General features: G+C 34.5%; 16 protein-coding genes, 3 long non-coding RNA genes, 1 other non-coding gene and 2 pseudogenes across 28 annotated transcripts; 13 read left to right on the top strand and 9 right to left on the bottom strand.

Moving 5' to 3' along the window:
- The first annotated feature begins 1,752 nt into the window (after positions 1-1,752).
- On the top strand, positions 1,753-5,965 carry LOC133705506 (adenosine kinase 2-like). Its single transcript, XM_062130758.1, has 12 exons — positions 1,753-1,948; positions 2,563-2,616; positions 2,733-2,779; positions 2,898-2,929; positions 3,029-3,130; positions 3,255-3,322; positions 4,273-4,349; positions 4,465-4,562; positions 4,644-4,714; positions 4,788-4,854; positions 4,946-5,129; positions 5,570-5,965. The coding sequence occupies exons 1-12, from the start codon at positions 1,866-1,868 to the stop codon at positions 5,710-5,712; spliced, it is 1,026 nt and encodes a 341-aa protein (XP_061986742.1). The 5' UTR covers positions 1,753-1,865; the 3' UTR covers positions 5,713-5,965.
- A 1,104-nt stretch (positions 5,966-7,069) lies between these two features.
- On the top strand, positions 7,070-12,988 carry LOC133705761 (transketolase, chloroplastic-like; annotated as a pseudogene).
- Positions 12,989-16,418: 3,430 nt separating this feature from the next.
- On the top strand, positions 16,419-24,942 carry LOC133704868 (lysine-specific demethylase ELF6-like). The gene is made up of 7 exons (XM_062129902.1): positions 16,419-18,070; positions 18,906-18,984; positions 19,175-19,242; positions 19,492-19,642; positions 20,252-20,817; positions 21,765-21,944; positions 22,095-24,942. The coding sequence occupies exons 1-7, from the start codon at positions 16,903-16,905 to the stop codon at positions 24,746-24,748; spliced, it is 4,866 nt and encodes a 1,621-aa protein (XP_061985886.1). The 5' UTR covers positions 16,419-16,902; the 3' UTR covers positions 24,749-24,942.
- Positions 24,943-25,903: 961 nt separating this feature from the next.
- Positions 25,904-27,688, top strand: LOC133704697 (GCN5-related N-acetyltransferase 8-like). Its single transcript, XM_062129617.1, has 2 exons — positions 25,904-26,697; positions 27,224-27,688. The coding sequence occupies exon 1, from the start codon at positions 25,986-25,988 to the stop codon at positions 26,694-26,696; it is 711 nt and encodes a 236-aa protein (XP_061985601.1). The 5' UTR covers positions 25,904-25,985; the 3' UTR covers position 26,697; positions 27,224-27,688.
- Positions 27,689-29,321: 1,633 nt separating this feature from the next.
- LOC133704347 (GCN5-related N-acetyltransferase 8-like) lies at positions 29,322-30,392 on the bottom strand. The gene has a single exon (XM_062129154.1). The coding sequence runs from the start codon at positions 30,147-30,149 to the stop codon at positions 29,439-29,441; it is 711 nt and encodes a 236-aa protein (XP_061985138.1). The 5' UTR covers positions 30,150-30,392; the 3' UTR covers positions 29,322-29,438.
- Positions 30,393-33,246: 2,854 nt separating this feature from the next.
- Positions 33,247-34,930, top strand: LOC133704877 (lysM domain receptor-like kinase 3). Its single transcript, XM_062129917.1, has one exon. It carries the CDS (start codon positions 33,454-33,456, stop codon positions 34,741-34,743), a length of 1,290 nt encoding a protein of 429 aa, XP_061985901.1. The 5' UTR covers positions 33,247-33,453; the 3' UTR covers positions 34,744-34,930.
- Positions 34,931-37,431: 2,501 nt separating this feature from the next.
- LOC133705031 (lysM domain receptor-like kinase 3) lies at positions 37,432-39,020 on the top strand. The gene has a single exon (XM_062130127.1). It carries the CDS (start codon positions 37,618-37,620, stop codon positions 38,863-38,865), a length of 1,248 nt encoding a protein of 415 aa, XP_061986111.1. The 5' UTR covers positions 37,432-37,617; the 3' UTR covers positions 38,866-39,020.
- Positions 39,021-40,068: 1,048 nt separating this feature from the next.
- Positions 40,069-42,492, top strand: LOC133704843 (uncharacterized). The gene is made up of 2 exons (XM_062129861.1): positions 40,069-40,277; positions 41,860-42,492. Exons 1-2 carry the CDS (start codon positions 40,187-40,189, stop codon positions 42,366-42,368), a joined length of 600 nt encoding a protein of 199 aa, XP_061985845.1. The 5' UTR covers positions 40,069-40,186; the 3' UTR covers positions 42,369-42,492.
- Positions 42,493-43,388: 896 nt separating this feature from the next.
- LOC133704295 (probable serine/threonine-protein kinase WNK10) lies at positions 43,389-45,371 on the top strand (annotated as a pseudogene).
- Positions 45,372-45,995: 624 nt separating this feature from the next.
- LOC133704708 (ATPase GET3B-like) lies at positions 45,996-49,919 on the top strand. The gene is made up of 11 exons (XM_062129631.1): positions 45,996-46,251; positions 46,758-46,969; positions 47,062-47,124; positions 47,299-47,409; positions 47,685-47,759; positions 47,858-47,926; positions 47,999-48,064; positions 48,407-48,484; positions 48,574-48,672; positions 49,030-49,164; positions 49,340-49,919. The coding sequence occupies exons 1-11, from the start codon at positions 46,074-46,076 to the stop codon at positions 49,475-49,477; spliced, it is 1,224 nt and encodes a 407-aa protein (XP_061985615.1). The 5' UTR covers positions 45,996-46,073; the 3' UTR covers positions 49,478-49,919.
- A 979-nt stretch (positions 49,920-50,898) lies between these two features.
- LOC133704608 (OVARIAN TUMOR DOMAIN-containing deubiquitinating enzyme 9-like) lies at positions 50,899-53,903 on the top strand. 2 transcript variants are annotated; one of them, XM_062129486.1, is made up of 8 exons: positions 50,899-51,292; positions 51,424-51,497; positions 51,959-52,013; positions 52,131-52,205; positions 52,324-52,397; positions 52,524-52,572; positions 53,190-53,277; positions 53,620-53,903. In XM_062129486.1, exons 1-8 carry the CDS (start codon positions 51,134-51,136, stop codon positions 53,676-53,678), a joined length of 633 nt encoding a protein of 210 aa, XP_061985470.1. In that variant the 5' UTR covers positions 50,899-51,133; the 3' UTR covers positions 53,679-53,903. The 2 variants fall into 2 exon arrangements, with proteins under 2 accessions (XP_061985470.1, XP_061985471.1); XM_062129487.1 differs by having other exon boundaries at positions 50,899-51,214.
- A 2,992-nt stretch (positions 53,904-56,895) lies between these two features.
- On the top strand, positions 56,896-59,937 carry LOC133704613 (serine/threonine-protein kinase PCRK1-like). The gene is made up of 5 exons (XM_062129491.1): positions 56,896-57,267; positions 57,683-58,099; positions 58,372-58,632; positions 58,877-58,999; positions 59,301-59,937. The coding sequence occupies exons 1-5, from the start codon at positions 57,259-57,261 to the stop codon at positions 59,811-59,813; spliced, it is 1,323 nt and encodes a 440-aa protein (XP_061985475.1). The 5' UTR covers positions 56,896-57,258; the 3' UTR covers positions 59,814-59,937.
- A 451-nt stretch (positions 59,938-60,388) lies between these two features.
- Positions 60,389-61,721, bottom strand: LOC133704614 (uncharacterized). 2 transcript variants are annotated; one of them, XR_009844094.1, is made up of 3 exons: positions 61,181-61,476; positions 60,846-61,073; positions 60,389-60,711 (listed from the first exon to the last, which is right to left on the bottom strand). It is a non-coding gene; the product is annotated as an uncharacterized LOC133704614 (long non-coding RNA). The 2 variants fall into 2 exon arrangements; XR_009844093.1 differs by having other exon boundaries at positions 60,846-61,721.
- A 530-nt stretch (positions 61,722-62,251) lies between these two features.
- Positions 62,252-67,258, top strand: LOC133705679 (OVARIAN TUMOR DOMAIN-containing deubiquitinating enzyme 9). 2 transcript variants are annotated; one of them, XM_062131021.1, is made up of 11 exons: positions 62,255-62,547; positions 63,336-63,742; positions 63,836-64,077; positions 64,212-64,285; positions 64,742-64,796; positions 64,913-64,987; positions 65,105-65,178; positions 65,326-65,374; positions 65,972-66,056; positions 66,387-66,443; positions 66,806-67,258. In XM_062131021.1, the coding sequence occupies exons 2-11, from the start codon at positions 63,421-63,423 to the stop codon at positions 66,856-66,858; spliced, it is 1,086 nt and encodes a 361-aa protein (XP_061987005.1). In that variant the 5' UTR covers positions 62,255-62,547; positions 63,336-63,420; the 3' UTR covers positions 66,859-67,258. The 2 variants fall into 2 exon arrangements, with proteins under 2 accessions (XP_061987004.1, XP_061987005.1); XM_062131020.1 differs by having other exon boundaries at positions 62,252-62,547; positions 66,387-67,258.
- A 676-nt stretch (positions 67,259-67,934) lies between these two features.
- Positions 67,935-69,536, top strand: LOC133705238 (protein WHAT'S THIS FACTOR 9, mitochondrial). The gene has a single exon (XM_062130378.1). It carries the CDS (start codon positions 68,088-68,090, stop codon positions 69,327-69,329), a length of 1,242 nt encoding a protein of 413 aa, XP_061986362.1. The 5' UTR covers positions 67,935-68,087; the 3' UTR covers positions 69,330-69,536.
- A 268-nt stretch (positions 69,537-69,804) lies between these two features.
- On the bottom strand, positions 69,805-77,594 carry LOC133705237 (pumilio homolog 4-like). Of its 3 annotated transcripts, XM_062130376.1 has the most exons (12): positions 77,577-77,594; positions 77,378-77,488; positions 75,112-75,804; positions 73,666-74,527; positions 72,991-73,561; positions 72,765-72,906; positions 72,550-72,657; positions 71,917-72,129; positions 71,722-71,832; positions 70,859-71,053; positions 70,307-70,481; positions 69,805-70,222 (listed from the first exon to the last, which is right to left on the bottom strand). In XM_062130376.1, exons 3-12 carry the CDS (start codon positions 75,790-75,792, stop codon positions 70,185-70,187), a joined length of 3,096 nt encoding a protein of 1,031 aa, XP_061986360.1. In that variant the 5' UTR covers positions 75,793-75,804; positions 77,378-77,488; positions 77,577-77,594; the 3' UTR covers positions 69,805-70,184. The 3 variants fall into 3 exon arrangements, with proteins under 3 accessions (XP_061986360.1, XP_061986359.1, XP_061986361.1); XM_062130375.1 differs by lacking the exons at positions 77,378-77,488; positions 77,577-77,594 and adding an exon at positions 76,613-76,765; XM_062130377.1 differs by lacking the exons at positions 77,378-77,488; positions 77,577-77,594 and adding an exon at positions 76,357-76,562.
- On the bottom strand, positions 77,384-79,040 carry LOC133705762 (thioredoxin-like 3-2, chloroplastic). The gene is made up of 5 exons (XM_062131150.1): positions 78,712-79,040; positions 78,289-78,363; positions 78,097-78,163; positions 77,577-77,594; positions 77,384-77,488 (listed from the first exon to the last, which is right to left on the bottom strand). Exons 1-5 carry the CDS (start codon positions 79,038-79,040, stop codon positions 77,384-77,386), a joined length of 594 nt encoding a protein of 197 aa, XP_061987134.1.
- Positions 79,041-83,419: 4,379 nt separating this feature from the next.
- On the bottom strand, positions 83,420-89,168 carry LOC133704422 (amino acid transporter AVT1C-like). 4 transcript variants are annotated; one of them, XM_062129235.1, is made up of 12 exons: positions 88,910-89,168; positions 88,098-88,316; positions 87,299-87,624; positions 86,307-86,521; positions 86,107-86,130; positions 85,200-85,380; positions 84,767-84,986; positions 84,523-84,658; positions 84,269-84,434; positions 84,086-84,129; positions 83,887-83,949; positions 83,420-83,711 (listed from the first exon to the last, which is right to left on the bottom strand). In XM_062129235.1, the coding sequence occupies exons 2-12, from the start codon at positions 88,286-88,288 to the stop codon at positions 83,613-83,615; spliced, it is 1,665 nt and encodes a 554-aa protein (XP_061985219.1). In that variant the 5' UTR covers positions 88,289-88,316; positions 88,910-89,168; the 3' UTR covers positions 83,420-83,612. The 4 variants fall into 4 exon arrangements, with proteins under 4 accessions (XP_061985219.1, XP_061985220.1, XP_061985221.1 ...); XM_062129236.1 differs by having other exon boundaries at positions 88,098-88,331; XM_062129237.1 differs by lacking the exon at positions 88,910-89,168 and adding an exon at positions 88,444-88,895.
- Positions 89,169-100,400: 11,232 nt separating this feature from the next.
- On the bottom strand, positions 100,401-103,408 carry LOC133705140 (uncharacterized). The gene is made up of 3 exons (XR_009844204.1): positions 102,912-103,408; positions 100,908-101,341; positions 100,401-100,771 (listed from the first exon to the last, which is right to left on the bottom strand). It is a non-coding gene; the product is annotated as an uncharacterized LOC133705140 (long non-coding RNA).
- Positions 103,409-107,084: 3,676 nt separating this feature from the next.
- On the bottom strand, positions 107,085-110,002 carry LOC133704972 (uncharacterized). Its single transcript, XR_009844170.1, has 2 exons — positions 109,083-110,002; positions 107,085-108,541 (listed from the first exon to the last, which is right to left on the bottom strand). It is a non-coding gene; the product is annotated as an uncharacterized LOC133704972 (long non-coding RNA).
- A 13,371-nt stretch (positions 110,003-123,373) lies between these two features.
- LOC133706105 (U6atac minor spliceosomal RNA) lies at positions 123,374-123,502 on the bottom strand. The gene has a single exon (XR_009844449.1). It is a non-coding gene; the product is annotated as a U6atac minor spliceosomal RNA (small nuclear RNA).
- Positions 123,503-136,211: 12,709 nt separating this feature from the next.
- LOC133704574 (ras-related protein RABF1-like) lies at positions 136,212-140,208 on the bottom strand. Its single transcript, XM_062129446.1, has 8 exons — positions 140,009-140,208; positions 139,500-139,579; positions 138,508-138,591; positions 138,249-138,343; positions 137,952-138,057; positions 137,339-137,428; positions 137,134-137,220; positions 136,212-136,432 (listed from the first exon to the last, which is right to left on the bottom strand). The coding sequence occupies exons 1-8, from the start codon at positions 140,031-140,033 to the stop codon at positions 136,394-136,396; spliced, it is 606 nt and encodes a 201-aa protein (XP_061985430.1). The 5' UTR covers positions 140,034-140,208; the 3' UTR covers positions 136,212-136,393.
- Between the last annotated feature and the right edge of the window lie 416 nt (positions 140,209-140,624).

Consider the following 140,624-nt stretch of genomic DNA (forward strand, 5'->3'; position numbering starts at 1 on the left):
CTGGAGTCTTAACCTTGGATATTAAAGAGTTTCTAGCTAGATCTTAGGAGATCTCGTGAAACCATACCGAAGGCAATTCATGTGCTATTTTTTTTTTTAATAATGGAGGTTTAGATTAGTTTACGCATATCTCGAGTAATCCTTTGAAATTTTAAAGATAACAACCATATAAGTCTTTAATGATCCTGAGATTTGTAGTATTCCAACTGGTGATATCTAAAGAGCAAACATAGAGTCTGACTAATTAAATTATATTTTTTTAAATTATATGATGATTTTCTCATTAACAGAAACATTACGAGTTCTAATAAGATTTATATACGGGATTGTTTTCTGCTGGTCCGAGTCATTTTTTTCATTTATTATTTAGATATTGATCATCATATAAGTTTAGTTTTGTTGTTTTTGAAATTACACTAGACCAAAAAAAAAATTATAGGGAAAAAACTTGCTTTTGGGACCTTAAAAGGAATTCATTATATTTTACTAATGATTAATTTCAAAAACTAAATGTTACTAATAATTTGGATTGTAAAGAGACTCAAGTTCTTCATGTTGCTGGTGTGAATACGGTGATGTGATGATGAACAGGAGCATTTAATTCTTGTTTCTGTAAATAAAGTATAAAATTAGAGTTGGTAGGAGATTAGACTTCAATAGATTTTTTTAAAAATTACTTCAACTAGGCAGATTAATCCAAGCATTGAAATCCCGGAAGTGGTGGGGGGTTGGTGTGCCGCACCAACTCCTCACCAATAACATGTTGATTTATACAAAAAAAAAAAAAAAAAAACAAAACATGTTGATTGTGTATTTTGTCCTTGTATTCTTGCTTCGTCTCACTTCGATCCTCTCGTTAGTTTTATCTCAACATTATCCTTTGATTCTTTCTATACTTGGTACGATGAAATAAATATTTTATTTATTTTTTTCCAGTACAAGGTTTTCTTTTAGATGTGTCTTATGATATAACATGTTCATAGCTCACCGATCTGATTTACAGGTGTTTAAAATAAAAAACATCTAATAAGTGATTTAATAGTAAGAGTTTGGGATTAAAATATTTGATTTCTTTATAATTTTAGGTTTTAGTCATGTGGTTACTAATATTATGATCATTGAAAATTTTCATGATTGTTAACTTTAAGACTCGTAGGATTAATCGAGATGTCCACAAGCTGTTAATATAATCAAGTGACAAGAGCTTGAAATTAAAAGATTTGCTTTTATTGTGATTTCAGGTTCGAGTCATGTAGTTGTTAATATGACAATTACTAGAGGCTTACATAGTCATTAACATCAGGACCCGTGAGATTAGTTGAAGTATGAGCAAATTAGTCTGAACACCCACGTTAATAAAAATAAAATTAAGATATAAATGTATATTTACAAATAGAATTCTGAATATTTTCTATTAAATATATAATCAGCCCGTACATGCTCCCTTTTCTTTTACTATAAATAACTTTAACTTAAAATTATTGTTAAAGAGTTCCAGATATCATCCGTGCTCCAAATCTTTTTAAAGTATCAATATTTTTTTCTTATTATCATATTTTCTTCAATGTGCTAGTATAAATTTCTTAAATTATTGTCATTCATGATTTTTCATTGTCAGATGAAAAACTAAAAAGGATGATATTGGGATAAAAAACACTGGAAATACCAAAATAAGATGAAATAGATAGTAAAGGGACTAAATAACACAATGAAGTTCATTGAATGAACCCCAACAACAACCCCCTGTCACTCTGTACTTAACTCCATTACTCCCCACGAAGAACCCCGCTCCTTTCTACTAGCATCAGTTGCTGTATACCACTCTCTCTCTCTCTCTATTCATCTCTCCGAAGAATAACACAAAAATGGCGTCCGAGGGGATCTTGTTGGGTATGGGAAACCCACTCCTTGACATTTCTGCTGTTGTCGACGATGATTTCTTGCAAAAGTAAGTTCTGTCTCTTTCAAATTCCTTTCTAACTATAAGCATCTTTGTTTTTGCATATCAGAAGTTTTTAAAAAGTTTATTTTATTTATTTATTTTTGTTTTAAATTAATTTGAATGTATTTTCAAGTAAAAATCAATTTAAAAACCAATCGCTACAACAATAACAAACATGCCATGTGTTTATTGCTTTCAATGTTGCAGAAACCAGACCCTAAACTTTTCTTTATTTATTATTTTTATTTCAATGCTCGAGTCTTTATCATCCGATACAGTTTGATCTGTATCTGTTAACTGTTGATCGTATTTTGTTAGCTGATTTTAAATAAGAGGCAGATCTGAGCTGCTCTCTTTGTGTGTTTTTGTTTGCAATGACAGATCTGATTTTTTTCTTTCATTTCATGATTGATTTCTCTTTTTGAAAATTTTACTGTGAATGTTTGGTTACCGCGAAAAATAATTTTATGCTTGATGTGTCAGATGTGAGAATTAAGCTTCATTTAGTGACTTCAGTTGTTTTCTACAGATCGGATTTTACTCGATTCAAATTTATGTATGTGGTGATTTAGTTTACGAATTGTAATATTGTTGATTTTTGTAATTTGATTGTTTGGTAGGTATGACATCAAGCTGAACAATGCTATCCTTGCGGAAGACAAGCACATACCCATGTAAGTTCTCTTGACATATCTGTTCGTTTCGTATCTTGCTAAATGTTTAACTTTTTTCATGAGTTTGAAACATTCGGTTGACGCTCATTGAATTTTGTTTTGACGGATATTTGAAGGTACGATGAGATGGCCAGCAAGTATACCGTAGAATTCATTGCAGGAGGTAACAACAGAATTTCCCGATGAAGGAAGTGTAAAGATGTCTCTTTTAAACTTTTTTAGTCTGAGATTGAGTTTTTGAACTAACATGTTTTAATTGATGTTTTGTATGTTACCTTTAGGTGCTACTCAAAATTCAATCAAAGTTGCACAGGTTTGTTTTAATATATATGACTGCATATGTTTTTGTAGTTATGCTTATAGTCTCTGACTGATTTGTTCTGAGTCTGCTTGACTTTTGTGTCTCTTATAGTGGATGCTCCAAATTCCTGGTGCAACCAGCTATATGGGCTGCATTGGAAAGGACAAGTTTGGGGAGGAGATGAAGAAAAACTCAATGAAAGCTGGTGTTAATGTAAGTTACTCTGCATCTTTTGTTTTCAATGTTTAGGTTGTTTGTATAGTCTAGGAGATTCAATTAGGTTGTGAATATAGGTTGTTTGCGTAGTCTAGGAGATTTAATTAGAATGTGAATACAGGTACATTATTATGAGGATGAGGCTGCTCCAACTGGAACATGTGCTGTTTGTGTTGTCGGTGGTGAGAGGTCAGTTTTACCTGATTGCCTTGTATTTATAATTTGAATACATTGCTGCAAACTGACATGAAATTGCTCTTGTTTCAAAAAATTCAGAACTGTGCTGTCTATAACAAGCATCATCTTTTATGGGTATATTGCATCATATTATTAAAAGATGCAAACTATAATTGATTGACTTGCCTTTTTGAATGATTGGATTTTCATGTCTAGAGGGTTGCTGGCTACACCTTGTAGAAGATTTTATGTTTCAGCCATACCCATTTGATGTGAGGTTCCTTTCTTAAAGGCTGGTTTAGAGGGATGTCCCTTGGCTATACCATGTATTATTTGGTTATAGAGAATTTTAATCTCCAACTGTTATAAGATGAATAACTAGATGACTTGGGTTTCTTCAGTGTCACTTCATTCAGTATTGAGGTCACCTGCAGGACAACTGGACCCGTGGTTCATGTTGTATCCTAGATTGAGTCATGAGAGGTGCACGCTCCAGGATTCCGTGTCTTGGTGTTACACCCATTTGTCTCTTATGTGTAGGTGTATTGATTCTTTCCAACTTCACAGCATAGGATTTTTTTCATTAAACATTCATTTGCTATAGAAATAATTTGTTACTCCATTTTTTTTCTAGAGATCCTGTGCTGTTAGTTGGGCATTAGCTGTAATTTTCTGCGTATTGACTTTCCAGTCATCACGGGTACCATATTTTCTAGCACTATGTCCTAGATCAACATTTTGTTCAGTTTCCATTCTACATGCTGAGCATCTGTGGGGTGTGCCTGTTGGATTTGGTAGCATCTGTGCCAAGGATGGGGCTTTAAGTCTCCATAAAGTATTGATGGCACTCTTAGGTGTGCTGTCATTTATACTGGAGGAGTGCTAATGGCCTCACCCCCTCTTCCAAATCTTGTGTTTTGACAATTGTAGTTTTCTGGGTTAAAAGTTAACTGTTTGTGCAGGTCGCTTATCGCAAATTTGTCTGCTGCAAATTGTTACAAATCTGAGCACTTAAAGAGGCCAGAAAATTGGGCACTTGGTACTACTTCCATTTCTTTTTCTCTGCATCTGCTTTCAGTAGTTTGTTTAGTTTTTGGTAATATGTCATGTTGGTCTCACGTTTGCAACTTATTCCCCTTTTTTTTTTTGAACAGTTGAAAAGGCAAAATATTTCTACATTGCCGGGTTCTTCCTTACCGTGTCTCCTGAATCCATTATGCTTGTTGCTGAACATGCAGCTGCAAACAACAAGGTAAATCTTGTTCTATTAGATCTTATCTCTTGTAATTATTGCCTTTTTTGAAATTCGGTAGTCTGAGACATGCATGTGCAGATCTTCACGATGAATCTTTCTGCTCCATTTATCTGCGAGTTCTTCAAGGATGCGCAGGAGAATGCTCTTCCGTAAGTTTATTATCCCCTCCTTTGTTCATGATGTTTGTCAATGGTTCAAAACTGATTCACCTTTTGACTACAGTTATATGGACTATGTCTTTGGAAATGAGACTGAAGCCAGAACCTTTGCCAAGGTTCATGGATGGGAGGTAATTATTTCTTGGTGTGCTATAGTTGATCAGAGAACCACATTCAGTTACTCCATGCAATTTACCTAATTGGATTTTTCTGTTTTACCAGACTGAGAATGTCGAGGAGATTGCTCTAAAGATTTCCCAATGGCCCAAGGCATCAGGGGCACACAAGAGGATTACTGTTATTACTCAGGGTGCAGATCCTGTTGTGGTTGCTGAGGATGGGAAGGTGAAATTATTCCCTGTGATATTGTTACCCAAGGAGAAGCTTGTTGACACCAATGGAGCAGGTATGCTCTCTTCCTGTATCTTTATTACTATGTCCAATGTTTGGAACTGCTGAGAGATCTTTGGGATGCATCCTTTGATTTGAATTTCAAAATGTTTAAAAGTTAATGTCTGCCATTCTTTCTTTTTTGCAACCGAGCTCAACATTTTATTGAGTGGTGTATTGATAGTATTGTTTTATTTATCTAGCTCCCTCCATTTAAACAGCAAACTTGCTAGAAATCTAGATCATCTTCCATTTTGGTGATAAGAAATGTAATTTTTTTTTCTTTCACTTTGCTAGCGAAATTTAGTGTTCGAAGCTGCTATTAGCTTCAGTAACCCAGCAGGATTCATTTGGCTCAATAAGAAGAATAAATTATTAAAGAAGACCTGGTGTTATTGTCTTATTAGTTTAGAAGTCTCCCAACAAATGGTAATACTAGCTTTTCTTTCGTGGCAGGTGATGCATTTGTTGGTGGATTTTTGTCCCAACTGGTACAAGAGAAGCCCATTGAAGACTGTGTGAAAGCTGGTTGCTATGCGGCAAATGTCATAATCCAAAGGTCAGGTTGCACATATCCTGAAAAGCCTGATTTCAGTTAGAGGCTCCTTTCTCCCACCCGAAAGTTTTACTATATACGGTCTGAGTAAGGTTTTCTGTGCGTCGTGGCGGCCTACATTATTTGCTACTGAACCATATATTTTGGTAGAATTTTTATTTTTATGTCATCGATGCTGTATATGCTTTGGGATAGTAGTCCACAGCGCTGATGAATCTATCCGTGGCATAATCCACCAAGCATTTATTTTCTTCCCGCTTTCGCAATGAAAAATAAACCAGGTCTGGTTCAGACGAGTCTGTTGTTCTTTGACGCAAGGCTCGGTCATTTGTGCTATAATGCTATTTATATAATCTCGTTAATAACGTGGCATCATATTCTCCAAATCAATTTCAAGTAAAAGTATATTTTTTGAATTAATTTTTTTCAAACCAATAGAAATATCAAATATACAATCAAAAATAGACTCTGGGTAATTATGCTGCAAGCCGAGCTATTTTTTTTGGTTTTTGTGAGTAGCCTTGGACTCCCATTGCAATAAAATCTTTTACCTGCGCCATATTTCTTGAAAAAAGAAATATAGAATCTAGAACGAAGGGTAAAATTTTCTTTTCAGTAATAATATTTTTGACGAGGGAATATTTTCGCGCTGCAAGGAGCAGGAAGAAAAGAACTATCCCAAATCCCCCTTTCTTTCTACTTCAACATCCAAAGAATTTTAGCTTGGTGTGGTTTCTGTGTCCTTTAAGGAGAAGGGAAAGTACAACGTTTTTACGTTTTTTTGTGTGCAGATAATGTTTGACTGGGCTTTCAAGTTTTACTCTTAGGAACTTCCTTAATCCTAATCCGAAACTGATTGGTAAACTTCCAGCTAATTCTACGAGTGCTGGGCAACTTTGCTCTCTCCTATTTAAACCCAGCTTGCTCCCAACTTTCCCCTGCTAATTTAAAACCCCATTATTTCTCTATCAGCAAGAACCCCCCCTTGAGCGCTTTCTTCCTTCTTTACCATGGAGTCCGATCATGATTTTTGTTTAGATATCATCTTTGAGATCTTAACACGTTCATCAATGGAAACGGTAGAGAAATGTAGGCTTCTTTCCAAGGAACGTAACAAGATCACCTATGAGTCTACCTTTACCAATCATCATTGCCAAAGAACTAACATCATCTCTGGCTTTTTTACACAAAGCATGATCCGCAACAAATTTTATTCTTCCTTTGTGTCTAGTGACACCTTGAAGCCTTATCCGAAATTGTCCCTCAATTTCTTACCTGCTAGCATAGAGATTGTGGCTTCAACAAACCAAGGTCTTTTGCTCTGTCAAACTCATCATCGACCACAATATTATGTATGCAAGCCTACCACCAAACAATGGCAAATAATCCCAAATCCAAAGATGCGATACCAAACTTTAGAAACTAGCATGATTGTGATAGGATCAAACCCTTTGCATTACAAGATAGTAAGATTCTCGGAGCCAAAAACTCGCTATCAAGATAAAGAGTTTTATCGATATCACTGGGTTAGATGTGAGTTGTTTGATTCAAAGACTTGGAAGTGGAAGCAATTGGAGGAAGTAAAGTTGCCACAAACAGAGTTACTTAGTCGCAATACTAACGTGTCCGTAAATGGCTCGCTTCATTGGCTTACCTGGAAAAAAAACGACATATTTGCATTTCATGTAAACAAGGAGAGCTACAGCATGTTTTCACTTCCTTTACCAGTTTCTGAGGATAACAAAAGCAAGGACATTGCTCTTGTCAGATACAAGGGAAAACTTGCCATAACCTCCATTGGTAGAGAAGATAGTTTCATGGAATTATGGGTCATGGAGAATTATGACAGAAAGGAATGGAACAAGACACATACAGTAAACATAGAAGCTTTAAGAAGAAAAGAACCCTATACAAGGCCTGTGGCCTTCTGCAATGCTGACATTGCACTAATGAAAGAACATGATCGATGCGTGACGTTCTTTAACATCACAAATGGAAGTACTGACAGGCTGTCATTAGAGAAGAACTTAAATCATGGATGTTTTCCATTTCAATCCAATTTTGAGCTGAGTGATTTGATGGGTGACTCCGCATCAAAACAGGTTTCGGACAATACTTTGCTTTAAGTCATACAAATTTGTCTCTCATTCTGCTGTAAAGCCTTCAGTTTATTTGGCTTGATTGTAGATTTCTAAACAGTTAGATTTTTGTAATGGGAGATTAATAACGGCTGTGGATTTTAATTGTTTTCCTATTAAATCTTGTTCTAAGTACATATGATATCTTAGCATTTAATTGCGCTCCATAATTTCTACGCAAACGATCATTAATTTTCTACCAGCAAGTTGTAATGACCCATTAATGCAGTGGAAGTGGGGCTCTTACACTGAAGCAATTAAGCTTGCTGAGCTAAATTTGTTTGCAGGACAATCGTGATATCGAACTTGCCTTGCATGTTACACAGAATTTACAAAAATTGCATATTAATGAACAACAGAATTACAATTGCGATTACAATTTCTTCCCAATAATGTACAGTAAAGCTGCCTTCTCTTGCTCTTTCTTCTCTCAACTAAAATTGCTAAACTAGATAAACCTTTGCATTTCAGAAACACAACCAAAACCCACGATCCTGATGAGAGTTAACGCAGTGCAGTATGCTTTTGAACATGCTCTCATTGCATGGAATGCAAAGTTTTGAGCCCGTGGTGAAACCAAAAACCTCCTCAGTGCGATCAAGCAATGCCTTGAAGAGAGGATGCTTGAGTAAAGTAACCTTGATGACATATCTTTTGCAGTCTTCACCTACATAGACTGCTAAATGACCTTTTGGAACATCTTTTGGTACTATGCAGTAGTCGTCCTCAGGCAAAAGAGACCGGCTTTCCCAAGCTTGAAAATGGTTACAAGTTGCATGTTTCATAAACCAGTTGGTTCCTAGATTGATGCACTTGTAGGAACAATGTTTGAGAAACCTGCCCTTCTTTATCATCTTTAACGCCATGGTCCTATGAGAAAGAGAGATATTAAGTGGGAAAGAGGATGGGAAATCATGGAACTGGATGTGTGGTTTTTATAGTTGTCCAAAACTTATTGATTTTGCATATTTTAATTGATTAATAAGCAGGTATAAATGACAACATATTCTCCATCTTTTTTTTTTTGGGTTCATGCATCTTCTTTTCATTCCACACGCTCTGTAGATTGCTGAGAAAAGAGCAGCTAGCTTGATCATAATAATAATAATACAAGTTGCCATTTTTGGCTATTTTTGGCCATCATGGTTATCTTTTGACTATAGCTCTGACAAACAAGTGTGCTCCAAATCCTGATGAAGTAAATATCTGCATGGTTTCAAAAGCATCATGACTGTGAGCTAATCAAGAAATATAAAAATATAACATAATGAAGCTAAAACCATCGGAACAAATTAAGATCATGCAGTAATTTGAAGGACTGGGTTATAAGGGAAATGAGAAGCAAACATTACAGAACTCCCTTTCAAACGGGGTTCAAGTTCCAGTTAAGTATCTGGTATTGGTAGTTCTTGATCTTTTGCAGGACTTGGCAAACCTTCAAGGTAATTTTTTATGGCAATCAAATTAGGCTAGATTGTGCTTATTCCTCTGAATTCTTATGATTAGCTATCAACAAACATTAAGAATTCAGTTAGCTTTGAAAGTGTTGCTCTAATCAAGTGTTCTTCCAGAGAGGGCGGCATAGTTTTAATTTTTCACAAGAATGTGCAAGTGTAGTATAGTTATCCTTCAAAACAAACTAAATATTAGATACTGATTCCACACGCTGGTTTTCCAGTGGAGAAAACCTGAAGTTAGCACACGGATTTGGCTTAAAAGACAGTTTTGTTAGGTGCTATTTGAAGACATGTTCAATAAGGACACGACATTAAAAAAGATGAAACAACTAGTCAACAGATTTTGAAAACATGGTCTGAATAATATCAATGATTTCATCATCTCCCTACCCAATTTGCAAGAGGAGAGAGACAGAGATATTGCATGGTCGGAGGTTGGGAGTCTTTCTCACATGATACTAAAAACTATGGTAGTTTAAGACACTGTTTTCCAGTTCATTGTTCAATTATTTTGTATTATCTTTTGAACAATAGGGTCATATTGATAAGCATAGAGTTTCTATAAAAGATCTAAAAGAGAAGAAATAAGTTTTATGGTTATTTTTAGCAAGACACTCCATCTGCAAAGCATATGTTTACGTTTCTGTGTTGTTATATCATGGGACCCCTGCTGCTGCCAATTTTTGGTGCCAAGGAGATGGATCCTTTGATTTGATAGCCACCCTGCCTTCCAGTACAACCTGTACACGTCCAATCACCTACTTGGTGTCTCTTTGCTGACTGATATGCAATTTAAGAACTTGGTCCCCAAGACAAGTACTTTTCAAGTACATGATGCAGGATCGATCAATGAATTAGCATTGTCCTTATGCAAGGGTGACAAGCTGGTGTGGATCAAGAAATTCTAATCTCAAACTGTGTCTGGCCTATCCAAGATTTAACCAATGTACCCAAAACAACAAACTTTGTAAAATGCTAGCATTTTAACATCTCGCTTTACACTGAGGTAAAACATAACTAGATGGTCACAGAAATGGAAATTGTGTGGAAAAACCAATAAAAATTCTTTATCTCTGAATGCTCGCCACTTGTACCTAATGAAACTCCATGATCTCACCTCTCCCAAACTTCACTTGTTCCTATCCCAACTGCCAATTTTCTAGACAATCCACATCACTAGCAGTTTAGGACATTTCACCTCAGTTTTGACACCTGGATCCTGACTCCTTTCAACTCTCTCAGCCCAGCTTCCCCTGCCAAAATAGGCTATTGATCCAAATGTCAAGTCCTACTTTTGAACATTCTAGATTATTGATGCTTCTTTTGAACTTTAGTTTGCTTTACATATCCAAGCATATGTGAGCTATAGGTTTTTGACTATATTAATTTTGATGCCATGCTTGATTCAGCTAGAAGACCTGAAGCGCTTGTGTAAGCTTTGAAGTCGCACCCCAGGTCACCCAGAGAATTACAGTGCAGATAGCATTGAAGTCACAACAGGTATGAAAGAATCTGTATTATGCATTGACACGGTAGACAAACTCTATAGTATCAATGTAAAAATGCTTATCTACTCATGGAAATTTATAGTGATTTTCTTCATATCTGATTCGTAAATAGGGCCACTTGGTCAAGGATGGCTAACGCGGTTGGTCTTGCCTTAGCGGAAGCTCACTTGGGAGCTAGATTCAATAAGCCTGTTTGCGATATGGTTGACCATCGGACGTTTGTATATCTTTGTAGCTAGCTCATTTTCATAGATAATATCAAGATGGGCAGGTTGTCTTAGCTGTTTACTGATTCTTGATGCAGATATTGCATAATGGGAGATGGGTGTGCCATGGAGAGAATAGCGCATGAAGCTGCATCTTTGGCTACACGTTAGAAGCTCCACAAGCTCACGATGATTTCTGATGATGATCATAATACTATTGATGAACCGACTAGCCTGGGATTTTCTGAAGATGTATCTGCTGGATTCAAAGCTCTTGGTTGGATTACAATTACAGCTGATAACACACATGGTGATATGGATCCATTCAAGAATCCTCTTCTATCTGCTTTAGGTGAAACTGAAAAACCAGCTTTCATCAGGGTTTGTGCCTTTATCAAAAGTTGCTTACATTTGTGCTGTATATTCTGGTTTTTGATCATTTCCTGAGATGCCCTTAAGTAGCTCATGGCATGGGAAGCAAATGTGAAATTAACGAACTGCATATCGGCTAGGCCATTTATAGCTACCCTCCATATAATGTAACCAATACTATCAATTATGCATAATCGACACCTTGTAATGATCTAAATACACAGATGAACAGGGAGACTGTCTAACAGTTAAATGGGATAATCGGTATCCGTTCCATGTTATTCCAATGGTCTATAGGTTTGGTTTGCTGAAATCAGCTCTGGTTTAGCAACTTCATTTTTTACAGCTGCACATCAGAATTCGACCGAGAAAAATCATGATGTAATATGCAGGGAAATGCAAATTCAAACAGATTATGGAGGAAAACTAGTGCAAGTATCCCGAGGAGGACGCGGAATTTGAAGTTGTTCATAGTGGTGGTCTGCTTCCTAACTGGGAAAGCTGCTTGTCGGTAATTTGCAGAATCCAAGACGCTCTATAGTCTATGTACATGCTTAGATGCAATAGATTCATTTAACTTTGTTTCCATTTTTTTTTAACTTGTGAAGGAGTTTATTAAGTTCAGAAATGACAACATAGCACCCTCAAAATTAATCACTAACTGGATCTTGCTCTTATCCCAACAGAAGTGGTCTGTATCAGACCCAGTGGATGCTACTCGAGGATAGTCTGAAAAGTGCTTGAACCAGCTAGTCAAGGTGCTTCCAGGACTGATTGGTGAGAGTGCTGATCTTGCTTCCTCTGACAAAGTCTATCTGCAGGGATCCGGAGAGTTTCAGGATAAATCCTTTTATGGTCGCAATATACGCTATGGATTGCGAGAGCATGCAATGGCGGCAATTTCAAACGGAATCGCATTGCATAAAAGTGGTCCAGTCCCTTTTGCATCTACTTTCCTTATGTTCTCAGACTATATGAAAAAATCAATCCTCCTTTCTGCCTTAATTCATGCAGGAGTTAATTTATATTATGATTCATGACTATATTGGTCTTGGGGAAGATGGCCCAACTCACCAGCCAGACGAACAGCTTGCTGGACTTAGAGCAGAGCCACGGCTTCTAGTTTTCAGACCAGCAGATGGAAATGAAACTGCTGGAGCATACAAAGTTTCTGTAACAAATAGAGATGCACCTACTGTCATTGCATTGTCTGGCAAAAGGTGGCAGCAAACTTAGAAGGAACATCAGCAAGTGAAGTTGATAGAGAAGGATACAATACAAGTGACAATTCTGGTAAAAATTTCCCAGATATCATATTGATCGGCACTGGTTCCGAACTATGTCTTTGTGAAGGGAGTCCTAAGAAGCTAAGGAAAGAAGGGAGAAAAATCAGGGTTGTTTCACTTGTCTGCTGGCAACTTTTCAACAGGCAGCCCAGGGATTACGAGGAGCATGTGTTGCCACCAAGAGTCTCGAAGCGCATTAGCATCGAGGCTGGATCACCAATGGGTTGGGGGATTATTTAGGAAGAGAAGGTACTGTTATGGGTGTGGATGTGTTTGGGGCTAGGGGAGCATATTGCATGGTTTTACTGAAGAGAATGTAACCGGGGTTGCAATGTCATTGCTTTCTCAATAGCAGCACCATAGAACAGAAGGTATACATATAAAATCTTCTCAGAAATACCATAAAATTTATGTGTATGTGACATAAATTAATCACCAAACAACTGATATTTCTGTTTGAATGAGGAGTTTGTGAGGAAATAAGAAAGGTTCACAGTGATTAAGATAACAAGATTCTGCATTTGGATCATTTAGCTGGCTATTATCTGGTAACTGCAGTTTTATCTAGCAGGGTGGGGGTAATATTCCAGGATTACTTGTGGCCTTGTTCAAATGGTAAGAAATAACACCAACAGAGTATCTGATAAATTCACTTTTATCCACTCATTTCAGTTTTCCAAAATGTCAAGGGACCTTTAATTCTATAGAAAATTGGAACCTTCAGGCTTCAAGGATCATACATGCCTCAAACGTCCCATGTTTTACTCCAATCCACTTGTAGTAACCTGTGAAGAACACCTCTTTGCCCTAATAAGTGCACCATTCCCCCCCTAATATAGGCAATATCATCACCTTATTTGTTAATCCACTAATCCATTCAAATTTTTACTAAAGTCTCAAAGAAAATGGCCATGTAAAAAACCATTGCCACCTTACTTATCTTTGCATTGCTTGTCATGGTATCCGCGGCCGTTGACCCAATGAAAACTTGTGTCAATAACTGCGTTCCACAAAGCATTGAAACACACCAGGCTCAGTACGGCCTAAATGCGAGACAGCCTGCCCTGAGTATTGCAGAGCTCCTCGAGCCTCTGTTACTTTTGATAGCCGTAATGCATTTAGAAAGAATTAGAACAACTAGATGAGTCTGCTACTGTCACCCAAACCTTTTTTTTCCTTCCATGTTTAGTTGCTGTCCATGTCAGGTTGCAAAATAAAGTTTGATGCAGCACTCTAGAGTAGATAGATTTTTTTACTCCATTCGTATAGGTGGTGATAGGACACTTGGATAGCCTTCTTCTGGGCTAGTTTTGTTCATATGCAAGGTAAAAAAGAGTTTTATGATCAGCTTATTATGAACAGGGTCATGGCATGTACAAACATGAGCGAAGGACTAGCACAATGTGTCAAGTTATGCATGGCAGCGTGTCTTCAAGCACCGCATTCGAGCGTCCCTGCCGGCTGCCTGTGAAATAGCCTGCACAAGTTATTGCAGTAGTTCATATGGTAGAAGTGCTAGTTCTACTGACTGGATTACTACATTGCTCAGTTGAAAAGAGAAATTATCAGGGAATGCAAGTTGTAGCCAGCAAGATAGATGATGAAACTTGAGAAGTTTTTCAGCCTCTTAGTAAGAATCTTGAAACACATGGGAATGATAGACACTAATTTGATGAATCATCGAAATTAAGCATTCAAATGAATCTTCCTGGTTTATTGCATTTTTGTTTTATATGAAATGATAGACATAATTTGTATGTCTGAGCATCTCACAGATATTGTCGATATTGTTTAGTATAAATATTTCTTAATTTCATAATTGGATGGTATTGTAGAACCACATTACAATCAACATAATTGTCAAAGTTAGGAAACTCAAAAAAAAAAAATTGTTTTATGATAAAAGCATTCAAACGTTAATACTATCTTTTCAGCCATATTTTTATTTGACCACTAATAATATTTTAATAATTAATTTTTATATTTCAAAATTAAATTTATTTTCCATATACATTTTCTATGAAAATAATAATAATAATAATAAAAACTCAATCTAGTTCTTCTCGATAACTTATCACTAGTTCTAGTTATAAGATATTTGCTCCGCTACGGGTCAAATATTTTTAATTTTTTTTTTTATAAAAATCTATGTTCAAATAAATTTTTTATACATATATATAATTAAATAAATTGAGCACTATGTGTGCGAATAAATAAATAAAAAATCATTAATGATATCTAAAAATAAAACTTAAAAAATTAAAATATAAGCATAAGTCAGAATATTTAATCTTAAAAGACAAGATATTTATTTGATTGTATTTACTAAATTTGTTTATTAAAATATTTCTTTTATTTAAGCAAATGATAATAGAAATAAGGACATAAATTAAATTAATTGAATAAAATAAAAGGGGTGGAAAAACATCATGCAAGGTTGCACATATTATAATGAAAATATGTTTTTTATTTTAAAAATAAAATTTATCCATACAAAATATTAAAAAAAATTATAGATGAATAAAAAAGATTTTTCAAATTTAAATGCATAACTAAAAAAATAATTGTCATTTAAAAGAGTCTCTTCAAATAAAAAAATAATTAAAAGGTACTAATTTAAATATAAATTAAAACAATTTAGAGAGAATACCATAAAAAAATCATTAATTTTAAAAAAATTAAAAAAAAAGAAGCAAAAACTAGGAGCTGTTGGGCTTGACAAGTTAGGTCAACTCATCTCGGCCTTTTTTTTAGGCCTATGTGATTTGGTCTTTAAATTTTTTTGTTTGCAGCTAAAACAGAATAAATGACATGTCGTCCATCTCAAATATTTTTTTTTAAATCAGACAACATATCATTTGATTTACCGAGATTCTGTCAATTATGGTGGCCAGAAAATTGAGATTTAAGTTGTTTTTACCCGAAACCCTATTTTTAACCCAAAAACACTGTAAAAAATGTGATAAATCTATATATGGTCTAAAACAAATATAAAAAACCACAAAAAAACCAAAAATCAACCCAAATCCAAAAATTAACCTAAGCTTAAATATTTTTTTTCCATGAATTTTAAAAATAAAAAACATATAATATCAACTTTTCTCATTAAATAAAACAATCTAACACAAATATTGTTCGTTTTGGTTGTCTAAATCAGTGTTGATGACACTTTTCTCTCTTTTCCACCAAAATCCTACGACTTTTCTTTCTCTTCTCTCAACTACGGACTAGAAAATTAATAAAAATAAATTTTTATATTAAAATTAAATTGAAAAAATATTAAGGTATTGAAATTGTATAATTTAAATGATTTTTAAAATTCAATGATTAAAATGAATCTTTTAAGAAATTTATGACATACTATTTATGTTTAGTGTTTTTTTCATTTTAACTCTTTTTTTTAATATTATTTTTTATAAGAAATTAAAATTAATTGCTTTTCAATGAGAACTAAATCATTAAAAATCAAATTAAAAAAATATAAAATTTTACACAATTTATTTACAGAAATGTTTGAGAAGATGAGTAGGAGAGCTTTACACAATTAAAAAACTCATGCCTTTCACAGTAATACTTAATACTTAGTAATTTAAAAAAATTCCAAGGTTACTCCATGATCGAATCAAGAATTCATATTATATTCTTGTTCTTGATCATCGCATATGCATCACAATCGTATCCATATCTCTACACACCTCAGATGTCCCTTTCTATATTTTATCACCGCCTACTGCTAAAATGCGCTTGAGGTACACAATACACCCCTTATTTCGCGCTAAAAAAGCCCCCCGACTGAAATCGTACAGTGAACAAACGGGAGCTTCACCCGTGCGCATTGTCTCCCCGTGTCACGTTAACACACCGACACACTAAGATGCTACCTTGCGCCGGGATGAGAAAATGCCTCTTAACCTATACAAACCTCCAAGCCCCCTTCTCTTCCGTTCTCTCTTCCTCCTCCTCTCCAGTTTGGTGGTTTTGATTAGGGCAAAATCGAAGAAAATCTCTTGCTTTTATCCAGGTTCTGTTTTTTTTAACTTATTTTATCTTACCTTTGCTTGTTTTTCCAAGTTAATGTAGCTTAATCACTACACAACACAAAACCCATTTAACGATTTCACCAAGTTAGAATCTTTGGACTAGGGTTTTCAAATGGGCTCTTTAGCTTGAATGACAATGAAAGTTACAAACTTGAGCATGATATGGCGTGGTCATGGTGATTTTGATGTGCTGTTGTAATCGGTGTTAATGTGAAAATTTGTTGAAATGGGTAATGTGGAAATACCCAAATGGCTAAAAGGGTTGCCTTTGGCACCCGAGTTTAGGCCAACCGATACTGAATTTGCAGACCCAGTTGCATATATATCGAAAATTGAGAAGGAAGCTAGTGCTTTTGGGATTTGTAAGATCATACCCCCATTGCCTAAGCCTTCGAAAAGATATGTTTTTAGTAACTTGAATAGGTCGCTTTCTAAGTGTCCGGAGTTGGGTGATGATGTGGACTTGTCGAATGTTTGTTCCTCGTCAAACGGTGTTTTAAGGGATGGTGGTAATGATGGGGAGAATAGGGCGGTGTTTACAACTAGGCAGCAGGAGTTAGGGCAGAGTGTGAAGAAAGCAAAAGGGATGGTTAAGGAGAATCTGCAATCAGGTGTTCATAAGCAAGTGTGGCAAAGTGGGGAGGCTTACACATTGGAACAGTTTGAGTCAAAGTCTAAGGCTTTTGCAAGGAGTTTGTTAGGTATGCTTAAGGAGGTTAATCCATTGGTTATAGAGGCATTGTTTTGGAAGGCAGCTTCTGAGAAGCCTATCTACGTGGAATATGCAAATGATGTGCCTGGTTCGGGTTTTGGGGAACCAGAAAGCCACTCCAGGTACTTCCCTAGACGGAGGAGGAAGAGGGCATCATATCAGTCTTATCGCAGGAGTAGAGAAAGCCCTGTTTGCAGTACAAATGATATGGATGATGTAAAGAATTCCCATAATGATGAGGTTAAAGGTGTTTCCATTAAGAATGTGCCAAGCTTGTGTTTGGAGACGACACCCAGGTCATCTATGGCATCTTTGACTTCATTCGCAGAGGATAATCTGAGGTCTTCAAAGCAAAAAAGTGTAACTGCAACTAACGATATGGAAGGTACTGCAGGTTGGAAACTTTCAAATAGCCCTTGGAATCTGCAGGTGATTGCGCGCTCACCTGGCTCTCTTACACGATTTATGCCAGATGATATCCCAGGTGTTACTTCACCTATGGTCTACATTGGTATGTTGTTTAGTTGGTTTGCTTGGCATGTTGAGGATCATGAACTTCACAGCATGAATTTTCTACATACCGGTTCTCCAAAGACTTGGTATGCTGTCCCTGGAGATTATGTATTTTCTTTTGAGGAAGTTATACGCACTGAGGCTTATGGTGGCAATATTGATCGCTTAGGTATGTTTTAATTTCTGACATTTTATTTAGCATGATTGATCCTATTTCTCTGTCATGCCTTCCTAGAGATTATGTATTTGCTTATGAAGAGGTCCTCCTTCATGTGCTTTTTGTTTATTTGATCTCTCTTTCTGCTTGGCCATTTTATTGCCAAAACTGTAGCAAAGAAATGGACTTGTAGAACTTTTTGTTGTGTTTGAGATATATCTCGTCAATGATTAAGTCTTGCTATTTTGCAATCAGAGGTATTTCCTTGTTACAAAATTCCCCTATCTGTTAGCTCATCATTCTCTCAAATTTCCACCTATTGTTATCTAGGTCCAATGTAGCTTCTCCAATGGGTACTGTGCTTCCTGATTTCCTATTTTAATGCTACACAAATGATGACCCCTTAATTCATGGTTTTGGACTTCTTAGCAATGGAAATTAATCTTACCCACAAAGAAGTATGCAACCTAAGTTCAATTCAAGTTGATCATGACAAAATGGACCTGCCAGGCCTGTTGAAGGCCAACTGTCTAAATGTGCACCAGAATTGATGATAAACGAGGCCTAAATCAGGTTGCAAAGAATTCTCATGATTAATGAATTTGTATTTTGCATCTTTTTATTTATTATTATTTTTTTTTTTTAGATTTATACAATCCAAAGCTGTATTATTTGTATTTTCTCAAATTGTGTAAGTTCTAGTTCGAAACTATTTCAAAAGGCATATTTGTTAGTCTTGCAACTTGTATCAACTCTGTTTTAATGAAATGGTCTGTTTGAATCTGGAATTGTTGGACATTTTTTCTTATTGGTGTTTTTGTAACTTAATTCTGCTTTCTTTTGCTAGCTGCCCTGAGTCTGTTGGGTGAGAAGACAACTCTTCTGTCTCCTAAAGCAATAATTTCCTCAGGCATTCCTTGTTGTAGGTAGGTCATTCTTCTTTCCCTTTTATTTTCACTTGTAGCTTTGGTCCCTCATGGCCCAGATGTTTACAGAAATGGATGGGTCTTTTTCATGAAAAGTCAGATTTAGAGGTGGTCTTGATTTTTGAATTGGGGGTTATGCTGACTGTAACTGTTGAAATTCTGATCAATCTGATTCTGGTCTTTGCTGTAGGTTAGTACAGAATCCTGGTGAATTTGTTGTGACTTTTCCAAGGGCCTACCATGTAGGATTCAGCCACGGTAGGCTTTACTATTGCATTTCTTGTAGAACTTATGAAGGACATAATTGCTATTAGTCTGATGAACACCCTCGTTTACTTAACACCCCCCCACCCCCCCCCCCCCCCCCCCCCAAAAAAAAAAAAAAAAAAAAAAACACACAACAAAATTAATTACATATTTTTTTTCTTGTTTCTCATAGGCAATATGCTATTTCATTGACTTGGATGAAATATTGCTTTACCTTGTTTTAACTGTGGATCGTGATAGGTTTTAACTGTGGGGAAGCTGCCAATTTTGGAACTCCACAATGGCTTAAAGTAGCCAAGGAAGCCGCAGTCCGTAGAGCTGCCATGAACTATCTTCCCATGCTTTCACATCAGCAGCTTCTATACCTGTTGACCATGTCTTTTGTTTCAAGGTAAGTGGACTATTGAGTACTGACTGTAGCTGTCCTGTATGTTGTAGTTTATGAAACTTTCTCTATGAAAATTGTTTGCCCACTCTGTTGAAAGCTTTTGGCCTGATGGAGCATAGATAAAATGCTTTGTAGGTGAAAATCGACAATGAATGTTCTAGTTTTTCAAATTACTTTTGTGGCATGTCTTGTTATGGTGATCAATAGAAAACTTTGAGATCTGTGATGGATTGTTTTAATCCGTCCCATATTGTATTTCATGTTTGCATGGTTCATTTCAACTAGTTTATATATATACACATTTTGATTTCTATTTGAAATCATTTGTTTTTTCACTAGATGTTCAGGGGATTAACCAACCTGCTTTTATGTTGATCCTTTGACATGATTTTAAAATTACATGTGAACTACTTTTGTAATATTGAAATATATCTGGCTAGATTCTGTGGAGCGTTTGAGCCCCATCACCACACAAATATTTTTCTGTTCTGTAGTACTTTATATTCTTATGTTTGAATAGTTTGTGTGATCATCTTCTATTTTTTATTGCATTTATAAAGTTATTATTGGTATGCTTCATTGATTATTGTTGTGGACTTCTTTTGATGCCAGGGTGCCGCGATCCTTACTACCAGGTGCTCGGAGTTCTCGTCTTAGAGATCGTCAGAGAGAAGAAAGAGAGTTGTCAGTAAAGGAGGCTTTTCTAGAAGACATGTTAAAAGAAAATGACATTTTATCTGCTTTTCTTGAGAAAAACTCCACTTGTCATGCGGTGATATGGAACCCTGATTTGCTTCCTTGTGCAAGTAAAGAGTCTCACTTACTCAACATAACTTCTACTATTACTACCACACCAAAACAAAATGCTTCCCATATTAATTTCGATGTAAATAGGAATTGCAATGAGAATGACCTGTTTAAGGAGATGAGCTTGTATATGGAAACTCTTGATGATTTATATATGGAAGAAGATGATTTGTCATGTGATTTTCAAGTTGATTCGGGGACATTAGCATGTGTGGCTTGTGGAATCCTTGGTTTTCCTTTTATGTCAGTGTTGCAACCACATGAGAAAGCATCAATAGAATTGATGCCCGGCGAAGAGCCAAGAGTTACAAGAATTGATAATGTTCAGCCTTCTTTAGACTCTGATAGCACCTGCAAAGGCTCTGTTTCAGGTATTGAATTTAATTTACTCTATATTCTGGTATTGTTTACTCCCTTACTCTTGTTATTTTTCCTTTTTTCACATTTGATAATGACTTCTTGCTTGATCCGGTATAGAGCATAATCTTCCCCTGTATAGGAAATTTTAATTAATATAGGAAGGCACTAGGTTGAGGTTGTACAAAAGATTGTCTTTGCATGATTCAGAGCGTTTTGGAATATTTACCCAGTTTCCAATGCATGCCACCATTATTGTTATGGGAGATCAAATAATTCCTATGTTCTTTTACATTTTTATGAATCAATACTTAGAACTCTAAATTCCATATGCTTCACCTATCAACTTCCTGCATTTCAGATGGAGAAAATCTGAGCAGTATCAGATGAATTCTAACATAGTGCTGTGTGGTTTATCCTGGCACATCTAGTTGCAGTCAATTTATTCTTTTCTTTTTTGTGCATGTCTTTTTTTTTTATCATGTAATGCACTTGTCCAATTTCATATAGTGTTAAACCATAAAAGTTCAACCAGGAGACATGTGTAAGTAGTTTTTAGCTCCTCTATATGCAGTTCCATAGTACTATCCTATTTCTTGGTATGACTGTGAATCAGCTAATTGTGTGAGATGTCCTACTGCACTGAAATGTTGTGCAAATGGTTATTCTCAATACTGCCCTTCACTTTTGTTGTGTAGAATTCATGGAAATGCAAAAGTGACCAACATTTGATTGCCATTTGGTAAAATATTTGTGGGATGCTTACAGTTTGTGTGATTTTTTAATGGCTGCTATATCTCAAGTTTATAGAAGATAACAGTGGCCTAAAATGATGCATATGATTCCTCATTAGAGTAAATTGAAACATCAAATCTTATCATTGTAAATTTACCATTTTGTTCTGCTGGGCCTCTTCAGGTGCTAAAGTTAATCAGTTCGTCCATTTTTCTTGGCTCTGCAGATGATCATGGTCCTGTCAAAGATTATTCTGTGCCTCTGAAGGATCTTCCAATGCCCACAGGGTGGAACACTTCTCATAAGTTTTTGAGACCTCGTATTTTCTGCCTGGAGCATGGTGTCCAAATTGAGGAGCTGTTACAGTCTAAAGGTGGAGCTAACTTGCTTATAATTTGCCATTCAGGTGAGATGGGCTCAATTTTTCTGTAGTTACTTGATAAAATGAGATTTAACGTATGCACATGCATGGCGTGCTATCCTGTTTATTCTCTTTGATATTGGGTGTCTGTTTGTCAAATTGGTCAATAATTATTTTTGCAAATTTTATATGTAGACTATCAAAAAATAAAAGCACATGCTTATGCCATCGCTGAGGAAATTGAGAGTCCTTTCAATTATAATGAGGTTCCTTTAGAAGCAGCATCGAAAGAAGATCTGAACTTGATAAATCTTGCAATTGATGATGAAGATCATCATGAATGTGGAGAAGACTGGACATCAAAACTGGGTATCAACTTACGGTATTGTGTAAAGATCAGAAAGAACTCTCCATCTAAGAAAGTCCAACATGCATTGGCATTGGGAGGATTATTCTCTGACAGAAGTCTCACAGATTTCTTAAACATCAAATGGCAATCTAGAAGATCTCGGTCAAGAATAAAGTTAAATCAGCCTTTCCATCGTAAACCATGCGAGATTATTGAACCAGACAAAGATGAAATGTCGGGGAATAAGTCAGATGGTCTCACTGTCAAAAAAGAGGAAAAACTTGTTCAGTACACTAGAAGGAAGTACAAGGTAAAAATAGATTATTCAACAAATGGGCTTGAAGGATGCTCTAGAAGGTGCTTTGCAGAAGAGGTTTCAGGAGCTAGTGGTGATGATCCTGATAAATATACTGAACAAACAACTGTAATTTACCCTTGCAATATTGGGATTACCAGAAGTGGTTCTGCAGGATTTGGTTTTTCTCCCATTGAAGATCCTGAAATGCTGCATGAAGTCAAGGTGCTTGAAGCAGCTGGTGGCTTGACCTTGAATTCTGCTCCATCACAAGATGCATGTTCAATTCTCACTGCTACTGTTGCTGTCAAAAGTGTTAAGGGCCAGATTGAGGATCAACTGCTGAAGGAATCAAAAAATGCGAGAAATATTTGTAATGTAAAAGCCAGTGGTACTTCTGAGATAGAGCATCAGCTAAATGCCTCTGGAGGAACCAGTGAAAAACAGGATTTTTACGCCACAAAATGCTGTAGTCCATTCATCACTGTAGCTAATGAAAGATTTGAAATGCATAGAGAGGATCAAGTTTTGGGAAATGTCAACATGGGTGAGACTTGTAATATGGTTTCTGAAGGGCAACAGAGGGTCCTGGATGATGGCGATGCTTCAGTAGACGAGGTTTCTGATCTTGCTAACGTAGCAAGTTTACATGTTTCTCCCCCCCCCATCGGACTAAAGGCGGATGTAGTTGTGGAGAATTCTTTCATTAACAATGAGGTATCTCCTCCTGTGACTTTGGATGATGAAGTGAAAAGAGAACTTGTGACTAAAAACAGAACTAATGGTGACCAGTGCTCTTCAAGTGATGACACATTGATGAATCAGCCTACTACCTCACTGGATGAAAGATGTGGTCATGAGCAAGAGACCCGTGCTGCACAAAAGAAGACGCAGAAAGAAGCTGAAATAAAAAATGGGAGTAATGATGAAATCGTTCCGGGTAATGTTATTAGTGTGACTAATCTTGTGCCTATAGATGAAAGTTCTGAATTTCATAGAGAGCTGCATGCCACAGTCAACTTGTGCAATGGCATGGCTTTTGAAAATGGCAAGCAGCTGGTGTTTCAGACTACAAATGATTCTAACAAGGAACTTATCTCATGTTCTGTTGCACAAATGGAAATAAATTCATCTACTGCTTCATCAGAATTCTCTAAACTTCATAGGCAGGCCTATGCTGAAAATTATTTGTGCAGTGGCTCAACTTTGGACACCATTGTGCCACCAGAAATTCGAACTACAGACATATGCACTGTGGAGGAACTTGCCTCTAATTCTGCAACCATAAATCAAGAACTTTCTGAAGCTTCAAAAGAGATTTGTGCTATTCAAGACTCGTATGCTTGCATGGATTTAGAACCTGAAGTAGAGAAGGAAATTCATTCCAGTGATGGGGTGACTAGAGACAGTGAGGTGCAGAAAATACACCAGGGCACAAGTTTGATTAATGAGGACATACATGTTTCTGCCCATGTTATTCTGGTAAATCAGCCGCCGACTCCTTCCCCGGTTATAAAATGTTCCAACATTAATGACAAATCATGTGTTGGAGAAAGCATGGTAACGTGCAACAAATTTTGTTCATCTCAGGAGATTGAGAGCATCGAGTCTGCTGTTGTAGACTCTAGACCAACTGCTGGAAAGGGAAGAAAAAGAAAGGGTGAAGTGGAGCAGCTAACAGAAAACAAGATCGATAGCAATGGCTTTATTAGGAGTCCATGTGAAGGATTGAGACCGAGGGCTGGGAAAGATGTTGGGAAATCAGCTGAGGAGAATCCAATACCGAAGAGGTTAAAGAAACCTTCTAATGTTTCAGTTCCTCGCTCAAAAAGGAAAGAAATCACACAAAGATCTTACAAGTGTGACCTAGAAGGTTGCCGCATGAGTTTTGAGACAAAAGCAGAGTTACAGTTGCACAAGGGCAATCGATGCACATATGATGGATGTGGTAAGAAGTTTAGTTCCCACAAATATGCAATAGTTCATCAACGTGTTCATGAAGATGATAGACCCCTCAAGTGTCCATGGAAGGGTTGCACCATGTCATTCAAGTGGGCATGGGCTAGGATTGAGCATATACGGGTGCACACTGGTGAGAAGCCATACCACTGCAAGGTCGATGGCTGTGGCCTTTCTTTCAGGTTTGTATCAGACTTTAGTCGGCATAGGAGGAAAACAGGACACTATTTGAACACACCTGACTGAAGATTTGTTTTGTAATCAGGCTGGCTCTGTACCATATGGAAATGAGATTGAATTGAGGCCAAAGCGGCCTGCAAAGTCGTATAAAAGCTTGAATGTTGTAGGTTAGGGTTAGACTGATCCTTTTGTAGCGGGGGCATACATTCTTCAATTATTTGAATTCAGTGATAGTTCAAAACCCCTTTTCCTGTTCCTAATCCTATGCATCTGGATCTTTCGATACCTATTTCTTTTGAATAGGACTGATGACCACAAGGGCAACGTCCATACATAATTAGCTTTAGAGGAAACTCTTTTAGAGATGTTAAGCTACGTAACATGTTGCGGCCTCTCTGGTTGGTCTCTTGGTAGGTTTCCTAGAAGCCGTGTAATCATGGAACTAATAAACAAATCTTAATCTCCTACTCTCCCATGACATTTCCTGGCATGTAGTCATGAATGTGACTGTTCACTTGTTCTGACTTGTGTTATTGAGCGTTGATATCATCACAAGCAGCAAATATCTCATGCTTGACAAAGGTATACACATTGATATTGGTGCTGGCCTAGTGCACACACCAGGCCTGTCCAAATTCCTGGATCAAAATTAAGGTTATCAGGACCATGTACAATGCATAATGTCAGCGTTTTTTTTAAACTGATTTTCAGGATCATATTCGATTCACTCAAATGTTATTGGACATGTTTCCTGTTCTCATGCAGACATGCACTAAAAACTAAGTTTCATTTGCTCTGGTTTTACGTTTTAGGCACATCATCCATGATGCAATAACAAAAAGTTAATCCACATACATGCTGTTTTATCAATAGTTGCAGTTTTAGTATTTTTTTAAAAGCATTTTCTTTAATCTTCTTTAAATAGTTTCAATAAAAAAAAAAGAATAAAGATCGTAAAAAATCACGTTAAAATCATTAAATTATTTTTTAAGTGATTTTCGTGCGTTATCAAACAAATACTTACTAGTGACCGGATGGGCCAAACTTGAAGCAGAACATGGTCCATTTTTCCTTGTGCAAAATAACTTTAAAGGAAAAATCCCACAGAAGTTTTCTTGACAAAATCACCCTCCCTCTCCGATAAAATGCCCATAAAGTCCCCTTAAAACACCCTAAAACCTCGTAAATAAGACTCCCACCCCACGTAAACTACACCCCACACCCCTACCCCCAAGCCCCAACCTTCTCTTTTCTTCAATCGTTCCCCATTTCTCTAGAACCTCCCATTTCCATTTCCACCAAAATGGCCGCCGCAGCCCCGCCCCTACCGCCAACCCCCGCCCCCACCGCCCCTACAGGCCTCCCAGACTCAGACTCAACACCAGTAGGCCACCCTCTCTTCGCCAGGATCCGCCTAGCAACACCCCTAGACATCCCTCACATCCACAAACTCATCCACCAAATGGCCATCTTTGAAAAGTTAACCCACCTTTTCACTGCCACAGAATCCTCCCTTGCCTCTACCCTCTTCAAGTCTCCACCTTTCCTATCTTTCACCATCTTCCTTCTTGAAGTCTCCTCACACCCTTTTGAAAAAGATTCGAACTTCCATTCTCAAAGCTTCACTCCCATTGAAAGAATTTTCAATCTTGATCATTCTTTAATAGACCCAGAAGCTGAGACTTTCAAAAATGGGACCAATGGTGATGTTGTTGTTGCTGGGTTTGTTTTGTTTTTTCCAAATTTCTCAACTTTTTTGGGGAAGCCAGGGTTTTATGTGGAGGATTTGTTCGTGAGGGAGTGCTATAGAAGAAAGGGACTAGGGAAGTTGTTGCTTTCTGCTGTGGCTTCACAGGCCGTGAAAATGGGGTATGGGAGAGTGGAATGGGTCGTTCTTGACTGGAATGTTAATGCTATCAAGTTTTACGAGGAAATGGGTGCTGATGTTTTGCCAGAATGGAGGATTTGCCGGCTGACTGGCCCTGCACTTGAGGCTTATCGTGATGCCATTTGAAGTGAGTTTCTTTGTGTTTTCTTGAGGGGTTAAGATTTGTTGGGTTATGTCTTAGAAATGCCTTTGTGGGTCTATGTATTTCATGTTTCTGTCTGTAGATCAAAAACAAAGAAAGCAAAAGGGAATTTCAAGTCGTGCTCTTGTTATTTTTATATTTAAGTTCTAGTTTCTAATGAACTCAACATTAAATAAATATTTGTTTGGTTTTTCTGTTATTGAACTCAATCTACTTTGATAGGACATTGAAATTTCTGAGAAGGAAATGTGATTGCTTTGTCATTCATGTTATAGATAAAGGGGGAAGAAAGGATTTTAGAAGCTTGTCTCTTTTCAATGTTGGAATAGTGCAAGATGGGGATAAATTAAACATCGAATAAGAATGAACCTAAATAAAATCAAACAGGCTTATTGGAGATGGTCTCTGCTTGTTAGTATGTGTTAAGATTTCTGTTTGAGTACAAAAAATTGGTATTTGTATTGCATTGCGTCCGTGGTCTGCTGGTTAATTGGGATTTGGGGTTGTGCAGTAATTTCAGGCCGAAGGGACATGTCCATCGATCTCTTCTTTGTGCAGTTCAAGAAATAAAAATGATAAATAGCAAGATTTGATTCTATTCTCCAGGGATGTGCCTAGAACCGTCTCCAGACTGCAGAAAACACAAGGTTCTCTCTTTTTTTTTAACAGCTAAAAGAACCATGCCATTAATATTGGGCTGGAAGCCCATGGTTACAAAGGTCACAAGAGCTGCATCAATCTCTATGAAGTTTTTTTACTAGCCCAGATGAGTTCTGGTTCATAATCACCCCAGAAAGCACGAGAAATTCTTATTATAGGTTCGTTTAATATGTGCCTTTCGAACACACATTTAAGGTTAATTACCTTGTTTTTGGTTGTTGGATCACAAATAGGTAGTGGTGGAAGAACATGTTTAATCCTTGTTAAGGCACGCCCTTAGTGCAAATTCTAGAAAAGTTATATTGTTATTTATTCATGAACCTCCTGCAAAGCTTATTTTCTACAGTAATTAACATCGCTACGAGCATTGAGAGTGGATAGCATCACCAAGATGCATTCAAATAAAATACACCATACAAACCTTAAAAAAAATAAAAAAATCCAAAAACACCCTAGGAGCATGCATTGGGAGGTGTTTATGCCCTTTAAACAGCGAGTGCGGCACCTTTCAGTAGCCAAACACTACATTCTAAGGCAGTATCCATTGCATCTTGTCATTCTTTTTGTGAGGGTGAGACGTGTGTAGCCGCCCCCGCCGCCGCCCCCTACACGATGAAGCTTTGATAATATTTTTTTTTTCTCTTTTCTCTCTCTTCAAGATTGAAAAACACACTGCCCTTGCAAAAAATCAGAAAATTATGATTATTTGTTAATTTTATCACATTTAGTCCTTGTTTTTTTTAATTACATCAAACTTGATTTTTTTTTCAAGTTTATCATTTGATATTTGATTTTTATATCAAATTTGGTTCACATTCTTTTCTTAAGCTTTTTTTAATTAAATTTTTTTTCAATTTAATCCCTTATAATTTGATTTCATTTTCTTTTTATATCAATTTCTTGTCTTTTCAATTCTATTTTTGTTTTATCTTTTTTTCATTTTTTCAACTTTACCACTCATTATTTGGTTGATTGAGAATTTAGCTTCATGGACCTCATGACACATGTCATGAGTTTAAGAGATTAGACAAGGTTGGATTCAATCCTTTTTTTAATTTCATCTTTTGATATTATGTTTGTTGGGGATTTGTATTAGTTTTTTTTTTCATTTTTATTTATATGAATTTATCCTAATTTCATGCCCCAAATCATGGATTTGGTAGTTTGCTAGGGTTGACTCAAGTCTTTTTTTTTTAAGTTTTTTTTTTTATTTTGCATTAACACCTAGGTCATTTGATAATTAAACTTCAAAATTATACTTGATTTGTTTTCCATTGAGTTATTTCGGTCTCACAACTAGATCACATATTTAGCTTGCTAGCTTGGATAGACTCGAGTTATTTTTTGTTAATTTCATCATTTGACATTTTATTTGCTAAGAATTGAAATTCATATTTCTTTTCATTTTGCTTTCTATGTCATCATTCAATTCTCATTCAAATTTTATTTTGTTAACAAATAAAATCATAGAACCTTTTAAGAATATTGAAAAGATATATTTTTGTGGTAGTAGTGTAAATTTTTTTTGTTTGCATTAAATTATTGTTAATTTTTTTCACTTTATTTGTTGTTGATATTTTTTTTCTAATTATATTATTAGATTAACTAAACTTATTAAACTCAGTTAAATCAATTATCTGAATCTTATATTTTTTTGATTTTTAAAAAACATAAGCATCATCTTAATATATTTTTATATTAAAAAAAATTAACTCAACCCATAATATAGCATGAACCACCTATCTAGGTTTTTTTTTTTATATAGGCCAGATGCTTAAACAAGCTAAGGAATTTAGACAACACAAGATTTTCTCTTTAACCATAAGTAAAGGACCGATTTCATTAAATATTGAGCTAGCACAAAATGCAAATGCCACAAGGCTTCTTCCACACACAAAAGATTATTGTTGCTCAATATTTTCCCACCTCAATAATGAAGGCAGCTTACCTAGACCCCAAAAAGGGAAGAGGATTTATTTATTTATTTCTGTTTTTTCTTTCGAAAATATTTTTCATTATTAATATTAGCATTATTTATATCTTGATTCCAAAAAGAGAGAAAAACTCTAGTAATTAGCATCACCATAAGCCTCAAGAGCATCGCCAGTCAACCTGCAAACCCGCCACTCAGTCAAAACCTTAGCGCCCATCTCCTCATAAAACTTGATAGCATTCACATTCCACTCCAGAACTGACCACTCCACTCTCTTAAACCCCATCTTCACCGCCTGCTCCGCCACCGCGGACAACAACATCTTCCCAAAACCTTTCCTTCTATAACACTCCCTAACCAACAGATCCTCCACGTGAAACCCTGGCTTCCCTGCAAATGTAGTGTAACTTGGCACAAACAATACGAACCCTGCCACAGTAACATCATCACCATCATCATCTTCATTAGCAACACCACTCTTAAATGTTTCGGCCTCGGGATCAGCAGCTACATGATCAACAAGGACGGTGCGTTCAATGGGAAGGAAAGCTGGAGAGTGAATATTTTTGAAGGGGTTGGACGAGACCTCAAGGATAAAGACGGTGAAGGATTGGAAAGGAGGTGAGTTAAAGAGGGTGGAAGCAAGGGAGGATTCAGTTGCAGTGAAGAGATGAGTTTCATTTTGAAAGACAGCCATTTGATAAATGAGTTTGTGGATGTGAGGGACATCAGCGGGTGTTGCTAGGCGAATACGAGTGTAGAGTTGGTGTTGACCCACTAGGATGGTGGGGGTGGCGATGGAGGCTAGAGCTGCAGCTGGTGGTGGTGATATAGTGGAAGCCATTGGTTTGGTTTTGGTTTTTTGTGATTATTTAGGGTTTATGGGCAAGCAATGAGAGGTTCTAGAGAAGTGAATGGATTGCTCAAAGAAAATGAAGAGTGAATTGTAGGAATTAGGCAAGGGGCTTTAGGGGGTTTTATAGAGAAATATTCCAAACAAGATATATATCGTTCTTCTTCTTTTTTCTCTTTCTTTCTTTTGATTTCTCGAAGACAATCTCTCTTCTCACTTTCAATGTTTCTATCTTTGTCGTGTATATATGTTTTCCTTGCAACTTCATTGTTCAGCATAAGAATATTTATAGGTAACTTCGTGACTCTTGAGAATGTGATAATGCATTCAAAGATGGCTCTATGAAAAATATATTAATCAATAATTGTTTTTTGACGTAGAGGAAAGCTTCATTGGTGGAAATAAATTACTTTCTTTGTAAAGGTGGAAGGATTACTCTCACCATTATCCATTTGTTCAATTTTCTGAAGAAGCAAAACCCATTCGTAACACCATTCAAAGAGTAATGAATAATGATGAATAATGAACATGCTTCAACCATCTAGGTGGTGGCCTAGTGGTAAGAGTTTTGGACCAAAAGGTTTGCTCTCTCTGTGGTCTCAGGTTCGAGCTCTAGGTTGCTCATATGATGGCCACTGGAGGCTTACATGGTCGTTAACTTCAGAGCTCGTGAGATTAGTCGAGGTACGCGCAAGCTGACCCGGACATCCACATTAAACTAAAAAAAAAAATATTGAACATGCTTCCTTAATGAGCTAGCTACGTGCAAGTTTGCATCTCAATTATCATCCAATTAACTATAACTAGAAGACGACACCAATTAAGTTGTCTAGCCCTCTTCTTTCTGAGAAAGCAGTAACTTCATGCATGGGTCGTTTGAGGAAGGATTCTATTGTATTTAGTGTGTCTAACTAGGAGTAGATCCTTCTGTCTTTTTCTTTCCTCGTCGTTTTTTCGCATAAGGTCCAGGTTAGGAGCCTAATTAAGTGACACGCAGCTCATGACATCATGAAAACAGGGTGGGTCAAAGGATAGAACTTCGTAGGGCTACAGAGATAAAGAACATTGAATATATAGCTAATTAAGCTTTAAGCCATGTCCAAGTTCAATGTGTGTGTTCATTGCATCTGATTAATTAAAACCATGCACCTCCTGCATTCAAATCTTTGAGCAACCCCCTGCATTCAAATCTTTGAAAACTATAGACTACGAGTAGTGATTATTTTCAGTTTTATTAAATAAAAGTAATTATACTGTTTTTTTTTTTAAACAAAACCGGTTCAAACTGACCGGTTCTGGTTTGGCTCTGTTTGATGCAGTTTTTTTCCTGTTTGACTTGATTTTTTTTCTATTTGGGTTAGATTCGGTTTTTTCAGTTTCAGATTTATAAAACCAAAACCGAACTGAACCAATCGGTTTTTTTATTAAAATTATAATCGATTTTTTTTCACGGTCGATCGGTTTTTCAATTATTTTTTTTTCTGATTTTTTTGATTTTTTTTCTCACCTCTACTTTAGATATATATATATATATATATATATATATATATATATATATATATATATATATATATATATATATATATATATATATATAATCTTGAAGTGTGATCTCCAGGGGAAATGTTAATCAAGATTCTTATTTTAGAAATCGTCTACGTCACTGAGTAATTATCATTTCCATAATATGGGATATATATAGTTTTCTGAATTCTCCATGCCCGGCGAAGAAGGCCTTTTAATGGTCATTAATCAAGGCAAATAAATGATGATCCACTAAGGAAATGTATACGTGGCCTATTATTAACGTAATTTGCCAAAAAGAATTACAGAAGTGAACTCGTTGACGAATGTAAATGGAAAATGAACCTCCTGGTAAAGCTTAAATGAAGAGATCGCATCATACCTTGCTCGTGTTTTTGTTAAGAAGAGGAGGAGGAGGAGGAGGAGTTAATTATAATTTAATTATTGCATATTAATAAAAATTATTAGTTAATCCTCGTGGTTATATAAACTATTAATAATCTATTTATTTTTATTTTCATCTTTTTTAAAATTTTCATCTAAATTTCCCCCCTGAAAGTCCTCAAAATTATAAAATAAAATATGGTATATAAAGTTAATCGATCCAGACATGCCTTCTATAAATACTCTGAAACATCTATATCACTATTGGAAGTATTTTAAAAAAAATTAATTTTTTTTATTTTAAATTAATATTTTTTTAGATTTTCAAATTATTTTAATTTTAATGTACTGATATTAAAAATAATTTTTAAAAAATAAAAAAATATATTATTTTAATATATTTTAAAATAAAATACAATTTACAAATCACTCAAAATTACTCATTATCATATTAAGTATTAATGTATCGTGAATGTATTAAGAATGGCTGCTAGCCTTGATTTAATTATCATTGATCTGTTTCTTATTGTAAATATATATAAAAAATAATTTAAAATTAGAATATTAAAATAATATTTTTTTTAAAAATATTTGTAACATGTAAAACCACCACGGCAGACCTCAGTGCACATAGAATCTGGGCACACGAAGCGCATATGCAGAGCAAACACCTCTAAAATCTCGTAAATGAATATTCTATGCCCACATTCTCTATCGATAGCACAACAAACACCACTATTTCGGTATAGAACATTATATTATAAAGTTTTCGGGATTATTTAATTAAGTAAATGACTGGAATTCAAGGTAGAGAACCAAAAATTAACGACTCTCTCGAGGGATGAATCATCGTAGGGACCCATCCAAGACTTCTTATATGGCTAAAATTTATTTTGGTCCTTCTACAATAAGATGAAATCCTTTACTAATTGGGCCAAATTAATTTCTTGATTTTTAATTAAAAGTGATCACGGGCCTTTTACCCAATTTATTTTGCAATAAAATGGCCTGATGAATTCCACATGTTATTAGATGATTGGATGAAGTATAACTCATTGCCTTTAGTTGAAAACAGAGGTGTTGATTTGGCCCAAATTAAGTCTCGGGACCTGACTTGGTAATGTATACAAAATAGAAGGATCGCAATATACTTTGTCTCATACCATCTTCCTCCAACACAACCTGAACACCATGGACCGGAAAGTTTCTCTGTTTCTTGCAATTAGAGGAAGACAACTCGGACAAGGACCTAACTGGAAACCCCCCAAAACAACCGACAATCCCAGGTTTCTTGAGATTTACAAACTTATCTTGGCAATCAAAAACCAGAACTTGACAGTTCTACCGAGCTGTTTCAATCACTTATGTTCCTTCCATTTCTTTCTTCATGTGCAAATCAAAAAAGAGCACCAACATCATCAACTCTACAACTACCTCAAGATCCATGGCTACCGAATCCTTAAAATCAACACCACCGCCATCATCTTCATCCTCAACTTCATCTTTTATCAACCCATCATCATCTACTAACAAATACCCATCATCATCTACTAACAAATACCCATCAACAAATTACTCTCCAAACTACCCATCAACATCAAAGTCTTGGTCCTTTTCAAGCAAAACATCTCTTTCTAACCTTAAAGATTCATTACCAGAAAACCCTCACATTTATGATTTCTCTGAAATCAGCAAAGCTACAAACAACTTTTTACAAAAACCCTTTTCGTCTTCCTCTTCATCAGTCTCTTGGAGATGCTCACTTCGTGGAAAAGAATTGATTCTTTTTCAACGCAAGTTTCGCCGTCAGATTGAATCACCTGAGCTTCAACAGAGGTTATTGACCATTTGCAGGAGTCATCACAGTAGCGTGATCAAGCTTCTTGGTGCTACCACTTCAGGGAATTATATCTATCTTGCTTATGAGTATGTTCATGGTGCAAATTTAGCTACCTGTCTTAGGAATCCACAGAACCCCAGTTACACAGTTTTATCATCTTGGTTATCTCGTATGCAGATTGCTACTGATATAGCTAATGGTCTCGATTATATTCACCACTGTTCAGGTTTGAATTCAGAATTTGTGCATAATCATATAAAAAGTTTAAGTATTTTAGTTACTGAAGATTCTTTAAATGCCAAGATTTGTCATTTTGGGACTGCTGAATTGTGTGGAGAGATAGTGGGGAAGGAAGGGTCTTCCTCGAAAAATTTTGGGAGGTCGAATAGTAAGGTAATGAAAATTGAGGGAACAAGAGGCTATATGGCGCCTGAGTTTCAGGCAAGTGGACTTACGACACAGAAATGTGACGTGTATGCATTCGGGGTGGTGATTTTGGAGTTGGTGTCTGGAGAGGAGGCGTTGAGGTATGTGTTTGATGAGGGAGGTGGAGGTTATAAGAGAATTAGTGTTATTGAGAGGGCAAGGGAGGTGATGGCTGTTGGTGGGGGTGAATTGAGGAAGTGGGTTGATAAGAGGATGAAGGATTCGTATCCAGTTGAAGTTGCAGAGAAGATGTTGTTGTTGGGATTGGAATGTGTGGATGATGATCCAGAGAAGCGGCCGGATATGGGGCTGGTTGATGGTAGAGTGTCTAGATTGTATTTGGAGTCGAAGAATTGGGCTGAAAAGATTGGTTTGCCTACTGATTTCTCAGTCTCAATGGCGCCTCGTTGAGAGTGGTTAATGAGAGATGATACATCAATTGATGATTTTTGTTGTCGATTGTGCTTGTGCATATAGGATTTGAGTTTTTTTTATCTGGACTCCTGATTTTATAGTCATTCTTTCTGGAGAAACTAATAAAAATTATTGATTTTTGTATACATGATGATAATATAAACAAGCGAGATTTCTGCATTAACATGCTTTATTTTATTTTTTATTTTTTCTGTCATTACAATATCTTTACTAAATTCTTCCTTCAATGAATGCAGCAGGCTAAAAATGTCATCTTGGGCTCGAAAAACATGTTTGTTTGTTGCTTTCGATACATATTAACTTCAATGCTACTGGAAAATCAACTTTGTTTTCTGTTTAGGCTTTAGAAGATTGTTGCATTATGGATTCTGGTAATCCGAAGGCGTAAAACGTTTGCATTGAAACGAGATGTTGCTAAATATTTATTTTCCTATTTGCACGATAATCTTGCTATGAAAAGATCGAAGCAGCAGTAATAAGGGCAGCATTGAGTATCAGTATCGGTTGGACTTTTCTTGGGTGCACAGTTAGGCTTTGGCTAACTTTCATGAAACTACCATTCATCTGATCTGAGCTGAGCTGAGCTGAGCAGCATCATGATATTCATGTTGAGAGAAACTAAATGCTTCTCCCTCTACAAAGAAGCTAAAAAACGCAGCCTTCACAAGGAACGTTATGCTTAATCCTATGATGTATGAGACTTGTGAGTGAGTCTACTGTGGATTAATCCACACATCTATTGATTGTAAAAGTTTGTCATTTTTTTTTTACCAGTTCCAAGTGATGTATGGGGGACGTTGATTTGGCATAATTTTACCCTGCCTTCTATGTGAAGTTGCTCTTTGCTCGAAACAAAAAACCAAAGGCTGTGACTGGTTCTGTATTTCTACACTTGTCTAGTTGTCTGAAACCAGAAAATTGGAGAACACACAGAAGTTCCAACTTCCAAGGTGCGCGCGTCACTGGGATCAAATGTATTACGCCCACAAAAGAAAAGGTTAGAAAACCAAGATTGGGTTTTGCTGTTTGTTTCCAGCTTTAGACAGGCTTCAAATTTCAAAGCTACATTCAAGACATTACAGATATCGTATAGAGAAATCTTGACGACATAAGTACAATGCGGGTTTGTTGGGTTTTTTCAATGAGTTACATCTGAGTTTGTTTTTAAAAGCTAAATAGTTGGAATATTATAAATTTTAGAACTTGTTAGTTAGTTAAAATATAAGTAAATTGACTCGGATATTTATATTAATTTAAATTTTAAATTCAATAATATTAAAAAAAATTATCAATAATAATAAAAAATAAGTCATACTTGTTTTTAAAAAGTGAATGAGTTATTTATGCTTGTGTTATTATTGCCGACTTTTTCTTATATATTGTTGGTTTCATTAATTTTTTTTAATAATATAAATATTATCATAGTTAAAGTTTCAATATGTTTCAATGAATTTTATTTATTTATTTATTTTTCTCTCTTCTCATTTCATAATATTTTTCAATAGTGACATATATAAATTAAAATATAGTATTTCATCAATTATTTTTTAAATTATATTATTTTTTTAATATTAAAAAAATCCTATATATATATATATATATTTTTTTTTAAAAAAAAAATAGTGGTTTCGGGGGACATCTCCTGCATTATATTATGGGAAAAGTTAAATAGTTTGTATATATAAGATGAAATTTAATTTAAAGGATAATTATCGTGGCCAGAGAGGTTCCTCCTTTTTTTATATAGATTTTTTTATGTTTGAAGATTAGGATCAATATTTAAGGGATTTCTGAGTTGAAATTTAGTTTCGGCTGACTTAAAAACATTACTCGCCATAAATTAATAATAATAATAAAAAAAAACTGTAAGTTTTGAGGTTGAATGAAGTCAGCTCCACTGAAAATGGGTCTGATTGTCAAATCCTAAACACTGTATATAGGGGGGGGGGGGGTTAGTCTAATGTGAACAGAATTGTTTATTTGATTTGTTCGCGGTTGTCGGCTGTAGTTAGAGGACCAGTGACGTGTGGCCAATTTTTTAAATTTACAATTTAAAATTTTAGTACCTAATTAACCAGAATGTATAAACAGTATTTAAAAAATAAAATCCAGACCGTCCTTATTTTCATCACGAATCATCTAGCCCAGTGGTTTAGGCCGTAATTATTTGATTACAAAAATGGGGAATAAATTACTTAGTATAATGTGAGCAAAGTAGTAAGTGGAATTTAAAAAAAAATGCTGTATCAGTATTTATTTTATTTTAATTTAAAATCAGGAATGAATTAGGATAAATAATAAAACATCACACAAAATTTTTAAAAAAATCCAAGAAAAGTTGACTCAACTCCTCAAACCTTAAAAAAGTGTTTGGGAGTGTGATTTGAATCAAATTTAATCCAATTATTTATATTTTAAAAAACCAATTAAGTTGGTTTTAACAAATCAATAGGCTAAATTAAGTTCTAGTCTTGGATTTTTTTTTAAAAATCCACAACTATATTTTTAACTTTGTCTACTTATTTTACTAGATTGCATGGATTCCATATGTAATGATATAATTGGATGAAGGATCTCAGATTAATTTAACTTAATTAAATACGTAAAATAGAAGACCCACACATGACTTTTATTCTTCTTATTTCTTCCATTGAAAAAAAAAAAACTGGACAATGACCTAACTGGAAACCTCCAAAAAGGCAAAAACAACAAACAGCCTAAAATTCCTAGATTTATACAAATCAACGACTTGTCTAAATATCTTGGTTTCTCCTTTCTCATGCCCCCAATGTAAACAATCAAATTTCTGTTTCAAAGATTTCTTTGCCCTTGCGCAAATAAAAAAAGAACATGAACATAATCAACTATCTTCACCCAAAATCCAAGACATCGAAGTCCTTAAAATCGTCACCATCACCATCACCATCAGCAACATCATCATCATCTGCTTCTTCTTTGATCAACCCATCATCTAACAACTACCCATCAACAAATGACTCTCCAACCTGTTCAGAAGCATCAAAGTCCCTGTCTTTCTCAAGCAAAACATCTCTTTCCAGCCTCAAAGACTCATTACCAGAAAACCCTCACATTTATGACTTCTCTGAAATCTGTAAAACTACCAGCAACTTTTTAAAGAAACCCTTTTCTTCTTCCTCTTCATCAACCTCTTGGAGATGCTCAATTCGTGGAAAAGAAGTGATTATTTTTCAACGCAAGTTTCGCCGTCAGATTGGATTACCTGAGCTTCAAAAGAAGTTACTGACCATTTGCAGGAGTCATCACAGTAGCGTGATCAAGCTTCTTGGTGTTTCCTCTCCAGAGAACTCTATCTATCTTGTTTATGAGTATGTTCATGGTGCAAATTTAGCTACTTGTCTTAGGAATCCACAGAACCCCAGTTACACAGTTTTATCATCCTGGTTATCTCGTATGCAAATTGCTACTGATATAGCTAATGGTCTTGATTATATTCACCACTGTTCAGGTTTGAATTCAGAATTTGTGCATGGTCGTATAAAAAGTTCAAGCATTTTAGTTACTGAAGATTCTTTGAATGCCAAGATTTGTCATTTTGGAACTGCTGATTTGTGTGGAGAGATGGTGGGGAATGAAAGTTCTTTGTCGAAAAATTTTGATAGGTCAGATAGTAGGGAAATGAAATTTGAAGGAACGACAGGATATATGGCGCCGGAGTTTCAGGCAAGTGGATTTGTGACTCAGAAATGTGACGTGTATGCATTCGGGGTGGTGATTTTGGAGTTGATGTCTGGGGAGGAGGCGTTGCGATATGTGTTTGATAAGGGGGGTGGAGTTTATGAGAGAATTAGTGTGATTAAGATGGCAAGGGAGGTGGTGGCTGCTGGTGAGGGTGAGTTAAGGAAGTGGGTTGACAAAAGGTTGAAGGATTCGTATCCGGTTGAAGTAGCAGAGAAGATGGTGCTGTTGGGATTGCAGTGTGTGGATGATGATCCTGAGAAGCGGCCCCATACGGGGCTAATTGATGTTAGAGTCTCTAAATTGTATTTGAAGTCAAAGAAATGGGCTAAAAAGTTTGGTTTGCCCACTGATTTCTCGGTCTCTTTGGCGCCACGATGACAACAATTAATAAGAAATGATGGATCAGTTGGTTTTTTCTAGTTTTGTTGATGATAACTTGTGCAAATAGGATTTGAGAAATCAGATTGATAGCGGATCAATTGATGATTTTTGTAATCATGCAGATGATATAACAAGTGACATTTCTGCGTTGATATGCTTGCTAGTTTTTTTCTGTCATTTCATTATCTGCAGTAAATGGTTCCTTAATTGAGGGTAGCAGGTTAAAACTGCCATCACGAGTGCAACGATCATTCTTGTTTGTTGCTGTCAATAAATATTCTTGCATCCAGCTTCAATGCTATTGGAAAAATCAACTTTGTTTTCAGCTTGAGCTTTAGAACATGTTTGTTGCACCACTGGATTCTGGTAAATATAAGTACAATGATTGCATTGGATCGAGAGGTAGGTAACATTTGCCTATTTTCCATAACCTTGTTGCAGTAGAAAAGATCAAAGCAGCAACGATAAGGAGGTACATAGAGGATCAGTGTGGGCTGAACCTTTCTTGGTTGCACAGGTAGGCTCTGATTCCAGTTTCATGCGGTTACTGTTCATTTGAGCTGAACTGAGCAGAGCAGAGCAGCATCGTGATATTCATGTAGAGAACAACTAAATGCTCAGCCTTCACAAGGAATTTTGTTTCATTTTGAGTAGATGGCAGCCAGAAATATTATTTGATACATTCGCATTGCTGTCATCGAAAAATTAATAAATCCAATCTATTCCCACCATTGAACCTGGTGTATATAACTATATAACCTTTCCATCAGTGACCACTTCAGAAAAGAGAAAAAACATCTTGACCACTGTTTATTTATGGTGGAAATCATCGAAAAAGATTGATTATGGCTGGATTCTGAGTGTTCTACGCAGCAAGAATACGAGAAAATATTTCACTTGTGTTTTGTAAATTCCTTGCATAAATTACTACCAATAATAATGATCTTGCTGAATTGTTTTTTCGGAACTGTTTTAATAAATTGAAGTTAAAAGCAAGAGGTTTTCTCGCACTTGAACATTTCTATAAAAAAATTAAAAATATTATATTAGGTTGAAATCTCAATCCCGAAATGATAATGTGGAATTCTGATGAGATTTATGGACAAACGTTATACAAATAAAATAAATTATCTTCAAACTTAAGGGTCGGGTTTATAAAATCATCTTTTCTTTGTATTTATAAAACACACCCCAAAACCTATGGGCCAAGTCCAAAAAACACACTCTTCTATTTACAAAGACTCACGTATGCGCTCCCATTCTCCGACTTGTAATCCAAGAAGAAAAACAGAGCTGCGAGCTTGGACAACATTCTTTCATGGCGGCAGCTAGAAACACGTTGCAGCTGAGGCGATTACTCTCTGCTCTTGCCCATAATAATCAACCCTTCTCCTCTTCTCTCAATAAAGGTAACCTCTTTATCTCTCTCTGTCTCATTCACTTCGTGGGAAACCGTCTGTTTCTTTGAGTTTGTGTTCAGCTTGGAACTTAGGCCGTAAAACTTGGGGTTTCTTTGTTTTCATTTTCTTTTTTATTTTAAACCGAATTGGGAAAGTGGGTTTTTGCTGATTGAGTGTTTTGCGGAGTCTTTGAATTGTTAGGGACATGGTATTGGAAGATTAGTTCCTTGCTTCTATTGGCAGCTTATAATTAGAGCCTCTTGAATTATCCTCTTAGCAATTATTTTTTTAATAAATTTAATCAATTTGGTAGTTTTCGGTTATTGTGTATCAATGTGAAAACTTTGAATTTCACGAGGGACATGAATGACAAGATATAGTTCACTTGTTATAAGTTTCCTGGAACGCATTACCAGTTCGATCTATCCATAAGCTTGGGAATGTAGAGATTTCAGAAAGGAAATGATAATTCTTGATACCGATACCTTCCAAGTGGTTCCAATCAGTGGATCAAAGTATAGCTTGCATGTTTTAAGAAAATCAAAAGCTATGGTCTTTATAAGAATATGTAAACGTGGCATGCCACAAAGCCGCCTCCTCTTTGAAGGATGAGGTGGAAGCATTGTTTGTTATGGTTAGCTTAAGCTTTAAAGCAAGGCTTTTGCACTTCTTTTGATAGTTCATGTGTTTATAAGTTCTCTTATATTTGATTTTTCAAATGGTACTGTTGAAGATTCTAGGTTCACGTCTATTCAAATGTATTTCGGTTGTTGCTGATATGGGTTTTATTTCGAAGTTTAAACTTGCCGAAATGGGAGTTCAAGGAAATTAGTAGTTTGGTTTTTTTATTTTGCGGTTGCTGTTTACTTTCTAACCTCTTCTCTCATGAATGATCAGTTGTTCTATGACAAGGACACTACTGATCCTTGGAGTGCATTTTTAGGCAAACCAAGGGAAGATTTTCCCATGGTTTTGACTATACCTTTTTTTTCTAAAGTGAGAAACAGTTTCTGTTGAGCAAGTAGAAGGCCAACACTAGAATAAAATGCTATGCTATATTAGCATGTTATCATTTGGTGGTGCTACAATTGAGCCAATCAGCTGTGAGAAACTCAGCCTAACCTGGGCTGAATTTGTTTCAGTGTGTCTAATAGCGTACCCGTGAACAAAGATTAAACTTGTATTTTAAGGTTCGAACCGCTCTTGATGCATTTATCATGTTGACAGATGAAAGTTTATTGGATTGTGACCCATGTCTGCATTTTCATGCCACTAAAACCTCTGAATGCCTTAGAGAATCAACTGACAATTTACTCCCCATGGCTGTCCCGGCCATGGCTGGGGTGTGAATTTGTGACTGCTCCTGCATGGGGAATTATTTAGATGCTAATGTTAAAGAAATTCAGCCCCACTCTTTTACTGGTTTCAATATACGCAATCACTCCCCCCTACCCCCTGCAATTTGCCCATCCGATTGTTTCTAGACTTTATGGTTCTTAACCCATGATCATTTGTGCATTATTTGAAATACGAGAACTTTTACTTCAATTCTCAGATATTTCTTGTGATTTAATAAAATTCTTGTTCGCAGAACATAGCTGGAAGCTTCTTCCTTCCGCAAGTTCACTCTTCACCAGGAATGATTTTTATGGGAGAGGGCTGCAGACTCTAGCAAAACCAACCAGCCAAGCTAATGAGGAGTCGGAAAATCATGAAAATGGTTTGAAGCCCAATTGCAGCTCAGCCAATGCTCCCTCCCAAGCAACCAGTAATGAGGGTTCTGCTACAACTTATTCTGCTTTATCCAACTTGGAAACCTCTCCAAGGCATGATCTTGCCATGATCTTTACTTGCAAGGTCTGTGAGACAAGATCTGTCAAGACAGTTTGTCGTGAATCATATGAAAAAGGTGTGGTGGTGGCACGGTGTGGTGGTTGCAATAACCTGCACCTGATTGCAGACCATCTTGGATGGTTTGGACAGCCTGGAAGCATTGAGGAAATCCTGGCTGCTCGAGGGGAGGAAGTGAAAAAAGGGTCTGCCGATACATTTAATTTAACACTTGAAGATCTAGCTGGAAAGAAAATCTTCAAAGAGTGAATTCAGCTGCCATGTAACATCATTCTAGTGACTTTTTTTCCTTCTCAATATGGCATTTTCTGGCTGAACTCTCATTGATATATTTGTTTTTCTTTATAATTTAAATTAGATGTCTTCATATAAATGCTGGATGCTGTATCATTTTTTTCTTCTATATTTGAGTTTAGTTTTAAACAAAAACCTGTAGGTAGTCCACAAATCATGACACAATTCTATTATTATTATTTTTTATCATGATTTTTTAACCATCTGCTCAAGGATTCCAAATCCTACTCTTTTTTTTTCTTTTTGTCTATCATTGGCTTAACACGAGTCCTAGTATAAACCCAAGCTTGGTAATATAAAGTATTTAGAAATGGAGAGATTTCCTAATCCTAGTTCACAAGGGTCACTGGTATCATCAATTCTAACCCTAGTTAGTTTTTTTTTTTTGGTACAAACGAAAAGTAAGAGGAAGCAATTCCCGTGCTACTAACCTGGGGAAGGAAGGGGTACCCACATTATATAGCTTCCATCCTATAATATTTTTCTTATTTTTGATAATTAAGAGAAATAGTAAAGTTTTGAAACTTAGCTTTTAAAATAATAGCCTTAATCTCAAGTAGCTTGAATTTTAAGCTCAAGATAATAAAATTGAGCTTATTTCTTGAGATAAATATAATAAATAAAATAATAGCCTTAATCTCAAGTAGCTTGAATTTTAAGCTCAAGATAATAAAATTGAGCTTATTTCTTGAGATAAATATAATAAATAAATAAATAGCAGTCGGGGTTCTGATCGTACGTAAGTCCCGGACTTCCAGGCCCAAAAGATGTGGAAACCGATTACAATACAAATTTCATTACCTGCAGGAATTGCAGCGTCTTCAGATCTTCTACATTATTTATTGAATGCGAATTCCCTTTTCCTAAAGGAAAGCAGACCTCAAAACGGAAGCAGAGAGAACAGACCAGGCATTTGTTTCTACTGTCTTGTAGTTTGTTTATGGAGGGTTCCTGTTGTTTTTATTATTAGAAGACATGGATTTAGATAATGATGAGTTCGTGGAGAAAGATCCAACAGGTCCGTACGTTAGGTATGACGAAATCTTGGGAGGAGGAGCAGTCAAGACTGTATATAGGGCTTTTGATGAAGTTGATGGAGTTGAAGTAGCGTGGAAACAAGCAAACGTCGAAGATGTATCACAAAAACAACTAGAAAAATGGACTTCTGAGGCTCGCTTATTGAAGTCGTTGAAAAATAAGAACATCATCAAGTTTTATGATTTTTGGATCGATGATGAGAAGAAAACTCTTAACATGATAACTGAGATATTCGTTTCTGGGAGTTTGAGCCAGTATTGCAAGAAACACAAGGATGTTGATACGAAGGCTACTAAGAACTGGGCAAGGCAGATTCTCCGAGGTTTGCACTATTTACATACTCATGAACCTCCTATCATTCTTGGCAATTTGAAATGTGATAACATATTTGTTAATGGAAACAATGGGGAGGTTAAGATTGGAGATCTTGGATTAGCCATTGTTATGCAACAGCCTACTGGTTTAAGTGATTTAGGTACTCCAGCGTCTATGGCTCCTGAGCTTTGTGAAGATGAATACAATGAGCTTGTCGATGTTTATTCTTTCGGCATGTGCACGTTAGAGATGGTTACTTGTGAATATCCATACTGTGAAATAAAAAATCCAGGGCAGGTATACAAGAAGGTTATCTCAGGCGTGAAGCCGGCTTCCCTCAACAAGGTGAATGATCCCCAAGTTAAACAGTTCATAGAGAAGTGCCTAGTTCCAGCCTCTTTGAGATTGCCGGCGATAGAGCTTTTGAAAGATCCATTCCTAGCAACTGAAAATTCAAAAGATACTGTTTCTGGTTCTATGAAGTTACCAAATAATCTTATGCCCAAGCAAGTGATCAACTTGCCACATTCAGAATCCCGTTCGATGGACATTGACGACAAGAAGCTTCTGGTAGGATCTTGTAAAGAAAGTATCGATGAGAAGCTCCAGTTTTCAACTCTAGAAATTTGTAAGTTCACCGAGAAAAATGAATTCAGATTAAGAGGGGAGAAAATCGACAGCAATACGATTTCATTGAATTTGAACATTACGGAAACTTCATGTAGTCTTGAAAGGAAAGTGGAGTTTCCTTTTCATCTTGACTCAGATACTGCAGTTTCGGTAGCTGAGGAGATGGTTGAAAAACTTGGATTGTCACCTGAAGATGCAGCTTATAATGCTGAGTTGATTGATATCTTGGTAATGAAGCTGGTTCCTAGCTGGAAAACTTCACGTGGAAGCATCGCGAATGCACCTGAGAGGCATCCTGATTGCTCACAATCTGTCAGAGATCAAGAGGCTCTACAATCAATTAATTTAGAAATTTCTGCCGAACATGATGTGACAATTTCCTTTCGTGCCAGCACTAACAAGCCTTTGGGATCTTCCCATTGCAGTCTTCAATTGAATACTCACAATTTGGGCTCAGATTTTAGGACACATGATGATGGACGTCTACCAGAACACAAAAAATCTGCAAGAAGATTTCTGGGTTTCTGTATTGGTTCATGCTTTGGTATGAAAAATATGAGAGCTGGTCCTGCATCTGCTACCCATACCAAGCAGAGGAAATTGACGAGCGAAAGATAGATCTCGATGCAATTGATTTCATTGTAACGAGCATGTCCAAGAACTCATGAGGATAATGGGGGAAGCAATGGAAAAATCTACAAAGAAGATAACTTTATGATGATTAGATATTGCTTTATGGGTGGTTTACATCTTGTAATTAGAGTTTTGAGTGATTTTCTTTGCCAGATTTTGCTGTTCATTTGGCTGGCAGTTGATCATTCGGTTTAGTTGCAACTGCAATTGTAATTATACCGAGCAAGTATTCTTGTACAGAGAATTCAAAGAACTTGTTTAATCTCTCTGTCCGATCTGTTTTCTTTTCCTGCAAGCTTCTGAACTCTAAAGAAATTGACCGAGTAAAAGCTTTTTTTGTCAGTCTCTAGCCATCTCTTTCTTTTGGAAGTCTTTAAATCAAAGAGGCACTGTTGTAAAAAATGACCATCTAAAGGATTAAAAATCGAACTTTCCAGTCTTCCTGTTCTACTTCTAACTGTACAAAAATGTATCAATTAGTTTCAAATCATCCTAATTGTGGTGATGTTTCTCTTGCATTCTTCTAGTAGTTTTGCAGTAATTACAGAAGTTCTGTCAATCCCTTGCTACTTTATAATCTTACAGGTCTGCAGAATGGGCTATCAGATCATTGTCCTCTACTGGTCTTCTCTGATCAAATACAATGATATGATTGAGAATTAACAAGAGAAGCCGAAGGAAAGAAAGGTAGTCCTAGCTAAACGCTCCCAATCCTGAACCCAAGACAAACCCACCCCACAATCTCGAGAAAAAAGAGGAGCCAAGCTGAACCATACTGGTCCACAGTAATCTGAGTCTTAATCCACAGTGCAGATACAGTGTTTAACCCACATCCTTTAGAGTGTCTGTTAATTGATACATTGGAAACACGAAAAAACAATTTGGGACCTAATGGAGATTTTCTTATAAGTTGGGGGCTGTTATGAGGTTTGTTCAAGAAGAAAGTATATAAACACACAAAAACAAAATCCTAAACAAAAACACACTCTGTCCTGTTTCTTGCCAGAAGCAGCAACCAGCAAAGAGCAAACCAAAGCATTAAAAATGGCTTCTTGTTCTCTAATTACTCCCGCTTCTTCTTTAGCTTCATCTTCTCTGCGCAAGTTATTTTCTTCAAGAAACTCCATGGCTACTGTGGGTTTGCTCTCTTTTGCACCAAAAACTTCAAGCTTTATCCTTCACTCTATCAAGCAAAGGGCTTATCATGAAAGTTCATTTAGAGGTGATTTTTTCAAACCCTGTTATGTTCAATTTCTGATTCTTTTTTGGGTCTTTGTTTTATCAATAAAGATAGAAGCTTTATTGGGATTTACCTGTTTTCTTGTTTAACGTATTTATCATGGTTTCTCAAGATTTGTAAAGTGGGATTCTAACTGGAATTTGGCCCAAGTGTAGAATTTGATGGGGTTTTTTTCCCAATATTTTGTGATTGAAATATGAATTGAGAGTTATTGCTGTCTTTGTTTCATTGGCCAGCTCTACATAATTGGATTTTGATTGATGAATTGTATGGTTAAGTGTTATTACAAACTTGTTAATTGATGAATTCATTGATGAAATATTTATATGTCATGGAGGAGGGAACACTTTTATTAATATATTATGTTTAATGGTGGTTTGCAATTTAGAAAAGTAATGTTCTTTGAAGAATTTCTGTTTCTGCAGCTTCATAGACAATTTGACTGCGTTGAAATGGGTCCGTTTTGTTTTGTTTGTTCTTTTTGACAGTGAGATCAGTGGCTGCACCAGTAGAAGATGTTGCTGGATTTGATGATATGGTTGCTGGGACACAGCGGAAGTATTACATGCTTGGTGGGAAGGGAGGTGTAGGAAAGACGAGCTGTGCTGCTTCACTTGCTGTGAAATTTGCAAACAGTGGACACCCCACTTTAGTGGTTTCAACTGATCCAGCACACTCCTTGAGTGATTCTTTTGCTCAGGTTGGAACTAGAAAGTACCTTTCTTATTTTGTTTACAAATATCTGCTTTGCATTTTAGTAGAGCTTAACATGAGTGTCGTGTTTTTATTCAGGATTTGACTGGAGGTACACTAGTACCTGTTGAAGGACCTGAATACCCACTGTTTGCTCTTGAGGTTTGCCGGATAAACCTTCCTTTGATTTTCAATAATGGTGGCTCTCTTTTTTCATGTGCACTATAAGATAATCATCATTCTAAAAAGAAAAGAAAAAAAACTATCTACTGGTGATTTTATGGTGGTTTTGCTGCTCAATGTACTCAGTAAGCCAGATTTTTAGCTTTGCAACAGATAAATCCTGACAAGTCTCGGGAAGAATTTCGTAGCGCGACTCAGAAAAGTGGTGGGACTGGGGTCAAAGACTTCATGGAAGGCATGGGCCTTGGAATGCTCGTTGAACAGGTAATTCCTTGTCTATATCTGTTTGCATTGCAACTTAAGATAGTATCTTACACTGACTGAACTTGCATTCTGATTTGTCATTCATGGTTTCAATGCTGTTATAACTTGATAGTCATGGCAAATCTCTCTGTTGTTCCCCTTTTTTTCCATTTCTGTTGGTCATCCAAAGTTAGGCATGTAGCACTTGCGTTTTTAAGAACCGTCACCTAGAATTTTGGATCGTGATTGATGCCCTACTTCTCTTGACCTGTTTTTTCATCCTTTTGTCAAAAAAGTTAGGAGAGTTGAAATTGGGAGAGCTACTGGACACACCTCCTCCTGGTTTGGATGAAGCTATAGCAATTGCCAAAGTATGATTTATCTTTGTTTTTCATTGTTATTTTTGTATTCTGAGTGGACTGTCTCTGTATTTTTTGATTTCCTTGTTGAACATAAATACTCTTGGCAGGTGATGCAGTTTCTTGAATCACCGGAATATAGTATGTTTACTCGAATAGTTTTTGACACTGCACCCACGGTGAGCTTAAGCACTAGAATTTCTGTGAATTTTTGGAATGAATCAACGGAGGTTCATGATTGTTCTTTACAGGGCCATACATTGCGACTTTTGTCCTTGCCGGACTTCCTGGATGCATCCATTGGCAAGATACTGAAGGTAGAAACACCATCATGAAACAATGAAAACATAAATGTGTTCTTGACACTTCTGAAAAACCTGGAAAATTTAATCTAGACTTACAAATCTAGAAAACGTGTTGTTATACAGAGTAAGTTGTAGGTACTTCCTTGAACATTATTTATAATGAATGAACTGCATGCCATTTAATTTTACATGAATTTGGTGTCTTTTAAAGAGTTCATCGCTATGTTGTATAATCAAAGGAATAACTAGGGTCTAGGGATGTGTTGGTGACTAGTAACTTGTTTTAGCTCCTTTGAAACTGTTTTTTATTTGGTTACCGTGCATTTCTCTAAAACTGTTTTCATTGTACTGCAGCTTAGACAAAAAATAACTTCAGCAACCTCAGCTATCAAATCTGTTTTTGGCCAAGAACAAACTAGCCAACAGGATGCTGTAAGCCCGAATTCTTTGGGAAATGGCTTTATGCTCCACCTTTTAAATTCACAAGCCCTCTTTTTAAAATTTTCTCTCTCTCTTTGCAGTCTTACAAATTGGAGCGATTGAGGGAGAGGATGATAAAAGTGCGTGAGCTTTTTCGTGACACAGATTCCACAGAGTTTGTCATAGTAACGATTCCAACGGTAATATGTCTTATTGTCGAATGAAGGGCTTATTTGCTCGCTAATGCAATCCTCTTTTAAGTCTAAGCTTGAGGGGAGAACTTTTTTTCTTCCCTTAAAAGAAAAATAAAATAAGATAAAATGGAGCTATTCACACTTTTCTGTGCTCTGGTGTGTTCTCTAGAACACTGATTCACTTAACAGTTGGGGAAACATTTTGAATGCACAATATACCGTTGAATGGCCAGAGTATAATGGTGTCATTTTCTAGAGTAGCTCATTTGCATACAAGGAGTGGGAAAGGATAGCTAGAAGTAGAGCTTATTAAGAGTGTTTTGCTTCAAAAGGAATAATTACCATTTCGTTTGTTTTTCCAAGGTAATGGCAATCAGTGAATCATCTAGGTTGCGTGCATCCTTGAAGAAGGAGAATGTTCCTGTTAAGAGGCTTGTTGTCAATCAAATTCTCCCTCCATCTACCACTGACTGCAAGTTTTGTGCAATGAAAAGAAAGGTATTATTACAGTTACTGTTTGCACCTTTGAAGCTTTGAACATCAGTACAACCACCCCCCTCATCTCCTTTGCACTTGCAGCATAGGAAATTAATATTTCTCATCAAGATGAATAACATTTTGAGCTGAGGTTTATCCACAAAAAATCATTAACATTTTTTTAAAAAAATTTCAGGATCAATTGCGTGCTCTTGACATGATACAGAATGATCCCGAACTCTCGAGCTTGACATTGATACAGGGACCTTTAGTTGATGTAGAGATCAGAGGTGTTCCAGCCCTTAAATTTCTTGGGGATATTATATGGAAATGAGCATCTGTAGAATGATCCAAGCAGTTGCTTGGAGATGTCTATTTCATTCCAAATGAAAACTACGTGAACTGGAGGTTTAGGTTCTTTCTTAGTAACACAAATGCTCTTTTCATTGCCAGCGGCAATTACTTGATACAGAAGAAGCTGAAGTCTCCTGTATTTCCGAATCCTGTGAAGCTACGTGGAGCAGGAAGGGTGGTGGAGGTCCTTGCTCTCAACATTGTGAAGGGCGAAAAGTTCAGTGAGATGGCACCTTTTTGTTTTCCTTTCTGCTTTCGCAACTGAAGAGCTAAATTTCTCAGTTTAACCTCTAGCCTCGTCATCCAACTTAAATTTGACATGGCAATAACAATGCTATTCATGTAGTTCCCAATGAGCACAAGGTGCCAATCAATCGCAACACATGTCATGGAAACAAATCAAATATTTCAAGTTATTAGCACTCCTTTTTTGTTAAAAAGAATATCGCGAATGCAAATTAGATTTGGGAAAAAAAACCTCACAGCTTGAGTAAATAAGTTTTTCCTACTCACAAACTGCAATGGTGGAATGTGCATAACCAGCATCCCCAAAAGTCTGATCACTAGGTTTTGTAATTGATCCTAAGCAGGCTCCAGCGAGCAATAAGATCAGATAATCTGCTACTTGGATCTTAGCTTCCCTTAGTCCCTGTTTAGAAACCCTGTTGATATGAAAATCAAGAGTAAGAATAACATCAGAGACCACAGAAATAGCTAATCACATACATTTCATAAGGTTGAGTCATATTATCCCTTTCCAGGGGCTACTGCACTTTAATTATTCACTCGGTATTTTCTTGAATAGAAAGTAAGCTGTAGGTATGTAGGTAGCATTTTGGCATCGAAATTAGTAAGCAATTATGGTTTGCAACACATTCTGGGAACATTCTTCTCGGGTGTTTCGAGATCAGAGCCTAGTAGCCTACCATTTCTCTTAGAAATAATTCAAAGGGATGAGCAACAACATTAGACATGTTTCAAAAGAGAATCATGCCCGTGACTTCCGTATCAGGGTTGTACACAAGAACTCTCATCTTTCATATATTATAAATAATGCAGAAGCACAGAAACACCTCTGCCCAAAAAAGAAATAAGAATTGAAAATTTCTGAGCCATGCCAGTGACAATAATTCATAAACATACAGGAAAGACTCGTGCAATTCCTCTAAACTCCACCAGAATATGGCAATTTGACGCCTGGCTCAACTGTGAAGTGTTTCTAGAGTTTAAACAACGTTAGGCCCAGAAAAGAAAGAAAAAAGAAAGCTTGATTAATTGAGTACATGACCCGATATGGGCTAAACGTAGCCCATGGCATTGTAGTCGAGCCCAAGTATAGCCAATCATAGCGTCTTCTTTTAGGTGTAGCTTTAAGACTCGACCACTCAATCCAAGGCTAAAAGTCCGGGTTATTTTGATCGATTCAGATAAAGTTTATTTATAAAAAAAAAAACCAACTAAACAGATAGCGCAGCACACGGTGGCATCATCAGCTAATTTCAACGAAGGATGCCTAACTAAACAGACGGCAACTTTGACACGGCAACTTTCACCAAACCCAATATCTCTATGATATTCTTTCAAATAAGAGTCTTACTGGTAACTTTAAGAGATTTCATTTATTTTGATAGCCAAGATGATTGTGGAGAATGATGCTGCCATTGCTCGTGCTCTCCAAGAAGAACTTTCAAGGATTGCTGCTGCAGAAGGATCTGGGGTAAGTAACACTGAACAAGAATTAATTATTACGCAGCACTGGCCTGGTATGATTGTGGAGAATGATGCTGTCATTCCTGTAAGTATGACTTCTGAAACTACACACTGCAATGAAGATTAAGATATTATTCCTTCCAAACTTGAGTGATTGATATCCTTTCAAAAATGAAGAATTGAGTATCCTAAATTTTTCTAACCTGTTTTTGGCAGCATGTTCCTAAAACTAATGGAGAAATACCATCGGAGGATGAACAGATGTCAGATCATCAAAGACTGCTAGAAAGGTGCTGTATATATATTCCTCTCCTGTGTTTTTAATTTTATGCAAATTTGTCACCTGGACCATCTCATAAGGTGTGAATCCCCAAGTATTTGTCTTTATATTATAATGGACTGCTTCAAACTACAACAGGAGATAGAGAACTGGCTGGAAGTGGATATTTATTAGGTGCCTTATGGTATACCTCCCATCGGAAAATGTTGTGGATAACTTTATTTTCTAGATAGATACGTTCATTTTATTATCAATTATTAACATTTGGGGGGTAAAGGTTTCAGCATCCAAGGCATAGTGTGTGGGTGTTAGTATCTTTCATGTTATCATGTTCTCCTACAGTATGGGTTTAGAGATCTATGTTTTTGGCGTGTTTCATGTCTCTTTCCTTGATGAATGTTGTGGTTTTGCCTCTAAATTATTTTGACCTGAACAGTATTTTTAATAGCAATGTCTTGTCTTTTTTATTAGGTTAAAGTTGTATAATCTTGTTGAGAAAGAAGTTCAAGGAGATGGTAACTGTCAGGTTGGTGCCCTCTTTATTTTAAATATAAATGGCAGTGCAAAAAAGCTTGCTTCTAGAATTCTATTACCTAGTGTTATTTTCTCAAGTTATGTCTCACTTGTTCATGTGTTTTTGCAGTTTCGTTCTCTGTCAGATCAACTCTATGATTCTCCTGAGCACCACGAATTCGTGAGAGAACAAGTTGCTGAACAGGTTGGTTTGTGTTTTAATAAGTGTGCTTCTATGTACTTGTATTAGAGTCTTCTTGATCCATTTGTATACATTTAAGCATGCACTGTAATCATATTTCCCACCATGTTGATTTCATCAGCTCAAGTCTCAGCCGCAAATGTACAGCAGCTATGTTCCTATGGCTTATGACGACTATCTGGAGAAAATAAGCAGGTTTGTAACTTATCTCTGTTTCTTTCTCTTTCTTCTTGTTTTTTTTTTTTAAAAAAAAAAATCCCATGGCTTTCTTTAAATAGATTCATGCTCATATGTATGTATTTTTTATGTGGCTAAAATCAGGAGTGGTGAGTGGGGTGATCACGTTACTTTGCAGGCCGCTGCAGATTTGGTATGGGCAAATACCTTACTTTGTAGATTCCCTCTTCTTTTGTCTGCTTTTCTTTCTGTTGATCTTCATGTTATTTATTAACCTTTTCTGGAATGTATCAATGAATTGTGAATTTGATGGTAATCACTAATGGATATTGAAAATATGGATTCAACTAGTTATTCATGCAACTGAATTCACCTAAACCTGAATCTCCAACTAGCTGAATTGAGTTACGTTAATCTTTTTCCTTCACTCTGCTTTTTGTGAGCCCAAATTCTTCATGAGACGACTAGGGATTATTATATCAATCCTCATAACTTTAATTAAGTGAATTGCTTTCATGCTTATGAGCGATTCTTTCTAGGATAAAAATTGTGTAATTGCTGTTCTTCCCTGACAGTATCTTTTTCTCAATGCATTATATACAACTTGAAATATGCAATTAATGTAGCTACTAACATGAAATTCCATGCAAGCAAGAAAGCAAGCAAGGTTGCTACATTACTTTATTACTTTTAAATTATTATTTTTTATGATTTCATGTATGTTACATGTTTGCTGTCGGTCGGTCGTTTTATTTTAGAGGCTTGAAGCTTCTTTAACTAATGTCTATGCATGTTGCCATGCAATTGCAGTATGGTATCAAGATATTTATGATAACTTCATTCAAGGATACATGCTGCATCGAGATCCTTCCAAAAGTTCTAAAGTCCAACAATGGAGGTAAGATTAGAAAGTTTTACATTTTAAACTTATTTGTTGATTGATACAAATCTAAAAGCGAAGAATGCTCCACCATCTTTCTAAAATGTAGAGATTTTACATGTAAGATTTTTTTGTTGTAGAATAAAATTTGTTGATTATGGAATTAGGAAATGTAAAATGGGGAAAAGTTTATTACATTGAACACTCAAATAATCAGAACAAGAAAAATTCTTATTCAGCTTTAACCAATTAGTTTCCAAAAAGGAAAAAGAAAAAGGGGAAGAAAAAAGAATGAAGGATTCATGAAAATGTTGGATGGGATCTGAATTCCAATTCCCTTGCATCTTTTGTTTTGTGCAGTAATTTACTTGAGCTTTTGGGCGGAGGTGCACTACAATCCTGTTCGTTGCATGAGGTAAACATTTGGATCTTGTTTGTCAAAGCAATGAAAGTTGATCTATGATACTTCTTTGTAGGGTCTATCTTTTTCTGGCGTCCATCTGATGCTGTCACGGTCTTCTATAAAAGCAATATTTGAAAAACATGAGACACCTGGTCACAAGCATAGTTCCACTATTGTATATATGTCCAATATAGACTGTTGCTTATTGGCGATGAGCTTTTCAATTATCTTTTGAAATTAATTCATCATCTACAGAAACTTGGTAAATGATAGATGAAAAAAATTTCCCACGATAAAAAAGAAATCAAGTTAATGTTGAAATGTGCAAGAGACGATTTATGGCATACCTGCAATGTGCGCTGAGCCAGAGGTTCCCTTCAACTGTCAAGTTCCCCTGCACGATATATATCATCTTGTGGAACAAAACCGATAATTTTCTTATATGAGTGGATGGACTCGTTTTTCCCATTGATAAGAATCAAACCAATCATCCTGCATCCAATTGCTTTCCCTGCCAGAGCAGAAAGAAACGTTGTCATCTTCCCAGCTACTGATGGACCCTCACAGCAGTAATACGGCCAGGCTTGATTCTTCCCGTTGGGCAAGCTTCAAAACACGATAAAATATCAGAGAAAACCGGAGAGTGCACATTCCAGATCATTGATGAAGTAACACTTGATTCTTGAGAGATGTAAAGCTGCAACTACAAGTAATTAAACCAACCCAGCACTTTATGAAGGAGAGAACTGAATACTATAGCATTTCCTCTTCCATTTCCTAGAGTACTAATGCATCGGAGTAAAATAAAGTAAAAAGACATCATACTTCAAGCTTTTGTTTCGAGGGGAAGAGATAGTAAGTTTGAAATACAAACAGTATATACTTGACAAATCATGGAATTTCCTAATAGGGTCTTTGAGGGTTCTCGTCTGAAAGTTACTTGCAAGAAAATAATTTAAATGATTCTCTAATACTTACGTATCATGCTCGTAAGGCCATGAGGGCAGAGGAAACCTTCACAACAATTTGAAAATTTAAATGGTTCTGTAATACTTGCGTATCAAATAATGATCTCTCTTTTCTCGTGTTGTTTACTTGAAAATTATGAAATCGAGGAGAAATTCTCTTTATTCCTTTATGCAGAAACATTTGGCAGGAGTATAAAAGAAGAATGTGGCATGACGCCTGGCTCAACTGTGAGTTTAAAGTTTAAACAATGTTAGGCCCAGAAAACAAAGAGGGATTGATTAGTTCACTTGACTTGACTACATGACCCAATATGGGCTAGACTTAGCCCATAGTATTGTAGCTGAGCTCAATTATAGCCATTATATGATATCCTAGGCATGGTCTATCAGACTCAAAAACTCAATCCGAATCTCGTGACCGGGTTATTTGAATTAATTCGGATAATCTGTTTAAAACCCTAGTAATATCTTCTAACGTGTTTTTTTTTTTTTCACCCAAGGCAATTTTAGGAAGGATTGACTGGCTCACTGAGTGGAGCCAGATCTCGCAACATTCGCTTTACGCACGTAGAATGAATGTGGACATGAAAGTGACTGATTCTCAGTTTTGTCTGGCTAGAGAATTAAGTTTCATTGACTCTGGAATGCAGATCGCACCACCTAGTGGCGTGATCTTTTTATCACCAGTTCCTGCGGCAAGCTTTATCTTTCAAGCGAGCTCAAGTTCAAATTCAAAGGGATTTTTTATCATTTTGTGAGCGTGGGGCATGCTTGATGGTGCAATATTATTGACCATTGCAGACAAGTAGAGCATCTGATCACATCAAGAATTTACCACTGCACAGTAGACCAAGACTTGTTGAAATGACATTAATGAAGAGAAGTGAGATCTTTCTTTCATCTTTTAATTAATTTCAAATCCCATCTTTACAAAAGCTGATCTTAAAAGGGGAAAAAAGAATCTTTCTTGCAATCACACCCTCTACTTGCTCAACATATATAGTAACATGTAGTGCCTTACATGTTGCTAAGAACATACAAAACATTATTCATGTCTTAAACATTAAGAAAGAAGAGCGATATTGCATGACGTGAGCCTAGTTCATGCTCGAAATATAAAGCCTATGTTGCTTGTCATCTTACGAGGTTTAAAACCAGTCTAGTGCCTATGAAATAGTTGTCACTCTCTCTACACACAGCTTTCTCCAGCTAATAAGACACTAACACATGACACGAAGCAACCACTACAATCCCGGCTACCAACAATATTCTCTCATCAAATAAAAAATAAGTGATCGGCATTCTCATGTATAATCAATGTACGATTCTCATGTATAATTTTGAGAGGTATAATTTAACTGGTTAGATTTTAAGTTTATTCTCTAGATATTACCAGTTTAAATTTTATAAACCTTAGAGCCACTTGAGACTTACATAATCGTTAACTTTAGGATCCGTAAAATTAGTTGAAGTATATATAAACTAACCCAAACATTCACGTTAATTAAAAAAAGTATGATTATGCACATTTTAATATACAATTTCTCAGTTAATTAATGAACTAGTTAGAAAAAAAAAAGTAATGGAGGACGAAAATACCTTCATTATTGATAAAAAAAAAAAACCAAGTTGAAAAAAAAGAAAGCACAGGGACTTTAATGGTTTCCAACTTCCAACTAACATTTGAAAACACCAACGAACATGAATTAGATATATCATTAAGCAATTAGATACAAACAAAAACTGTACAGATTACTAGAGGGGCGTTTGATTTTGATATTGATGTATTATAAAAATATGTTGACTTTAAAAAGAAAATATTAAATTTTTTTAATGTGTTAATATTAAAAAATATATTTTTAAATAAAAAAAAATCCATGTAATTGTCACCTGTAAGAAGAATCTCATTTTTTCCGAGAAACAACCCCACAACACACTTGTCAGTACCTTTAAAAATTTTTATTTTAATTTTTTTTATGTATTAATATTAAAAAATAAAAATATATTATTTTAATATATTTTAAAACAAAAAATACTTTAAAAATCAACTCTCCTGCTTATTAAAATCAACGACAGTCCGGCTGCCTTGTATTGACTTTTTGACCATGAAGTGCTCGTTGTTGAGTCTATAATCAATCACTGCTCTCCCTTTTGCATTCCGAGTCTTTGTTTACGTGAATACCTGTGAAGGATAGCAGGAGTTGTGTTCTTTTCGTCTATTTTTTATTATAGAGAGAGAGGTGAGTGGCTTTTTTTTCTCCTTTTGTTGTTTATCTTGCAAAATGGGTATTCAATTTTGGTGCTTTAGCAGACTTTCTTTAACATCTTTGCTTGCGTTTGTTTCTTGATGGGCTTGCTTATCTGGTTGCACTGTTTAAGAAAAAAAATGTTTCTTTAAAGAAGAATAAGGAGCTTATTGTCATGTGAGAGAGTGGGTAAATGAAATGAAGGCTGCCTTGCATGGATGAATTGGGTTCTGGAGCTTCTGTTCTTGGTTGGTGACTATTTCACCCTCAGTGGTGTATCGTCTCCAAGCTTTAGGTTGATTCATGGTTGTTTGAATAAAGATAGGATGCTTCTGGTTATGGATGAGATTTCAAGGACAATGCTCCCGGGAATCAGGAGCATATGATCTTGGTTGGTGAATTCTGATGGCTTAGGCTCTTTATGAAAGGAAAATGGCAACAACTTGGCTTAGGCTCTTTATGTTATGGGATTGTGATTAAGAAGAGACAGAGTTATTGCCTTTAGAAAATACAATAGGGTTCATGTTTTAAGTTAATTGCCTTTGATTTAAGTGCTTTGTCAGGAAAATTGGCCTCTTTTTGGCTTCTTTGATTTGATTAGCATGCAAGTTTTGGATAATTTATTTAGTTTTGCAATTGAATAAATTGCCATATTTCATAGGTTAAGGTTTTGCTTGGTAATTTTATGGGTATTTGGATGTGTTTCAAGTTTGTAAACATGTTTGGTTTCTCTACTTTTGTTTTCTCGTATCCTTAATTATGGTGTCGTTGTTGTAATGCTAACACAATTGTGGGTGTGCAACTAGGCAATTGGTCCTGTGGGAACTATGAAGTGTTTTCACTTCTCTAATAAAGAGAAAAATAAAGAACCAAAGACTTGTAACCAAATCTGTTCTGCCCGATCCACTTCGTCTACATCAACGTCGATGTCAACTGATCGTGACCTGAGGAAATCTGGGTCTGAGTTCAATTCTCAGAATGTATCAGATTTTAGCACAGACTCGTCCACAAAGAACTCATTTGCTGCTCTGTCTCAAAGACAGAGCAATCTTAGAGTCTTCACATTCTCAGAACTGAAGACAGCGACAAAGAATTTCAACCGCTCTGTCATGATTGGAGAGGGTGGATTTGGTGGTGTGTACAGGGGAGTAATCCGAAGCATGGAAGACTCAAGTAAGAAGGTCGATATCGCTGTCAAACAACTGGGCAGAAGAGGGCTCCAGGCAAGCTTTCCTTTTTTCTCCATGCCTGGTTACTACATATCATTCTTAAATCAACATTTACCGTTTGGGGAGCGAGTCCTTGATGAGAAAATTGTTAACAAGACAAAATTTCATTGTCTTTAGATTATTGCCTTAGAAAAATCTTAGCACTTAAAATCTGATGAATTTTGAGAATTGAACTCAGAAGATTGTAATTAAGAAGAGAGAAAGTTATTGCCTTCAGATTCTTAGTTCTGAGATGTTGCTAAGGATGATTTCATCTTTGTTCACAGGGGCACAAGGAATGGGTGACTGAAGTAAATTTTCTAGGGATTGCTGAACATCCAAATATTGTCAAATTAGTGGGCTACTGTGCTGAGGACGATGAACGGGGAGTCCAGCGCCTTCTGGTGTATGAATTTATGCCCAACAAAAGTGTGCAGGATCACTTGTCAAGTAAATTTCAGAAGGTTCTTCCCTGGGCGACAAGAGTAAAAATTGCCCAGGATGCTGCCCGAGGCTTAGCATACCTCCATGAAGGAATGGATTTTCAGGTATTTTTAACTTGACTCTCTAAGATATTGTTATAAGCTTACTATTACTGAGCTTTTGTGAACTTCCAACCCTCCTTCAGGGATTGGGGTTGGGTTTGGATCTTCATATTTACCATATTTTTCCCTCCCCCTCTGCTCTTCATTTCGAGTTTGTTCGGCGTTCTTCAATTTGGTTGTGCTACTGTGTCTAGTTGCTTCACTTCACTTTACTGCATGTACCATTTTTCTTTCATTGTTTGTACAGATTATTTTCAGAGATGTCAAGTCTTCAAACATACTACTGGATGACCAATGGAATGCAAAGCTATCAGACTTTGGGCTGGCCAGATTGGGACCTTCAGATGGTTTGAGCCATGTTTCGACTGCGGTATGTTTATGATTACTAAAAATGATCCTTCAATCATGTCAAACAAACTGTTCTTATGCTGAATTGACAAGGCTTATCAATCAGTAGCATTAGAAGCCGAACTATAACTTTTTACTTTCAGTTTCACATAACTTATGTTCCTGCGAACTTTCTTGAACTTTCTTGTGCTGATTTGATAACGCTATTTATTCAGCCATCTAGGGTCTTTGAGACTGTATTACTGCATCATCAGAACTCTGTAGTAAGATAAGTTTGTAGATATAAAGAAACTGTGGAACCAATTTATCTCATTGGCAAACAGGTAGTTGGAACAATCGGATATGCAGCTCCTGAATATATTCGAACCGGGCGTCTCACTTCTAAAAGCGATGTGTGGAGCTTTGGGGTTTTTCTTTACGAACTTATAACAGGCAGACGTCCTTTGGATAGGAACCGCCCAAAGAATGAACAAAAACTCTTGGAATGGGTCAGGCCACACCTCTCTGGTGCAAGAAAGTTCAGGTTGATCTTGGACCCAAGGCTTGAGGGGAAATATAACATCAAGACTGCCCAGAAGCTTGCTGCCGTAGCAAATTGTTGCTTGGTAAGACAGGCAAAAACACGCCCGAAAATGAGTGAAATCCTTGAGATGATCAACAAGATTGTTGACACAACAGACAATGGAAGCCCCTTGCTCCCTATGAAGAGTTTGGCCCCGAAAGATGCTCCCGAAAGATCTAAAAGAGAACGTGTAAAGATGAGGTTTGTGGATCCAATAATTGGAGAGAGTGGATGTTGGTCTGCTTGGAGAACTAGGCAACGAATCTTGCTTTGATGAAGCAGCTCATGTATGGAGGCCGCCTTTTTGTTAAGTGGAAGTAAACTACCTTGTTCTACCTGCTTTCCTCGAGATACAATTGTGCACAGATTTTCGTTTTAGAATGGATTACATTCGCTCATGTGTATTGCGTATATATAATTCACTGATCGATGGCCTCTATGGAAGTATATACTCCGCATACCATACAAGGACACACGGACAGAAACAATGATAATCAATGTCATCTTGAATGCAAATTTATACAGTAAAGGTTAATATATCCGGGTTAACACATGGACATTGATAGGCCATTGTATCTCCACGTGGACATTCTTCAACACCCATCAATCCACCTAGAGAAGCCAGCCGTCCAACACGGGCCAGCCTGGTGCCTAGTGAGGGAGCCCAAATGCTCTTTCTCCGAACAGGATACCCCCTGTTAAATTATTAGCTTTTTGACTCGCCTGTCAAGAAGACAAATAATGCATGCACGATTCTTTAACAGATGGTAGTGGTAGAATTGGTTCAGAAGTCGTTATCTATAAAATACGAGCCATTATCTATAGAGATGGAATGGGCCGCTAGACTCGTCTCATAAAGGATGATGATATTAAACTAAAGCCACTGATGTGTCTGAAAAAAGCTACTGAATCAGAGTATAGAGTGGAGCAGTAAAACAAATGCCAAAGCCGTGAGACATTAAGATCAATCCAAAAACGAACTGGCCTCGGCTAAAATAACACACGGAGGAGCGCTAGAATTCTACTTTCTTTGATCCCTAAAAAACGAACGGTTATTCAACTTTGGTGGACTTTGAATCGTCAGTCTCAGGATGTAAGCCACTTGGCCTGCAGTGATAACTTGCTTGATGCAGACTTCTTCTCTGAGTTGGATACTGCTAGTACCTTAAAATCTGCAAATGGGTAGAAATCAGAACCAGTACAACCCTATTCATATATACAAACACAGAGGGTTTATATTCTTAAAAGCAGACAAGCACACAAAATCTTGTACTAGATAATTAGCAAGTGAACAAGGAAAGTATACCAGCATGCAATGGGACGCTCATTGTGGAGTACTTGGACAAAAGGACGTGCTTGCCGGGTTTGCTGGACAGCTAAGCAAGACCAGCATGTTGTTACCAGCAAAAGGTGTCACTAGGCTGCCCCGCCAGTTTCTACTCCGAGGAGGCTCTGGAGGGAGTTTCAAAAGTCCTTTTCCCTTTGTAATTCTGAGTTAAACTAAGACAACAAGATTCAGTGTGTTCTATTTATGCTGCCAAATTCCAGAAGGATACGCGATTAGAGCCACAAAATGCTGCATCCATGCAAATATGCAATTCATATTCTAAAGAGGGAGTCTCGAGGATGGAATTTACTGACCAGATCCTTCAAGAAAAAGTCCAAGCATCAAGGTTCAAATAGGGTTGAGAAGGCCGGAGCTTTTCCCATCTACAAGAAAGGACACTAGTTTTTATCGCCTCCTTCATTGTCATAAAGGAAAGGACTGAAATCAATACCCCATCTGCCAGTTCACTTATCCTATCCTCGCCGCACTTCTCTGTCTTCAAACCACAAAAAAAGGAAAAAGGTCAGTCCGTCCACATTATAGAGTTTTACGTTCAAAGACATGGCTGTAATGCATTCGACCCCTCAGAAGAAAAAATCCTGAGAAAAAATTATCACAGATGCATGCATTTGATAAGTTAAACGTCCCGACTCACTTTCCAAACCATGGTGATTTAACCATCACAGTTAATTTATTTTTATAGATAATCAAATAATTATTTTTTCACCAGGGGATGTGCTGGTATGAGATTGGGATGATTTTTGGGCTGATAAAATTTCGAAGAAAGATAATATTTGACATTCAAAACAGGGTTAAGTGCTAACCATGGAAAGGAAAGGGTAAATGAAGGGGTGAAGATTCTTAATTTTTGTGCCTTTTCCTTTTTTTTTTAATTAAAAATGAATCTACTCTCGTTTATTCTTCCATTTCAATTTTAAAATATAATTATCAAAACCAGTTTGATTGAATGATCCGGTAATCCACGGATTCAAAATCTAACATGTTTTGAATTTGTTTATAAATTATTTGAGTATTTAAATCAATCAAAATTGAAAGTGATTTAATCAATAATTTTTTTTAAAAAAATATATTATTTCATTTAAAAATAATTATCTAAATCAATATAATTTTGTTAAAGAACCAACAATAAATATAGATGATTAATTAATATTAATTTGAAACAAACAACGTACTCAACCTTCCAGAAAAATATTGGAATATTCTAAAAACTAATTGTAGAAAGTAGAAACTAATTGTACAGCGGACCCGATTAATTCTGGTCCAAGTCAAAATATCAAACTAATCCGCAAAATTAATAAATAAATAAATAAAAACTTTTAAAATTCTTAACAAGCAAAAACCGAAAAGTTAACTAATGAAAAAAGATAATCCAGACAAAATACACGTGGCTCAAGAAACCGAGAATCGGAGGATTCAGAGATAGCACACCGCAAGGCATCATCAACTTTATACAAATTTCAACGAAGGATGCCTAAATACTAAATAGACGGCCGCTTTCACCAAACCCAATATCTCTATGATATTCTTTCTGTTAAGAGTCTTCCTAGTCACTTGTTCGGTTTTCAAGTAAATCCCTTTATCTATCTAGTTCGAAAGGGAAAGTAGAAAAGAAAAGGATAGATTCTTTGTTGCCTATCTTGGAGTTAAAAACCTGAACAAGGTACGTACTTATGTTGTTGTATTCAGATTTTTTTATGTGATCTGAATAAGGTTTGGACTTTATGTTGTGTTTGGTTGAATTGGTGATGGGTTTTGTTTTTCTATGGGATTTTTGATTGAATTGAATGTTGTTAGGGGTTTCAAGGAAATGAATTTTTTCTTTTTTTTTTAAACTTAAGTGATGTCCTTTTTGCTGCTTTGCTGATGCATTTGATTTTTTTTTTAGTTGAATTTGGTGATAGATGTTTGTTTAATGATGTTTTCTTTTAAGGGTTAAACTAAGACGTAGCTTCTTGATGTTGGAAATCTGAAGACTTTATGTTGAGTTTGGTTGAATTGGTGATGGGTTTTTTTTTTCTGTGGGGTTTTTAATTGGATTGAATGTTGTTAGGGGGTTTCAAGGAAATGAAATTTTTTTTTTTTTTTAGTAAAGTTATGTCCTTTTTGCTGCTTTGTTGATGCATTTGAATTTTTTTTTAATTGAATTTGGTGATAGATGTTTGTTTAATGATGTTTTCTTTTAAGGGTTAAACTAAGATGTAGCTTCTTGATGTTGGAAATATGAAGTTTTGATTGAAGGATGGGAATTGGGTTAGCAGCGTAATTGCATGAGTGGTTTTTTATGTTGAAATTAGGAGGGTTTAATTTCGATCGCTGCAAGTGGGTTTTGTGGCCTTATTGTAGGATATAGAAAGTTTTGACTTTTCATTAGTGAAAGTTTGAAGTTATTTGTTTTGTTTCTGTATAGTGAATTTGATTAGATTTTGCATATTATGGCTAATTTTGCAGGTGCCCGTTAGAAAGATTTGTGCAAGTACATATCACAAGGCAGTTGTGCTTTCTTTAAGAGATTTCATTTATTTTGATAGCCAAGATGATTTTATATGAGCAGGATCCAGATGTTGTTCGATGGGGTCTCCATGATCTAATTGATGTTTGTACACTTTCAAATTCTGGTTCATGTAATTCTGTTACTTGTTATGGCATGGATACATTTAACGTTGAGTATGTTAGAGAATATTATAATGACCCGATATATGCAAGTAATGTGGAGAATGATGCTGTTATTGCTCGTGCTCTCCAAGAAGAACTTTCAAGGATTGCTTATGTGGAAGCATCTGGGTTAAATAACACTGAACGAGAATCAATTATTACACAGCACTGGCCTGGTCCTCATGAAACATGCCATGGTTCTGGTACTAGGAAATTCCGCACCTGCTATGCAATTCCATGGTTATTTGTGGCCCTCTATTCTTCATGATGTATTTTATTTTATCTGCCATGTGTAGAGCATGAGGATGATCAGAGAGTCACTGTTCACAGTGAAAGCATGATGTATGCTGATGATTGCAGCAAAAATATGGCAGATTATTCTATCAAGAAGGATGAAATATTGATTCCTACTTCATCTTCTAGCAATGGAGAAAATTCCCTCGAGATGGAAGAGCTGACACTTATTTTAAATATAGAAAATGAATCTGCTCTTGATGGTGAAGTGGGCAAGAGGATAACTGAGATGGTTCCTGTTTCTGTAAGTATGACTTCTGCCAAACTATACCACATTGCAATGAAGATTAAGATAATATTCCTTCCAAACTTGAGTGATTGATATCCTTTCAAAAATGAAGAATTGAGTATCCTAAATTTCTCATCTGTTTTTGGCAGCATGTTCCTAAAACTAATGGAGAAATACCATCGGAGGATGAACAGATGTCAGATCATCAAAGACTGCTAGAAAGGTGCTGTATATATATTCCTCTCCTGTGTTTTTAATATATGCAAATTTGTCTCCTGGACCTTCTCATAAGGTGTGAATCCCCAAGTATTTGTCTTTATATTATAATGTACTGCTTCAAACTACAACAGGAGATAGAGAACTGGCTGGAAGTGGATTATTGGGTGCCTTATGGTATACCTTCCATCGGAAAATGTTGTGGATAACTTTATTTTCTAGATAGATACATTCATATTATTATCAATTATTAACATTTTGGGGTTAGAGGTTTCAGTATAGGCATAGTGTGTGGGTGTTAGTATCTTTCATGTTATCATGTTCTCCTACAGTATGGATTTTGAGATCTATGTTTTTGGTGTGTTTCATGTGTCTCCTTCCTTGATGAATGTTGTGGTTTAGCCTCTAAATTATTTTGACTTGAACAATATTGTTAATATCAATGTATTTTCTGTTTTATTAGGTTAAAGGTATATTATCTTGTTGAGAATAAAGTTCAAGGAGATGGTAACTGTCAGGTTGGTACCCACTTTATTTTAAAGATAAATGGTAGTGCAAAAAGCTTGCTTCTAGAATTCTATTACCTAGTGTTATTTGCTCAAGGTATGTCTCACTTGTTTATGTGTTTTTGCAGTTTTGTTCTCTGTCAGATCAACTCTATCGCTCTCCTGAACACCACAAATTGGTGAGAGAACGAGTTATTGATCAGGTTGGTTGGTGTTTTAATAAGTGTGCTTCTATGTACTTGTACTAGAGTCTTCTTGATCCATTCTTATACATGTAAGCATGACTGTAATCATATTCCACGCCATGTTGATTTCATCAGCTCAAGTCTCAGCCGCAAATGTACAGCAGCTATGTTCCTATGGCTTATGACGACTATCTGAAGAAAATGAGCAAGTTTGTTACTTATCTCTGTTTCTTTCTTTCTTTCTTTCTTTCTTTCTTTCTTCTTGTTTTTTTTTAAAGAAAAAATTCCCATAGCTTTCTTTAAATAGATTCATGCTCATGCTCATATGTATGTACTTTTTATGTGGCTAAAATCAGGAGTGGTGAATGGGGTGACCACGTTACATTGCAGGCTGCCGCAGATTCGGTATGGAAAAATAGATGACTTTGTAGATTCCCTCTTCTTTTGTCTGCTTTTCTTTCTGTTGATCTTCACGTTATTTATTAACCTTTTTCTGGAATGTATCAATGGGTTGTGAATTTGATGATAATCACTAATGGATATTGAAAACATGGATTCAAGTAGTTATTTATGCAACTGAATTCACCTAAGCCTGAATCTCCAACTAGTCGAATTGAGTTACATAAATCTTTTTCCTTCACTCTGCTTTTTGTGAGCCCAAATTCTTCATGAGACAACTAGGGATTATTATATCAATTCTCATAACTTTATTAAATGAATTGCTTTTATGCTTATGAGCGATTCTTTCTAGGATAAAAATTGTGTAATTTCTGTTCTTCTCTGACAGTATCTTTTTCTCAATGCATTATATACAACTTGAAATATGCAAGTAATGTAGCTACTAACATGAAATTTCATGCAAGCTTGCTACGTTACTTTATAACTTTTTAATTATTATTTTTTATGATTTCATGTATGCTACATGTTTGCTGTCGGTCATTTTATTTTAGAGGCTTAAAGCTTCTTTAACTACTGTCTATGCATGTTGCCATGCAATTGCAGTATGGTATCAAGATATTTGTGATAACTTCATTCAAGGATACATGTTACATCGAGATCCTTCCAAGAGTTCAAAAGTCCAATCGAGGTAAGATTAAAAAATCTTACATTTTGAACTTGTGTGTTGATTAATACAAATCTAAAAGCTAAGAATGCTCCACCATCTTTCTAATATGTGGAAATTTTACATGTAAGATTTTTTGGTTGTAGAATAAAATTTGTTGATCATGGAATTAGGAAATGTAAAATGGGGAAAAGTTTATTACATTGAACACTCAAATAATCCTAACAAGAAAATTCTTATTCAGCTTCAACCAATTAGTTTCCAAAAAAAAAAAAGAAAAAAGAAAAGAAAGATCCATGAAAACGTTGGATGAGATCTGAAATCCAATTCCCTTGCTACTTGTGTTTTGTGCAGTTATTTTCTTGAGCTTTTGGGCGGAGGTGCACTACAATTCTATTTATCCAGAAGGAGGTAAACAGTTGGATCTTGTTTGTCAAAGCAATGAATATTGTTCTATGATACTTCATAGCAGGGTCCATCTTTTTCTGGCTTCCATCTGATGTTGTCTTGGTCTTCTATAAAAGCAATTTTGAAAAACATGAGCATCTCTTGGCTGGAAAAAAATTAAAAAAAAAGCTGGCCAATGAAAACACCATGGGTGAAGTACTGTTGGGAGTAAACAAATGTCTTTTTGCAAATTTTGCAAGTCTCTTATTATATCATCTGATACGTTGTCATGAGTGTTTGATTTGTTTAACTTGCATGCTGGATGTCTTTTCCTAAATTCTAACGGTTTTAGCTGCTTTACCATTGCTGCTCTCTCGCTAATATAGAGGCACCGCAATATGAGCCTAAGAAAAAGAAGAAGTGGTGGAACCTTGGATGATTTGAAGCTAGAACCTTCAGTGGCAAACCTCATAAGAAGAGTTTTCATTACATGGAGAGGCTATTCTATTCAATTGCCTCGCAATTTGGCGAATCAGAGTAAAGGGGAAATGCGGATGCCATTGCTGCGCCATTTGTAGCTACTACCTTTGTGCATATTATATATTTTAAACCCCCTCCCCAAAAAAAAAAAAAAAAAAAGGGTTCCATCTTCCGTCATTTTTTCATTCCTTTTCCCGCTGTTCTGACTGTACATAGTAGGAAGGGCAATAGAAGGGTTCTCTTTTACCCTTCATGGCAGAAACGGAGACACTATTTCTGGATAAATTGTAGCTGCTGTATATCTTGCATACTGTTTACTTTGTCTTTTCAAGATTTGTGCTCTTCAACTTTTGCTTCTATTCTCACTTTTTTTTTTTTTTGAGAATGCTCAATCCGAACAAATTGGGTAAATCCAGTAGAAAAAAAAAGTGTGGTCAAAATGTTCGTGAAATGGAAAGACAGGAGAAAAGGGAGTTGAATTTCTCCTGTTCTTCTTACGTAGAAATGTGAAAACTAAATTCGCAACTGTTGTTATTGGTGAGCAATATTAATTGTTATTGAAAAAAAGTATTAGCATGAGATTAAAAAAGATCGGATAACAGTCCAATGGAAATAAAAATAAATTAAAAGTTGTTCAACATATTAAAAAATAATAAAGAGATTTAAACTCATTAATAAATTGATATGTTCATGTAGAAAAGTTGATCTTTGAATATTTTTACTATTAAAGCAACAAAAAATTATAATGTTTGTATGAAAAACTTTATTTACTTACCCAATGTGTTGTCTAACTCTAGATTCCAACATAAAAAAATAATTAAATCAATTTCATACATGAGAAATCAGATAATATTTCCCTTCCACGCCCAGATACATGAAAAAGAACACTTGACATTTCCTTCTTGGAGGGGCAATTTTGTTTAATTTTGAATAGATTTCGGACGAAATTGAAAGCCGTGTAATTGGAAAAGAACAAAATTTTGTTTTTCCGTTATTTTATTTTCCAAAAAGACAACCGAAGCTGCAACACCTTGGTGTATCTTAAGTTTTCCTATAAACGACCAGTCATCCCCACCAACTATCTACCTGGAAGCTCTGTAATAGAAGTCACAGGACAGGACACCCCAACCCCAAATCTTCTCCCCCTTCCAATAATCACCCACCAAAACCCCTAAAACCCTAAATATAATGTTCTTCAAAAAACCCACCTCTAAAACCCTAAAAATCTTATTCCACTCTTCTCAAAATCCAATCTTTTCCCTTATAAACCATAAAGCCAAGAACCCACCATATACATACACACAAACCAAGAACTATGTAGATGTGTACATGAAATGGAAAAAAGATCAATACCTTGACACAATAGAGCACATACACAAGTCCATTCAACTTAAACCCATCATTTCTTTGAAAAATGTGATAGCCCAAAACCCCAATGGTTGTATCCCAATCTCTGACGTGTCAAAGAAAGGCTTGCACTTTGATGTGAAAATCAAGGTTGCAAGGTTTTTGAGGCAATACCCATCGATCTTTGAGGAGTTTAGTGGTCCTCAGTATAATTTGCCTTGGTTTAGATTGACCCAAGAAGCTGTTGAGATTGATAGAGAAGAGAGAAGGTTGTATGAGGATTGTAAAGAGGATCTGAGAGAGAGGTTAAAGAAGTTTATTTTGATGAGCAAACAAAAGGTGTTGCCTTTGAAGGTTATTCAAGGGATGTTATGGTATTTAGGTTTGCCCGAGGATTTCTTGGAGTGTTTGGATATGAATCTTGATGGATCTTTTAGGGTGGTGGAGATGGAGGAAGGGTTAAAGGGATTAGCCGTTGAGAGCAACGAAAGGGTTTTGTCTGTTCTGCAAAGAAATGCAATGAAAAAAGGAGTGTATTCCAATGAACCAATGGAGGCAATTGAGTTTCCACTTTTCCCATCCAAGGGTGTGAGGCTGAGGAGGAAGATTGAGGTTTGGTTACGAGAGTTTCAAAAGGTTCCATATGTGTCCCCATATGAGGATTATTCACATTTGGATCCTAATAGTGATATTGCTGAGAAAAGGGTTGTTGGGTTTCTTCATGAGTTGCTCTGTTTGTTCGTTGAGCATTCTGCAGAAAGGAGGAGACTTTTGTGTCTTAAGAAGTATTTTGGGTTACCACAGAAGGTTCATAAAGCATTTGAAAGGCATCCCTACATGTTTTATCTGTCTTTGAGGAATAAAACTTGCACTGCTATTCTTAAGGAGGCTTATTGTGATAAAATGGCCATTGAGAGACATCCCATGTTAAGGATCAGGAATAAGTACATTAACTTGATGAAGGAATCACAGGTGATTCTGAAGAGCAGAAGAGTGAACAATCCTTATGTCGAACGTCCAAAACTGGATTTAGATTTGGATTGTGCTGATGAAGAAGAGTGTGTTGAAATAGGTAGATTGTAAAAGATGAAGTGAATTAGAGCTGAAAGCTGTATTCTTGTCGAATGATTCTGATTCACTTCCTTCAGGTACTTGGTCCATTTAACCTCTTTAATTACTGGATTATTATACCTGCTTTCTCAAGTGAATTTCAGCCACGGATATGTGCAAACTCTCTATCGTTGTGTAAATTTCTTCATGTAATTTTGAGAGTATCACAAATTTTGAATAGACTTCACCAGGAGAATATCGTAACTCTAGTTACAGGACACAGGTGGTTGAGCTTGTTGATGACCAGTACTTGCAGGTAATTTCAAGCCCTTGTCAGGATATTATTGAATTGATGTAAACAAATCAAAATAAAATATTCTCGACAAATTCCAACCAGTAAGAAGGTGAGAAAATCCAATTCCCGTGGAAAAAGATCAGATGGTAATTCACTCAATAGAAGAAGAGAAAATCCAATTCCTGTGCAACAATCTAAAACACGGGCCGGGCCTTCTGAAGCAAAAAGATCAAATATCATATTTTACGTCTGCTAGTAACATTTACATTCCATTCCTTTTGACAGACCGTACAGATTGCGACTGTACTCCAAGAGGAGACTGATCAACTATAAATGGCCTCTCTAACCTAAATTTACCTTTATTCTGTGAGCTGCATATACAATCAGATATTGACAAAAACGAAAACATCTTATTCCGCAAGCATGCAGTTTTCCTGCTTATTTACATCTATTATTCTCTTCGAGGACCAAAGCTATGAGATGACATCTTGCAAAAATCACCTTCCATGTTAGCTGTACAAAATTTGCATGCCCTTTTTGCTTTTTATGGCGTCAAAGAAAAAGTGCCTTCCATGTTTCCAGATTAAATCAAGTTAGGAGGAGACTGCGAATGACAACCGTATGCGCCTTTCTGCATATGAGAGAGAAAGAATCATGTATGTCCGCTGGTTACAAGTAAACCAGGAAAAGACGAGCAACTACAAAGATTCCTCACCTCCAGTTGTGATGAGCTTCTCAACACGCGAAACAATATGTTTACCATAAGTGTATCTCTTCAGGGCACTCAAATGAATCCTAATGCGAGAAAGAATTAACTCTAGACTTCGATCATCGCAGGTCTCAAGAACCTTTTGTACAACATAATTTCCAAACGGATCTTTCATCATAGCCTGCAGTTTTGTATTCCAAACACATTGGTCATCCAGGCAATGATCAGTGAAAGTAAATAAAAACCAAAATTGGAAGCCTTGAGACAAGCATAGGCTGCAGTAATCTTGATATTCATGAGAGAAGAGCATGTTAAGATTGGATGATCATTCAAGTGTTCCATAATCAAGCTTAATTCTGCAGAGTACCGGATATTTAGAATATTTAGCAGGAAAAAAAAAACATACAACAATGGAGGTATATGGCAAGGACTAGAAACAATCAAATTAGTTTTAGAAAACACATCTGAAAACATCTGTAATCTTTTAATCTTTGTGTGTGCATGTGTTTCCAATATGGCCACAGGGAGGGGAGTAAGGGTTGTGAATGCTAATATGACCTGCAAAGGCTCATTTTCATCAGTGGAACCAAGCATCTCGTTCACCAAAAGCTGGCGCTCATCAGGGCCACCAAATGTCAAGCACTTCTCCACAACATTAGAAGCAAATTTCTGCTGACTCATCAAAACAATCTGTCCTGCAAGCTTTCTAATAATAACAGATCGTTGTTGTGGCTTACCATGCTCCAGGACATGCTATAGAAAAACAAAAGTACAAACAAACATCAGGAAACTAGTGATGCAGCACAATAGCGGAACAGTTAAATACAGAACAAGGCCACCCATTTCATGCCAATGATGCAACATAATCCAAAAACAAGATCAAACCCATATCTTTAGTCAACATAGAGAAGTCAATATGGATGCAGAGCGCTCTAACAGATGAAGGTGAATCTGACAAAAATTGAATCTGTGAAGGTGAAGGTGAAGATTTAAAGGATAATAAAAATTATAACTTTCATAACTTGGCACTCAATACTTCCACTTACACATCAATGACTTCATTACCAGTCCAGGAAAGAAAAGCTGTGCCACTCAATTTTCTTAACTCATATCCGTAATATATGATCTGTCATACAGAAATAATTTTCCAGTCTCCTAAAGGTTTTTATATTGTTAGATATTGTTTTAGCTGGAAAATAAGAGTAATAGGATAATATTTGAACCAAGAAGAAAAATAAATCCCTGTAAATTACAGACTAATTCTGCCTTGATTATCTTTCATATTCAATGGATTTTGACAGATAAAAACTAAAATTTTAGGATTAGCATGCAGGGCAAGAATGACTGGACAAACTAATATCCTAGGAACAAAGGATTTCATTCGCCAGTCAATACACGCATAGCTGGAAAATTTTCAATACCTGAATGACATAATTTCCATATTGATCTTGTGCCAAAGCGCATACAGACTGCATAATTTCATCCATAATAACTTGCTGTGTATTCATGTCCTTACAATGCTCCAAGACCCTCTGTTGGTGCCAAATCAAACAATTGACAAGTCAAATATGATAATATATTTCCATCAAGAAAGTGAATAGTGAGTAATTTTTAACCTGGATAACACGGCAACCATAAGGGTGGGTGGAAAGGGCCACAACTTGCCCATAGAAAGCTGAGGTGATGAACTGTATTCGATCTCCTGGAACACACTCTATACACTTCTGAATAACATGATTACCATTCTGATCACGAATACATTTCATGACAGAGCCATCTAGCTCTGCCACCATTTGAGTCTGTCGATCCACGTCAATCACCTCCAAAGCCTGTGGTCAGATTTAGCACATTAAGTAATTTTGATGGCCAGAAAAGGGACATGATCTTGAACTTAAGGTGGTAAGCTGCATTTCACGCCCTGATCAAATAATTCTTCTTCTTTCCTTGTGATGGATGCATGTAAGAGATACTAAATCATAATATTTTAATTATGCATCTAAGGAAATCCCTGGCATTACACCAAGCCACATCACAATGATAAATTAAAATGCCCAGGAACCGGATATTGCTCAGCAAAATATGCATCACCAACAACAATATTCACATAAAAGTATGCTTGCTTCAAGCAGATCCATGTCCAGTAAAAATCTGAAAGACAGATGCTGAGAACAAACATACAAGAGTGTGTGCATCATGGACATGTCACATGTGCACATGTATTTATGACAACAAGGGACTCAGAAAAGTACCTTCTGGATTACTCTGCACCCATACATTTGAAGACTGAGAGGTAAAACATGACCAGTAAGCTGACTGGCTAACTCTGTTCTTTGACTTTCTGTACCTTGATCAAGAAACTGTGCATTCAAGAATAACAATGTAATATTAATAAATCATAAACAGAGCATGGAGTTGTAAAGGAGATAATCAGCAGTTAGAATTTCAAATAAAAAAAAACATGTACCTTTTGTATAACATAATTTCCAAAAACATCAGTCATCAAGGTACGAGCATGAGGAATAATCTCAGGGAATATCTTGTTCGTCTCTTCAACTGAAGCAGTTTCTAGTTTCTGCTGAATAAACCGACTTCCATACTGATCTGTGCTGCATTGCACAAGAGGAAATGTTAAACTCAGACTCCAGATACTGTATGAGAGAAACAAACACCAGAAATAATTCAATATATACCTGAATTCAACAACATGACCAACAATGTCTGAAAGTTCAAAAGAACCAGTCTTGTTGTTCTTAAATTCATCTATTAAGGATGAAGACTGTTTTCTTTCAGCATTGCAGCCAATATCAGACTGCCGTGACCCAGTGGATCCTCCCATCGAACTCCTCATCACAGAAGCTAAGTGCGAAGCTCGCCCACTCTGAAAACCCCCAGATCCAACAGAAGGAAGCATAGATTTCACTGCTGAGTTCTCTGGATATGGCATGCTAAGATTATATGATGAATTCCTATGGTATCCCTGATTCAACCCACCAGATTTGGTTAGAATTGGCAATTCATATTGTTGCTTCTGTTGAACAAGCAATGTCTCAAGATAAGCTTTTTGAATCCTGTCCAAGTCTCCCTCCGGAGTGCCAAAATAATCTCTAACTGGAGGCTCACTTGAACTAGCTACAGCATGTGTTGCATAATCCAACATTCTTTGCAAGGACTGAGTATAGCATGGGTCCAGAACTGGAGAACGAAGATCAGACCCTACTTGATTTCCCAGTCTATTGAAACCATTCCCAATTCCAACACCACCTAAAGCAAAAACAAAATTTCAAGCCAGCAAGAAATGTATCTATCTATCCACGCGTATAATGTACAAATAATTTCCGTGAAAGCTCAAAAGAAACAAAGCTAACCTGTGTCAAAATGATTCTTGATCATTGAATTCAGTTTCAGTGTCGAATAATCATCAGGTACATGGCCAGTGAAATCCATAATTGGAATATTTGCATTTTGATGATAAACATTTGATCTTTCCAAACTTCCAAGGCGCAAGGAATTCATTTGTGAGTGAAGATTGGTAGAAGAAGAAGTTCTTCTGGGAATACTAACTTCCCCATTATAACTTATCTTAGAAGCATTATTGTTTGGTATGATCCTGTTGTTTCTCGGCATATCAGTATGGTTGGTAGAAAATGAGAGATTTTCTACCTTGGATGTTTCTATGAGTTGCTGATGCAGAGCCTGCTCAGCACCATTTGACATGTTAAAAGGAAAATGTGGCTCACTGTCCAGATCCATTTGCAGTTGGCCTCGTGTATGACTCTCTTGATCTGTGAGTCTAGTGTTCAAAAGGTTTAATCCAGACAACGTATTGGCAATTTCCCCAAGCTCGGTAATCCCAGAAGAATGATTATTTTGGACAGTCATGCCAACAGCATTCTTCTTCTCAATAGGACCAACTCTGCTGCCAACAGGATGTAGACTAGAAATAGCAGGCCTCCCAAGCAGCTGCTGTTCAGGTGTTGTACTCCTAGACGATGATGAGCCCACAGCAGAAGCAAAGGAGTGAGAAAAGGTATTGCTGTGGCTTTGAGTTCCTCTGAAGGCAGTGGTAGCTGCTCCAGAATACAAGCCTTCCAGGGATTCCATTCCATCATGTAACCCAACTTGATGAGGATCACATTCACCAGTTGTATCCAGAAGATCAGCAAAAGTAGTATGACTTGCTGAGGAAGATAGGTGACCTGGTATGGAAGTGGGCTGATCAAGTCCTTCCTGAAACATAAAAATGTCATTTAAAAAGCGAAATGAAATGCAACACCTAGCATAAAAAAGAAACAATAGAACACAATACCTAGCATTTGCTGGTGTACATTTCAGGTGAATCAAATTAAATTGGTTGAATAACTATGGGCAATACCAAAACCGTTTTCAAGTATAATGAACATAAAAATGAAGGTTATTTTTATGAAAATTATCCATAAGTTCCCTCACTTGATCAAACAATTGTTGCTTAATTACTGATAATCTTTTAAATCAGTCAAGACTCTCAGATTTAACGTCACTTGTATGTAGTACAGTTTGTTGCTTAATTAATGATAAATTCACTCATAGTCTCATTCTTCAACCTTAAAATTTATCAACTAGTGCAAACATTTTGTCCTCGATAAGCTAAAAGAGACTTTGATAATTGCCATCATTGTAATAAAAAAAAATCCTTCAACATCATTTTATGCACAAATGGCTGAACCAAATATGATATTGCTAATGTTCAGCTACCAATCCTTGTAGTATTATTAAACAGTTCGTAAGTTGATTCTCGTAAAAGCTCTTTATTTTTATATTGCTATATCCAATACCTGTAGAATGTCAGCAAAACTTTTCCTCCTTGCACCAAGCCTGGAGCGCTGCAATCCAAGATCACTGGAACCTCTATCAAGCCACTTGGATGAAGCATTCCCGATGACATTATTTCTACTTGAATTACTTGATTCTGTCAAATCAATGTCAACCTTATGCACTGAAAGTCCTGGCTGTATTGAAAACAGTGATGAACTATCGCTATCTTCTACCACCTTATTCTTCCTCAAGTTGCCAATACCACCAAACATAGATCCTGAAGACTGAAACCTTTGTGCAACACGCCAATCCTCCTTTGACAACAAAGGTGGGGGCAATCTTGGGTTAACGCTGTCATGAGAATAGTAATATGAAAGGTAAGATGGGTGCGAGCGAATCTCCTCTTCAGTCAAAACCACATTGTTACAGTTACCATTACTACTAGTGACACTATTGATGTCACTCAAATTATTGTTCCTAAAAAGGCTTCCCACAGCACTTAATGATCCCTCAACAGTAGGCGGAGCACTGCCACTCCTATATCTATCAAGATCCCTTTCTATGCGTTGATTACGACGCCGTGCTTGTAGAATCAGTTCCAGTTCGCTCTGCAAATTATCCTCTAAATTACCACCGAACCCCCCTTGTAGATAATCATCCACAGTCGGTAGCATCTCTATGTTACTGCTCCCAGTGAACATCTCTCAAAGAAACTGAAAATAAGAAAAATACAATAAACAACAAAATCAAAAATAAATAAATCCAAACCTCCCCACCAATTCTATATGTTTACTTGCTAAGAAAATTTACAAAACTCTTTTTTTTAAAAAAGGGATCAAATTAAAAATTAAAAATCCAAACCATAACACTAATTCTCTGTCGGTCGCTGAGAAAAATTACGAAATTCAATTTAAGAAAAAGGGGTCGAGTAAACTGGCACATTTAGCAAGATTAGGATTTCTGAAATATAAAATTTAAGAAAAATTAAACATAATGAGCACAGGAACATAACCAGACGTGTAAAAAGATAACCAGACGTGAAATAAACTAAAATCAATGCCCATTGTCTATATCGCATAAAAAATATTAATTAATCAAGCAAGAAAATCGAACTTTTATTATTGCATTTACGTATTTAAAATTAATACAGGAAAAGCTCATACATTTTATTCCATTTTTTTAGCGTTGTTTCTCAGCAACCAAACAGTGCTTCAAGAAATTAAAATCAAACAAAAAAAATCTTTAATTGCATCAAGATTCCATACCTTCACGATTAATCCCCACATCAATGAAAGAACTACAGCCTAATAAAATAAATAAATAAATAAATAATACACGCATATAGTTTTATTTTTTAAAAAGAATCTAAAACAGACAAGAATCAAATGCGAAACTTAGGAAAATTGGTTAAGCAGCAAACGATGTCGTGTCTAGAATTGAGGAGAGCTTCTTGATTAATGAGAGGTAATATAAAAAATCGTGGAAAAAAAAAGACGAGAGAGAGAGAGAGAGAGGATTTACAGAGGGAGCGAGAGCATGGACAGAGGAGATTCTTGAGAAACGGTCACTTTTTCTGTTTCCAATTATTTATTTATTCTTTTATAGAGAGTGAAAAAAGAGAGGGAATTGTGAGGACCGTTGATCGACAATGGACGGTGATAGACGGTCGTTACGTGCATGGGCAGCATTCTTGCAGAGGTCGTTTGCAGTCTCTCTCTCTCAATATCTACCCTCTCTAATAAACCTGTTAAATTATCGAATGCATTTTACGATTTTCCCATGAAACCATAAATATTTATATATATTATATTGTGAGTTTGATAATATATATTAAATGTGGTCTTGTAAAAATGTTATATATATATATATATATATATATATATATATATATTGAGATCCACAATAATCTTGGGCCTATAAATATTACCCGGCCCGATGCTGTACGAGGGTCTATGGGCCTTGTCCGAGGGATATAAATCCTAGGCCCATCACCACCTAAACAATTTAACACAAAACAAAGGAGAAAAACAACAATTTGATTTAGCAGTGATGAGGTCACCGGTTTTTTCTTTATTGTGTATTTCTCAAAGTATATTTTCTTTTTGCTGCAGAACAGTATTCCTCATCTATTCTTTTTGCAGCAGATGAGGTTATTAACCAAAGCCGAAATCATAAAAAATTAAAAGGACAGTCTTCTTCTTCTCTATGTAATGTTTTTTTACAGAGGGAAAAAAAAAAGCAGAAATAAAGAGATACCGATCAGGAAAAAAGAATGGCGAGCAATACCATAATTCACAAGGTATCCTCATTTTCAATCATTTCACGAACTTCATTAATGACCAAATATGCTTTGTGACCACCAATCACCTCTGCCTGTTTCTTGCTATCCTTCCATAGCTGTAAAACAAAGAGAAACAGCTTTAGGAAGAGAAGTGCAGAAGGAAAATATTGAATCTCAAAAACACACAATCAAAATGGCAATTACCTGAATGGTTGGCATTTTCTGCACAGATTTCACAGCCCACAGCAAACAAATACATGAAAAATCGAACAATTAACAGTTAATCACAAGTGCTTGGAATGTATATTTTGCTGGAGCAAAAAGAAAACATGGGATTAACCTTCAAAATGCCTGCGTTCTTTGTTTTTTGATATGCCTGTGCATGTTAAAAGTTTTTTGTGACAGGAATAGCCTTGGAGTGGAATTTATGACAAGAAATAGCCAGTACAACTAAATTATTCACCAACTAGTTAAATGTTTCATGAGGTTAGGCAGAACCAAAATATCGAACCATTCCCACCTCTCAAAGTGATCTTAAACTAAATTTTCAACCCTCTTCCAGCCCTAGATCTCCCCCTCCCAAAATGATTTTGTATCTCTTATTTCCTAGATAGAATGACTTATAACTGCTCAGTTACAATCAGGTTTTACTTCTCCTGGCTGTTGGATATAAAGTTACAAAGAAGGAAGAATTACAGAGAGTATATGGAACCATAAGACTTACAGTGACTCCTGCACGAGTAACAAGTTTGTGTGGAACATTATTGACATCGACACGGTAAAACCGCAATCTGTGTAGCATCAGTGAATACAAAAATAAGGAACATTCTCAATAACTATACAATTTTCAACATGCCCAATGGGCAATTCCCCTCTAATTAAGGCATAGACGATCAGAAACAAAAATAGAGCAAACCTTCTATAGTAATCAGCTGCCAACTTTTCCAATTTTGGTTTCAAATATATACATTTTCTGCACCAGCTTGCCATCCTACAAGAGAAAATATGACCATATAAACCAATGGTTGTACAGTAACTTTTCCAATCGTTAAACTCAGAACACACAAATAAACCCACAAAGATTAAAATTTGCGCTCCCGTTTGCCAAGATTTCTCTTTAACCATGTAAACCAGTTTCAGAAACAAAGCAATTGGAACAAAAGCATGACAAACAAAGACATTTTATCGAAACTGCTACGAGAGTAAAAAAATCTGAACTTGCTCCTTTTCTCATATTTTTTTCATTGAAAAAAAATTGGCCCCGATGCAGAAACAGCCCTAACTAAAGCAAAGTCTAACCAATTCAAACAAAACCCAGAGACAAACTAACACCACACACCAAACAATGATAACAGATTCCTCAAGTTGCTGTGCCTCTGCTATCACACGATCAAACTGACTTTCACTGTAAATGGGCTCCAACTCAAACGAAACAGGAGAATCATCCACCTCTTGCAAAGGCCCCTCTTGGCTCCAAGCACGAAAGACTCTATTTTTCCCCGGCAAATTAAATTTTCCGGGAGAAGAAAGTTTCTTGAAAATCGAAATTGCGGGATTTGGACATGAAATAGGACTACTTAATACTGACAAGTCACGTGATGGGTCACGTGGTATTGAGTTTGGAGACAGAATTCTGAGAGATGGTGGGCTGTGTAAGATCTTAGACATGTTTGAAGAAGGAAATATAGCAATTTGCTAAAAGAAACTCTAGATTTCAATATAAAGAGACAGGTTCATGCCCTGAAAGAGGAGGAAGGAAAGGTAGATTTTTTTGACCGTTCGATTGGACTTTCAGCTCAAGGTTGCAGTCTTGGCAAGGTATCAGTTTTCTTATGGAGACCGAAGGAGAGGGTAGTATTGTATTGATGCATGATAACTTATTATTAAAATTAAAAAGAAAAATTAAAACACATCATTTTGTAATTACAGAAACATTGCCCTTTGTATTAGAATTTTGCTGTTCTTAAAAAAAATTAACAAAACTTGTTATTGAGGTAATATAATTTTTTCATGAAATTTATTGGATGTTATCAAATTAATCAGAATAAATTAATTTTTTTATTAATCCAGTTAAATGATTTTAATGTTCTAAAAAACAAAATTTTTAAAACAATAATCTAATATACATTAATACTATATTTTAGATCTTACTCTTTTTATATTTATTAGGTGTATAAATTTTTTTAAAAGATCCACCATATTTTTATATCTTTTAAGTGCTTACATATTTCCATGCATATTAACACATATATTAAAAACATTTCTCATCAACATTAATACATATATAATATATTTTTTTAATACTATCATGACAATATTACATTTTAATTACTCATCTCTATAAAAAAGCTTATAAACTATAAATAAATCATGAATCATTTAAATAAAGGATTCGAGATCTTCATTATTTAATGTATATTTATTAATTTTCATAGTATCTCATTATAATATTAATTTATTTTTTCTAAAAAAATCACTGACTTAATTATAAAAAATCCTCAAATTCACAAAAAAATCTTTTACAGGTATCAAGAACCTGCCTTGAGCTACCTTAACTAAAGATAATAGATTAGATTGTCAGAACTAGAAAATTAACCGATTATTCAAAATATAAACATTGTCCCAAGCTACTTAGACTTTTTAGAATATTATCAAATTTAATACTTTTTTTTCTGGTAATAATGATTTATTTAATTATTGAATCATCACAGCATAAATTATTCAAAACTCTTAGTTATTTTTTTCTTAATTGATATGATTGTATTGATCTTATCTTTTTGACGTGGTCTTTAATTTTCTTCATGATTAGTAATTGTATTGATAGAATTCAATGAAAATATTCTTCAATTAAGGAATAAATTACAATCTTCAATTATCAAAATTCTTGATTTAATCTTTTGACTTGATATATGTTTCCATAATTAGCGATTATTTTTATAGAACTTGAATCCAAAAATAGACAACCTTCATTATTTTCTCAATATATATATATATATATATATATATATATATATATATATATATATATATATATTTCACGAACTTCAGTAATTAGTCAACTCTAATATAAATACCACTCGTTATTTCTCTTTATCGTGAAAACACACAGAGATATTAATTTTTCTCAATAAGCAAAGGAAGAAAGATGGAGAAAGCTTCTTTTAAGTTGGCAATCCTAATTGTTTTGATATTTTCTTCAACTTGTGAGTCTCTCCCTCCCTCCCTCGTATTTTTTTCCCTATTTTTTGTCTGCTTTTCTCTTCTGCTTAATTTGTAAGAATTAATGAGAGCTGGTGGATGGTTTGGTTTGTTTTTAAAATCGCTTTGAAAGGAAATTTATTTTTAATCAATATATACACAGATAATTAGTTTTGAAGATATAATAATCGTTGAATATTAAAATAAAGTTTCCTTTTACTTAATTTATTTTATCATTTTCCATGCACTTTGACAATATGTACAGAAATGATAGCTCATGACTGATAAAACAAAAATTCTTGACAGGTTTCCTACAGCAAGGATCAGTTCAAGCTACAGAAATCACAGCAATGAAGGGCATGCCATGTGCGAGCGATGATGTCTGTATACCCTTTTGCCCTAAATCTTGCAAACGCATTTTTTGTAATAAAAAACGCTCCTCCGCAAACTATCACATGTGCTATTGCGAGAACAGGTCCTTTTCTCCTCAGCAAATGCTCGTAGCAATACCTTGCGTGACAGGTTAGTGGAAAGGTTTTGTAAAGGAGAGGCGTCACTGCCTCATTTCGCTTGCTTGACCTAATATAAAGCTAGCTTAGTGGTGCTGCTGCTGCTGCTGCTAATAATAATAATAATAATGATACAAAATGTCACCTGCATTTTTGCAGTAATGTGCAATGCTGTGATTTTCTGTGCTATATATGATTATGAGTGCCATTACGCGGCCTGCTAAATCTCTTGTCTTAGACTTTGAATAAATTATTAATTGAGCTATTATTATGATGCAATAGTTCATGAGATAGGTTGCATCTCTTGTATAATGATAATAATTAATTAAAAATATACAAATCAATGACACCATAATTTACATTTTCAGATCTCCCCTCTTCCTAAATCTATTATGGAAATCCAGGTTGTAAATTTCCATGTAAAGAGGTTCTTTTGAAGGTCAATTAATGGGTTTTAAAAAGAAGTATCTGTGCGTATAACTTCAGGATCAAGCGAGGATGTCATCAAAGACAAAAATTGATTCTATACGAGAAAAATAAATATTCTTAATTAAATCCCTTTTTTTCTGATAATAATTATTTAATTAATTATTGAATCATATATCGCAACATCTGCTAACTGAAAAGTGGTATATAATATAATAAAGGTAATTAATTATGACTTTAAAATTAAAATTAAATCTATTTGCCCAAAAACACAGTGGTAATTAAATCTGTATTAAAAATAGTTGCTTTGGAAAGCAATATATAGGACCAACATTTTCTTTTTCCAAAGCAGTACCAAAATTTACTTAAAAGGTTCCATAAACAGTGATTTTTTTTTCTTTTTTTCTTTTTAGCTAATGGAAAGGATTGGTCTAGACTGATGTTGGACAATGCTAGAGATATGGATATTTGTTTACAAGTTACATTATAATTTTGATAAATTAATATTGATTAAATAATTTTTTTTATCGGTCATGACTTGGACCAATGTAATAAATTAATAATTTGATAAATTTGTAAGATAATATATTAAAAAAATATAAATCCCGCTTGATATATAAAATAATAATCTCTTTATGGGTCAAAATTATATATATATACACACACACATGACTGAAGTAGGAGGTCTTTGTAAGATATAACTTTAATTATACTTATTTTTTCTTGAAATTCATGTTTTCTTGGACCTCATTTCTAAAAAAATTTAGTGCATTAAAAAGGCTTTGATTTATAGTGTTCTTATATTACGTAATATATAAAATAATGAAAGTTCATAATTTAGTAATTATATAATATTTTTATAATCATAATAACACGATACATGTATTGACTTTAATGCTTTGAAAAAAAAAAACCTTGATAAATTATTCTTTAAAAAAGTAATGTATAAATTAATAAATTAATTAATAATTTATTGATTAAATAATATTTGGATTAATTAATAAATTTTCATGTTCCAAAATATATTAAATCATAGAGGTTTAACTGTATATAATTAATGTTTTTATATGTTGAGGAGATATAACTCTTTAAGAGGTCTTAAATTAGTACAGTTACTGTGTTACAAAAAATAAATCATTTATTTATTTATTTATTTCTTGTTAGTTGCCCAATGCACAGAGTCTCTTCTCTCACCTTTCTTCCCCTTCCCGCTCCCTCTCTAGTCGCTACTTATAAAAGAGCAAACCATAGATATTTTTTAATTTTGAGTTTGTTTCGTAGTATAGTTGCGGGTGTTTTTTAAATAATTTTTTATATTAAAAATGTATATCAATAATATTTTTTTATTTTTAAAAATTATTTTTAATATTAACATATTAAAACGATTCAAAATATACAAATCATATTAAATTTTAATAAATTTTTTTTTTAATTTTTTAAAAATACAGTTTGAATCGCTTTGCCAAACATATTCTTAGAGCGTGTTTGGCAGTGTGGTTGCGGGTGCTTTTCAAATAACTTTTCGTGCCAAAATGCATGCCAACGATGTTTTTTCAATTTTTTAAAAATCATTTTTGACATCAGCACATCAAAACGATCCAAAACATACAAACTATATTAAATTTTAACAAAAAAAATTTCAAATTTTTTAAAAACACAGTCGCAGCCGCGTTCCCAAACAGTGCCTTAGTCTTCATCAGATTGAGTTCCATTGGTGGCAATGTCAAAATAAAATATTATATTTTAATAAGGATGGTATGAATCAGAATTAACAAATTAATTAAGAGTTAAGAATTTTAACTTTTTATCGAAGCAATAAAAACTCTGGGGATATTTTATTGAATAATAAGGGCATTTTAATTGTTTTATTGTTAAGAAATAACAATAAAAATTATTACAATACCAAACAAAACAGATACTAAAGAGGATACTGTAAACAATTAATAATTTTACCTGTCCATAATCATACAAAATTGCAAGTTAACTGAAGGGAAATAGGGGGATACTAAAACCAAAACCGTCTCGGAATTGGAGTGGAGAATAAGGAGGTAAACTACTTAAAATGAAACTCTAGTTGCCATTACTGTTGCAGAAGTAACCCAAAATTTCAGCTGCTCAAATTCTCAATGATTTTGGAGAGTGCTGAGTGGGTTCCAAAGGCTGATGATACAATCCCTACTGCAATGATTATGATACAAACTACGCCCTACAGAAAGAATAGCAAAAGATGGGAATAAGAGCAATATCAAAACCATCAACTATGCTTCCAAAGTGCTGACAAAATTTAATGCTAGAAAGGGAAATATAGAAGGGAAGCGTTAAAAGGGTGTTCTAAGTTTGTGGATGGGGGGGGGGGGGGGGTATTGATAGCAGTGGCATACCTGAAATCTTGTTGCTTTACCCCTCACGATGCTCAGAAAGCAAGCACAAGGAAGTATCAATGTCTGTTAAAGAAATTACTTGTAAGTTTAATTCAGCAAAACCACGTGATTAATCTTCTGAAGAGCACAGGGGAGACCAAATGGCAGGGCAAGGCTCCGATATGAAGCTAAATGACTAAAATGGTAGTAGAAAACTTACTACAAGCATTGTGAGCAAAGATCCAATCAATGACATGACCAAGCCTGCAATGAAAGAAAATGTCGATGGCATATATAAATACGCAACTAAGCGAGGTATGGATTAGAAAATTGTAGGTTTAATGAAAATCAACTGGTTTTGCAAGAGACATGTTGTAGGACAGTACAATCAAGGGGGACTAACCGAAAAAGGGGATGGCGAGACCGACGAGTAAGGTAGAGAACACCAACGCTGTCCTAATGCAGATTGCATACATGTGAGACTTCATTTGGTTAGATGGTATCAACTCCTCCAGACTCATTGCCACTGGAGACATGGTTAATGCATACTTGGTAAATGGGTTAACTACCTGCAAAAGAACAAACAATAAACTAGATCAAAGGAAGAGAGCAGACAGAACAGGTAAACGATATTTTTGTAAGAGCTGATGAACATACCGTAGTCCACACAGCAACCTTTGAGACAACTAAATCTTGTGGCAAGTTAAGAGTGAATTGAGTTTCTGTTGATTCTCCGAACATCGTGTATCCCATATAAGCAACCCCGGCATACATCAAAGTACAAATACTGAAGCTGCATGGATAACAAAACCAAGCGAAGATGAAGTGAGGAATATTAAAATCATAGTCAATTAAAATAAGTTTCTACGATGAAGTAAGAAGCTTGAGCAACTTAAGATACCATGCTAGGAGAACTGTTGGAAATCTACTAGGTTGTGCCATGGAAGTGTAGATGTTCGGAAAAACAGCATGTCCTGAGTAACAATAACCGTAGAGACCAATGGCAACAGGAAGAGTTCCAAGATTGAGTACTGTCCCTTTGCTGTGAATGCCCACATTATCAACCAGACCAACCCAAAACAAGGACAAGACCACCAACACTGATGCAACAACTCCACCAGCTGGAAGAAAAAAAGCTGAAATTAAGAATATTTCAAAACAAGATAGCTGCTTATTTTGATACGCGCCTTGCAGCCTATGACATGCTAAGAACATTTTTTTCGTCATTGATCAGATGATGTAGCTCAGGCAAGAAAAAAAATGCGCATCAAATGATTTTGACATCCGTTGAGAAATGTTTAAAATCCAAAATAACTTAATTTAAGAACACTTACCAGAAATGTAACTAAGGACACTAAGGTCTCTAAGCCAAACAGTAGGAAGAACAGCAAGCGTGGTCATCAAAGCAAATAGATGATGGGAATCCATCTCAAATCCACCCAAACTTATATGTGCATTTGGAAATAAAGAGGATAAGTTATCACCCTCCAAAATTATATATTCAACGCAACAAGCCTGCAGCATTGAAGAATATTTAGATAGGTAAGCAATGCTATCAAATATCTTCTGCTTACTTCACTATGAACATTGACTTTCACAGGACTGAAACAATATAGAAATGCATGGCAATGCTAAGGAAATTACTGCACCTTTGTCGATATCAATTAATCAAAATTGATCACCTTAGGCCACGTTTACAGAATTGCATATTTGCAGCAGCGAAAAAGTGGTTGCCTTGGGTTATTATCTGAAGTATGCAAGTCCCATGGTTGCTTATGCTAAGTTAAAGAGGGGATCCATTCACTATTGAGTGACTAATAGTCAAATAAATATGATTTTGAAAGACACAAATATCATCATCGGACCCATTTTACTGGATCTTGGTTGCTATATAGGCTGAAAGCAATATCATTTTGACCTTGGGTTCACATTAATTTTAAACCTTATAAGTAATAAATTTACAGTAAATCATATGCAACTAATGATCAAATAGGCAACTTGAGTCAAGTCAAACGAGGTAAACAAAAGAGTAGCCACATTTGATCCAGCAGCCTATAGTATAGGCAAATGGTAAATTGTGAACTTTTTGTCAAAGAAAACAATATCCAACCTTTGGGACCAAGAATTTAAGTGGCCCAGAAAGAAATCTTGCTTCCCATCTTATTCTCTTTTAAGGAATAATATACTTGATTGATTAAAATACAGAAAGTAAATCATTCAGGAAAAGCCAGATTTACTTACATACAATTCCACATACAGTATTATCTGCAAAAAGAAAAAAACAAAGGCAGAAACGACACCATTACTGTCTAGTCAAATTTATACACCAGTGCTTGATACAATAGTCAGCTATGAAGTTTAAGAGACAAATTTTGCATATCAATTTAGGCATTTTAACCGTGCAAAGTCTTCAGGAAATGGAAAATAAAAAATAGACTTACTGAGATGACAAAGCGACCGGTGGTACCGAAGGCAGCTTGGCCAATGTCTGGGTAAGTTTCAAGTCCTGGTTCACTATCCAAGCAGTAACGCAAGAGCATCCCGGTGTAAAAAGACAGAACAGCAAAAACGAGCAGTATGATGAGCCCTAGCCATCCTCCTTCTTTAGCAGCGTAAGGAGTAGATAAAATCCCAACTCCACACAGAACATTCAAGCCTGCATTGTGAAACACAACAAGAACACAGTAACCATTAAATTAAACAATCCTTTTCAATTTATGATACAGAAATTCAACTTGATACCGAGCCATGCAGATTTACAGTTAATTGCAAGTAAAAACAATACATAAGCATGCACAAAGAGGCCAAAAGGTTCAGCAACAACCAGACGGATATTCTTGTTGTTTAGTTCGGAGTTTTCATGTGAAAACTAAGCCACCAAATTATGAAATACAAAAATGGTTGTTTTATGCCCATAAAGGGAGACAATAATGAGATGTAAACAAAGGCAGGCCCCCTTGTCTAAAAAACCTATATTTAATTTCATAAACAACAAATCATCCCTTCAGGCAGTTTTGGTTGTTTGGAGATATTGATAGCTACTGGCAATATGCTTTTCCTAAATTGAGTCTCTCAGACATGCCAGTCATAATAGCTGACTCATGGAGACACTAAAAAACAAGATGTCATCAATAGATAGACGAAACTAAACCTGAGGCCAAGTGATTGTAAGAAAGCAACAGGACATCATCTGTAACATCATTGGTTGATGCGGTCCTGGCAATTGTAGGGTCTAGGTGGGATCAAGTTTGGTTGACAGGTAGGATTACTGCTAACAATACTGTCTTGGAGGATGATTTTAGACAATCGTGGGCAAATACAAGCTGTCAATTGCATGGGGTACTCACTACAATGGATGGTCTGGATTTACCCACGAGTGTGTATGTGTTGGCCATTCTCCATAGCATTTTACGTTGTGTTAACCTCAACTTACCATTAAGCACAGCTTGTCCAAATGAGCTTTGACGAGACATGGGAAGTTCATGTGAAATCTGGGAGGGTTTCTCATCCTTTCTAATGACTGATGACCTTCTCGATGTAATTGGAGCTAGTAGAGAACGAGAACTACGTCTTTGTGGTGGGAGTTGCTCCTCTTCTGGTTTTTGCAGTAGAGGTTTTACCACAGAAGGTAATGATTCTGGTGTGTATCTTCTTGTAAGTGAAGAGGAAAGAAATGAACTGCCTAATCTTGATAGCGTAGGTGTGCCCAAAAATGTAAGATTTGGAGATGGCACACTGCTGTATAAATCGATGGATTGCCTGAAACATCAGTCAACAACAATGGATGAGTATCTGGAGTTATAAATAGCACCAAATGCATATTAATGAAACAACATGAGGACTATTAGATTTGCAAGTTACATGATTCACAGATTGATTTCAATATCATCAGATTACTACTCGATATAGAAGAAAAGTTTTGTGAAGGCTCAAAATTCATTTAGGTGATAAGGAAAATCATTCGTTCGACCACTAGATTGAAAAAAAAAAAAAAACATAGAATTTTTCAAACTCTTTTGGTTCCTAATCTTTGTGAAATTACTGAGTCAATGACCCCAATATTATCACTTTCCCTGTATGAAGGCCTCATTAGAGTGACCCCATGGCATGATTTTCCTGAAAACGTATTTTTCTTTGATAAATTATACCTTCAAGAAAGTCCAAGATTGACCATGACATGAAATCAACAGAGGAAAACAGAGCATAAGCAAGAAGGGTGAGAGAGAGGAAACCTGTAACTTTGAGGCCAGGAGGTGTTGTATAAACCAGTTTTACTCTGCTGCCGATTATCATCGGCCAAAGAATTATCAGAATCTGATTCATTATTATCTTCTTCACCTTGTCCATTTCTGCCAAGTTCCTTCTCTTCATCTTCTTCTTCACTTTCTATGTAAAAACTCTGGTCTGATACAGAATTCTTCATTTTCTATTTCTCCTTCTGTTTCTCTCCCCTTCAAAATTCCCAACTAAAATTAACAGCACAATTTTTTTTTTATCTATTATGAAAAAGAAAAGAAAAGAAAAGAAGAATTAATTCAAAAGCTTCAAGATTGAAGTTCAAGGAGAAATGCTACAAACCTCAGGTAAAATTGACCACCTTTTGTCCTACAGGCTTTTGTAGCTTTATTGTTTTAGCATGTTTTTTTTTTTTTTACTGGGTAGCCTCCAATGGTGTTAAAATTGTTATGGTTCATAACATTTGAGAAACATCAATCAGAAATAAATGCAAGAATAAGCAAACGCAGAATCACCATCCAAAAGAGAGTCTAAATTTGGACATGTAAGTATATTTGGAAACACGCTAAAATTTTCAAGGAAAACAAATATCCTTGGTTGTCAAGCAAAGACAGAAAAGGAAAAGGAAAATCAAAAGACAAAACGTATAGCAAGATTTGCAGTGAAAATCACAGAGAACGAAAAGATAGCCTTTTAATGCACAGAAAGTGATTGACAACTAGTAAAGGAAAGATATATCAAGTTTCCTCAACTCTCTAGGGAACCAAACAGGAAAAAAAAAGGGTTTTTTTAGAGTAACAGGTCTTACGTGGTATTGCTGCAGTCCAGCAAAGATTGCTGTTGTTTTTTGCTTCTTCGTTTTTCTCTTCTTTGTTGTTTTGTAATATTGCAGCAATCCCGCAGAGATCTTAAAAGGAGGGGAACAGGAGAATCTTTATAGTTAAAGAATGAAAAGAAAGGGAGGTTTCTTCTCGAACCTGGGATCTGAAGAAACTCGTGAAAGACCAGAAAATAGTTCTTTCTATGGTAGGGTATTTTTTAGTTGAGGGTAGATAAGTGCTTTCTTGTTGCTCCATTAATTAGATATAATACGATAATTTCCTATTGTTAAAGCTAAAAAATTACCAAGGCCTGTTTTTATTTATTTAATATTTCATCACGGATGACGATGATTGATGCCATAAACTATATAAATCAGTGATCGTTAGCAGCTAATGCAGGAGGAGAAAGCTAGACGCTTGCATGTTTATGCACTGCTGCTCATTATTGCCACTCCGCCGGAAAAGGCACCACTACGAGACAACAAAACTGTTGAATATTTTCAATATTTAATGAATATAGGAGGCCCTTTATACACTTTATTAGCTAGCGGAATTATCGTTGTGTCCGGGCTGTCTAAAGTATGAGTGCACTTTGAAATATTCAATTATTTACCAATTTTCTCGGCTTTATTAATTTGCAAAATGCAGGTTGATTTGGTGATTTAAAACATGATTTGTATCATGTTTTATTTTTTAACCCGGGTGATCCGATATTTTTAAAAATAAAATAATTAAATTATTTTGAATATTGAGTTTATTAAATTAAACTTGGGTGTGATTGGTACACCGAACCTATAAAATTAAGTATTCAACAACGACCTCTTGATTTGTTTTTGGTACAGCAATTGCTAGCCACTAAAAACCAGAGAGATACTGCAATATTAATTAATTAATTAATTAAGGATGCATTTATTTTTTGAAAAGTGGTTTTTAAAAAATTATTTTTGAATTTTTTCTGTGTTTGTTTGTTATTAAAAAACTTGATCAACAGAAAACATTTTCATGTCAAAGAAAATTTGACTTAATTTTCAGGAAAGTGTTTTCTTTAATTTTGAACGGGAAACACTTTTTAAAAATTATGAAAAAATTAAAAATATCATATTATTTGCTGATTATGTCAAATTTAATCCTCAAACTTTTGATTGCTATATATTTTATTTGAATCTTTTTTTTCAATTTCATCCCTTGAAATTTGATTTGATTTGATTTTTATATTAATTTTGTACGATTGTTATTTACTTTTCTCTTATTATTTTTTAATTGAAATTTTTTATCTATCAAATTTGGTCCTCATTCTTTTAATTGTTTCTTATTTTATTTAAAATAAAAAATGAAATTGTAATTATTATTATTTTAATTTCATCATATTTCAAATTTTTTTATCTATTAGATTTGATCTTTATTATTTTAATTATTATTTATTTTATTTGATATAATTTATGAAATTAGATTTTTCTCAATTTTATTCTTATTCAACTTTTTAATTTGTAAGATTTGTTTTTTATTATTTTAATAAACTTGAAAAAAAAAACATTAATAAGCTATTTTCCAGCTTATTTTTTATAATATAACCAAACATTAAAAAATATTTTCCAACTTATTTTTCATAACATTACCAAATATTAAAAAATAATTTACTTTCTCATGGTTTACTTTTTAAAATTTATTTTTTTAAAAAAAAACCTATCTTTTAAAAAAATACTATTTTTCTGCCAACAAACGACCTAATTATTGAATTTACAGATAAAGGACAAGGGCAGGTCAAATCAAACGGCTTCATGAGTAGCATCACAAATTGATTCTAGCACATGACTTGCCTCATACGTGCAGAGAGCATTCTCAGCATCATTGTGGATAAGATGACTGTCAATGTGAGACAGAGCCCGTGTACACAGCTCATCAGTGTTTCATCATGTCACGTGGCTCGCTGTGATTTCCAGTTTTATTGATTATCAAATGGGAGTTGGCTGACGAATTAGGGAGGCCCCATGATTTGATGACGTGTTTGTCACCGTGACGGAAAGATTATGAATGTCATCATGGAAATTAGAATGTCCTCTTTCTTAATCCTTCGATTTATCTATTCTATCCTCCACGGTCTCAAATTATTCATTGAACCTGGACCCTTCTTAATTTCTTGCAACTTTTTTTTAAAAAAAAATCCCATGAAATTCTCAGAATATATATATATATATATATTAATTAGTGTATGTTATATTAATTTAAAAGATGATAAATATCGGGTTTGAATCCAAGAGAAAAACCCAAATAAAATTTTTAAAGTAATTTATTATTTGTTCATGGAGATATACCTCAAATTTTATCTTATAGGTTCTAATAAAATATATATTTTTATAATTATAATTATATTTTTTTAAATTGAAACAGTAAAAACTATGCAATAAAAAATATACAAAACTAATGTTGTCATAAGCATAACATTTTCACTTTTGGAATCAAACTGGCATCAAGGTGCGGTCCATATGTTAAATTTTTTTTTCTATCCTTTTATTTCTTGTATGAGTAAGAATAAGTTATACCGTGTTTTAAAAAAATTAAAAATTTTTTTACTAAAATTTAATATGTTTTAAATTATTTTGATATGTTGATATCAAAAATAATTTTTAAAAAATAAAAAAAATATTATTAATATATATTTTAATATAAAAAATTATTTAAAAAATATTCATAACCATACTGTGAAATACTCCTTCCCTGCGAGGGGTTATCATTTGATCTGCTGAAAACTGTATGATTTTGTACATGTGCTCTCAATGTCAATCAATCGTCAACACATCAGGCCTATATAAAATTCATGTGGTTAAGTGCTTACCTCCATGTCACGTAGCATTATGTCAACATCCATGGCCTACCCCTAATAATTAAGTGTAAGAGTATATTTATAAATATGATAATGAATATTTTTAAAAGCAATTTTTGTTAAAAAATATTAAAATAATAATTTTTTATTTTTAAAAATTTATTTTTTACATTAACTTATTAAAATAATTCAAAAACATTAAAAAAATAATTTGAAGAATTTTTTTTAATTTTAACAAAATACAAGTTAAAATTCATTCTCAAACGGTGTCTAAGACCTATAAGTTATACCGGTTAATATGTATCAATTAAAATAATAGTACTTTATTTTAAAAAGAAGCCAAAAAAATCCTAAAATTATATCAATCAAATTTTGATTGGATTAAATTAAGTTGATATTTTACTTACACCCGAACCAAATCAAGAGATGGGTCAGTCAAGCCTAGATAAACTTACTAGACCAACAAAAGATACCTCCTAGCTAGCTCATAATAAACATGATGTGGTGCATAAACATTGCTATACCAGAAAGAACCAGTGAAGGGATCATATAAATATTTGTTTACATCTCGCTAGTGTTTTGTTTTTTTATTCATGTTTGAGGGATGAGCTTAAGCTTATTTATTAAAGGCTGAAGCATTTTAATTTCGCTTTGCTTGAAGGAGGATGACAGATTGTCAACAAGGAATAAAGAGTTACAATTGACTTACAAGTCTTTGGAGTAATTTAGAATAATTGCAACCAGATGATTGATAAAGACACAGAGAAAGACAACCGAGATCAGTAGAACATGTAAAAAACACGTTTTATGGGAATCAAAGCACTTGTGTAAGATGTGGAGCATCAAGGCGTAACATTTCGTGCCTTTTTCTACATTTGTTTTTTAATGATCAAGGTATTTTTGGATCAAAAACTAATCTTCAATCGATAAGCACTTGTGAATCTCTTGGATTTTTAGCGAGCAACTTCGAAATTTCATGGAAACAGACAAATTTGATCAGTGTTATTGTCCCCACAGTTTTTGGCTTAAAAAACTGTTGGTAACAGGTAAGATTTAGGTCAATACTTTTCCCCGAGTTCCATGACAGGACCTCAAGCATGGAGTCAATAAATATATGAGAGGGAGTACACCTACCCATCATATGCAGTAAAGGTTTAAATTTCTAACCTTTTAGTACTGCAGCTTTAGTGGTTTTCAAAACACTTGAGGTTGCAAGGTCACCAGACCATCGAAATGCATTGAAAAAAGCACCGGCGGTTTGGATCCTGCGATTCCTGTCATGTTTTCTCTACGTGATTCTACCATATTCGTTGAATTTAAACCACTGGATTCAAATCATGCTAAGGATGTCTAATGCCATGCTCTTTATGCAGCCTAATGTCATCTGCTATCCAGGACTCGAATACGAACTGTTTTGAAAACGCTAGTTCTGTACACAAACAACTACATGAGAAGAGCATCCATTAACCAAAAAAGGATGAGCGTAGTGGGAGACCAGAGAAAAAGACTCATGCCATGTGTCATTCAAGTTTTCATTAGAAAAAAGGCCCACCAGATTTTCTACAGTAGTTCACAAAACACTAAGCGAGATTCTAAGTGACTGAATCACATACCATCACTACTAAAAAATGGAGTAATTAGCAACGGATGATTCCGTTGCAAATAAGACTAACATCCGTTGCTAAAATAATTTAGCAATGGAATTAGCAACGGCAAAAATCGAATGTAGATTTATCGTTACTGATTTTTTTGCAACGGATTTGTCCGTTGCTGATTTGGCAGCAACGAAAAATCCGTTGCTGACATTTAGCAACGGATAATCCGTTGCAAAACTAGCAACAGATTATCCGTTGCTGCCAAATCAGCAACGGACAAATCCGTTGCTCATTTTGTGAATCAGCAACGGATTCTCCGTTGCTGATTCATGCATAAGTTGCAATCACCAACGGAGAATCCGTTGGTGATTGCATTTGTTTTTTTATTAAATTAATTTTTATTTATTTATTAAAATCACTTTTAATTTATTTATTTAATTATTTATGAATAATTTAAAAATTGTAGAATATATATAACCAACATAAATTAATTAATATTAAAAATAATTATATCATTAATAAAAAACAAAATAAAAATAATATTCATATTATAAAAATTTAGTTAAACTTGCATTAATACAATTAAGTTCAAATACAATAAAAAAAACAACAAAAAATACAATCATGGTGCTGGTTGCGAAGACGAACCATGATATTGTGGATCAACAGAAGATTGAGCAGGATATAAAGGTCGAGGTGTAGGTCTAAAAATTGGTTGAAATGCAGGACCCATAGGTGTCATTATCTGAGGAGCCATAGGTGGCGGTATTGATGGAGTCAAAGGTGGTGGCATACCTTGATCAATATTTGATGTCCCACCATGATATCCAAGATTGTTCACAAGATATTCTTTCATGGAATCCATCTGCCGTTTCATTTCAAGAATAAAATCATCTTTTTTCTTTATCTCCTCTTCTTTATCCTTTATCTCCTTTTGCAATGCTCGATACGATGAACTGGGATATGATGACTCCACCGAGTAGGAATGTGATGAAGAGCTTGTACTAACTTTTGATTTTGGCATACGAGGTGCACCATATACCCTACCCTTTATAACTCCTCCTGAAGCCACACACCAAGCTGCTCCATCAAATGAAGGATGATTTTCCCGATCAGTTCCATACTTTGAAATCATCTCCATTTTATAATTTTCCTACAAATAAAATACATGCAACAATAAATTAATTTGAATGTTGAATAATACTTAAGTTATATTAAGAAATAATAAAAAAAATACATATAACCACTTTTTTAGACTTGTTGTCGACAAAGCTACCAGATTGCTTAGTACTTTGATGCAAAGCTGTAAAGACATCATCCCATGGAGGTTCTTTTCCACCAGCTTCCTCTTGCTTTCAAGATTAATAAATATTATAAAAGATAAATATACAAATTTTAATTTATTATCTTAAGCATTAAAAAAAAATCCTTACCATGTTAGCTCGATATGATGCAAATGACACTGTTCCTCCAGAATGAGTGCTTATTTTGCCATCTGTTTTGGTTAATCGATTCCTCCTAGCAGATTCAGATCTCCTTTGAAATTCAGGGGTGGACCAAACATCTTTGATCATTTGATTCCAGTCATCATTGTTTATCCAGGCAGGACCTTTATCAAGACAATCTATAATATTTGTAGTGTTTTCTTTTGACATGGCTTTCTTGCGAGCTCGGGTCAATTGTTGATTCAACGCTATCCTAGCCTTATCTTCCCAAATATTACGAACAATCAACTCATCTTCCTCAGGAAAGGAATATTTTTTCTACCAAATAATATATATACCAAGAAAAAAGAGTGCACAAAATTTCAAATTATATAAATCATTAATCATATTGTGTTATCTTGTTCAGAATTTGCAAGATGATGTAATAACTAAAGAAATTAAATGATATTAAAGAGTAAACAAGAAATAAGAACAAATTATAACACAAATCAATCATAGCTATTCAGTTGATAATTTTTATAATTCTACATTAAAGTGATCAAAATTAAAAAGAATATTATGGCAATTAGTGTTGGTTCTTACCTTAAACTCTTTAAAGAGTTCATCCCTGCACATTGGATCTACTTTTTCCCAAGAGTGCCATGCTCCCTTAAAATTGGACCTCAAAATATCTCCGATTGCACGACCACACGATGCATTATTGAACCTGAAAATATATAATAACAAACTTATATTAAACAAATAATTACACAATAATAAGTAATTTTTTTCATACCTGAAAATATAACCTTAATAAGTTAGTTATTGAAAGTTTGAACTTACTCGGTTGTTCCATACAAACAAAGCTCTTTTTTTCTTGTTATTGGATCTATTAACGTGTCAAAACCCTTCCTTTTAACACTTTGATCATAATTGTATGGAGAAGATGTTGAACCGTGATATGATGGAACACCATCGTGATCCTCATCACATCACATAATTTACAGACAGAGTCTGAAGGTCCAGCCCACAAAGTAACAACTGCTGGATTAGGTATTTTAGGAAGAAGGATGTGTATTTCTCAACAATGACAAGGAAGTGAACTTGTGCCATTTCAAAGGTTGATGTTTAAATAATGTTCTTCTTTTGTACCAGCTTTTCACATAACAGAACATACGATGAAACTCATGCATTGCCACAATGAGAGGCCTAATTATTTGATACAAGGAAGCATTTACACGAAATTGCTAAAAGGAAGTCAGTAAGCCCCAAGAAAAGAAGGGAAGAAGAAGGATGAGGTTACTGTGGCAGCAAGCAACCAGGACCTAGGATTTCAATATCTAAATGCAATTATATCATGTAATTAATGTGCTAAGCTGCTTGGTAGATTCATAACACTATTCTAGTACATGTATTCAGTAAGCTTATTAAATAGATTGATGGTAATCCAAAACAGCAATTACTGCATAATCCAAAACAGCAGCTGTATGGGAATATAAAAAGGATATGGTGTAAATTATAAATAAGAAGGAATCACAGAAAATAAATTCTTCAATTAATAAAATTTATTACTAGCCATTTCATCAATTCTTGAACTGTTAAAACATAAAAGCAGCACAACAATCATCAGTTCATCTTGATAAGGTAAATGCACTTACTGTTTGATCATAGGCATCTATTCCTTCACTGTCTAACAGTAAGAGATTGTACTGAGTTCCATCAAGGTCAGTTCTCTAATGTGGCAGTTTCTTTTGTACATGGCCGATGAGTGGATGCTACTTGAAATCCACTGCTCCTGCCAAGAAGATACAATACACAATTCCACCTCTTAGTTAATAACTGACACATGAGGTCAGTTGCAGAAATGGAATGTCATAACAATTAACTCTAAAATAAGCTTCAACAAACAAAATTCCAGTAGACATTCATTGATAAATCTACTAGTGTACATCTTAGGTAAAGGAATTGTGCATAACATCTTAAACCCATCCAGTTATAACACTTGCTAGTCTTTTAAAACAAATCCAAGTTAAACTATGAAAAACAGAAAGGATATCCAAGTTAAACTATTAATTTTTTATATTTTTTTGGCACTTGTCTTCTCATCATAATTTTTTTCTTCTAAGATCTAACCTGAAAAATTTCAATCTTAAACATGATTCATTTTGAAATTTTAAAATAACTAGCATTTAATTTATAACAAGGAACTAACTTATGGTTTTCAAAAACATAATGACTAACTTATAAAATCACAAAAAATGCATAGACTAAATTATAATTAACTCTAATTAACAATGGTAGCAGATGCAGAAAATGGTAACAGTTTGTATAAAAACAGTAAATGACATGTAGAAAAATTGCATGAACAAAGGAAGCTGGATGCATTAAATGATATTCCATGTAAATGACATGTAGTATAAGAGCACAAGACCTCAAAAGGACAAAGCATTAAGGAGACCATATTAAATAATAGTAAGAACGCAACACACCGCTTTCATGCCAAGAAGAACCCAAAGGCTGATTAATTATTGAGGAAGATAACTTGATGCCACGCTTAAAAACCTAAGCCATCATATTGAACAAAGTCATGTCAGGACCCAGAAATTAAAAAAAAAAAGCCAAATAACAAAGCAAGCATTAGGTACTGTAACAAAATGAGTAAATATTACAGATTTTTATCCAAAATTCAATAGCTGAAGCATACATATAGATGAGTCATATAGCCAGTTCCAAACTCCCTATTATATCTAGAATGCCTTTGAGTTGAAAAAAATAAAATAAAAAAATTGTTAAATTAAGGAAATTTTTAAAAACAGAGAAAGAATATTAAAAAAAATAAATGAAATTAAATAGTGAAATTACTATATTTCATGTACTAAAAAATCATGTCCCATTTCTTACATTGTTTCTCTAACTTTTTTAAATTCTCAATGTGACTATCATATTAAAAGCCTGCCACCTAAACCATTTGGTGATCAATAACGTTTCCAAATCATGCATGCTGACCTCAAGACATGACAATCAAATGAAAACAGACAACATATATAGCTAATGTGGGAAATTAACTGATCACCATGCAAGGAGGATGCAACCATGAATTCTAACCTCTTTCACTACACAATTCTGCTACTTATATATATAACAAGTAAAACAGCAAGAAAAAAAATAATGAATGAAGAAACAAAAATAAAACAGCAATCTTATTAACAAAACACAACATCAACAAGCAAGTTTCCTTATATATATATAAGCATATGAATACATTCAAAACACCTAGGTGTCTGCACACAGGAGGACAAAAAGACTTGCAGACATCAAAGAACACCCAACATCAATAATACTAATTGTTAAAAATTAAATTGAAGGTTTTGATAAATTTTCAATTAAACATGCATAATTTCCATCAATCACTCTCTTCCAGACACAAGAATTGCCAGCATTCAATTTTTGAACCGTAACCCTAAAAATTAATTTGGGGGTTTTCATAAATTTTCACTTAAACGTGCATAATTAGGATATAAATCATGGTAAAAACATTTCATAAACCTTATATTTTCGAATTAATAGCCTAAAACCATTATTCACAGTATCGGGAAAAAAAATTCTTACCTATGTTCTTCAGTTACAGGTGAGGGAGATGGATCAACACGACAGAATAACACCTGAGATTGGGAAAGCTAGGTTAGAACTGTTTAGTGTAACTTAAATTGAAACAAAGAAAACAAAAACCATAAATTAATTACCTGAGCTATCGAAGAAAACAGTGCAAAACCTAACCCGTTTACAGAGAAGGGGTAAAACAGGATGTTCGATGGTGAAATCGATGGATCTGGTGCGATGTTGCCGTGGGTCTCTGTTTTTGTTGGTTTGCAGAGAAATATTGAAACTGTTAAGATGAAGGAGAAGAAGATGAAGAAAAAAAATAGGGTTGCTGAAGACGAGTGCGAAGATGATGAACAGTTTCGGGTAAAGGAAGATGAAATCGATGAAGAGAGGGTGATTTTTGAACAGTTAGGAATCGATGTTATTAGGGACAAAGAAGGATACTGGAAGAGTGGAAGTAAATTAATTTTCAGCGTAAATGGTTGTTGGATCTGTATTTCGGTGTGGGGGGAGAGAGTGAAAATAAACGGTTCAGATTTTATGCAATCAACAGTCTATATAATTTTAGTTTTATATTAACATTTTAATTTATTTTTTTTCAATTAGCAACGGAAAATCCGTTGCTAAATTCAACGTAAATTTTGCAACGGATAATCCGTTGCTAAAGTCCGTTGCTAATATTAAAAAAATAATATATGTTTAATCCGTTGCAAATCCATTACTGAATTTAGCAACGGATAATTCCGTTGCTAAATTCAGATGCAAATACCCCCTGTTTTTAGTAGTGCATACAGTTCTTTTAGGAATAATATAGCAGAAAGGTGAAGAGGCAAATGCAAGTGAACCATGCAAAACACGTACATTCATGTATAGAAGAATCTTTTGACGTTTTAACTTTATTCGTGATGAATCTTCTTTGATATATTATGTTCTTAATCTTGTCCAGATCAAGCCATCTGTACATAATGCATTCCACGTGTAAATCACAAGAACAATTTTCTAAGAAAACCATGTTTCACCTGTCCAAATCACACAGTTTGAATGATTGCCCTGAATTCATTATTACAATTACAGTAGCAAAGATAAACATCAAAGCAACAGTCAAAGCACTAAGCATGATTTATGCACTGAGTTCATTCATGGAAAGAAAATAGAAGTGTTTTTTGCCTACACAACTTCAAATCTTCTCTCTCAATTATTGAAGTAAGTTAGGCTGTTCAATTTCGATGAACAGAAAACGTTCGTTGTTGCATTCAAGTTGGGGTCGGAAAGTCATGGAATGAGAACAGATTGTCCTGAACTAGAAGACGTAAATAGTCAGTATGAGTGGCATGATTATACTTGAACCTTAAAACCATTTGCAAGTATGTTTCGGTAGGCCAAGCGAAATTGGACTCGTCTCAAAGCTCTCATAATTCTGTCTTCCTCGTCAACTGATATTTTATCTCCACCACAAAGTCTCTCCATGTGTGAATGGTTCTATTCGTCCACGTTTTTGACAGACAACTTCATCATTGAGAATATAGAAGCTAACTATCGAGTTCGTCCAATTCCTAGCACCACTCAAAGGATTAGAAACAATCCTTGTCTCGCATAAAACTTATCATGAGAAGCCTATAATTAACGTGTGACATCATACTGTTGTAAACGTGGACAATGCCTGTGGGTGAAGTTTCCTTTTCATTTTCTTTCCCTACACCAAACTGCAAGGTTGTGAGTTACCAAGCTGCCCAACTCCATGGAATGAAGAGAGTAAGCGAGACTAATGGACAAATACGGTGCTACAGTAACACTAGTGGTGTCGGAGATCGAGACTGATTAACTTCATTCTATTTCTCCCCAGAGGATTCAATTACTTAGCTTTCCCCACAGAAGGTAACGAGGAAAGAAAGAAAGTAAGAAAGGCAAGAAATAAGCATGCAGTAAAATTACAGAGACAATATAGATAACAGCAGAGGAAGCGTGGAGTTCATGAACATACCGTTCAAAGTTTTAATCGAAATTCATCAGAAACATCATAAGATTGTTTCACGTGTCTACAAATTAATAGTCAACAATTGTTTTGATTGATCAGAACTTTCTACTGTTCGAGAGCCTTCAATATTGAACAAATTGACGAGGCCCTTCTATAAATGTGGGTGATTCTTTGACTCGTCAAAATCTCATGAGTGTTTTTGTTAACCATGGACGCCCGATAAGCCACAATGTCCATCACATACAAAGTTCAGTATCATTATAGAGTTTGCACGATGCTAGCGACACCAAAAATGATTCCAACTAACCTTTTGCTGCTGTTGCTGTGACTCTATTTCTTCAGATATTATCAACCAAAGACCGATACGCCAAAGAAACCCACGTATTCTGTCCTCAATTTATTAACGCCATAGGTCTGTCATCAGGGGTGCCCTGCATGCCAAGAATTCAGTTCACCGTCATCGTGTGTCAAAAATGCTCAGCCCAAAATGTAATGTCCTTTTTTTTTTTACATTCTAATAAAATATCAAACACTCGGCGGGTAAATATTTAGTTAAATTTCCCTCACCATGTCACGTATTGCACCAAATGAATGACCCATTCATTCTTCCTTGCAAACAGCCATCTACTACAGATGTGAATATACGTGATCAAATCTCCAGCTCCAGCTCTATCTCAAAATATTTTTGAGGTTGTTATGGATTGGAAATATTTTATTGATTGACCGAGTGATAGGAGCAGACTGAAAAACCTAAATCAACAATATATCAAATAATAGCCTTCATGACAAGAAACTATAGAAGCATGTACTAGGTTACTTGGTTTAAATGAACTGCAACTCTGCAAGGACTTCGGTATGTATATTACACGAGAAAATTTAACGTGCAACTTTTAATTATTTCATATGTATCAACTATCATGCGCAGTTGGGTAGCTCATTCCATCTTTTAGATGGCTCACTGCTGTGGGGCAAAACCATTTCAGCATGTTTGGACCCAATACCTGATCAAAAGCAGATTACTTAGCTACTTAGAGGATGAAAAGAACAAGAACACAAGGATACAGTGAGACCGGGGTGATATTTTTGTAGACAGTACTAAGGTTAAATGGATGTCGATAAGTCTGTCCAGATTTCCTGGCCATCCACGCAGCCAGTATTCCTTCATAGTGCTGGCAATGACCCATTCTAGATATCATCAAAAAATAAATTGGGTTGCATATCTGACTATACAATTGAAAACTTAATTCTATGGTCATCATATTGCGAGTGATGAGATAAATATGTTAAGCCAAAAGAGTTCCAATTGTTATGCCCAAGCAAAACATCATTGCTCCAGAAACAGCCTAAAATACATAGATTGTCAGATTTCTTAATAAGTCCCGGTAACTAAAAACAGTATATTGTATGAAAACTCAAGAAAGAACAGATATTAAGAGAAGGGACATTGTGTCAGGAACCACTAACATGCAATTATCTGTACTAGCTGATAGGAATAATTTAGACAAGGTTTACTCAAGTGCCATATGCCTGTCTAAAATTGATTCATTGGCTGAATAAAAACCAAAAGATTCCTGGCTTCAATTCACTTTCTAAGCAATCTTGTGAAACATTTTTCAAAATTTTGAGTTATGAGAATGATGATGGAGAAGTTTAAGACGTTTTAGATGCTATTCAGAACCATTCTAGCAGTGTGTATTGCAAAAACTGTCTTTCCAACCACAATCTATGGTGGTCCGTGGCCATGTTTGACCTTGCAAGTTGTTGTCCTTCATATGATATGGTCTTGCATATCTAGAATTTAAGTCGTAAAGCAGAAAAGCATGGATCACAAAACTTTAGATCTTGTTTGGGTTTTTACTCTTATAAGGGAATGGACCGGACCATGTGGCAAAACGACTCCCAAAAAACAGAACTGCAATCAAAAGGCTGCCGTACAAGATTAAAATACCCACACACAAGAAAACAAGTCTTCATAGGAATCCTTCCGCTGAAATCCCGGTTCTTTTGGAATGCACAGCTGATTATCATGACCTGAGCATGCAAAAAGCTTCTAGACGACGATGGTCCAGCAATCAAATTAGAAAATGAAATGAAAACCAAAATCATCATTCTTCTTATCGTCCCTTGTCATGGAAACCACCTAGAAGCTAAACTTGAGCCAACAAAAGAACAAATCATTCACTAAAACCACCATATACCTAAATAATTCACAGTAAATCAATTAACAAATAAATCATCAAACAATAGCGCAGCCCAGAAAGCGCGAGGTTTCAATCTTTGCACAGCAGGTATGAATTTACTTCCTCATTCTAACACAAAAGACATAAATAATTGAACTTTACTCCTAAATATATACACATATCCTTCCCTTGATTTCTCATCGGCCAAGCCAAAACCAAAGAATATGACATTATAAAACAAATCTAAAACACAAACAATGACACTCACCTTTCTTCTTTTTCCTCGATTTTATCAAAAATAAAATAAAAGGATACCAAACACATCACTATTCAGACACGTACAATAATAAAAAGAGATGAAATTTATGATGTTTACTCATATAGTAATTACATTATTGAGTGGTTCTTGATGTGGTGGGACAGCAGCGCCTTCAGCATCAGGAACATAAGGAGAAGGGACATAGCTAGGTTCGGTTAGAACGAAAACATGAAAGGTGAAAAGACATAAAGAAACCTTAATAGTAAAGATTATAGCATTCCAAGTCCCAGCTGAGCTCTGTAACCCAACTCAATCTTCAATAATTAAGAAAACTGTTAGGTAATAAACAAAACCCATAAACAAAAACACACTAGAAACTGGGATAAAAAAGAATCTCTTCCGCTTGATTGAGAATTTTCGGGATCTTTCTCGTTCAGAAGCAGAGGTTTTACCGTCTGATTATCACAAGCCAGTGCAGTTGTTTTTGTACTTTTGTTGCTGGAGAGAAAGTTAAGGTGATTATTCAAAGTGGCTTCAAGGGATTACTAATTTTGGTCTTATATGGCCACCAGGCCCAGTACCATGAAATGGCTCTAGTGATATTATGGATCAAGTGAGTGGGCTTGGCTGATTCTCGCTACAGTTTTCGTGGGTGTCGAAATTAGGGAGTAGAACATTCTTAAGGCGGATTGAATATGGGCCGTGCTCTATCTAGCCCAAATTATATTTCGTAATATTTCGGATGTGGGACGGATGGAATTGGAGGGGTGCAAAAAATGTAGGCAGGCATCCAACAAATTAGGTTAAATTGCAATCATTGTAAGAGGCGATTCTTCTATGGTGGTCCAACCTTGGTGCACGGTGCACCAAAGGCTAAAAGTGTTACGTTGAGGGTAAAAATAATACATTGCAATAAAAGCTGTCTTCAATAATTTCTCATTGTCAAAGATCACAGTAGGTTTTCACCATCTTTTCTAGGGTTTCTTTTTGATCCATGCAATTCTACACCGCCCTTTTTGAAGCAGCCTACTCTTTAACTGGCATTTGAAGATTGTCTTCCACTAGCCTAACAAAATCTGGTGTAACGTCAATTAATGGAAATAACTTTTTTTTCCCAGAAAATTTAAACATAAAAAGTACAGAATGTGGAGACCATTATGTCTGTTGGATCTTGAGGCTACGTAGCAAAACCTACACAATTATCAAAGTTTTGCCCTTTACACAAGCTATGCGTGGTTGTACTGCCATCCTTCTTGTGGCCTCAAATTACACGTACAAAGTTGATTGTTATGATCATTCAATTTCGATATCATTTTGCATTTGCCATTATACATGTTGAGTAGGGATCACACCCCCACAATGAAATAAATATCATCATCATGTTCTGCTGTGGGGACCCTTGATTTTCTTCACTCATGGACCCAGAGATCTATTGCTCCACCTTGCGATCCTTCAGGATTTAATTGACTATTTTGAAATGATGTAACCTTATGGTTACAACGATATGTAAAAGTGGAATTCGACCACACCGAACATTTCAAATAATTAATAATGTTTTAACTTTTGTTTTTACTGCTCATAGTTTTTACTCTAGATCATAAATTTTATACGTGCACTCGCGATTGTTTTTCCTTTTATTACAGTGATCTTTCATTGAATTCCAACTTATCAAAATATCCAAGTTGAAGATCAAACATATTTGTTAGCACAGCCAAGCCTCAAGAAAGTTAGTGATCTTATACCCACGTTATGATCATTGACAGCAAGGGCTAGAAAGGTATAAGGGTATGAAATGTGACAATATTCCTTGATGTTAGTCTAAATGGTATGAAATGAGACCTGAGAAAGGTACAATTCTGTTTCTGCTATGCGCTGAACTCATCGGGCCGGTGATCAATGGGAGGATAATAAACAGTGAAGTGGCAGAATACATTGATTTTAGAACTCCGTGCACTAACACTGGTTTTTGTGAGTTATTAGAATCTCTATTATGTCAAAATTAAGACAGCTAACTGTCCAAAGCACGCACGTAGTTTTATTTACATGTACATATGAGGCAATTCGAATAGCTGTCTTGGCTAGTGATTATTTGTGGTCCTTGCGTTACGGATTTATGCTCTCTCTATATAATCTGCCTTTAACTATTTCCAATTTGCTTTCTTTTTTGTTTTCCTAATATATATATTTTAGAGGCAAATCTCAAACATGATCTAATAAGTTCTGGAGGATGTGGTGAACGTACAATCCCAGAATTAGATTTCCAAATAATTAAGACAATATAGAGAGATCAGTGAGATATATCCTATGATTAGATATATAACTTGGTTGGAATTGCTTGATTAATTAAAATGATTTTTCACTTTTTCTTCACCCCCTTTCCTTAGGATCACCAAAGAGAAAGTGAGGAACTAGAATAAGTGCAAGAAATCAAATGGACTTGTGCAATGTGATAGAACAAAAAAATATTCAGTATAAATGGACTGGTTCCATGTGATAGAACAAAAATATATATAACTTCTTGCTCCCTACAGTTAGCTCTCTCTTCTACTTAAACATCCTTTCAATTTTTTGTTACATTATCAAGCAATTGTCTTATCATCACCAAATGTAAAACAAAATTATTTTTTTTCTTAACAACAGCACTCTTGCATTAATTCACTCGAAGAAAAATGCAGTAAATCAAAACTATACTTTAATTTCCAGTGGGAGTTTTCCTTATCAAATGTCGCTCTATAAGTTTATAAGACACCACAGATGTGTGGTTGGAACAGGCAGTGAAATATAGGAAATAGGTTGTTGAATCAGTAAAACCGATAAAATCCTAATTATTTGATTTACAACTCCATGATTTTTGAATTTTGGGTTAAGAAGAAATTTGGACTTCATGATGTCCAAAAAATCCAGATAGTTTAGGAATATGGCTCCTGAGTTGGATAATCGGTTAATCAATTATTTTTGACAATCTTATTTATTTTTCTTAGTCAAGGTGATTGATAACTTATACTTGATGCTTGGTAGTCTAAGGTGACTTGTGACTAGTACTTGCAAAAGGTTTTTTTTTGTGGAGGTGAAGACTCTCCGATACTTAAATAAATATTTTTTAGAGAGAAAATACAATAATATTTTAATATATATGCAGTAGAGAATAAAGATTGTAAGCATTTGTTCTAAAGGTCTCATAATGTATTTATAGCTCACGAGTCTTGTTATTTTGTGAAGAGAAGGGTTTAGAGTATGGTTTTACCCTGATAGCATTTAATGAAGGATAAATATCTCTTATATTTATATTAATGTTTGATGAAAATATGGTGGGTTCCTAAAGAACTTTTATACTCTTAAAAAGTGTAAGGAAATTAGGGTTCAGGACGTCAAATATAATTAAACCCATAGAAGTTAAACTCTTTCTCTAAGCTAAATCCAAGGGAGGTGTGTCCTTCCCTTGGTGAGCCTAAAGGGAGGTTGGGTTCGTCCCTAACATGCTCAAAGGAGGAGGGTGTATCTCGGGAAGGATGGTCTAGTCATTTCCTTGGACGTATCCAGGGAGAATACTCATTTCCTTAAGTGTACCTAGAGCTTGGCATATTATCACACCCAATCGTGGTTGAATCTAACTAACACCACACCCAGCGGGCTTCCACTCGAATGTTGTGCTTGTGTTTTAAAAAATTTATACTTGTAAATCTTTTTTGTTTTGGTGTTTTTTGTAAAGATATATATATATATGACTATTTTTGGACTTCCATAAGTGGATGGTTTAGAACAGGTATATGACAAGTATGATCTGATAATATGACCTTCTTGGTATTGTGAAAGTCTCTGATCTAATTCTACTTTGATGAAACCTTATATATATCATAGAATGACTTGATATACTTGAGAATGTTTCCTGTCTGATTCTATTTTAATGAAACCTTATATATCATAGAATGACTTGATATACTTAAGAATGCTTCCTGTCTGGAACGAACATTAATTTTTCTTTGGTTCAGTATGACCAAGCCTTGTTTCGCATGATCAAAGTAGCAGTTCATGGACACAAGTACGATTAAACTACATATCTACGATTAATAGTAAATGAATTGGTTGCAGTAGTTGCCAGAGAAATGATCAATTGCTAATATTTTTGCTTGAATATAGGTATATATATTTTCATTTTATTGCTTATTATTTAGGGTTTGTAAGATCTTATGATTTATAATCTGATCTTGTGATACAATTTTTAAAATCCCTTAACGATCTTAGTTAAAAAACAATTCATTTCAAACCTTGTATACACACACACACACACAGATGAAAGTGGAAGACTGACATGCACATCCAAACTTGCATTATGTTCAAATGCAAACAAGCATTCGTAGCAAAGTTGATTTGTTATGATCACATGGTAGACTTATATACTATTGAATTTCCCCCTATTCTATGTACCAGTGGACCTTAACAAGAAAGAATGATTCTCTACTCTCGCCTTTCACATGTCAATTGACACCAGTTTTTGTCTCAAATTGCCCCCACCTGACATGGCTTAAGATTCTTCTTCAACTCCATGACTGTTAAAGAAATACCTGTATTAGATCACATACACAGGAGCACTCTTTTGGTTCTGTCTAAGTCATATCCAACTGGAATTACACCTGTTGGCACCAGAAAACAAAATTAGATTACCTGAGCCACTGACCTATATTAGTCCGGCCCCTTGAGAAAAAATGTCAAGCAGAAGTTCAAACATTAATGCAACTCCAAGAATTAAGATGATTCTCTTTGTTGCAGCTTCTGCAATATACAATATACTTATACGCATATCATAATACAGATGATCACAAAATTTTGATGGAAAAATCTTAATATCTCCTGCCTAATTAACAGGCTAAACTCAAGTAGGAATTAAGTAGTCCTGAACCAATTAATTGGTGAGAATATATATACCCTATATATCTTAACAATTAAACTCTGTAGTCTGTCCAAAAATTACCATGAGCCCATGTTCACTACACGAATAAGGTGGAAAAACAATGCAAGTCACTTAGAATCATAATAATGTTCTTTTTTCTCGCTGAGTTACAGCTAGCTAACGCTCTCTATTGTTTTATTGTCCGTTTTGCGTGTGGGACATTCAGTCACCTTAAGTCTGACTGTAAAAATGTCCTTAAGGGATACTGTGTGAATTAATTGAATAATAATGTGTTCTCTTCCATATTCTTCATGCACATTAAAGCTCAACATAGAGTTCCTTACAGATTCCTTTAGAAGGTCTCCAAAATGAGAAGGATGGGATCTATAGGAAATGACTGCAAGATACCCAAATAAAATATTATTTATGCAATGGTTCAGATTCGGACAAAAATAGAGGAAACAACAAAAGCATATTTATATGTATACGTACTGCAAGCTGCTTGGACATGCATGTTCATGGTGAGTAAAGCAAGTAATGTATATGAAAATACTAAACAGGCAAAATGAAAGATCATAGAAATGCGTCGCATTTGTTTTTTCCTTTGACTGATCCACAAGGAATAGTAGTTTACATAGAATCTGGAATCATGAAGGGAACAAAAGAGAAACGAATTAATGCAGCAAATGAAATGTGGTTGCTTAATCATATGTTTCAAGGGAGCACGCTTAACGAGGAATGATCATCTTGTTGATTATATCTGTGAAGGAGCTAGCCATATGAAAAGGAGTGAGTGTGTCAAGAAGCTCTCCACCATTACTTGTAGGTTGCTCCACGATCAAGCTTGGATACGCATATACGGAAACTCTAAGCTCTAAGATAATCATAGCGTAGTGTCAATATTGAAAGAACTCAGTAATCAAACACATACACAACTATGGCATATACAAAGTTCAAATTTATAACAAGAGCTAAATTTCTTTAGCCATTCAAATTAACTAACAAAACCCTGAACTTCAAGAACTAAGTTCATCTTTAGAAATAACCTTGCTAATACATTAAAACATGCACAAATTAAAGGGTATTTTGAAACTAGCATGATCACAACCAAAGATGACATGAAAGGACTAATTTATATATGCTACTCCTAGGGGTATTTAAAACCAGTATAATCACAACCAATATTACGACAACAAAAGGGACTAATTTCAGTACTTTTCTATCTATTATATGTATATGGTATTCATGTACGTCTTTCACATGTGTGTCAACAATAAAAAGGAAATCCAAATTCCAATTCCAAATAGAATCCTATATTTGGATCAATCATAGCACACAGTAGTACTGTTTACTTAAGGCTTGTACTAACTAAAAGTAAAACAAATATAGTAAAAAAAAAGGATCGGGGCTTTTACCTTGTTCAGAAGCGGAAAAACGTAGATCCAACTACTTCAGGGATATATGTATATATAGTCATTTATGGCTGATGCAGCATCATCAAGATTCTCACCTACAATGATTATACATTGCTAGCTAGCTACATAGCTGTATAGCTTCGGTACATCTATTTGAATGTGAATCTTGATGATGCTGCACCTGCAAACAATGACAGTTGAATGCTGTCGATCCATGTCCATGCATATTCGATTGTTGAAAAGACTTGTTACATGAATTCAGTAAAAGGTAGAGACAAAAGTTGGAGCAAGGAGAGAGCACGAGAGCAACAGAGCTCAGACTGAGAGAGATCTATGTATCTACTTTTTAAGTATAAGTGGCAACTAACAGATGGTTTACAAGGATCGATCACAACACAAAAGAACCCTGTATATACCTCTGAAGAACAGTAAAACCCAGAAATTTATGAAGAAAACAAAATCACTCAAAACCAACATCTCTGCCTCTCTTTTTTTTTTTGTAATTCATGGTTTTGGGGTTTCTAGATTTTTTTTGTGGGTTATATAGATATAGTTACAAGTAGGGAGAAAAAAAGAAGAGGAAATTCGGAAACAAGAAAAAGAAGATATCTTTTCCCTTAGAAAAAAAATTAAAACAAACTGGCAACCATCAAAAAAGAATCCGTAAAGAAAAGAAACTGGAAATCGAAAACAAATAAACAAAAAAATCTTCGAAATTAACAACAACCATTAGAGAAACAGAGCGGACAAAAACATAAAAGAATATAACTCCAAATGAACTTGAAGCAGCGATCATAAATCAAAGTGACAGAAGTAAGAAGAAGAGGGAATAGAGAGGTCGAGATCTAGCCCTTAATACTGGGAAAAAAACGAAGGAAAGAAGGGAGGGGGGAAGAGAGGGAGAGAGAGGAGTTGGAGTAGGTGAGGAGAAGGGGTTTTGAGGTTCTTATATACACACGATGGTTTGATTCTTAAACGAGTTCTTCCGTGACTCGAGGGTGTATGGAAGTTCTGTATCTTTTTCCTTTATTTTCTAGGGTTTGTTTCTTTTTTTGATAATTAATTGTAAATTAAAAAAATAAAAGTTGAAATAGAATTTTCTTTTTTCATGGTAGAAAAAAATGTATGATATTTTTCTAGTAAAGTACTAGATAGGGTTGTAGTATCCCCGCTCCATAGTTTATAATTAATCACAATTCATGATAATCTATTTTTATCACTTGTATAGATACACCAAAATATCCTTGATTAATTACATATATAGTAAATAAAAATATAGCTATAAAAGTCTTGTTTTTGTAACCAGCTGGATATTTTAATTATTTTTTTTAATTAATCATTATATACCACCATCTTTAATTTTTTTTGAAAAAACATTACGGTCGTGCTAGTACACCGCATATCTTTCCTTGTTAAAGAGTTTTTTAATTTTTATGATCCAAATATTATCCATCAATTAAATATTTATTCCAAAAATACAATATATATATATATATATATAGTAATTAAAATTCTATGCGCTTCAATTTATATACTTCTGTTTTTTATTTGAATTAATTAGAATGGAATATTTCAATAGATTTTGATTTTGTTAAAATAAGATATTTTATAATTACATTAAAATAAAAGGGGCAATAGAGTCTATGAATAAAACGTGTAATAAATATGGAAAGCGATTGACAATTCGTCCAATGAGAATAACAGTACCACCCAATAACCATCAATGTAGAATTCACATAAGATTATTGGACATTATTGTGGGGAAAAAAAAAGAAATTGTATATAAATTATGACTATATATATATATATATATATATATGGAGTACTTAAAAGTTGGAATTTTACCGTTTGGAAATTAAATCAAGCATTCCATATTTATGGAATTATATTCGTTCTTTATTTGATAATCAAGGATATATATTGTCGAAATGTTTGTACTGTTGAGGTTAATAATTAATTATTTATTTAAGTAGTATTAAATACGCATCTCTTTACATTATTAATCTAGGGTTTTCGTAATTTTAAAATTTAAATTCAAAAGGTTAATAGATCAGTCATATGTTAAAATAAAAGAGTTAGGTCATACAAGAATTTACATCGATGAAGTCAGCAGCCAAGCTGGCCTCTATATAGGAGCCATGTCTGTGTACAAGTCAAGCATAAGAAGATGAGAGTCAAGGAATCCCCAACAAAATTCTAAGCATCGAGGAGAGTCTCTTTGAATTCTCACAATATATATATATATATATATATATATATATATATATATATATATATGAGCCTGGCTCAAATCTAAAGGCGCAGGAAAAAGAAAAAAAAACATAAAAGAGAATAAAGTAATTAATTCATGAAAATCTATTTATCTGTGAGCAAACGCATCTAATACATGCTTAGCCGATCCATATAGTAAAACGGAAATAAACTTGATCAGTTTGAGCTCCATGAAATAATCAAGGCTTGAACTTGAAAAACCTTAGTGATATTGGTATATATCTTAATATTTGACATTAGGGTTTTTCCCGTCACATGATTTAGACACTGAAATTCCACGATTGAAGAATTTTTTTTATTTTTTTTTTCATTTGTAAAACTCCTCATCTCCAGTAGTACCTTCCTAATTAGAATTTAAACTCGAAGCCTTAAGATCAGCTCGTCCTTTCGTTTGATCTTATATTCAACAGTTTAACGGTAAGATCGATCATTAATATAAAAATATCTTCTCATCAATTTCAGATATTGTTCTTGATATTTTTAATGAAGAACAGAAATATGTAGTCAAATCAGCACAAAGTTAGGAAAAATAATGGTACTTGATCTTCGTTTACAGCAAGCTTCAGTTAGTGTCAATAAAGCAAAGCATCAAATAATTTAGCACTTGGATGATATTTTTTCCTGGGCTTATGCTATGGATACAAGTGTTAAAATCGACTCTAACTTTTTGAAAAGCCATTAATTACTAATACTCGAGGGAAATTAAATTAAACTATAGTTTACTGTGAAAATTTCTTATTATATATATAGTCAATCATACGATAATCAAATCAATCTTACATGACATTTACCTAGTCTTTGTGTGTGAATTACATATAGCTACGTGGAAGAAATATGTGAATGGTAGGTCGACCTTTCGGGACCACATTGCTTCTTCTTCTTCTTCTTTCTTTTCTTTTTAATTTGATTTACAAGCATTTAGATTATTGGTCTGCTATATTCAATTATATAAAATATAGATTCAACATCAATAGATCAAATCTGGCCTTCGCTTGTGTTAAAATTAGCATACAAGTACATTGTTCTGTGATATGCTGCCAATGAGGCTAATTTTTTTAAAATGTAAAGAGCAACACCAAGAATGTCAGGATGTTTTTAGCAATGTTATTAAATCCAAGTAAGTAGATAAATTTTAAAATCCCTTAACTTTGCTTCTTGTTTAGCACCGGTGTCCAATTAAATCATATAAGAGTTAACTTATTGTGAACTGATTGATTTAATGGGTTCAAAGAAAAACTCAAATGACCGGAAAAAACATGGATCAACTTATAAAAAAAAAAACTAAGGAGAATTTCCCTTTAAAGCATTGAAACAATAACAAATTGGATGGTCATCGTCACACTTGACTTGGTTCATGAACTTGGGTTATTAAAAAAAATAAAAATAATTTTTATTTAATTACATGGTAAAAATTAGATGTTTGCAATTTCAAGCATCAATACTAACATAGATATTTGTTCAAAACCGTAATAACTCTAACACAAAGCATAAAAAATCATTCACGAAATCTATTTCCCAACCAATTCAATATTGATAGACAAAATCGGGAAAAAAAATAAAATATTTTTTTAATTATTATCAACATTAAATAATAGACCCAATTACTCTTAAATGACGATTAAGCCTATAAAATCAAGCTTTAAAAGTTATTTTTAAAAAAATACTTAGACTCAACTTAAGTGGTGTTTTGCATTTATGGGCATTATAGTAACTTAACTTTGCAAAAAAGAATAAAAAGACAGTAGTAGCCTCGATCAATTAAAAAATAATTGGTTCATAATAATTGAAGGAGGGCAAATATGAAAGTCTTTTATAGAAAAAACCAATAAATTTAAAATTTCTAACCATACTAATTGATCTGAGCGGATCTTCTAAACCTAAGTTAATATTTCAAATTTATAACGTATGAAATTAAAAACTCGAGTTCAATTAAGAATTTTAATTGTTAATCGATTTAATGCCAAATAATGAAATTGGAAAAAAAAAAGCAAAGAAAAAAACTAACCGAAGCAATAAAAAAATGAGCATCAAATATGAAAAGAGAACAAAAAATTAAGGGTTGAAATTGAAGAAGAAAACAAATTGAAAAACTATCGTAAATCAAAAGAATGATGACTATATTTGATATACAAAAAAATTAGAGGATGCAATTCAAAACAAAACAAGATTTAAGAAATGAATTAAGATAAAATAAATAAAAATAAAAAATAAGGGACAAAATCAAAAGAAAAATAACTTGAATGGCTTATATGAAAATATGGAGGGTTGGGCATGGATTTTCAGAAGGAAAGAGAAAAAAAAAGAAAAGGATGTCGGTAATTCATCAGAGGTTCGACGACTATATGCATCGTACAAGGAGAAAAAAAAGGCCAAGATGAATTGAATAACACAACGGAATAACATTATTTACCATTAGAGCCAACTGCTAACGACACTTAAAGGCAGCAAAATGACTCACGCGTCAGTAATGTTTTGTATTTTTTCAAAAAGACTGCTCTACCCTCGTGACTCAAACATTACTACCAAAAAAAAAATGAAATTATGAGTTTTCCCCTCAAGTCAAGTTTTTTAAAATTTGAATCCAAAGGTAATCAAGTAATTATATTATAACAAAAATATGAAATACCTAAAAAATCTTAGACCATAGTGATTATTTGCAATACAGTCATTTTACTATGAAAAATAATAATTAAAAGACCAAGACACCCTTTTAAAAATTAAAAAATGACAAATAAACCAAAGAAAAAAAGATTGTCTTACCCATAAAAGACAATTTATTTAGATTTTTTTTAAGGGCAAAATCATCAATTTATTATTAAAATTCACAGTAAAATATATATATATATATAGACACACATACAATGATTTTTCCACATGTTTTAGCTTTCTCTTTGATTAATCTTAGTTTAGTATTTTACTAAAAACTAATTTTTTCAAAATTAATTTAAGATAGTTAGTTATTCACACCATTCACATATATACAATAATAGCATTTTCTCTTAGTTTTTTTTTTAATATTCAAACCCTAATAAGAAAATAGAAAATCCCCTCATTTACATATAAAATCAAAGTGTTTGATTTTTACATTACAACATGTTTTTTAAAGTGCGTTTTACATTGTTTTTCTCCTGAAAAACATCAAATTGACGTGTTTTTATGTATTTTTTAATAATTTTGATATACTAATATCAAAACTTAAAAAAATCTAAATAAATATCATTTTGATTATTTTTAATTGAAAAGCTCAATAAAAAAGTATATTTTCACTAACCAAAAAAAATTCAACAAGTGTGTCCTTTGATACTGTACTATTTTCCCCTGTGAATAGCTTTGATCACATGTATTATATCCATGTACAGTGTATTATTACACAAAAAAATTGAACTATATGGAAAAAAACACTGTATATATATATATATCCATCTCATATACAGTGGATTATAACAGTGTTTTTCCCACTTTTATTTACAGTTTTTTTCTCTCCCTCTCTCACTCAAATTCGGTGTTTGAGCCGTCTGGAATCTAAGCTAGTCAAGGCTAGAAAGGGATAAGATTAGCATTTGAACAATGGATCAACCACACATTACCTTTTTATCATTATCCCCATGCCCCGCCGTCAACGACACCACTAATGTTTATAATTATTATCATTATGTTTCTCATAATCATATATATATATATATATATATATATATGATTCTCTAGCTCATTATCTCTCCTGTCATGATTACCACCATTGTACTTCTGAAAACAATACACTGTCGATCACCTTAATTATCTTCGTATGCTTACCATTTAGCTCGTGATTATGATTTGGACTTTAATTCCTTTACAAATTTTGTGATCCCTCAAAATAATTTGAGATGCCAACGGCCATGTCAGCGAAAACATCCTTCCAATCCTATCCCAGAAAACATCCTTCCAATAACAAATTGACATTTGGACAACTCTAGTTTTCTGGCACGAGGGTATTAAAATTGTTGAAAAATATTCCGATGATTCTAGATATACAAGGATCTCTCTGGTGATGATGTGAAATTTATAAAATCAACTTTAGACCTGTGGTCTATCAATATGTGTATATAGGCTTCCAATGATTTGATAGGGGAGAGAGAGAGAGAGAGGTGTTGTGGTTAAAGCAATTTGCCCGGCGAAAAAAGCCTAACTAATCTGAAACTACGACCTACACAGCCGTTTAAAAAAAAAAAGAAAAAGTGATGGGGCATTGAGGAGGTGCCTAGGTGGTGCCTTTACCACCGCTTCATCTCTGTCGCCTCGTCAATCTCCGTACATGATAAGTTGCTGTCTTCAGTATTTCATCATGATTTTGTCTTTCTACACAAATTATACCAAGTCACTAACCTTTGGGCATTGGGGGATTAGGCATACACAGATTGCAATATGCAGGACAAACTCTTTAATTAATTACCTCGTAAAATTTGAGAGAAACATGCAAAGTAATTTGAGGTACAGATTCCTTGTGTCAAGCACCAACTACAATCGCAACAACCAAAAAAAATCATGTGAAAACTGCAAGAAAAGCATCCACCTGAGTGGGTGTCGCCTGAAAGGTTTCTCTCATGTAACATCAAAATATTTATAAACCTAAAACGTTGGTGATCATTAACACAGCTCAACTAACCTGACTATGTCATCAACCCATCAAAGTTTTGATCGTGTCAGCAGGAGTTGTTCAAAACTCTCTGTCTATGTCATCAACCTATCAAAGGCTTGATCATGTCAGCAGGAGTTGTTCATAACTCTCTGTCCCATAAGCATTTAATTTAAAACGGTCTTAGGTTGTGAATTAAAAGTTTTATTCTTGTTCGTGGGGGATTGGGAGGAATATAAGTAATGTTGTCGGTAGTTCCACTCCCGAAAAATATTCTGATCGATCGTGCATCCGAACCTCAATATTAGAATAGAATTAATAAATTATATTTTTCTCCGTAGACTAATTGTTGGATTGGTCACTCCTCTCATTCAATAGACTACAGAGAACAAATGTATGAAAACTAACCATCCTAAAAGATAATTATTTCCTAAGCCTTCATCTTTTCCTTTTCAAGATGCTAGTTCAAGGGTAGTAGTGTAAAGCTTTTTCCGGCAGCTCCCTTGATTTCTGCGTTTCATGTTTGTCATCTGGGAATGCATCAAATTAAGCACCGGCAAGGATTTAGCCGGGAGAAGGCGATGAACTACGAAGTGAAGTTAAACCTCCATAATTGAATCATTGTGTCCAGAACAAAGGGTTCTGGGCAAGGTAACTGCGGCGCAGGGTTACATAGAACTAACGTTAATTACATGGATGGTATACAAACAGATAGGTTAGGCAAACCTGCAATTTAATTATCTACACTCATGAAAAATGGTGATTAACCATCAAAGAGTAATAAATTACTGTCCACCAATGGAGATGAAGTTCGGTACAACCAACCTCAACTCTTTGTGGCTACGTGCTATCAATGGTTGTTAAAACTACAGCTGCTATACAGCAACCTAAACTTGACACTCGGGTGTCTAAAGAGGGTTTTTTTTATTATTATTAGTGTTTTTCAAACCTTTTTTTTCTTATAAAATTATATTAAATTAGTGTTTTTAGGTATCTTAACTTCAAATATTTTTATGTGTTGATATAAAAAATAAATAAATAATTTAAAAAAATAATTAATTATTTTAATTAATTAAAAAATATATTTAAAAAGAATACAAAACCACATTCTCCATCTTTAGGTTAACTTTTTTTTTATCAAAACTAATTTTTTTTTATTAAAGAAATAGTTTTCTTAATAAAAAGTAATTTTTTTAATTTAAATTTAGAATTAACAAACTCAATAAAACAAATATATTTGCAACAATTTTAGAAGGTGTTTGGAAAGATAATACTGATTATTTTTCAAAGTATATTTTGTTTAGAAATAAATTAAAATAATATTTTTATTAATTTTCAAAAATTATTTTTGACATCACATATCAAAATCAAAATGATTAAAAAAAATAGTAATTTTAAACAAAAAAAAATCAAAATTAAAAAAAAAAACCTTATACACGTATATAAGACGTAGCTAATTTGGATACACTGTGATATAGTACAACTGATAGGGATATTGATTTCTTATTTTTAATTGGGCAACCTCGTTGTTCGAGCCCATATATGGGTGCCACATGTCCACATAAAAACCTCATTAAATGGCTATAATTTTGAAGCCCGGGTGACCAACTAACCATGATGTCTTTAAATGCACTGTGCATGCCTTATTCATGGCCAACAACCTAGTACTACTTTCGCCTCCATAACCAATCACTGCTTCCTTTTCCTTTTCTTTTCTTTTCTTTATTTTATTTTTTGATCACTTTCCTTAGATGCCCACATCTTTTCTTTTGATTAACGGTTTTGTTGGTGGCTGGCATTTCAATCAGTTAGTTGTCATTTAAAGTTCTTTTGGATTATACTTACTTGGTTTCTTCTGCAGAAATTAAGAAGATATCTGCTAACACACAAATTATCTATTTGGAAGGTGGCTTGATCGTCAACAGAATTGTAGAACCACTGCGCATTGTAAATCTTGAACGATACATTAAGGCCCCGTAGTGTTTCAACAGGAATGTTTTCATGAATTTTGTAGTAAGATTTTGTTCAAAGAGAACAATATGAGCAAGTGATTTGATGGCAGCAACCAACCTCCATTTAATTTCTATTCTAAGCTAAGAATCTTGCAAGATCATGAGATTTTCAATCTTTCCGGATCTCTCTCGAGCGTTTGTTGTGGGAAAGAAATCATAATTCCTTTTTCGGCACTACTTATTAAAATCCCATTTTGGTGAAAATTAAATTTTTTAAAGATAAAATATATACAACAACTTGCATAGCAATAAACAATAACTAAATCAATTACAAATCAAGTTTAATCATCAACGAACATGGCTTATATAAATGACAATAATTTAATCACATGATCGTTTATTTTTTATCTTTTACGATACAATCTAATAAATATACTTTTTATCTTGTCGGTTATAATCTAAATAAAATAAGTACAGATAATTGATCTATTAAATGATACTATAACACATATTCATTAACTCAAACTTTTGAAAGTTGATGGAGACATCTTAATTTTAAAGTAATCACTTTAGTTAAGTGTACTTTTAATTGATTAATTAACCTTAGCCCTTTTCGAAATTGAGGAGCCTTGGGGAGGGGGGGTGGTTTATTACTTCGATACAGCGAGCGAAACAAGCACTTAAATCACAACTTCATTTGTCACCAACTGATCACCGTCAGATTCTTTGGATGGATTCCTTAATTTAATTTTTGTTCTATCCTGGCACCATGGAGAATGGAGACATGAGGGAACATTTAATGCTGGCAGATAGGGGAAGGTGGAAGACTCACATAATAGAATTCGGTCAACTTCTGTGAAAATTGACCGTTGCTGTTAACCCTAACGAGTGAGCTGAGAACATTGGATTATGAACACAGTATTTAAATGGGCAAACTTTTTTTTACCTGTTCTTTGTGAATAACTTGGTTAGAACTTATTCTGCACCATTGCTGTTTTAACATCATGCTAATTTAGAGCCGAATATTGTAAGACTAAATCCTTGCTGGTTTAGCCAGGTAGATCCCGCTAGCCCATTTAAATTAGACAGGCATGGGGGGGAAAAAAGAGACTTCAATTTATTTCGCATATTTTACCGTATTTGTCTGATATAGAGAGAAATTTGAGGGAATTCTTTCCAGTTAAAATCAACCAGATTTTGATGAGGAAATAATTAGGTCTGAGAGAAAATATAATCACGGGATATTAAAATAATAATGGGTACGTCGGAGGATTAAAGATGACGGAAGTATAATCACGTTTACTGAAATATTTTTTTCTACCCTTAACTTTTACTCCATTTTCTTTACGTATAGAATCCTTAAATCTCTCCATCTTTGATTCTTCACATCTCCTTGGGCTGGACCAGACCTCTCTTTTATCCTTATATCCCTTGGGCTTTTAGGTTTTTCGAGTGGGCTCCTCGAGCTCCGTTTGAAAATATGTAAGTCCATTTCGTAAACTGGCCTGCTATCATCTCCTTAGATTTTCATGGCCTCGGAAACGCAATCTAAATAGTGTTTGGGCCTATGACATTGGCTGGATTGGGTCGTTCGTTTGATCGTGTCTCCCAAATCTGCAAGATAGCTGCTTTCTTTTCTTTAAAAAAAAAAGCATTAGAATTTAAATCAAAATAATATTTCTTTTATTTTTGACATTATTACAATGATCCAAAAATTTTAAATAAAATCAAACAAAAAAAAAGTTCAAGATTTTTAAAAACACGGTATATGTGGCAAAATCAAGATTTTTAAAAACACGGTATATGTGGCAAAAACAAACATGCAGTTATACAGATTTAGTGGCGGTTGAGATACGTAAACCATAAAGTGTTTTTACTGATAGATTTGCTTGTTGAAATGCTCTACGTGGCGACTGATCAAGCTAGACAGGTCAGGAGATGATGTGTAAAGAGTAGCGCTAAATAAATTGTCCAAGAAGGTTAGCTACTAGTCCAACGTGGCCCAATGGAATTAATGCTCCCATGTGTGACGTGGAACAACCTCCCGGGTTGATTCAAATACTTCATTGATTTGCATCCCTCTTAAACTATCAGTTGTTAGCTACTGCAAGATTCGGACAACCTCACAAATTCACGTTCCTAGTACTACTGCTGGGCCTTAGCAGGTTTTAGTACTAAACGAGATGATATGACCTCGTGTTGTTGTGGATTTATAAAACAAATATATTTGATAGTGTTATAATTATTAATCAGCGCTAAATAAGTAATGCAAATTAAAGATATGATGGAGCAAATATTTCATAACGAAGAAAAAAGTTGCGTTGGTGATCAAAAATTTGGAGACTGAACAAAATGATTTGTAGCAATTTACAGTGTTCTGTGAGAAAAGATACAATGCTTTCACCACATGATTTAGCTTTTCAGTTAATAAAAAGAAAAAAAATTACAAAGCTAAATTCTCTACCAACTTAATATTAAACAAAAAACCAACAAAAATAATTTTGGAAGGAAAAATACTCATGAGAAAAAACGTTGTAGCAATTGACAATATTTTGTGAGGAAAACTATGGCGCTTTTTCCAATAAAATAAAATAAAAAACCATTTAGAGAAATATTGTAGTAATCCACAGTGTTTTGTGAGAAAAACTACAACGGTTTTCTCATATGATTTAGTTTTTTTGTAATTATAATTCTTAACCAACTCAATATTCAAAAAAAAATCGACAAAGATAATTTTGGAAAAAAATCATAAAAAAATCACATGGAAAACACACTGCAACAATTCACGGTGTTTTAAAGAAAAAAAATTACAAAGCCAAATCCTTAATCAGCTCAATATTAAAAAAAAATTGACAGAGATAATTTAAAAAAAATAGCAAAACAAACACCAAAAAAAGGAAAAAAATCATGTTGGAAACACTGTAGCAATTCACAGTGTTTTGTGATGAAAGCTACAGTGCTTTCCCAAATGATTTAACCTTATTTGTAATGACTTGTAATTGTAATTCAGAAACAACTTAATATTAAAAAAATAAAATTAAAAAAGATAATTTGAAAAAAATTATAACAAAAAAAAACTATACCAAGAGACATTGTAGCAATCCACAATGTTTTATGAGCAAAGCTACAATGCTTTCCCCACATGATTAAGATTTATTATAAAGTTAAATTCTAACCAACTCAATATTAGAAAAAAAATCGACGAAGATAATTTTGAAAAAAAATATCACAAAAAAAGAAAACACCAAAAAAACTGGAAAAAAACCATGTGAGGAAAAACTGTATCAATCCATAGTGTTTTATGAGGAAAAACTTGTATTTACTTGTAATTGCAATTCTTAACCAGCTTAATATTTAAAAAATAAAATTGACAAAGATAATTTTAGGGAAAAACATAACAAAAACAGGAAAAAAACCAAGTGAGAAAAAACACTGTAGCAATCAATAGTAATTTTCGAGGAAAGTGACAGTGCTTTCTTCACATATTGTAACTATAATTTTTAACCAGCTCAATATTAAAAAATAAAATAAAATAAGATAATTTCAGAGAAAATCATTAAAAAAACCATGCGGAGAAACACTGTAGCAATCAACAATGTTTTAAAGAAAAAAATTACAAAACTAAATTCTCAATCAGCTCAATATTAAAAAAAATCGACAAATATAATTTTAAAAAATAAAAAAATAAAATAGAAAAACTATGTGAAAAAACATCGCAGCAATCCCAGTATTTTAAGGAAAAAAATTACAAAGTAAAAATTTTAACCAGGTCAATATTTAAAAAGTAAAATCAACAAAAATAATTTGGAAAAAAAATAAATGAAAAAAAAAGAAAAAATAGGAAAGTTGGAAAACAAAAGTAATTTTTAAAAAAATAATTTTGAAAAAAAAAGAAATAAACAAAAAAAAGAAGAAAAAGTTAGAAAAAAAAAGAGTAAAGCACTGTGGATTACTGTTGTAATCTATAGTGATTTTGGATGTGGGGAAACAGTGATTTCCCTACACCATTTAGATATTAGTTAATTCCTATTTCCAGACAAAATAATCTTCATTAGTTCTCATATTATAACACCTTAATCTTCTTTGTCTGGATTTTGAGGAAAATAGTAAAGAAAGTAAAAAATGTTAAATTGTAACAAATTTCTTTAGCAGTGTGGTGATATAAAACACGTAAAGAATGCATTTAAGTTCGTGGCTTAGTGGGGATTTTTTTTTGCACTCGAGTTCAATCCTCTCTATACATGTCTGTTATTTTCACGGTGATTTATCTGTTCACTAGGTTTGCAGGCTGTTCAGTAGATCTAGAAATTAGTCATGGTATGTGTAAGTTGGCCCGAATACCCCGATTTATAATAAAAAAACAAAAAACACGTAAAGAATCATGTTAGGATATTTAGGAGAGAGAAAAACCCTCTTTTCTTAAATTCCCAAACCAAAATGATTGTTTAAGATAAAATTAATCCACTCAGCATTGTTTTAATTAATTATTCCTAATATTTAAGTAACAGAACTGCAAATTTACAAACAGCATTTGAATTTATGTATGGATAATATAGTATGTGGAGGGTTGCATAATCTTGATATAGTTGATAATTAATGTGACGCGTAGAAATGCAAAAGAATTTGACTTAGACAAAAGGAACTAGGAAGATAGAGTAATGAAGAGCACGGACATCCTCCCTTGCACGGTCAAAAAGTGCTTCTACACCGATATTTGCTTAGCTGGCTAGCTTTGAGCTGGTCATCTATATCTTCACGAGCTATCTTATATAAAGCATCCTCACCGTTCCTCTTCAGCCTTGCAAAGAAACCCTTTATAAGCCCCTCACTCTCCCTCGACTCTAAACAACAGAGTCCAAAATGTCTAGCCCTACTCTTTTCTCCATGGCTTTCTTCTATCTTATCCTCCTCCTGTCTCCACCACCAATGCTGATTGGTACAACTTCCATGGCTAGAGTTGCGGTGGCGACGCGGCCATTGGAATCTAAATCTTCGCGTTACGAGACATTGAAGCCGAAAACTAATCATGGGCAGCAAGAGTTCCATGGTAAAGAAGTGGAGAATTGCTTGCCAAAAGGATTCCACCCTACTTCTGCCCCTAGCCGATATATAAATTATCATACTCTTGGGTCAACAATATGTACTCCAAGCAAACATGTTGATGCACCATGAAAAAAATGAATTGAGTAATGTAATGATCAGTGTAATTGCATGTATAAGATTGTAAGGACGAGGGAGGGAAGGAATGGTGTGATGTATAGAAGTCTACCATGCCATGGATGAACATGAAATCAATATATTCAATTATATATGTTTCTCCTATGCATGCATGATCGAAAAGTCCATTCTCGTTCCACATTATTATTTTCATCATGCTTGAATTAGGACACAAGCTTTGATAGCGCATATGCTTCAATCCACTTCTCTGTATCCTTGTTTTTTCAATGGGAGGAGTATAAAAAATAGGGTTTGAAGAACCACCAAAACGGTGGCAGCCTCAACCGAGTGTGTTGTTGCAGGTAAGCCGGAAGGCCGTTCCCATCCATGTCAGGGGCGAGTGCTTTACTTGCTTGTTTCTAAAACATTGAAACAAAAGATTATGCCCTCAATTGGGCTGTGAATTTAGTGACAGAAAGAAGCCTGGATCACAATTGGGCTCCCAAAATAAGCCTATGCCTTTGTTTTTCAATTTTGGGCCATCAAATGACTTTCGTCAGTATCTGCTAGGATGTCGAAAGATCCTGCTACCATGCAATCTATTTGTTAATTACACACTCATTAAACAAATCAAGAGGCGAGACTTTTCTTGTAAAATAACCCTCCAACTAGGATTTAAAAAAATGGGTTAGCACAATGGTCCCTTTAACCAAAAAAAATTAAAAAACACGAATTATTTCAGTTCTGCCCTTCTAGAATAATCATGGATTTACTATTAGAACAAGTTTAAGGTTGGTGTTTGTTGGTCAAAACACATTTTGGGAACATGTGAGCATAAAATCATAATATTAATGTCAAATTTGTTAGTACTGTAGCTTTTGCTTAAGTCCTTTTCCACCAACCCTTCTCTGCTATTAATATATTGTGTACATTTTTTTTTAATTAGATAAAATCATTGGCCAATGACCAGATTAAAAAAAAACTTATCAAAATCTTAAAAATCATCCTTTAATTATTGGGAAGAAAAACAGACATAATAGCCACCAATAATTTCGTTTTTAATTCTAACCACGTTATTTTTTTTTTTTGTACGGGATATTAGAATTTTTTAAAAAAAGTTTATTTAAAAATATATTAAATAATATTTTTAAAATTTATTTTTGATATTAACACATTAAAATAATTTAAAAACATAAAAAAATAAATTTTTAACCAACTACATTCAAAACCCAAAGCTAAATAGTTCATAAAGTAATGTTTGGAACGCAATTGAAATCATATTTTTTAAAAATTTATTTTTTTGTTTAAAATTAATTTTTTATGTTTTCAGATTATTTTGATGTATAAATATCAAAAATATTTTTTAAAAAATAAAAAAAATATTACTTTAACATATTTTTAAATAAAAAATACTTTGATCATTACCGTACTGTTTAACACCCCTAAGTGTGTCAGTACTTACAATAAAATAATACTAAATAGTACAACTTAAAAAAAACCCAAAAATTGACCCTAGTTGGGTCGATGCCAGGCCATCATGAACACTGAAATTACCATGTGCCCCTTGAATCATGCAATACCAAGATTATGATTTAAAATGGGTAGCACCGTCTTTTAAATTTGGTAATGCATTCAATTATTATACAAATCCCTTGATCAAAATCAAACTTATATAAAGGCTAAACCCCCTTCATTCTCTACCAGCAAATTAATCACAACAAACTCTGCTTTACTCGGTCTCCCACCCTTTATCTCTCAGAATTGTACTTCTTTTTCCACCAAGTATCAAAATAATCTTTCAAGCACCGTAATCACCACTAAGAACAAGAAGCTCAATATTGCCAGCTCGCAGGAAAATTAAAGATCATGAAGCAGCAAGAGAACACAGGTTTCTGCAGCAAGCATGTTCGTGACCCTTGCAGATCTTTTGGCCGGAGATGCAGTAGCCTAGTAAAGGAGCAAAGGGCAAGGTTCTACATTCTCCGGCGATGTGTAACCATGTTAGTTTGCTGGCATGATTATGGTGAACCTTAATTAGTGTAAATTAGGAGTTAGTGATCCTAATAATTTTTGTTCATAAAACATATATTTGAAGGACGTTATGTAGTGTATTACATGCTATATATATGTCAGTATACACAAGGGGAAGTTTCGGGATTCTATTTTCTTCTTTTTTACAAGAGAAGATAGCGCGCAGCTTTTGTTTTTTCGGTGAAAGGAGTTGTATCTTGTATCATGTTCATGTTGGAAAGAGAGTTCATATTTTACAGTGCTTAATTCATCTTGTTTAGATCTCTGTATTAATTTTAATAATTATCTAATAATTCTGTCTAGTCACTTGCTTCTCTCAAGTTCTTCGCGGTGAATTTTTCTTTTTTTAATCTGTCTTCGATCTTATCCAATGCACACGTGCTAATCAATGTACAGAGATTGATTTGTAAGAAGCCTAAACAAGTTTTTATTTTTTAATCTTAATTAATTCGTCTTATTTCTGATAATCATTGGATATTTAGTAAATAACACACTTAGTTAGGTGTGCTAATTAATTCGATCTCTGTTAAAGATAGGATATGGTTGGTTACAGGTTCTCCCGTGTACCCTGATCTGACGTGTTGCAATGAGAAGTGAGTAGATTTTCAATTTCACTAGGAAAAACAGTGAATTTTGTTTTTCCTTCTCGTTTGGTTTATCATTTTGTCAAAGAACATGATTTATAATTTGAAATGAGTTTGATCTGCGACGTGTACTAATCATCAAGATTGTACATCATGGTGATGCGGTGCGTTTTGTAAATATGATAACAAGATACCCGCTATCATGTCAGCAACGAATCTTAGATTCTTATACATGCTGGTAACCAAACTAGCTGCTACTCGTCGTCGTTTTCTATAATTGTGCTGACTCCTCAAATTCGAAGGCGACAAATGAAATTTTGGAAACAAGATTCCATGGTTTCTACCGGTAATGGAAAGAGGGAGGGACGGGCTAGTTCAAATATAGTTACAAGATTTAATTTGAGGGTCTAGATGAATCCTGCATGTTATTTAATTAAAAATTTAAATTAATTTGTTTTGACATAAAAAAATTGATTTAGGACAAAATTCTTGTTTTTGTACTACTAGATTTTTTTGAATTTTTTTGTCTCAAATGTATCTAATTTATGTTTTTTTAGATAATTTTAATGTATTAATATTAAAAAAATATATAAAAAATATTATATGTTAAATTAGTAAACACATAATAAATAAAGGCAACGGCAACGCAGGTGGTAACTTCAAAACCCCCCCTTTTCCCCTCGTGTGACCCTCTCTCTTGTCACCTTTCGCATTTTCTAAACTGGGCTCCACCAAATTTGCCTAAATAATTATTTTTTATCTAATTTCTGCTCTGTTCCACCAATTTTTTTTTTTCAGTGACGGATTGGTTAATTGACTATAAAACACTAATGCTTAGAGGTGGAAACTTTTGCAGAAAAAGCTCAATCAAATACTTGTAGTTTAAAAATATGCAATTTAGCACCTATCCATGCAGATTTGTTTCGCAGTATCTTCGAAGTATCGAGCTTCAAACTTCCACCAAAAGAATTCTCGACATCGATGGAACTGACAGCATACAGTCAACATTTTTTCACCCTTTCTTCTTTCTTTTTGGGTTATATGAATGATTGATTTTAACGTATGAGTGAGCAAATATTTGACAGAAAAGCAAAAAAAAAGAAGAAAAAAGTGGGAATTATTGCTCTATTTTTTTCTGCTTTCATATTCATTGGGTGCCTGCACACTGTGCTGCCACCTCACGTCTAATCCTTTCGGTGAGCACTATAATAACGATATATAGAGTATAGTCTCGAAGCAACACCTAAAAGGAAATGACAGGAAATTCCGTGAATGTGGGACCCGATTCAATGCTTCACACGTGCAGTGAGAGAGATATATCTGGACGAGATGTCGCATCAAATATCAAAGATACTTGAGTAGAATCCTTTATTTTGGTGCGTGGGTGTGTAATATTCGTTTTTTTTTCTTTTCTGATTGTGGTATTTTTTTTATAAAAATGAAATGAATAGGATTGTAAGAAAAAAATAAATCAAAATGGTGTAAAACTCGAGGCAGGTAAGGAAACCTAATTCGGGAATTCTGAAGAATTCGTGACGCCAGAAAAATCCCATTTGCTCGGTGATATGACATGCCAGGATCGAGGATTCCTATCTAAGTACACAGGATTGTTTGATTGCTCCGTCAATTCGTAAGCTTCCGTATGTGGTCATTAGACCATAGAATTAAGAAAGTTGTGGCCAGAGTTTCCTGTTCCTTGATTTTTGTTACGACTGGCTGGACATTATAAGAAGTGAGATTACGCAAGGATTTGCATATTGTTTTTGTCTATTACACAAAATATCAGCACCATGGACCCAGTTATACCGAACTTAATTCATAAAGGTTTTGACGCCTTGAAAATTATCAGCACTTGGTCTAATCAAAAACACCAAATTCATACCCTACAGTCAGCTTTTAATCTCTCCTTACATTAATTTAGTGAGCGAGGTTCTTCTTCCTTTGCGCGCGCTCAACACACGTCCCTCGTCGCAGCTCATTGTATTGCTTAATCTGGATTTTTGAAGGTCTATTTGACATTACTGTTCTCGGCCGTTTAGTATGCTGGGATTTTGCTTGCCTTGGCAAATAAGCGTTTGCGTGTCTATATATATATATATGCTTGAGAAATTAATGCCTTTAGGTCTACGTACAGCGTAGGTACCATCTAATTTCCAAATGAATTTGTGCTCCCAAATCCAGAAAATCAGAATTATTTCTATTTTTCATTCCTTATTAATGATCCCAATATTATATATGGATTAATGGGAACGAGGGTTTAAACAACTTACAAGAAGACGCTCATCTTTCCAGGACAAAACCCCACCGCAAAGCTATAAACCTGAACATGAAATAGTATTTCTTGAAGAGTTAGTCATATGCTGGAGTTCGATCAGTGTCATGATTAACGCTGTTTGTGAAAATAAGAGATATGTGCTATTAGCTTTCAAGCTCTTCGACTACATCAGCTAAGAAATAAGAAACTGATCTGTCTAGGTGATGATCTAATGATAAGAGTTTGAAATTAAAAAATTTGCTCTTTCTGTGATCTTAGAGCCCTATAATTGCTTATATGATGGCCACTAAAGACTTATATGGTTATTAACTTCAGGGTCTGTAGGATTAGTCGAGGTGCGTGTAAATTAGCCCGAATACTTCCATTAATCTAAAAAAAAAAAAACCTGTAAAGCTTATAAACTTTAGGTACTACCTATTTATTAAAAAAATGATTTTTAGAGCAAATTAAACGCGCTAAAGGTTATGAACTTTAACACAAAACAATACTTTTTAAGAAGACAACCACATGACGAATCTGGATCAGCATTATCACTTATATATAAGTAAGTTGTAATAAAAGGTTTTGAATTAAATATATTTGAAATTAGCATGTAATATTATTATATCCAAAATATGTGCAATAGCTTTTTATGGTATTTTATTTTCTTGATGAGACAATTTGGAGGGGACATGGAATTAATTAATTAATTAACTGAAGGGGACTTGAGAGTAATCTATGATTACGCTGGTTAATAACATCCACCGACTACCCACGTGGCTGGATACATTATTGAATCTAGTCAGAAACTTGGATACCCGAAATCTGAAGTATGACAAATCCTCATTGCAATCACTTCAAATGGTGTCTTTCTGAAAATGGGACCAGCAGATTGTGGCTTATAAGCCTTCCGAACCTGCTTGTACACGTGAAGTTCTCGTGGGAGATTTGAATCTTTTCTGCTTAGGCTGCATCATGAGACATAATAAGTTCAATCAGTGACTCCTGTTAAGGGAGAAGAAACACCTTCTGATTTCTCATTTTGATCAGTCTTTTCCAAGTTAACAGCTGTTAATGGAGAAGAAACACCTTCTGATTTCTCATTTTGATCAGTCTTTTCCAAGTTAACAGTCGACAGAAATAATGAAGTTCTTAGAAATTAGATGGGAAATTAACATGAAAGAATATTAGGATCATCGAGAGTAAACTAGATTATGCTAGTGTTGGTCGTGGGGATGATGGCTTGATGAGCAATTCTTAGGGAGGCAAATGATGTTTCTTCTATTAAAAAAAAAGGCTTAAATTTAAAACTTCTCAAAGCTCTGCGTACTGTTCTTCTGCTAGAACATGTACGTCTATCATTCTTTATCACAGTTATTTTAAACTTTCATACACCAGAGTATAATCGCTTTCCACATATATAAAATGAAGCATAGTCGAGCCTCTAATAATTTGAGAAGTGAGAGAATTTTTATCAATCATGTCACTTCACTTTGATTGTATTTGCCAGCTTGGTGTTTATTCAATCTCACTATCAGAATTTTGAATTTACAGATCAAATTTTCTGTCAATATTTATATTTGTCCACATGAATTTTATTAACAGGTTACTGAAATCATCGGTAGGAAAAAATCTCGTTAGTTATTTGTGGTTTGCTGGTAAGTCTATAGTAGTAATTTTATAGATAAATTTACTAACTGAAAAGACATGTCACAAAATCAACGGACTTTGTCTATCGTTAACCTCATCAGTAATAAAAATAAAAAATATGTTAATTAAATAAAAAAATTAAAATAATATAAAAATCAAATATTTACTACAAAATTAAACATTTTTAAGTTCAAGTACAATTAATAAATAATAGAGGCGTTGGAAGAGGAGAAGGAGGCGGGTTTTTATTTATAACAATTAATATATGAGTTCAAAAACAATCAATCTATGTTTGGTTAAGAAGTATCCAAGTTTTATATGTGCAACAATAGTCCTTCCCCAACCAGATCTGGGTTTATAACAAGCATACCTATATGTTCTGCACTCGGTTAATTCTGTATTTTCAAGATAGTCAACATGCAGGAGTTTGGACACATGTTAATTTTTTGGTGTCCTAGATCGAGGGTTTTTATCATGTATTTAACAGCATAAAAGTTCTTTTTCAGTCTATTCCTTTCAAGTAAAATGTTTTTTTCTCGTTCAACAATTATGTTCTAACCAGCCTCACTCAACCCATGATCTAATTTGATAGTGAACACCAGTGTTACGACCGATAATTTACTATGATTTGTGTACTTATCTTATAAATGGTTCGTTGGAGTCTTTCAAAAGATAAAAAAAGACTCGATTGCATCTATATTAGGTTCTTCATCTACTATTGGACATTGATCGACATAGCCTTGATTCATTCTCATTGCATCCATAACCATATTTCTATAAGGATCATTATTGTCATCTACAACTTCATGCACGTTGTTATAACTACAAGTTGACCTAACCATCCTTTCTACCATAGTCTCGTAAGGAACATATGATTCTCCGTGTATAAACCAACTCAAACTTATTCAAATTATTTTAATAGTACAACCAATTCATTATGAATTATCTATATAAATTTAATTTTTTATACATCCACCAAAAAATTTAATTCAACAGTAAAATTGACAAGATATAAAACGAACCAGTTAAATAAATCATTATTTATTTCATCACAAAACATCCAAATTACAAATTCAAATTAAATTTCATCAATTTACAAACAAATACAATTTTAAAAATTTCAAACAAACCCTAACATATACAAATCATACATTCATGATTCATATAACAAATTTATATGGGAAAAACTTATATAACAAGTAAAATACATATACAACAAAAATATACAATAAAAATTAAAATTTTAAATTTGTGTTCAAATAAAAAATAAATAGGTTTGCTTACTTGAAGCAGAGAATCCTCAATAAGATTTGAATCACAACGTGGATGCTGACAAACTAAGTGTTGGAAAAACTGGATTTGTTGGAAGGTTGATTTGTAATAAAACTATAGGGTGTTGTGTTGTTTGTTGCATATAAAAAAAAAGAAATAGGTGAGGGAGGGGGAGCTTGTTATGTTATAAATTAAATATTGCAGATAGATTTACCAACGAATTTAATCGATAAATTTAAATATGTCAGTAATTCTATCTATAAAAATGACACGTCATCGTATTTTTTAGGTTTTTTATTCTTTTTTTCCATTGTAATTCTCTCGATATAGACCGAGAGAATATTTAAATCGGTGTTTACCGTTGGATACTGCGAGGGCATATTCGATCAAAAAAATTCTTGGTAATTTACCGACAAAAATATTTTGCTGGTGTTTCCATTTCTATTTACTAATTTTCTAGTAGTGTTTATATTGAATAGAACAAAGAACTAAGATATATACTTTTGTAAATTTTGTATTGTATAACTGGCCTTGGAAATACAAACAATTTTGAAAGAATACATATATTTTATCACAATTTTAAGATGAAAATACCCTCAAAATTCAAGAGAAAACAATATCTGTGAAAATCTAGAAAAAAAATTCAAAAACCCTAGAGAATATTAAATATAAAAAATAAATAAATAACTGAAAAGCATTGGAAATAAATAAATAAATAACTTGAAAAACTGCATTTATATAGAATTATGTATCATCATTTATGTAGAAATAGACAAGGGTGGTGTTTGGCATTGCGGTCCAACCTTATTTTTGAAGTTTTTTATTTATTTTTTTAGCTTCAAATTATTTTTTGTTTTTTAATAGTCTTGGCATGCTAATGTTAAAAATAAAATTAAAAAAATTAAAAATTTATATTATTTTAATATATTTCTAAATAAAAATTACTTTTAACAAAAATTTCAATCACTCTTTCAAACAGGCACTATAACCCATTATTGCAACTAAATAGACTAGTTTTTCAAATTTGTTTAAATTTAACGAGCTTCTCTCTTTTGTTTTCAAGTTTTTCTTATTTTTTTATTCTTTTGTTAATTTTAATATCAATTTTATTTCAAGATTAAATTTATTTTTATATTTTCATCCAATTTTCATTATAAAATACACAAAGGATCTGTTACAAGAGAGTATGCGGAGACATAAAGATTGTATTGAACGATCTTAAAGCTCAAGGATACTCTTATCGATTTACCTTGGTTACAAATTGATAGCGTTTTACATTATATTTCAGAATTGTTTTTTTAAAAAAATTATTTTATTTTATTTTTTATTGGCTTTAAAAGTTAATATTTTTTTATATTTTCAGATTATTTTAATGTGTTTATATCAAAAATAATTTTTAAAAAATAAAAAAAATATTATTTTAATATATTTAAAAATAAAAAAATTGTATTTTGCATGTTGCTGAAATTCTTTCTTCCCTTCCTTCCTTGTTTCCCACGTCCTGGAACGTATTTCTTCCAAAGAAAGTGATTTCATATTCCCATTTAATGCACCATTTCCACACGCACACAGCTGGCACCCAATTATATATACCATTCATCATAATTTTAGATGGAACAGTAACAAGATTGCTGGAAGAAATTGTCGCTTGTTCCAAGTTCAAGTCCGAGTATTATTAGGTTGCTTAACAGGATTGGGAAGGGGTCCACCAAATTCTCTTGAGCATCAGCTGCGAGAAGTAATAAATGGTCAACATACATGAAAGATGTTATGGATTTGCCTCCAGACATGATGGGTATCTACCCTTACACAGGATAAGATAGGGTTTCCCACCATTATCGTAGCTCAGTCGTGTGTTCCTCAAAGACATGTCCCGAGAAGTCTGCCCCACAGAAGTTAGGTTAAATGGGAATTCAAAAATCAAAACAGATGCCAATTCAAGGATGTCATGATCTAGATATACTTTTGTTTCTAAGAACTTGAAAGGAACCGCGAACTTTGGACAGAAAATTCTAATCTGTTCAAAAGCAAAACAGATTTTGTGTGTACGTAGAAATATCGAAGGAACACAACGGAGGATGTTTTTGTGTTCGATGGGAGCTCTACTTCCTGTGTGTGAGTCACGAGGTCTAATTACGTGTGTCATCGTGATGTTGTAGATGATGTTTTTTAAAGGTATTTTTTAATTAAGAATATATTAAAATAATTTTTTTATTTATTTTTAATATCAACACCATAATAATAAAGTTTTCAAAAAAGTATTTTTTAAAATATATTAATTTAATTTTTTTTCTAAAAAAATAATTTGAAGAGTAAAAGCAAATTCAATGCAAAACAGACTTCAATTTATTCGTTGAATTGATGATTTCTGTCTTTTATTTTGTTTTGTTTTGTTTTGATGATGAAATGATTTTTTGCATCTTAATTTAATTTCAGTGCATCTATATATATACCTACCATGGATTATGCCCTATTCACACACATCATTGCAATTCAAATTTGAAACAGGACAATCCCTTTTCTTCTAAATTAGATATTCAAAGAACAACTTGGTGAGAGAGAGAGAGAGAGAGAGAGCTAGATGAAATGAGGCAGACCACACAAATGAAGGGGCAAGCTTTGTAAAATTAAAATGCTATATTTCATAAAATTATCTAACATGCTGTAGCTATACGTCTTGGGATATCTCTTCCTGTATCACCCAAAACTTGTCAGTCAATGTCATTATGAGTCTAACTCGAGATTCTCAGAGCATAATTTGTCCTAATTAAAAAGTTGATGGCCACCACACCTCCTACAGTCAGAAGATTGGGTTTTGACAAGATTGAGGTTCTATCAAGACTTAAATGAGAGGAACCCTACCATCAAAGCAACAAGTCCAAACTGTTTTCTAAAATCAAAATCTATTTCCAAAAATGGACCCCATTTTATCTCTAAGCTTCAGGTGGGTTTGTCGCCTGGGAGGTTGGTTAGTCCTTTCATGAGCTCCAAACATTGCCCAGACATGTTAATCATGCAACTCCCCTCTTTCTGCTTCTGACAGGTGCTCCTATAACTTAAATGGGAGACGAGGCACCATGCCCTGTACTGGTATGCCCTACTAATACTATACTGCTATATGGTGCTTTAATTGGATCAAGCTTAGGATGCCATGTGCAATATTATCATAAATAAGAGCCCTGTTTTGGGATAGCAGTATAGACGAGTAAAGGCCCTTGTGTGTATGTTTTAATGTTCAGTATATTCTACAATCAGTTCTGAATAACAAAACTTTTAGTGTCATTAAATACTTGAATCACTCAGTATTATTATATGGTTTTGCATCAATCAAGGTGTGATTAGTTTGCGAACTAGAGCCCACATGATCATATACAATCTTGAATTGTGTGACTATGTGAGAAAGTGAGGTTGCTGCAGAGCCTAATCTTTATCTGATTAAACGATTCAGCACGGAAAAGATTGATTGCCATTGAAGAATAGAATGGCATGGATCAAGGAAGTGAAAATGTGCAAAGCAGAAGGATTTTAAATGTGATGTGACGAGAGAAGACTAGGTGAAACGGATCTAGTTTTCGTTTGTCAGTTGCAGAGTAATAATGTCTTCGATTTTCTCTTTGATCCAAGAACAAAGCAAAGTCAAACTCCCGCAACCATCTAGTTAATTTCGAGAATCCCATTACACTAGTCAAATCAATAAAACTTGATTAGAAATACCAAGTATGAACTAATTTAGATGCACTTTTATTGTTTATTGTACATGTCAAATTAGCCATCAAAACACCAATGCTATGGTTAGACTCTACGTGTAGGTGTACCCAGTGAGAGATGCGTTTGCCTTTGTGGGACAAAGACTTTTTTTATATATATAAAAAGAAGAAAAATTAAAGGAAATTAATTTTTGCACATGCCTTTGGTAGATCTTAAAAATCACTTGCCCATTGAGTTTTTTGTTTTTTTTTTTTCATGCACTTGATGGATTGAACACGGAAGACAGGATGATGACTGACTGAAACAGTCATATGGTCCCTGTCCCTGACATCGATGTATAGGGGAGCTTTGTGTGTTTGATAATTATCATGCATCACTATCCAAAACCACTTTAGAACTCTTCTACAATGGACCTAGCAGGCGCATCTAAGAGAAATACCATCGAACGTGCGTGCCCAAACCATTGTCTACGTTTCGGTTTCCACTGATCCGTAAAAGTTTCATTGCACTCTCACAATCTCCAACATGTTCTTCAAAAGTCATGTTCTTTTGGTACTGTCTTTGCCTTAGCTTGAACAGTGTCATCCGATAATCAGTCTTCAAGTCTCCCATTGTACCCGTATACCTCTTCAGATTGTGCTTTATCAAGGAAACATAAGGGTATTGTAGGGATTAAGAAACTGTAGTTTAATGTCAGGTTTCGCCAACAATTTAGGTCCCGGAACAAACTTTATTTTCTGTTTGTGGTTTCATTAACTTGAAAGAGAAACTTCCTATTATGTGCTCCACAACTCCAATCCTAGCTAGTTCCAAGAAGATCGATTCAAGAGATGGTGTAACGGGTCACGGCCAGTTCTAAGACATGAAAAACTAGTTGCCGCGGCTAAAAGGACCCGCAGATACTAAAAGAAAAGGGTTTTCGACAAGTTGCTCAAGGGGCAGCAAGAAAATGACAACAGGTAAGCTTTCACAACCTAGTGGTGTGGCAAACAGAACATGATGAGGGCTCTGACATTATCTGAGCTTGTGTGGAGATTCAGGCAGACATACAGGTCAACAGATTCAGCTGTTGCCATGTCCGTACGGCCTCCAATGAGCAGTGTTCTTAAAACTACAAAGACCGTTAAATTGTATAGACGAAAGCAAAAAACTACCATTGGTTTAACCTTTCAACAGGGGTAACTCCTCGGCTGGCCTTCTAAATCTTTGATAGCTTCAATTATTTCATAAGACCTATACCATTATCTTAGCCCAAAGATCAGATTAGTTTAACTTCAGTATTCCTTGCAATGCATTCAGCAATAACCTATCTTACACGTGTGATTAAAAAGGAGAAAAAAAAATGATCTCCCACACCTTTATCTCGTCAAATACCATGCTAAAGTCTGAAGAAGATAACTGGAGGGGGTAAATAGCTTCTTCAGTGTTACTTGTTCCATTCCCTCAGTTTGAAGTGGGACTCATTTCCCACCCCAAAAGATTTACATCTACTAAGCCACACACCGTCAGTTAGGAAATGAATTTCTAGAATGCGTAACAAAAACCAGATTCCCATTCCCAGAAGCAGAGCATCCACGGGATGGTGTGCTTAAATCACATTGTTATGCAGTCCTTTCACATGGACATAAACTTGTGGGCTGTAAGTCAACACGCTGTATGTGTTATTCATGGTAATAAATGGGAGCATAAGTTTTCAACTGAATTGACACTCAAATCACAGAATATAGCAAATGTAAAAATATACAGAGACTTGATACAGGCAAGTGGTTTTCTTGTAACAACAGAGGCAATCTAGTTCATTCAGTTTCAAGGTTCTGCAATCAAGTTGAGGAAGGTCGTGGAAGTCTCTTAGCAATTTCCTGAAAATTGATGAGGTTGTCAGATTATAAAAGTGGAACTTTTAATTATAATTGACCAGTCACATGCGATGCATAAAGTAATGATTTTTCTAGTAGTATCATGCTACAGAAATAAAACATGCCGTTAGTGTTGAAAGGATAGTTATTAAATCCGGGCTGGCTCATAGAGTCGACCTGGAACAAGTGGCTAGATTAGTCCAAGCAAGGTAAAAGACCGGGATAAGCAAAAACCCGGCGAAACCCAGTTTTTTTTTTCAAATATATTTTTTCTCCTAGCTAGAGACCTTTTTTTTTATATTTTTTAGTTGGTTATTAACCCTTTTCAAAATTCACTATATAAATACTAGAAGAATGTTTATTTTTTCAATGTGAGATTTGCAGTCTTTTAATATATATACTCTATATTCACATGGAAAAAGTTATGTTTTTTCAATATGAAAGAAAAAAAATTAGTTTAAATATTTTAACTTAAAAGAATAACATACTAACATAGTATTTTTTTTAATATAGGATATAAAACCTTTTGAAATATTCTTTTAAATTTCATTATTTATAACATATATAACATATATTTATATGAATTATTTCTTACATTTTGCATATGAAATATTACAACTTTAAATATTGTTTTTTAATCTTTCCTTGAGGACCCGACTTCTTAGCCAGGTCAACCCCCGGATGATAACTATGATTAAAAGTACCTCAAACAGTTGGTTTATATTATCTGCAGTTTTTGCAGATGTCTCCATAAAGAACATCCCATTCTTCTCCGCATAGTCAATGCCATCCTTTCATATATAAACATAAAAAATGTGTTAAAAAAAATGAATGATCTAATCACAATAAATAAATGTCTTAAAATATATTCAGCACTTAAGAAAGATAGAATCACAATAAATGACTTACTTGAGTAGGTACTTCTCGCTTCTCTTGAAGATCAGCCTTGTTACCAACTAAAGCCATGACTATATCAGGGCTACCATGTTTTTGTAGCTCCTGTTACCCAATAGGTTATAAGCCACAAAAACAAACTTTCACATGAAGAAGAGGATATATCACTAAGCAAATGCTAAAGGTAAACATAATAGCGTTCAAAATGCTAAATGAACAGTAAAAACAACTTGTGTTGTAACGACAAAGATATTAAAACACTCCTAATCATCTAACATATTTTGGTGGCCTCTGGTTTATGTTTTAAGGAAATTTTGTTCTGTATTCTGAATTCATGCCGTTGAATAATTGTTTCAATTTATGTTAGGCTCACATCTCAGAATGGGAAAACTTATTTTGCATACAGATTTTTTTTTTAGATATATATATATATATATATATATATATATATATATATATGGTGTTTGAAAGCAATATAGCAATAGTTTAAATTAAATAAGCCAAATTCATCACCCACATAGATGTGTCAGCATGTGTGCGAGAGAGAGGAAGAGAAAGAGGATGAAATCGGGATGTGTGCGAGAGAGAGGGAGAGAGAGGGGATGAAATCGGGATCCAAGCAGACTACCTTCACCCAATATTGTGCTTTGTGGAACGTCTCTGGGCTTGTTATATCATAAACAATAACTGCAACTGCAGCACCCCTGTAATATAGTGGTGCCAGTGCAGCATACCTGAGCAAGAAACAAAAATCAACCAGAGCTTTGGTATTCATGAAGGAAACGGTGAAGAGGAGGGTCATCCAGGAGAAAAAAAATATTAGAAGACAAACTTTTCCAAAGAATTTCAAAAGTGGACTTGTTTGCTTCTATCTGTGCACACGTGTGCGGGTGATGAACAGAATAAACACTTGGCCCAATAATACCTTTCCTGTCCTGCAGTATCCCATATCTCAAACTTAACTGTTGTAGAATCTTGTAATGCTATCGTTTGTGACAAAAAAGAAGCTCCAATAGTTACCTGGAAATTAAAACCAACAAATCTAAATAAATTTTTCAAAGAGTAGTTCTAGCCTTCTAGAGCCTATGTCTATGTATGTGTGTGTGCATGTGAGAGAGAGGGAGGGAGGAGGAAGAGGCGGAGAGGCTCAAATAATGAATGGCAAAGAATGATGGATTCCTTACCTTGGATGTTGGATCAAACTGACCACGAACAAAACGAAGAACAATACAGCTTTTACCAACACCAGAATCCCCTAACAAAACCAACTGTTCACAGCATTGGAATGAAAAGTCAGCTGTATTCACTTTGAAAAGTGTGATATGCTTTATCATTGTTCTTGAAAACACAAGTACTTTGTATTTGATTTTTCATAGACACATTAAAATCAAGAGATGGTTAAAATGCTCCTCCTACAATGTATATTCAATCATGAGTATTTTGATGGTCCAAAGTTACATATAAAACGTATAGTTGCACCATGCATGACATGCAGACATATGATTTGACCTTTTAAACCATCTTTCTGAATCAGATTCTGTGCAAACCTAGAGAGACTTAAATTTAGAGCAAACTGCAGTATATTATATCATCAGCTAACTGTAACAAAGTTAGTCAATATATGACTACAGAAGTTAGCAGAATGATTCACAGAAACAACCTGAGAAATGTTCGAGATTGTATACATGAAGGCTAAGAACAATTTTTTTCCCAAAAGTAAAAACTTAATTCAAGATTTCAAACAGAGCACATAGCACTGCACCACAACAAAAGATAAAAACAGAGTGGTCATAAGCACCACCATTAACTCCCCCAAGCCCAACCAAAATAAAGAAAAGAACGGACAACATGATAAAATAGCAACCATCTTTCCTATTTGGATCAAAAGTCCACTAGTCACAGCTTCAAACACAATGCCGCGGTCTGAAAAAGAAGATGCCGATGCACATTTTCATCAACAGCTGCCAAAAGCCTCAAACGGCTTGGAATTAGAGCAATCCTGATCAAGTCAGCCCCCCAAAAAATTATGAAAAATTCAAATGGTATCAGCTGCTAGCCTAATCCCACTTCAATACTTGCTACCTTACCCGCATGCATCTTAAGACTGTCCAACCAAATCGCACACAGAAAAAATAAAAACAACAACCAGTCTAAAATCTGAAGCCCATAAATTTACCTTCACACGTAGGTTTTTGGCATCTACCACTCCACCACTCTCTGAATTGTTAAGTCCGCCCAACCTCCCAGTACTTCTATCTACATACATTTTCCCCAACAGAAACACCCAAAATTAGCCACAATTATCAAATAAAATCAATATATCAAATACTTGCTTAACAACCAAAACCCAGAATAAACAGCCACCGAAACTAGAAGACCAAAATTTCTACCTTTACAGAAAATTTAGCAAAAATCCTCAAAAAGGCCAGTATACTAAACTATTTTATCAACAAAAAACTTTCTCAAACCCTATTTACCAAAAACCCATTTCCCCGATCACACACTAATCTCCCAAATTCCCTTCCAACTCAATAAATTAACCAAATCAAAGCTATCAAACATCAAAATTGCATTTTGATCCACTTAATTTACAATAATACCAAAATAAAATCATAACCCAAGAGTTGGAACTTATGGCTTTCAATAGAATTGAAAGACCCACAAAGAAAAAATTTAGGGATTTGCCTGGAAGAGAAGAGGAGCAACCCATGACCTTCTTGTTGAGATACTGTAAGGTGTAATTAACACTGTAAATGTAGAATGAGTAATTGGGGTTTTACCAGGTTTGATTCTTTTTCCTCTCTCTTTTAGCTGATTGCAAGGTCGTTAATGGCTGTTACACTTGCTTTTTGTTAAGGTTTCTTTTATTCGACTTGGATTGCTTGCATATGGTGCAACGTGTTTCTCATTTCTGTCGAAGTGTTTTGTCCAAATTACAAATTGGTCCCATATTTTGTGGTAAATATCATGTCTAACACTCTACTTAAAAAACATCTCGTGAATACAAACAATTCGAGTATAAATACAGTATCTAATAAGATAAGAATATGCATTTAGTTTATATATAAAAGTTAAGTGGGAATCCTCTATCCTATATTTAGATGTGAAAGACACAATATTTCTTATCAAATAATGATTTTTTTTATTTTATTATTTTTTAAAAAAATAAAGAAAATAACTTTAAATACTTATGCCCTTTTCTTTTAAACGAACAACTGGTGGATGGAGACTTTCAAGATGGAAGGCACACGATAAGCTTGCTTGATTGGATCAATATCATAGCTAAGTATTACATTGTTAT

This window comes from Populus nigra, chromosome 10 (genome assembly GCF_951802175.1).
Source record: "Populus nigra chromosome 10, ddPopNigr1.1, whole genome shotgun sequence".
Lineage (NCBI taxonomy): Eukaryota > Viridiplantae > Streptophyta > Magnoliopsida > Malpighiales > Salicaceae > Populus > Populus nigra.

Bases quoted from the DNA above. Each gene is read 5' to 3' on its own strand.
- LOC133705506 (XM_062130758.1), top strand. From the start codon at position 1,866: ATGGCGTCCGAGGGGATCTTGTTGGGTATGGGAAACCCACTCCTTGAC. The intron at 2,930-3,028 runs GTTTGTTTTAAT...TGTCTCTTATAG, and splicing joins ATTCAATCAAAGTTGCACAG to TGGATGCTCCAAATTCCTGG. The intron at 3,323-4,272 runs GTCAGTTTTACC...CTGTTTGTGCAG, and splicing joins TGTGTTGTCGGTGGTGAGAG to GTCGCTTATCGCAAATTTGT.
- LOC133705237 (XM_062130376.1), bottom strand. From the start codon at position 75,792: ATGTTCACTGGGAGCAGTAACATAGAGATGCTACCGACTGTGGATGAT. The intron at 71,833-71,916 runs GTTAAAAATTAC...TGGCACCAACAG, and splicing joins ATGGTTGCCGTGTTATCCAG to AGGGTCTTGGAGCATTGTAA. The intron at 70,223-70,306 runs GTGAGGAATCTT...TCTCATATGCAG, and splicing joins GAAGCTCATCACAACTGGAG to AAAGGCGCATACGGTTGTCA.
- LOC133705762 (XM_062131150.1), bottom strand. From the start codon at position 79,040: ATGTCTAAGATCTTACACAGCCCACCATCTCTCAGAATTCTGTCTCCA. The intron at 78,364-78,711 runs GTGTGTGGTGTT...TTTCTCTTGTAG, and splicing joins GAATCTGTTATCATTGTTTG to GATGGCAAGCTGGTGCAGAA. The intron at 78,164-78,288 runs GTTTGCTCTATT...GATGCTACACAG, and splicing joins GCAGCTGATTACTATAGAAG to ATTGCGGTTTTACCGTGTCG.
- LOC133704843 (XM_062129861.1), top strand. From the start codon at position 40,187: ATGGCGGCAGCTAGAAACACGTTGCAGCTGAGGCGATTACTCTCTGCT. The intron at 40,278-41,859 runs GTAACCTCTTTA...TCTTGTTCGCAG, and splicing joins CTCCTCTTCTCTCAATAAAG to AACATAGCTGGAAGCTTCTT.
- LOC133704868 (XM_062129902.1), top strand. From the start codon at position 16,903: ATGGGTAATGTGGAAATACCCAAATGGCTAAAAGGGTTGCCTTTGGCA. The intron at 18,071-18,905 runs GTATGTTTTAAT...TTCTTTTGCTAG, and splicing joins TGGCAATATTGATCGCTTAG to CTGCCCTGAGTCTGTTGGGT. The intron at 19,243-19,491 runs GTAGGCTTTACT...GGATCGTGATAG, and splicing joins CCATGTAGGATTCAGCCACG to GTTTTAACTGTGGGGAAGCT.
- LOC133705031 (XM_062130127.1), top strand. From the start codon at position 37,618: ATGAACATAATCAACTATCTTCACCCAAAATCCAAGACATCGAAGTCC.
- LOC133704708 (XM_062129631.1), top strand. From the start codon at position 46,074: ATGGCTTCTTGTTCTCTAATTACTCCCGCTTCTTCTTTAGCTTCATCT. The intron at 47,125-47,298 runs GTTTGCCGGATA...GCTTTGCAACAG, and splicing joins ACCCACTGTTTGCTCTTGAG to ATAAATCCTGACAAGTCTCG. The intron at 48,485-48,573 runs GTAAGCCCGAAT...CTCTCTTTGCAG, and splicing joins AAACTAGCCAACAGGATGCT to TCTTACAAATTGGAGCGATT.
- LOC133705679 (XM_062131020.1), top strand. From the start codon at position 63,421: ATGATTTTATATGAGCAGGATCCAGATGTTGTTCGATGGGGTCTCCAT. The intron at 64,078-64,211 runs GTAAGTATGACT...TGTTTTTGGCAG, and splicing joins CTGAGATGGTTCCTGTTTCT to CATGTTCCTAAAACTAATGG. The intron at 65,375-65,971 runs GTATGGAAAAAT...ATGCAATTGCAG, and splicing joins TGCAGGCTGCCGCAGATTCG to TATGGTATCAAGATATTTGT.
- LOC133705238 (XM_062130378.1), top strand. From the start codon at position 68,088: ATGTTCTTCAAAAAACCCACCTCTAAAACCCTAAAAATCTTATTCCAC.
- LOC133704574 (XM_062129446.1), bottom strand. From the start codon at position 140,033: ATGGGTTGCTCCTCTTCTCTTCCAG. The intron at 139,580-140,008 runs GCAAATCCCTAA...AAATGTATGTAG, and splicing joins TTGCTCCTCTTCTCTTCCAG to ATAGAAGTACTGGGAGGTTG. The intron at 137,221-137,338 runs GTAAGTCATTTA...TATATATGAAAG, and splicing joins AGCGAGAAGTACCTACTCAA to GATGGCATTGACTATGCGGA.
- LOC133704608 (XM_062129486.1), top strand. From the start codon at position 51,134: ATGATTGTGGAGAATGATGCTGCCATTGCTCGTGCTCTCCAAGAAGAA. The intron at 51,293-51,423 runs GTAAGTATGACT...TGTTTTTGGCAG, and splicing joins AGAATGATGCTGTCATTCCT to CATGTTCCTAAAACTAATGG. The intron at 51,498-51,958 runs GTGCTGTATATA...CTTTTTTATTAG, and splicing joins CATCAAAGACTGCTAGAAAG to GTTAAAGTTGTATAATCTTG.
- LOC133704347 (XM_062129154.1), bottom strand. From the start codon at position 30,149: ATGGCTTCCACTATATCACCACCACCAGCTGCAGCTCTAGCCTCCATC.
- LOC133704697 (XM_062129617.1), top strand. From the start codon at position 25,986: ATGGCCGCCGCAGCCCCGCCCCTACCGCCAACCCCCGCCCCCACCGCC.
- LOC133704422 (XM_062129235.1), bottom strand. From the start codon at position 88,288: ATGAAGAATTCTGTATCAGACCAGAGTTTTTACATAGAAAGTGAAGAA. The intron at 84,659-84,766 runs GTATCTTAAGTT...TTATCCATGCAG, and splicing joins CCAACAGTTCTCCTAGCATG to CTTCAGTATTTGTACTTTGA. The intron at 83,712-83,886 runs GTATGCCACTGC...TTCTTTCTGTAG, and splicing joins GTAAAGCAACAAGATTTCAG to GGCGTAGTTTGTATCATAAT.
- LOC133704877 (XM_062129917.1), top strand. From the start codon at position 33,454: ATGTGCAAATCAAAAAAGAGCACCAACATCATCAACTCTACAACTACC.
- LOC133704613 (XM_062129491.1), top strand. The intron at 58,633-58,876 runs GTATTTTTAACT...TTGTTTGTACAG, and splicing joins ATGAAGGAATGGATTTTCAG to ATTATTTTCAGAGATGTCAA. The intron at 59,000-59,300 runs GTATGTTTATGA...ATTGGCAAACAG, and splicing joins TGAGCCATGTTTCGACTGCG to GTAGTTGGAACAATCGGATA.